General features: G+C 45.1%; 8 protein-coding genes across 23 annotated transcripts in view; 5 read left to right on the top strand and 3 right to left on the bottom strand.

Annotated features, from left to right (window-relative positions):
* cenps (centromere protein S) overlaps positions 1-986 on the top strand; it is a 2,575-nt gene extending 1,589 nt beyond the window's left edge. The window contains exon 5 of the mRNA XM_035387765.1: positions 456-986. Coding sequence (XP_035243656.1) covers positions 456-623 — 168 coding nt within the window. The 3' untranslated portion in view covers positions 624-986. The remainder of the gene's footprint in view (positions 1-455) is intronic.
* LOC118211036 (tensin-2-like) lies at positions 987-43,742 on the bottom strand. 8 transcript variants are annotated; one of them, XM_035387757.1, is made up of 28 exons: positions 43,529-43,740; positions 30,586-30,691; positions 28,652-28,689; positions 18,546-18,584; positions 18,311-18,352; positions 17,847-17,896; positions 17,120-17,303; positions 16,703-16,753; positions 16,411-16,533; positions 15,824-15,888; positions 15,239-15,322; positions 14,964-15,076; positions 14,219-14,279; positions 12,976-13,051; positions 12,698-12,827; positions 12,090-12,155; positions 11,618-11,734; positions 9,845-11,281; positions 9,579-9,726; positions 8,230-9,227; positions 7,655-7,774; positions 7,170-7,268; positions 5,998-6,075; positions 5,490-5,570; positions 4,703-4,871; positions 3,814-3,882; positions 3,534-3,563; positions 987-3,305 (listed from the first exon to the last, which is right to left on the bottom strand). In XM_035387757.1, exons 1-28 carry the CDS (start codon positions 43,643-43,645, stop codon positions 3,161-3,163), a joined length of 4,836 nt encoding a protein of 1,611 aa, XP_035243648.1. In that variant the 5' UTR covers positions 43,646-43,740; the 3' UTR covers positions 987-3,160. The 8 variants fall into 8 exon arrangements, with proteins under 8 accessions (XP_035243648.1, XP_035243649.1, XP_035243652.1 ...); XM_035387758.1 differs by having other exon boundaries at positions 987-3,302; XM_035387761.1 differs by lacking the exon at positions 43,529-43,740 and adding an exon at positions 37,452-37,578.
* Positions 43,743-48,397: 4,655 nt separating this feature from the next.
* Positions 48,398-58,418, bottom strand: LOC118211903 (rac GTPase-activating protein 1-like). Its single transcript, XM_035389479.1, has 17 exons — positions 58,149-58,418; positions 56,914-57,001; positions 56,625-56,827; positions 56,003-56,148; positions 55,344-55,413; positions 55,084-55,137; positions 54,866-54,943; positions 54,662-54,779; positions 54,049-54,191; positions 53,632-53,796; positions 53,113-53,208; positions 52,502-52,700; positions 51,592-51,694; positions 51,243-51,375; positions 50,083-50,203; positions 49,726-49,834; positions 48,398-49,234 (listed from the first exon to the last, which is right to left on the bottom strand). The coding sequence occupies exons 2-17, from the start codon at positions 56,996-56,998 to the stop codon at positions 49,156-49,158; spliced, it is 1,902 nt and encodes a 633-aa protein (XP_035245370.1). The 5' UTR covers positions 56,999-57,001; positions 58,149-58,418; the 3' UTR covers positions 48,398-49,155.
* Positions 58,419-59,866: 1,448 nt separating this feature from the next.
* On the top strand, positions 59,867-63,972 carry cnpy2 (canopy FGF signaling regulator 2). 2 transcript variants are annotated; one of them, XM_035389480.1, is made up of 7 exons: positions 59,867-59,889; positions 60,078-60,202; positions 60,503-60,608; positions 60,807-60,922; positions 61,599-61,796; positions 61,973-62,069; positions 63,035-63,972. In XM_035389480.1, the coding sequence occupies exons 2-7, from the start codon at positions 60,161-60,163 to the stop codon at positions 63,076-63,078; spliced, it is 603 nt and encodes a 200-aa protein (XP_035245371.1). In that variant the 5' UTR covers positions 59,867-59,889; positions 60,078-60,160; the 3' UTR covers positions 63,079-63,972. The 2 variants fall into 2 exon arrangements, with proteins under 2 accessions (XP_035245371.1, XP_035245372.1); XM_035389481.1 differs by lacking the exons at positions 59,867-59,889; positions 60,078-60,202 and having other exon boundaries at positions 60,787-60,922.
* Positions 63,973-64,317: 345 nt separating this feature from the next.
* On the top strand, positions 64,318-66,673 carry LOC118211831 (citrate synthase, mitochondrial-like). Of its 2 annotated transcripts, none has more exons than XR_004762092.1 (3): positions 64,318-64,571; positions 64,893-64,993; positions 65,355-66,673. XR_004762092.1 is itself a non-coding variant. In XM_035389340.1 (3 exons), exons 1-3 carry the CDS (start codon positions 64,392-64,394, stop codon positions 65,362-65,364), a joined length of 285 nt encoding a protein of 94 aa, XP_035245231.1. In that variant the 5' UTR covers positions 64,318-64,391; the 3' UTR covers positions 65,365-66,673. The 2 variants fall into 2 exon arrangements, 1 of the variants encoding a protein (XP_035245231.1); XM_035389340.1 differs by having other exon boundaries at positions 64,893-64,987.
* A 1,408-nt stretch (positions 66,674-68,081) lies between these two features.
* Positions 68,082-90,593, top strand: ankrd52b (ankyrin repeat domain 52b). Its single transcript, XM_035388395.1, has 28 exons — positions 68,082-68,244; positions 70,451-70,534; positions 71,244-71,322; positions 71,790-71,860; positions 72,398-72,598; positions 72,975-73,062; positions 73,502-73,644; positions 74,975-75,187; positions 76,107-76,185; positions 76,738-76,852; positions 77,698-77,780; positions 78,137-78,254; positions 78,995-79,063; positions 79,944-80,084; positions 80,264-80,323; positions 80,776-80,887; positions 81,180-81,251; positions 81,679-81,880; positions 82,246-82,333; positions 82,811-82,928; positions 83,471-83,690; positions 83,820-83,907; positions 84,267-84,350; positions 85,013-85,158; positions 85,981-86,063; positions 86,509-86,591; positions 87,150-87,241; positions 87,711-90,593. The coding sequence occupies exons 1-28, from the start codon at positions 68,218-68,220 to the stop codon at positions 87,950-87,952; spliced, it is 3,201 nt and encodes a 1,066-aa protein (XP_035244286.1). The 5' UTR covers positions 68,082-68,217; the 3' UTR covers positions 87,953-90,593.
* A 12,243-nt stretch (positions 90,594-102,836) lies between these two features.
* On the bottom strand, positions 102,837-108,493 carry si:ch73-190f16.2 (SOSS complex subunit B1). 4 transcript variants are annotated; one of them, XM_035388391.1, is made up of 7 exons: positions 108,284-108,493; positions 107,480-107,625; positions 105,829-105,967; positions 105,549-105,620; positions 104,894-105,017; positions 104,363-104,462; positions 102,837-103,981 (listed from the first exon to the last, which is right to left on the bottom strand). In XM_035388391.1, the coding sequence occupies exons 2-7, from the start codon at positions 107,556-107,558 to the stop codon at positions 103,806-103,808; spliced, it is 690 nt and encodes a 229-aa protein (XP_035244282.1). In that variant the 5' UTR covers positions 107,559-107,625; positions 108,284-108,493; the 3' UTR covers positions 102,837-103,805. The 4 variants fall into 4 exon arrangements, with proteins under 4 accessions (XP_035244282.1, XP_035244285.1, XP_035244283.1 ...); XM_035388394.1 differs by having other exon boundaries at positions 104,942-105,017; positions 108,284-108,492; XM_035388392.1 differs by lacking the exon at positions 108,284-108,493 and adding an exon at positions 108,175-108,274.
* Positions 108,494-109,604: 1,111 nt separating this feature from the next.
* On the top strand, positions 109,605-128,531 carry LOC118211293 (E3 ubiquitin-protein ligase NRDP1-like). 4 transcript variants are annotated; one of them, XM_035388387.1, is made up of 7 exons: positions 109,605-109,761; positions 111,810-111,942; positions 115,849-115,963; positions 121,268-121,539; positions 121,914-122,049; positions 122,439-122,542; positions 123,429-128,531. In XM_035388387.1, exons 3-7 carry the CDS (start codon positions 115,874-115,876, stop codon positions 123,781-123,783), a joined length of 957 nt encoding a protein of 318 aa, XP_035244278.1. In that variant the 5' UTR covers positions 109,605-109,761; positions 111,810-111,942; positions 115,849-115,873; the 3' UTR covers positions 123,784-128,531. The 4 variants fall into 4 exon arrangements, with proteins under 4 accessions (XP_035244278.1, XP_035244280.1, XP_035244279.1 ...); XM_035388388.1 differs by lacking the exon at positions 109,605-109,761 and adding an exon at positions 109,806-109,939; XM_035388389.1 differs by lacking the exon at positions 111,810-111,942.
* The last annotated feature ends 13,087 nt before the right edge of the window (positions 128,532-141,618 follow it).

Below are 141,618 nucleotides of genomic sequence, written 5' to 3'. Positions count from 1 at the left end.
GGTCAGTGGTTTAGTAGGCTTGATTTTCCACTTCCAACTGGAGCCATGGCTGTATGAGCACATAGTTCATCAGAAGTGTCTACATCTAAAACCTGCACAAGCATCAGGATTGGCTGAAAAGTATTTTTCTCCCCCGAAGGAGGCCACTGCTACATTGGTTGCTGAACTGGTGATTCCAGACTGACACTTGAAAACAGATGCAAAACAGATTCAAAAGAGTTGGCATGTGTTTTGATTCATCATAATGTAATGGGACACGTATCCTATCAGTGGCCAGTGTGCACATACTGAAGTGGGATCTTGGGGCCCCTGAAGATTCAGACTCATTGGGGGCCTTTGGGTTCGGGGCGGGACGCTGGGGGGCTTCGGCCTCGTGGTTTTGTTTGCGTTTGCCCTCCTGCTCGTCTGCATTCTCTCGGGACACGGCTGACGAGCGTCTCTCTTCGCTTCGCCAGGCCAACTACATTTCCGAGAAGAGCGAAGAGCTGACCTCCATTACCAAGGAGCAGAAGGGGAGGAGGAAGAAACAGACGGGGAAGAGGACGAGTGGGGGCAGCCTGCCGGAGGCGGCGGCGGCGGGGGCCGACTCCAGCATGGGCGACGATCAGGACGCGCTAGCATAAACGCACCACACGGTCCGAAAGGACGGGTACCGCCACCCAGCCTGGGGTGTAACTGTCAGACGCACAGTGTAGCGTTATTGTGTACAGTGTACACGTGATATAATTGACATTTCTTTTTTGAGATTCCCTATGCATATTTCTGTTGAGACTAAACGGCTTGTGAAAGGTGGTTACTGTGGGTGATTTTGCCCTCATTGACTATGAATAAGAGGTTGCTGTTTCTGCATACAGCACAGAGAGAGGGCCTGTAGTCCAGTTATTGTTATGTTAAACATTATTTTTTGAATGAACATGCCTGTTATGTACTTACTGTGTATTTCTAGGTGAAAAGAAAATGAAATAAAAAGTTTGATATTGATAGAATCTCAGTCGCACAACTTTACATTTTAATTTATATTTTCTCTTTCCATACATTCACATCGTTAAAAATAGGGTAATAATTCCTTTCTTTTAATATCCAAGTGAGAAAATATATTACTACATACAAAGACTCATAGAAAAAAAAAAAAAAAAAACCAACACAATATATTAAAACTCATTGACTTTGTCAACTTGGTGTCTTTGTTCATCTTATAAAAAGACAAAACAACACTAAATAGAAATACATGAAACTTTCAATAAAACGTGATTATTATAGATTTCATAATATAAAAAGTTGTGTACTACGCACTGTCTTTGGCCACATACTGTAGAAGCTTTGGCAGCTGTTGCTTTATGCAAGGTAGAATTGTACTTCATTTCACCTTAAAGGTAAGTCTGGGGCCCACATTCAAAAAGCGTCTCAGGGTTGAAGCCCTGATCTGAGATCAGCGTAGCGTTTTAGCTCAAATGGATTAAGGGTTGGATGTGGAAACGGGAAGGCTGATCCGAGATCAGTGCTCCAGCCCACAGGCGCTTTGTGAATACAGGCCTGAGTGTTTGCAGTTCTTTGCGGATAAAGGCTCTTCCCTCTGAAACAGCTGAAGGTCCTCTGTCGGGCATGGGATAAAATAGTAGAGTTGACTTGGCAAACTTTTCCTCTCCCAATTTGGAATGCCGAATGGAATAAGCACTCATTGCCAGGACCTCTTGTCAATTTGGGGGAGTGCAGAAAAGCATGTGCTCTGAAGTGAAAGGTGTCAGCCCCTGCTTATCACACTGCAGTTCTACGTAGTTTGCAAATACAGATGCAAGTTGTAGGAATACACTGCACCTGCAGCTTTGGGGCTTGCAGGACCTCAACCCACCAGCAGGGGTCTTCAGTACGTGAAGAGAGGCAATCATCCCTGGGAGATGCTAGAGCTCCGATCCGGTCTGAATTTTCAGCCAGGCCGTGCGGCCCACCCATGCCCTAGAACACTGCCTTAACAAGATGAGCCACACAGCAGCCCTCAACTGTTTTCTGATACAAACCAATTACCTGACTGCAGACTAAGGCTGGATACATCTTCAGTACTGGCAGTTTCACCTTTACTGTTACTGTATTTTCATTATTCTCTTTACAGTGTGAATATTGAGCAGATGAAGTGAAGTCGCTACAAGCTAATCTCTGCAGCTGGGTAATGTGTGTCCTGTCCCTGAAAATGAACTCATTTCCAGTTCCCTCTTCCCATTCCCCAGTTTACTTAAGATTTCCAAAATATTGGCACGCAGGGTCAGTAGTTAGGGACCGTAGATAAAATTCTGTAAAAGGCACCTGTTCCAAATCGTACCCACCTCCAGCTGTGCTGCCACTTGCCTTTGCCTTCCACTTGGCTGGCGCCAGTAAACTCTCTTCTGTCTGAAATGTATCTGCCTCCCTTAACCCCCTCCTCCATATACCACCTCTACAAAGTTTACGTGCTCACAACACTTATTCACATACACTCACCCTTTTGGAAAACTGCCATGTCACCACCCCAGCTGGAGAGCTGGCCAACCCAATGAGTTAGCAGTGCTGCAGTAGTGTTGGAGTGTATATCCAAAAACAGAAATTGTGCTGAGTGTGTCTGTTCGTAAAGGGAACAGATGCGTGCATCAGCCGCTTCCAGGGAGGGTTTGCAGAAAAGAAAGTTTGTGGAGTTCAAACAGCATTGGCGTAACGAAAAGGTGAAAAGGCTGATTTATGAATGAAAGCTGTTGTTTCCACTATGTCAGTCGTTCCACGGACGTCTGTGGTGATGAGGTGTAGCTGCGATTACTGTGCTGGGTGTCCACTCTGTTGGGTGTGTAACTATGGGTGTTTAAGCACACCGCCTACATTGTCCTTTCACCCTAACCCACCCATTTTGAACCCACAACACATCCACAGCTTTTACAAGTTGGCCTACCTTTGATTTCTGTTTTGCACCTCAACATAAACATAAAAGAAACCGAAAAAGCAGTGACTGCAGCCCAAGAGATTTGGTGCAGGTAAAAAAAAAAAAGACAAAGCAATAGTAAAATCTTCATGACAACCTTGCATTTCATGATTGCTATGATTGCTTCATCCTTATGTAAGGCACCGAAAGCTTATTTTTTTCAAACACACAGTACAGTCCACAGCATAACTTCCTGAAGCTCTGAGGGCCTGGGGCCCCTCATTTTCGGGACGGCCCCAGCATCACCTTGTTGATGAAGTTAACGATGGCGGTAGCGGGCTGCTCGGGGTCCAGCTCGGCGAACAGGTGGCACACGTTCTCCGACACGCTGCCTGGCTTCTTCGCCACGAAGCCGAACATCCTGCTGGCAAACAGAGCTGTGAGAGAACTTCAACGGCAAAACAAGAATAGAGGCGACGAGCAGGAAAGATTTCAGCATTTTCAATAATAAGACTAAACAGAAACACAGTTTGTGAGACATAAGCCATCCAGTAATGCATGACAGGTAAGTATTAAATGACTGCAACAATAGATAGCCAAGCAGGAAAATCCTAGCTGACCGGCACTTCTTTCAGCCACACGGGACACTTACTTGGAGGTCGTGCTGTCAGAGTTAGTCCACCTAAAGCACAGGAAGACAGAGACGAGACTCAGGACCACACAGACGCGGGGCCTCGCTAACAGCCTGGCGCCGCGGCGCACGCTAATCACATCACAGCCACGCGCGCGGCCCTGCAAGCAACCAGCGCTAACGCTAACGGCAAGCAGGTCAGCAGGCTTCACACCGGCACTCGCAGCGGGGTTAACTGAAGAGAACCCGTCAGCAGACGGCTAACGCGGTTAACTCTGCACTCCGCCACGCGGGGGCCCACCTCCTGTCCTGCGGGTCAACGCTGCAGTAGGTCACAGTGTTGACAGGGTAGTGTCTTCTGAAGAACACCCTGTTAAGTGACAGAGATAAAGGGGATGTCAGAATCTGACGTTGGGTCACAAACACACGCTCAAGTCACATGATCATGTTTCCACCAAAAACAAGCCTGTAAACATCTGTCTAGCCGGCTTTTTTGCTCACAAATTGAAGCAGCTGTTTCAAAAGCTTCAAGGTCAGTTTCTACCGGAAACATGATTGAAGTTGCAATATCTACACAGATTACTGCTGGTTATAAACTTCCAAAGAAACAAAGATAAGAGAGCATACTGTTGACGGGCGTACTGCATGTCTTCATAAGCATCAGATGAAGGTTTATTTTGCTCAGCACACAGACTGCTGTAATAGCATCATATTGAAGTTGTACACTGGAAATATATGCTTTAATGTCCTCTCTTTCTAGTAATAAGTTCACATTTTGTAACTGAGAAAACAACTGCAAACCATCAATGATCTTGAAGATCGCTTCAATTATATGAAAATGGCACTTGACGACACCTGCACTACCCTGAGTTTTGAGCATGCTAAAATCAGGTCTTTAATCGGAGCAGGGTGTGCTAAGCAAAGCTAAGCGGCTACGCCCAGACATGGGCGGGGCCTAACCTGTGCTGGCCTGAGATTTGAGCATGCTAAAGTCAGGTCTGTAATAGGAGCAGGGTGGGCTAAGCTAAGCTAAGCTAAGCTAAGCGGCAGCAGTCAGACATGGGCGGGGCCTAACCTGCGCTGGCCTGAGATTTGAGCACGGTAAAGTCAGGTCTGTAATAGGAGCAGGGTGGGCTAAGCTAAACTAAGCTAAGCTCAGCGGCAGCAGTCAGACATGGGCGGGGCCTAACCTGCGCTGGTTGTCCGTGAGCGTGACGCCCTGGGCGGACACCTTGAAGTGCACCACAGTGGCAGGGGGGCGGGGGCTTCTGGACAGCGTGGTGTTCGTGGCCTTGGAGACCGCCTGGGGTCCCGTAAGAGACTCCGTTTCCACAGAGTTCAGGTACAGGACGTTGCAGGCTGAATAGAGACAGCACACAAGGGGTCACAGGTCACAGGTCAACTCTTCAGCTGAGCACACAATTGAATCGATAGGACGTTCACACATAAACACTGCCCAATTTGATCACGTGATGTTCCACTCAAGTTGAGCAAGAGAATTTCCCAATGCAAAATCACTATTCCAACCAATAGCTGTGTTTCCTTCACAACAGATGCATGCAAGCCCAGCCTGAATGAGATTATATTAATTTCATGAATTAATTCTGTTGATCTTGCACATATATGCAGAATATCTTGAAAACAGTGCTTGCTTTTCAGTTGAATGAAGGTAATAAAAACACAGCTGGTACTGGCAAGATCCAGATTCAATACCAGAATCTTCAATACTAGAACCGTCCCTTAAAAGGATGAGCCACCCAGGAGCCCCCAAAATGTACCCAATTTTCAAGTATCACTACAACTAGAAAGCAGTACTGCTTACAAATGTAAAAACAAGTGTGAAATTCTGCCTATCCTCATTAACGATGCTGGAAATGTTTGTGTTGAAGAAACTGAATGATAACGCAATTGCTCTAGCTGTGGGTTCTATCCGCTGGGCTGCGATGAGAGTTCCTCTCTGCCTGACTGGAGGCTCACCTGCGCCCTGTCTGAGCAGATCTGCCGCCGTGCTGGTGCTGTTTCCAGCAGTCTGGCTTTCCTGGAGCTCTCCGACAGGGTCTGCGAAACAGAGAGACGCTCTGAAGCAGGGTCACACGGTGCGCGGGCACACACACAAACACACACACACACTCTGTGTCACCTACAACACACACACCGTCACACTAACACACGCTCAGCATGTATCACGCAAACACACACAAAGAGCCATACAATACTGCGGATCATAAGAGGGAGACATGCTACACAGAAATACAGTCTCATTATTAAAGAGTCAAAACAGCCTCTCTTCGGGTCTCTGTAAGGTGCGGTTTCCCTTTATGTGGTTTCTCTGTTTTCTGCCTGCTCTCTGTGTGGTTCAAGTCAGGTGCAGTCTCTCTTTGGGTTTCTCTCTGGTGGGGACTCTGTCACTGAGGGGCTCTCTCTCTGTCTCTTTGGGTTCCTGAAGGGCTCTCTCTCTGTCTCTTTGGGTTCCTGAGAAGCATACCTTTGTCCGGGATGAGCAGGACGCAGGGCAGGGAGATGTGGGTGATGGAGTGCTGGTACACGAGGGCCGACAGGCTCCCTAAAACACAGGAAAATTACACCAAACCTTAGACAATGCAGAGCTGAAACAAGTGTCTACGAGTAATTCTGGTATTTCATGCAGCCCGCCCCCTCTTTACATCTCTGTATAAGCCCTGCCCCCTCTTTACATCTCTGTATAAGCCCTGCCCCCTCTTTACATCTCTGTATAAGCCCTGCCCCCTCTTTACATCTCTGTATAAGCCCTGCCCCCTCTTTACATCTCTGTATAAGCCCTGCCCCCTCTTTACATCTCTGTATAAGCCCTGCCCCCTCTTTACATCTCTGTATAAGCCCTGCCCCCTCTTTACATCTCTGTATAAGCCCCGCCCCCTCTTTACATCTCTGTATAAGCCCCGCCCCCTCTTTACATCTCTGTATAAGCCCCGCCCCCTCTTTACATCTCTGTATAAGCCCTGCCCCCTCTTTACATCAATGTATAAGCCCCGCCCCCTCTTTACATCTCTGTATAAGCCCTGCCCCCTCTTTACATCTCTGTATAAGCCCCGCCCCCTCTTTACATCTCTGTATAAGCCCTGCCCCCTCTTTGCATCTCTGTATAAGCCCTGCCCCCTCTTTACATCTCTGTATAAGCCCCGCCCCCTCTTTACATCTCTGTATAAGCCCTGCCCCCTCTTTACATCTCTGTATAAGCCCTGCCCCCTCTTTACATCTCTGTGTATGCCCCACCCCCTCATTACATCTCTGTATAAGCCCTGCCCCCTCTTTACATCTCTGTGTATGCCCCACCCCCTCATTACATCTCTGTATAAGCCCTGCCCCCTCTTTACATCTCTGTATAAGCCTCCTCCCCCCCACCTCTGTAGAACTCTGTGTATGGCCCACTGCCTCCTTAGATCTGTATATGCCATGCCCTGTTTTTATATCTCTGTATAAGCCCCACCGCCTATTTACATCTCTGTATAAGCCTCCTCCCCCCCACCTCTTTAGAACTCTGTGTATGGCCCGCTGCCTCCTTAGATCTGTGTATGCCATGCCCCGTTTTTATATCTCTGTATAAGCCCCACCCCCTCTTTATGTCTCTGTGTATGCCACACCCCCTCTTTACATCTCTGCCCCCTACTGATGCCTTACCAAAATAGGGCTCATTCTGACAGCCCTTGATCTTCACGCCCCGGGGACCTCTCTCTATCAGGAAGTGGCGGACGAGCTGCTCCTGGGGGTCACCTGCAGCTGGTGGGGGGGGGGGGGGTGGGGGGGGGGAGTGAGAGAGTGAGAGAGAGTGAGAGAGTCTGTCTGCTGGCATTGGAGCACCATGAATCTTAAAACCAGGAGCAGCGCTATGTGAGGTCTCCATTACAGAGATACTCAACCAGCATTCTCATAAGTCATCTATCTGCAGCATGAACATAAGAGTGACACAGTTCTCTTATTAGAACATCTATTCATAAAATATATTTAATATACAAAAATATACTTTTACTTTGTACATCCTATGTAGGTTTCTGTAACAGCCAATGAATCGTACAGTATCTGAACGTATTCCAGTCTGAAGACTGTAACGACAGCTCCATGGTGACGGTTGCCATAGTGAAAGCACAAAGACAAGGGAGGTCTACCTCTGCTGCTGCTGGCAGGGGGCGTGGCCACCTTCAGTGCCAGGCCATACGCCCCGTGGAAGGAGTTACTGTCCCGGATCAGGAAAGCTCCCGGTTCCCTGTCCTTCAGCACAGCGATGGCTACGAAGCGTGTGTGTGTGTTTGAGATAGTTCAAGAGGTTAAGCAATGTCAGAGAGGGATATCCACAGAAGACCTCCAACAAGTCATAGACACTCTGTGATGCAAACAAAAACATTAAATGAAAAATAGATACAAAACATTGTTGAGTGGGACTTGCACTTGTATCGTTATCTTGATGTTGTAGCTTGTTGTCACACTTCCTAGTTTGAATTAACATTACTTTCTGACCTAGCCTATGCTTACTGACCTAGCCTGTGGTTTCTGTGTGAACTGGACTTACTGTGTTCATGGCTATGAATAACTGTTACATAATGAGTACTGTACCTCATCAGACCTGTGTTTTGTACTTGTTCCAATGACCTTTCAGTATGCAATTGTTGTATGTCGCTTTGCATAAAAGCACCTAAATGTAATGTAATGAGACATGTTTGAGGATGTGAGGGTGTGCGTTTACCTTGGTCTCTGGAGATGGTGGGCTTGTACCAGAACCGTGAACTGTCCTGGACAAACTTGGCGCTGACCCGGGGCTCCGCCTCCTCGACCGGTCCCTGGGGCCGCTCGACCGGCCCGATTTGGGGCGCCGCCTCCCCCACTGGGGCGCAGAAGCTGACGTGGTGGGTCGCGGAGTGGCCTGGGGGTTTGGCAGGCAGGTGTAGGAAGGAGGACCCCCTCAGGGCGGAGCCCCGCCCAACCGCGGGCCCGTGCGGGGCGGAGGAGCGGCGTTTTTCAGGGAGCGGGGGCTGGGCGGGGCACGTGGGGATGGTGACGGCTATGTACCCCGTGTAGGGGACGGGCGGGGCATTCAGCAGGTAGTAGTTTGAGGACAGGGGGAAGGTTGGGGTGGAGTGGCCCTCTGGGACGGGGGACGGGGGTTTGAGATTCCCGCCGTTGCCATGGACACTGGGGTAGGGCTGCAGGTGCTCCGCCCCCAGTCTCCGCCCGACCGTGGCAAAGCCAGGCGCAGGAGGCTCAGAGGAGGGGGGGCGCTCCGGGCTGGCAGGGGGAGGCTGGGGGGTGGAAGGGGTCGAGCTGGGGGCGGGGCTTGGACTAGGGGTGGAGCCTGCATTGAGGGACTCAAGACTTCTCTCCGTGGGAGGGGTAGAGGCGTTCAGCGTTGAACCGGGCCCCGGAGAGACGGGAAGGGGGTCGGGGTCGAGGGGCGGGGCGCTTTTTGGGTCTGTCTGGGAGAGGACGGACGCTTTAGGGCTCTCTGTGGGCTCGGGCGTGGCCGCAGCAGCTGGCGGCTGTCCGTGTTCACCCGCTGCACGGTCTGGGGAGGCTTGCGGTGTGGGTGGGGTGAGAGAGTCCGGGTGGGCAGGGTCTTTCCTATCAGACTGATCCCCCTGGGGCGCTGGGCACGGGCTGTCAGGGTCCTGGGGGCCCACAGGGGTGTCACTGCCAGGGACGGCACTAACACCTCTCACACACACCTCTGTGTCCCCTGAGCTGGAGCTGAAACACACAGGAGAGATAACCTGACAGGGCGCAGTACTGACAGGCTACTGCATATTTCACATGCAGCTGAAAGGAACAGCTGATGGCTGAAGTTCTAATTCAGGGATCCTCAGTCCTGGTCCTGGAGAGCCACAGAGTCTGCTGGTTTAAGATCAGCAATCAATTCAGACCCAAGAAACCAGGGGACCCAAGTTAGCCGTGTAATCAACTCTCTGAACTGATCAATTGCTGTGGTACTCAAGTACTGAGTAACAGCAAAAGCCAGCTGACTCTGTGACTCTCCAGGACCAGGACTGAAGACCTGAAACCTTATAGCAAGAAACCGTTGAAGCGAGAGAGGGACCGTACCTTTCCTGAGTGAGCAGGGGACTGCTGGTGTCAACAGGGGTGGGCGGCCCTGAGAGGTCGGAGGGCGTGACCCTCACATCTTGCCTCAGTGAACTCTGGGAAATGCTGTCTTGCCAAGCCATGCTGTCCGTCACGTCTTCAGAGCCTCCTGTCACCAGAGAAAGGAGAGGGGTGGAGAAGATAAGGAAGGATATGGAACAGGTATTGAATTCACAGTTCATGACGGACAAAGCTCAGGCAGGCTGGACCGTCGGCGTGAAGCTCACCGGTCTGGCAGTTGGACGGGCAGCCCTGGGATTTGGGGCCTCCAGAGGAACCGCGCGGGTCATCGGGTGGGGCGGAGTCCTGAAGGGAGGTGGTGGAGCTGTGCCCGTGGGGCGGCAGCGGGGAGGCGGACTCTGACTGGTACCCCGAGGCGTACCCCCGGCTTTCGGAGGGGGAGGGCTGGTAGGGGGCGCAGGGGTAGAGGGCAGCGGGGGTGTGGTACCCGCTGCTCCCGCTGCTGTATTTCAGGTCCATGTGCGAGTGGGGGTGGGTGTACAAGTGCGTGTGGGAGGGGTCGGGGTACGCAGGGTGACCGGAGGGCAGGGGGTCAAAGGCGAAATGCACCAGATCGTTGCCGTGGCGGCCGTACGGGGCCGCCGCGGACCTCCGGTGCCAAAGCTCCGCCTCCCTCTCCCGCTCCCAGTGCATCTCGGCCTCCCTGTCCCTCTCCCACTGCAGCGCCATCTCCCTGCCCCGCCTCAGCCCCGCCTCCCGGTGTAGCTCCGCCTCCCTGTCCCAGTGCAGGTCCGAATCCCTGCAGGGCCTCAGCTCTGCCTCCCTCCCCCAGTGTGACCCCTCCCCCTGGTCCAGACGCAGGGCGTGGAGGGCTTTGATGGCGACGGCCGACTCCTCCCGCCGGCAACTGCAGTCCCGGCACGGGCAGCCAGGGGGCGGCGGAGCGTCGAGCAGCAGCATTTCGCGGTAAGGGCTGGAGGGCTGGGAGCGACGCGGGTGGGGGTAGTGAGGGTGGAGGGGCGCAAAGTCGTCCCCCTTGTAGAGCAGCCTGGGGGGCGGGAGGGTGTGGATGTGGGGGGGAAGGGGCAGGTCCTGGGGGGGGTAAGGGCACAGGTGGCGGGACGGCCCCTCGGAGCAGGAGCGCTGCAGCCGGGTAGGCGGGGCTTGCTGCTGACGCTCCCACAGGACGTCCGGCGGGGGCGGGGCCAGGTGGTGGTGGGCGTGGTGGCGCTGGAACGGCTCCAGGAGGGGAGTGGGGGGGGCTGAGGAAGGCCCGGGGTGGGCGGGGCGCCCGTCGGCGCTGTTCGGGCAGTACCCGTTGGGCTGGAAGACGGGACTCTCCGCACCGTGCCGGCAGGAGCAGGACCGCCCGAGCGAGGGGGCGGCGTCGCCCTCATCCAAGATGGCCGTCTCCCTCTCCCTCTCCCCGCCTCTCGCCCTCCTGCCCTCAATCCCGCCCAGGAGGCGGTCCAGCTCCTCCCTCTCCTGCCAGGTGGGGGGCGGCAGGCACCGGACGTCCTCCGGGAGCTCGGCGGGGGCGCGGCCGGGGGTGTGGCCGGGGGCGTGGCTGGGGGACAGGGGCTCAATGGGGGAGTCTGCGGAGCGGCCGTTGTAGGTGGGGGTGCCGCCTGAGCCCGGTCCGCGTCTCTTCTTCACCTGGGCGTACAGGCTGCCGTCCAGGGGCCCGCGCGTGTGGGCGATATCTGCGCGATGCGGACATAACACTTAGTTCCAGAGGTGGAAAATCCAGGTTCAGAAAGTAAAAGTTCATCCCAGGATTTTTTTCCAGTCACCTGGATTTGCTAATGAGCACCATTCTTCAGCCAGGAGGTAAATCAGCTGGCTGAGTTCAGGGGTGGATAAAATACATGGAAGGACTTTTACTTTCTGACCCCTGGAATTTCCACCTGTGCTTAGTTCACTGTGCTTTCAATGGCAGATACCAACTTGCACGCTGATGTGCTGTACGAATAAATGATTTAAAACAGGAGCCTTTCTCCGCACATTAACCGCCCTTCAAGCAGCAGAGCCCCGCCCACCTTCCAGACTGTCCTGGTGCCGCAGGTTGAAGTTCTCGTAGGAGTCCCAGCGCACCACAGGGTCCGCGGTGTTGTAGTCCACTGTGACTGCGGGGTGGTTCCTCTGACACTCCCATCCTGTCACACACACCAGCAGGACTCATTGATGCCAGAAGATAAACAAGTAAACCAACGCAGCTTTAAATTAGCTTCTAAAGTGGCTGAATTAGGTTGATTTAGAACATTGTTTTGTGAAGGTTGGAGAAACACTGATATCCAATGACCTGGATGGATGACAGATGAGGAAGTATTTTCCTGTTCCCTGCCCCCAAATCCCTCCTAAACGATGCTTGTCAGTTGCTCCCGTCCCTGGGTCAGATGTGGATTTTAAATACCTTAACTTCAGATGCTGGTAGAATTTGGAAGTGTTTCTTGAAGATCCCTCAGAATTATCAAAGAAACGTGTTAGTACAAAAACAGCTTTACAAACCACCTTTCATTTTCTCTGGTCCGGAGGAGAACACAAATTCCACCGTGGCGTCAGAAGCGAATCGATCATCTGAAAGGGACATTTAGGACATCCTGTCAGAAACTGCACAATGCACGTTTCAGCAAAACCAGAGTCATTCAAAGGACTGAATCACATGCAACTCTATACATCTATTTCCCTTAAGTCCTGTACATCTTTACCTTCCAATAAATAGCTTATATGTCACACATCCACGAGTCTGACTTAATACAAAAATAACACCAATGGTGGACCCTCAGTATGATACAATATATCATACAGGGACTTAAATGTACATTTTGAACACTTACTGCCAACACTGGATGGTCAAGAAAGGATAAGCTGTTCATCCTCATACCCCTCCACTAGAATTGAAGCTGCTGGCCCTGCTGTTTTAATTTAATTCCGGCTAATCTAAATACCAATAAGTATTGGTATATTGGTATACCACTATGAAAATACAAGTGTTATCTTTCAAATTTCTTTGGACAGGACTCTACGGTGCTGTAAGGTGGAATCCCGCTGTCTCTCCCCCTATATTTTCCTATTTCTCTCATCTCCTTCCCTCTCCCGTCCTCTCCTCTCCCCTGTACCAGAGCACGCCACGTCCAGCTCCTCCTTCCCGAACCACAGCTGGGCTCCGTGGACAGTGCAGGTGTGGAACTGCAGCCGGAACACCGTCTCCCTCTCCGCCACGTGAGCTTGGCGATTATAGCACTTCACCTGCAGAGGGCGCCAGAGCACACGGGGAGACGGTGACTGGTGTCCGGTCCCAGTGAGAAGGTCTGCTGTCTGTACAATAAGGGAACCCCCTCACTGGCCGCAGAGGGGGAGACTGGCCCCCTGCATTTAAGCGCATGCTCTCACTCACCATGATATCACCCTTGAGCAGCAGCGCGGGTTCCACTGTAATGCAGATCCTCCTGCCTCCGGAACCCTGCAGGTCACTAAGCAACAGTGTAGGCCTTCCCGTCACACAGAGACACACCAACACAAATACACAACTCTGCAGGTATGAATAATTCACTCACTGTCATACACAAGCACACACACGACTCAACAGCTGATTACTAGTATACTAACTATCATACACAAACATACACGACTCTACAGCTAATTAGTAATATATTCACTGTCATACACAAGCGCACACATGACTCTGCTGATTACTAATATACTTACTGTCATACACAAGCGCACACAGGACTCTACAGAGAATTACTAATACACTCACTGTCACACACAATTGCAAACCAGCACAACTCTACATTTAACTAATAGTAAACTACAAATGTCAACACAACAAAGCCTCATGTCTCATGAATACACTCAACTTAATTCAATTTAAAAATTAATTGATTTAATTTAATTTGTATGAAAAACAAATTTAAAAAAAATTGAGGATTAATGAAATGATTTGTGGGAAAAAGTTTCTCAAATTAAGAAAATTGGGAATTAATTAAAATGATTTGCGCAACAAGGTTTCTCAAATTAAGAAAACTGGGAATTAATGAAATGATCTGGGGAGAAAGTTTTCCAAATCAAGAAAATTGGAGATTAATGAAATTGTTTTCGGGAAGCAGTCTTCTCTCATGAGTTTCTGCTGGTCGCATGTTGTGAGAAAGTGCAGCCCTGTCTGACCCTCCATTTGAGGGTATATTCGCATCCTATCCTTTCCGGGCAGCTATAATATGACTTTGTCAAAGGCCGGATTGTGCTCACTGATTCAGAACATTTGGCAGTTCTGCTTGTATGGTGCTTTTGAGTTCCTATCCCGATAGTTGATGCAGTTCTTGTTGTGTAACTATTTGGTTTATTCTAATCCACTGTATTTTATTTGAGCTAACCAGAGGCTTTATTTAGTCAGTGTGCTATGAGCCTCGGGGCCAGGAGGCGGCGCTGTTCCAACCTCAGCTTTTCACAATGCAGAACTTTACTAAGACAGATCTAGGAGTGAGACTCTCTGTCTTTGAGATGTTTCCATGTATTGCCTTTTTTTACAAAAAGGAATGACTAATAATGGATATTGACCTTATTCTGTCCTGCATGCACACCAACACATACAGAAAGAGAGAGAGAGAGAGAGAGAGAGAGAGAGAAAGAGAGAGACTCACTAAACTCCAGAGGTGTAGACCAGCTGCATAGACTGGTAGATCTTCAGGAAGGGGAAATATCCTGTGTGAAAAAATGAGAGAGAGCTGGTACAGTATGATGGCACAGTGCAGAGAGGACAGTTCATCTCTCAACTAAAAGTAGAGGAGATAAATTTGAGAAACCGTTATTGCTCTACAATTATAAACACACATGCTCACTTGCATACATACTGAAACTTTCACTCATGCGCGCACATACACGTACACACACATGCGCATACACACACACACACATACACGTGCGCACATACACATATGCACACATATACAGTGGGCTCCAGAATTATTGCCACCCATGATAAATATGCACAAAAAATACAAATAAAAATTTGCTAAACTAAAAAAATAATAGTTATTGACATAAGCTTTATTTTCCAACATGTGGAAACTAGTGTGCTTGATTAATGATTTATTGGAATCAACCAAAGTCTTAAATTTTTTTATTCAAAAAAATATTTCCCCAAAAAACAGGTTCCACAATTATTGGCACCACTGGTTTAATACTTTGTGAAAACACCCCTGGCAAAGATGACAGCCATGAGTCTTTTCCTATAATTTGTGATAAGGTTAGAGAACACATTTGGGGGGATTTCTGACCATTGCTCCATGTAGAGCTTGTCAGAATCATTGATATCTTTGGGTTTGCGCTTATGGACCCCCTCTCTTCAGTTCAGACCACAGGTTTTTGATGGAATTTAGCTCTTACCTCCCTCAGTGTGAAAGGAGGGCAGAGAGGGGATGAGCACTTGGTGCAGGAAGAGGGGGCTGCTGTTCATCTTTATCCCCCCGGAGAGGAGCCCGGCGAAGTAGTAGATGTACCTGCAGAAAAGACACTTTACCCACAGCCTGGCTCTCTGTTCCCGCTTTAAAAGGGCAAACACGAGGCCACCACACAGGAGGCAGAGGAAATAATTCAGCTGAAAGGGGAGAGAAGGATGGGCAGATAAGCGGAGAGGGGGATGAGGGCACTCTGTCCTTTACCTGTTCTGGGAGGGCTGGAGGGACGTGGACACCTTGTCCTCACAAAACTTCCTCATCGCCAGCGTACTGAGTGCCTGGTCAGCCCTGCACATACACAAATATGAAGTATTTACACATATTCACATACATGTTCCCCATCTACCATGTTCTCCCTGGGAAAACAAAGTAATTCTATTCTATACACAAAGACAAACATACACACACACACACACATACACACACACTCAGACATGCACATATGCATACACAAACATACACAAACATACACAGACATACACAAACAAACACAAACAGTGACCTGTGTTACACTCGTATACTCAACACATCAGGTCTTTGGCCTCATCTCATTGAAAAGGTTAGCCTCCCAGCCATTGCTGGCTACTATGTCACATGGTCTGCCCCCCCCCCACCCCACCCCCACACAACGTAATGCAGGCTACAGTGAGACAGGTTTGCACTGAGACAGAGGGGTTACCCTGCAGAGATTCAGGCTACAGTGAGACAGGTTTGCACTGAGACAGAGGGGTTACCCTGCAGAGATTCAGGCTACAGAGAGACAGGTTTGCACTGGGACGGAGGGGTTACCCTGCAGAGATCTTGCTGTAGTGCATGTAGGCAGCCACGATGACTCCCGTCTTGCCTTTATTCCCCTGAGAAACACAGAGTTGGACAGAAGGCAAGTCAGATGCCATGACGGAACGCACTCAAAACACACTGAGAACACACTGAGAACGCACTCAGAACACACTACAGGCACAGCAGACACAAATACACCAAACACCACAGGGTTCACAGTGAGTGAGTGTGACACATATATGTAAGAATAAGAACATATAAAATAAACTTAATTAATATATATGTATAATTAAAATAATGAACCCAGTTAAGCCTAGATATATTGCAGCAGGTCTGTGTGCCTGAAGTCATATGTCTATTATTTACTCAGGAAATACTCATATATACTTGACGGTATTTCATTATATCGTCTTAAATGTGCATTCATCAAGAAAAGTTATGGGACTACCAAGAGACATGAATATGCAGAGATAACCTTGGCCCAGCCAAACAACAATGGTCTCTGAGATGTTTACTCATCTGCTATTCCACTCAACCAAAATATGACCCCCCCCCCCCGCACCCGCCATAATAATGGTGCGACCCGGACTCCTGACCTTGCAGAGCAGGACGACCACATGCTGGAGGTCAGAGGTCAGCCACCCCTCCATGGCCTTGCACATGGCACAGATTTTGTCCAAGGGTGGGGCGTGAAGGTCGGGCCAGCCAAAATCCTGGACCTGAGGGGGGGGAGACATAACAGGGGGGAGGTGGGTGGGAGAAATAAAGGATGGGTGTGATAGGGAGGTAATTATATGAGTAACTAAGGAATGCAAATACAAACACAAACTCAGATGCTGGGAGTCAGAGAGAAGGAATGCAATGTGTTATCTGGCACAGTTCTGGTACCTTAGGACTGATCCGGGCGATGTCATGCCTCTTTTCAGACAGGTTGAACAGCTGTGAACGATAAAATGAGATGATGAAATTGATAAAAATGAATATTCCACAAACTCATCTACCTGTGTTCAGCAGTCCGCATTCTGAAATACTGTTCTGCTGGTAATGCTGTAATTGAGCAAAGAATAGTTACAGCAAAAAATCCAGCCTAATATTTACATAAAGCAACACATTTAGAAGGCAGACGCAGGTATTTAGTAAATTAATGAAAAATATTTTCCCAGTTCTTAATCATTTTAAAGTAGCATGATTTTTAGTCAAGGTATCTCACCTTCAGTATCTTTATGCGAGCCAAAGAGGCTGAAAGTCAGGCTTTGGTGAGAGAAGCGTGAACAGAAACAGAACTGTGTACGGGGAGGAGCTCACCAGGAAGTTGCCTTGGTGTTTGGACTTGAGCATGGAAGCCACTTCCTGCAGGTTGGCGCGGTAACGCTGCTCCTCGAGCAGCGGGGGGAAGAAGACGGAGATGATCCTCTCGGTGATGTAGGTCAGGTCAAAGTCGTAGCTCCTCTCCATCACCCTCTCCATCACCCGATCCAAGCTGAAACTCCTGCGCCCGCCACACGCCCGGGGAGGCGGAGGAGAGGAACCACGGGAGGACAAACGGGGGGGAAGACAAGATGTGTAAGAAAGTGGACGAAAAGAGAGGGTAAACAGAGAGAAAGAGGAGCGTGAAAATATGTTTCAAGCAGAGATGAGACAGGAGTTAAAGCAACAACGATAACGGCAAATAAGTAAATAAAGACCAAATGCATCCATGTTCCACGGCTATTTTAATGTCACTTCTTTATGGGTGTATTAGCTACAGTGTAGCGGCTCTTACCACCCTTCCCCTCAGAAACCCCTCACATGTGATGAGGGCAAAGCCAACAGTCAACAGAGAAATGCTAAGAACAAGTAGGTGTGAATCCACTGGGAAGTGAATACTATGGCACGCACCTGTCGTGCTAACGAAGCCGGGGAGAATTTGAACACAGAGAAACAGAGGAAAGAAAGAGAGAGAAACCACATTCCACAGAAAGAGATGGGAGATGCAGGGCGAGCGAGAGAGAGTTATCCTCAGGTGGATGGACGGAGACCTGAGCATCGCTACCTGGGCAAGGTGTTCCTTTGTTTGGCGTATGGCAGAGACCTGGTGGATCCCTGGGAGCACAGTCACAGCGATCAGCACGGTCAGTGGCAGGGAATCACAGGAGGGGATTGAGGACAGAGGAACAGCATATTCAATAACTTCAGACTGATCGTTCCAATGAAAACACTTCTCACTGCAGTCACTTAATAATAACGCTGTCAATGACGTTTAATTTAAAAAGCTAAATTTAAACATCAGGACTGCACCGATTAGCCAGGGAGTGGGTGAAGACCACAGCCCGTATTCATAAAGTGCCTCGGAGCAGAAGTTCTGATCTGGGATCAGGTTTCCGTTGTCCATGTCCTAACTGCGTCCATTAGGAGCTGAAAGGCAAAACTGATCCTAGATCAGCTCCCTGACCCCGAGACACGGTACGAATGTGCTCCCAGGTGTAAGGGTGGGAGAGGGGTTGGAGAGGGACTCACCGGATGCTGGATGTATCTGGAGGGATCTGTGCTTCTCCGCTGCTGTACGCACAAAGACAAAAAAAAAAACAGTTGCCTCACTGCGATAACCACAGCTGTTCCATTATTAAAGCCATTATAAAAGCTATTAAAGCAACTGTTAAACCGTCTGCAGATTCTACTGAATTATTGAATCGCATTATACTCTATTGACCCAATAAATTGAGCAGGCAGACCCAACAGGGCCTGAACTCACCAGGTCAGAGAGGGGAGCAGGGATGCATGCAGTCGTCACCTGAGAGAGAGGCAGCCAAACAGTAAGTCTCTCTTTAGCAAGGAAGTCTCCCTTTAACTTGGCTTAAGGTTTAAAAGGGTAGTTGACAAGCTGTCAATCTAGTCTGCACTTCTAGCACATGCTGTCTCTATTGGGACTATACTTTCCCTCTCTGGGGAATGACAGTACCTCGTTCCCTGATCTTTGCACTTGGCGTCTGCAGTGTGTAAGAGCATCCGCGAAATGCCAGCAAAGGCCCAAAGTCAGCAGCCGATCCAGGGACAGGCATGCAGGACGCAAACAGGAGAACAGGAGGCTGTTTACAGGCACAGCCGCTCAGCGTCGGCTGATCTGGGATCAGCGGACCGAATAAACGCGCGCCTGGGAGGACGCAGCCACAAAAAAAACAAATGCCTGCCCTGTGGGAAAAAAAAGCAGGTGGAGGAGAGGAAGGAGGGAAGGAGACGGGTGACGGGCTGGACCCCGCGGGACCCCGCAGCTGGGCCGGGGAGGAAATGCGCTCGGCCGGACGGTGGGATAAACTCCCCCTCCCAATTCCCCCCAAACTGCTCCCAGACCGAGTCAGCCAGCGCACTGTCAACAGCACTGTCAGGGGCCACGGCTCTACACACGGCTGACTCTTCTCCATTTGAATTCCCTACGATGACCCTGGCTTTCAAAACCAGCAATGCAGTCCAAGCCAGACCTGCCTAGGCTCACAGTCTCAGCCACAGAGACTGCATGTTTGCTACAGTAGGCTGAAGTTTTCACCTTTGACCTTTGACCCATCTGCTCTTACAGGAAGCGCAAGACCTTGGCCTGTTCTTTCCGTGCCAAACTGTGGTGTTATCTGTGGGTGGGGGTGGGGGTGGGGTGGGGAAGGGGGGGTTGCTGGTCATGTTACTGGAAAACCGCATTTCTAATCATCACTCCGTAAAAATGATTTGTGACTACACAAAGATCATTTCCTCATCTTAATTGGCGGTCTACAAAAATAGAACAGCAACAGAAAACTCTACTAAACTAGTGGGCTAAAACAACAACTGACCGCCACTGAAGATAAATAATTAACTCACTCCCCTGAGATTTAACATGACGCTGCCAAATCATCCGTCTATGTCATTTTTAAGTCATTTCCATAGCGTTACAGCAGGGTACAAGTCCAGAATAAACACCCCGAAATTCCACCCCCCCCAGGCCGACGATTACTCACACTTCCTGCAAACCCTGTCAGTCTCCACACTGCCCTCTCACCTCCTCTCCAAAAACAGACACCCAGCTGTGCTCTGACGTTCTTTATCGGTGCAGTTTATGAGCCAGGGAAAGTGAAGCCAAATTGATCACAGCTGTACAGATGGGGGGTGATGGGGGGGGTCTACAGGTAATCAGGAGTATCTCTTATCAAATACAATTAACTGCGACGAGGCCTGGCCTTTTATTTGCACAAATAATGTGGTGTAACATGGTGATCTGGAAACCATGGTGGTCACTATGGTGTGGAATATACTTATAATTATTTTACAAAAACAATCAATTTAGTGCTTTTTGGTGGGTGGGTGGGGGGGGACATTTGTCTCCAATTTTTCATTTTCATTCCAGTATTTTTTTCTCTCCATTATTACATCCTTTGCCATCGAAAGCATTAAGGTTCAAGATTAATAGAAAATGCATTTATTTATTCAGCAATGATACACCTGATCTCCAAGTGGACAGATACAGGTATGAATATGCTAAAATCAACAGCATGCACATCCCAACACATAGAAAAGTCACTGACCTCTTCTGGGTCTGAATTTGGCCCCTTAGTTCATTTATTTAGTTGCCCCACAAACGGTAAAGTTCACTAAAGTTACAGAATGAAAAGTGTCCTTATGGTCACATTCACTTTAAGATTTTAGCTGAAAAAACATTCAGATACAGGCTGTGTATGATACATTGACACTGGAAGGTCAAATTTATGCATAGACCACACTTGCCTCAGTTTAAATAAATAATGAGCAAAAATAAAAGTGGTGAACAGAATAACAATGGGGGCTGGTTAGCAGGAGAGCTCTACTGAGCCAGAAAAAAGGGAGGATGGCAGAGGTGGTGAGGGATGGATAGATACAGAAGAAAGGAAGGACATATTTGGTCTCCATCGTGTGCTCTCCAGCAGAAATTGTAAACACAGTCATTAGCAAGATAAAATACGGACAGATCCAGGAGGAACTTTGGTTCGGACCACTGAGGGGGAGAAGCAGGGTGGATGTAAACAAGGCCTCTCCCCTTCCCCTGTTTCTCCTCACTGTCTCTAATCTACACACACACTGCACCAACTAACGCTCAGCAGAGTGGACAGCACAGAGCAGCTCAGAGCCTCTTATCTAACACAGACAGAGGGGGAGAGACAGGGAGAGACAGACAGACAAAGAGCGAGAGAGAGAGAGAAAGAGAGATAGAGAGAGAGAGAGAGAGAGAGAGAGAGAGAGAGAGACAGAGAGAGAGAGATAGGTCTGTGACCACTGTAAACTGAACTGAAAGCAGAGCGGTTGTGACAGAGATTGACTTTCTGTTAAATAAATACTACTCCCAGGAAAGAGAAATCTTTCACAATCTATGAACCGTTCTCCCCCACTTTGCAAACATGACAGATGAACAAATGTTATCAGTGTGATTCTTGGAGAAGAGCCCAGAGTCCTACAAGTACAACAAATAAACTATTACAGTACAAATTCTCTATATGGTCACCAGTTTTACTCACTGATCCTTTATTATTATTATTATTATTATTATTATTTAGAAGAAGAATGTTTTTGATGTGTCTATTTTGAGCCATATAATAATACTTGTTATATACTGATATTAAATTTAATACATTTACATCTTCTGTGTTGATTGTCCAGCCAGTAAAACACCATGAATTGACTGTAATTTATGTGAATTGAGAGAGTTGAGGAGAGATAAACACACAATGAACACGACCTTCATAACCACATCTGACTGAATACTGCCTTCAGCTTCATGGAAACCTCTATTTATACGACTCTTAAACTCTCGTTTTGGACAGAGCATTAACATGACATTGTTGCCCTTGTCTTTAACCCCCTAGTCGAATGGCACTGGCGCCTGTTGCAGATTACACCTGCGTTAATCTCACGGGGCGTAGCCCTCCGGTACGCGCGCCGAGGCTGACCCGTGCGCCAAAGTCGTTTCCCGCGGTTCGCCGGCGGGACGGCGCATTTAGCCCGGACAGCTGAGCATTCGATGGCCTGGAATCACATTCGTGTCCGTCTGCCTGGACTTGCAGAGAGGGGCACAGCTGCCCGTCAAAACCCCACGTTCGCCTCCGCGCTCCGGCCCGTTCGCGTTTGGGGAGGATGTGAGGTCAGAGGGCGAGGCGGGGCCTTTTGGAGTCTCGCTGAATCCTGGAACCCGAGGCGGGTTTGCGCAACGCACGCTCGGCTACGAGCCGCGAGGGCCACGGGGGGCCTCAGCTTTTAAAGACGTCCTCGGGGCCTTCATTACTCCGCTCGGACAACGGAAACCATCTGTTTTTTGCCGAGGCTTTTAATCACGCCGTAATTAAAAGGAACTGCGGAAAATTGACAGGAAGTTCCAAATCCCCGAGGGTTGCACAACCTCGCTTATTTTCGACGCGCAAGTCAGACGGGAGAAGAAACAAACGCGCGAGTTCATCCTTCGGTTCAAAAGCACTGAGCACAGCTGAGATTAGATGAGAACGAGGAGAAAAAAACAAAGCTGTCTTCTGTTAAAGGCACGAGGTGTAAAAATGCAGTTTATTTCTTCAGTGTTGTTTGCAGTCTTTCCAGAAAAGTGAACTAACGCTTACAACCTGCAGGGAGTTAGTGTCCACTCAGAGCTCGAAGAATATAACATCAAACATGTTGGCTTTCAATTCCATAGATGATTCAAGCACGTTCTGGGAACTACTACCGTGTTTCCACTGCACAGCATTATAAATACACCTTCGAAGATACAGGGCAAGAGTTGGCAACTGAATTTTCTGGCACCAGCAGTGCAATGGGACTCATACAGCACCAATGAGCCAACAGCAGTGATGTAATCCCTGGAGGGGTGTGATCAGGGTTCAGGTTTTTATGTGACTATGATGCTATGTGACACATTCCTACACAAGTGTGACAGTGGCAGCTTAACTCGAGCCACAGTGAGTTTAACCCTCCACATCCAAAAGCTACATGCTGATGTCTGTAACACTGCATCTCAACACTGACACTCTGCCTGAACGCTGAGTATGAAAACTGTCTGAACACTTTCCTCAAACACTGTACCTGAACACTTCCTCTGAACTTTCTCCCATAATACAACATCTGGTACTAATGCAAATGCTCATCCTTATGCCTGAACACTGCACCTCAACACTGTGTGTTAAATGTCCAAATTCCTGGCGTCATCTCAGTGCTCCACATGAGCTACCACCCAATGGCAGGGGCTGGTAGGCCAGCTAGAAGCGGGTTTCAGTTAGCCAGGTGGGACAGCATCAGAGCTCAAACCAGAAGCTGGGTGGAGTAGATGGTGAAGACCAGGCGGATTGTCCTAATGTCATAGAAGAAGAATCTGCACCCCTGGCTCACCACTGCAACTCCCACAGTGTTGCGAAGTTTGTAATCTAACACCACTCCAAGGTTCTTGGCGCTAGAAGAAGTGAGCACAGTGGTGTCACCCAGGGTGAGAAAGACGTCACGTAGGGGGAAGACATGGCAGGGATGCCTCCGTCTTTGCCAAGCTGAGCTTCAGGCGATGATTTTACATTCTGCTCAAGGTGCCATTCATGCAGGCTGAGCTGTATGAGACCTGTAGACGGTGGGAAGGAAAGAGTGCGTCTCGATTGCAACATGACAAGCTTCGACCAGCAGTGACAGGACCAAGGGATTAGGTGTAGATGAAAAAGAGGAGGGTACCAAGGACTGAGCCCTGGGGGATGCCCATAGAGAGACTATGGGGTGTTTAAATAGGACCACCACAAGAAACCTGGAAGGAATTCCCAGGGAGGTGGGAGGGGCTATGCCACAGATCCCTACTGCACATACGGAAATTGAGAGAATGTGGTGATTCTGCACTTGCCAACCATGTCAAATGCAAGCTCTTCCTTTGACCACTCAGAGTAAAGGAAAGATTCATTGTTTCATCAGAATCAGACAAACTGGCCCTGGAAATGGGACTTTTTACTGGAAAAGAAACCAGACAGCCTAATTTAGCCTAACTTCTATCACATAAATACAAGAGTCATTTTCCCTGTTTTGCCTTTTCCTTTATCTCTCCCTTCAAAGGCAACCGTTGAAACAATAACAATTTATAGCCCAAGGATAGGTGCAGACTTATGCCCTTGTTTGGCCTTCTGTTCCTTGCGGGGACCAACAGTGAACTTTGCATGACCACTGGTTTCCTCCGGGGACATACTGTGACCAAGCAACTGCTGCCATGGGAAACAACTCTGCATCGTCACTGAACCCAAAAAATAAGGGACAAAAATATACACAAGCAAAATAAACAAAAAAATACAACAGCTTGGAGACTTCGAGAGCGTGACAGCTGAAAAGCGCTCATGTCCAAAGGAATCTCGTGGGGACTGGAGTTGCATTTCAACGATTATTTATACGATGCTTGTTCTTCTCCCTCCTGCTTCCGTTTGTTTGTCAGAATCCGTTATCAGCCACATAGGTCGGGTTCCCAAAGCCCCGGTCCGCATGTTTAAATCACGCGTCCACTGAAGACCAGCATCTACATCTGAACCGCTTCACGCAGCACGGCAGTCATGATGAAGCAATCGCAGTCCGCAGGAAGCTTATGGTTTTGTAGTTTACTGAGATTTGTAGTTCTGTCGTCTGACTTGAGTAAACGTTCAAGTGAGAATACGCAGCTTGTGTGCCCTCCGCAGTAGACGAGCACTTTACCACAGGCGGGTCCTTTGAGTCAGGCCCGGCTCTCATGCCGAAAACTCGCTGGCATCTCGACCTTCGCGTTGAAGGTCATTTCCCGACACTCCAGTCCCGCCCGCTGCCATCTGGAGCGGCTCATACGATTTCCACCTCTCCGCCGAGTCCAAGAGCGATTAATATGCATCACTCTCTCCCCCTCTCGCTCGCTTTCATTCAGATTTTCCACCCAGACGCGGACGCCTGCCCCCGGGAATGTGCGCCGTCTCGAACCGCCGTGTCTGCCCTCTCCTCCAGCTGACGGCCGCCGCCGTGTCGAATGTCCATTGGTCGCTTCTCTGTCCGTGCTGTCCCGTTTTTTATTAGCAGCCGGTACAAGTGCGCTGTTACTGCTGATTCCACACATATGGTCTCAGCCTGGCTCCCACAAGGCACTGCTTCACATTGTGAAGGGACTCCTGGCCCCTTATCGTTTTTTTGCCTGCACATGTGGATGGCTCGCAGCCTGTTTGTTATGGGGATTGTAATGCTGGCTCTGCCTCCGCAGTTCTGGCTGAACTGCCCAGATATACAAATGCATTCAAACTTTCATACTGATTAGATACACAGAAGCATTTACACCCTTATATTACGTTTTCCTATTCATTCATCCAACAGTGATTTTGTACGGCACTTCCCTGTGGATCATCTTAACTCACAATAACTCATAACTTCAACAATATCAGTACCCCTAATTTCAGTACATGCAGTACAGCACCATTGTAAATAAGAAACGAGAGGTTTGAAATTTGACAATGGCCTAATACAACCCCCCCCCCACCCTCCTCTTTAACTCTCAGCTTTACCTCTCAGTGACCGGGCACGGTTCCTGTCTCTTCTCTCCCGTCCCGACGCCGCATTAGCGGTCTCCGCAGTCCGGCACCCTCCCTCTGAGTCCCTCCCTCTCCGGGCCTCTGCCTCCCTGACAGGAACGCTGTTCGCTGCGGGCTGGCGTCCAGACCCAGGCTCTCCGATTTCTGACGCCCGTTTCCTGGCCAGCGGGGCTTTTTGAAGAGCTCCCCCGCTCGTTAAACCCTGCCCCGCGCGCCGCGAGGGCTCGCTCTGCGTATTTATACTCCGGCGCGCGCCGGCCGTCTGACGCGGCCGCTCTCTCGCGCCGACAAGCCAACCGCCGCCCGCGTTTCAGACGCGCATCGGCGAGCCGAAGCACTGGGCTGCTTCTGTCAACACGACATTTCTGTCGACATTTTACTCATTTTATAATCAATTAGAACAGGGAAAATGTTCGCGTGTTATTGTTCACATACAAGCATTGTTTTTGTTTTTCTCTTGCTCTTGTTCCTGCTGTTATTACGAGAGAAGTTTAATCTTCTCAGAGCTGCTGCTAACACACGGTCCACTACAGCACAGCAGCGGGCTGAAAAAGGCCAGTCATAACCAGGGCACCGCAGGAGTCATGCTGGCTGTAAATACTGTTTCCTGCAGATCTTTGAAGATTTTATCTTAATAGGAGCACCAAAGGGGGCCAGTAAAAAGTAGAGTAACATTTAAATCAAAGCTGAGAGAACGTTTCTGCCACAGAGCGCTTCACTGAAAAATCGATAGGAGAAGAGCTGAGAACGTGAACTGAGTTAAAAGGCCAAAGCAGCATTTTGCTACTTGTTGGCATCGTCGAAACACCCGAAAAGGACCCGTTAATGCACAGAGGGAGATGATGAATGGGAGAAGGACCTTCCCGTCTCTTTTAGCAGCCTGCCTCTGGCCTTCCCGTCTCTTTTAGCAGCCTGCCTCTGACCTTCCCGTCTCTTTTAGCAGCCTGCCTCTGGCCTTCCCGTCTCTTTTAGCAGCCTGCCTCTGGCCTTCCCGTCTCTTTTAGCAGCCTGCCTCTGGCCTTCCCGTCTTTTTTAGCAGCCTGCCTCTGGCCTTCCCGTCTCTTTTAGCAGCCTGCCTCTGGCCTTCCCGTCTCTTTTAGCAGCCTGCCTCTGGCCTTCCCGTCTCTTTTAGCAGCCTGCCTCTGGCTAAACTCCCCGATTCCTAATCCTCAGCTCCTTCATGATCCAACCCCCACCTCTAGACTCCACGGATAACACTGCAACTTCACCGCTTCACTCGGGCCCTTCTGATTTAAAACGGGGGTCTAAAGCCGCACACTCTGGAACACGTGCGTACGGAGGACCTAAAATAAACACAGTGAATCCACATTAGTGGAAACAGCCACCTGTCCGAGAGCAAGCCTCAAAACTTTGTTGACAGAAAAATGTATATGTAATAATACAATAACGTTTCTATTTTAGGATGAATTCTTTAAGCTTGCAAAATAATTGGTGCATCATTTTCTATATTTCTAAATATTTCTTTTTTATAAATTATAAATATATAGCAATATGTGAAACAAAAATCATTAGCATATTTGCCTACAATATATAATGTGAAATGCTGCAATATATTGACATATATTATTTCACTATATTGTAGTATATGCCTCCATGAGGATGAATTTACCATGTTTAAGCACTGGATAATTTTTCAATGGCATAATTAAAGTCAACTCATATTGTAAAGATTACTATCTGATCCTGGTGACCTTTAACCATTCCCTAGTTTCTCCCTGTGGAGTATGTCTGTAGCATGGTTACAATTACAGTGATGATTATAACCCAAAAGCAAACATAACCGCAAACTCATCCCTTCCATCACCACATCGGGTCAGACGCTGGCATTAAAACCTTTGAAGCTACAGTTATAGTACCTATAGTTAAGTTGTGCAAATCTGTTTGACCCTACAAAGTGACCAAAAGACAACATTTTTGTTTGTGCTGTAAAATTACCGCAAAAGCCCAGAGAAAACAATCACTGTGTTTTCAGCTTTCAGCTTTTGGTCATGCCGTGTTGCCCTAAATGAAAATCAGAAGTCTTGTGGGTTAACCTTTGCTGGGACATGTGTGTTGCAATCCAGTGTTTTTCATCTTTGCTGGGATATATGTGTAACAGTACTGCGTGTTCAGCCTGTACTGGGGACATGTGTAATAACAGTGCTATGTGATCAGCCTTTACAGGGACGGGTGTATAACAGTGCTATGTGTTCAGCGTTCATGAGGACATGTGTATAACTGTGCTATGTGTTCAGCCTTTATTGGGACGTGTGTATAACAGTGCTATGTGTTCAGCCTTTATTGGGACATGTGTATAACTGTGCTATGTGTTCAGCCTTTATTGGGACGTGTGTATAACAGTGCTATGTGTTCAGCCTTTATTGGGACGTGTGTATAACTGTGCTATGTGTTCAGCCTTTATTGGGACGTGTGTATAACTGTGCTATGTGTTCACCCTTTACTGGGACATAACAGTTCTTCAGGTTTTAAGTATTAACTAGCCCTTCATTTTGGAAACCATTACTATGTAGATCTTTCTGTTTGGTAATGGCTATTTTATGGATTAAATATATGGTTGTGTTGAGCTATGATTCCCATCCAAACTTCAGCAGTCAGACCTAGACGGCAAATCCATTACATTTCCAGCCAACAGTGTCACACATTCACATCCAACGCGTTACCAAACAATTACCTCAGTTGTGTATAAAAAAAGCTTCAGACAGGGATTGAGATAACAGTACGTCAGAGTCACGATGTTTTTCTAACCAGAGCTCTGCCAAGTCATCTTTGATCAGTGAGCTTAATTGGAACAATGCCTCCTCCCCAGTCGGGACAGATAAAACTCAAGAGACCACCCCCGCCCCACCAGCCCCCTGCCACCGCGGCCAACCTCTTCCTTCCTGAGCAGATCTGATGATAATTTCACAGGAGGGAAGGACAGGGAAGCAATGCTGTCATCCCCAGAACAGCGGCCCCTGCTGACTCACAGGCACTGTGCAGCAGAGGTACCAAACTGCTATGGTTTGTTACAAAGAAAATATCCCCCCAAAAGGTACTCATTTGGGGTCAAACTGATCAAAAATTCATCACAATGAAGCATATTCAAACAATAAATTCAGATCCCTATCAGGTAAGACCAATTATGTGTAAATATCCATCCTGTGCACACTGAACTGTGATACGTTTTTTTTTACTTCAGTTTACTTTCAGTTAATTTGCTGCCCACACAATTCCTATGAACTTCCAAGTTCTTCTTTAAATGGCTTAACAATCTGAAATGGGCACTGAGTAGTCCCCACTTATTGAGAAAAATAAAGCTTACCTTGATTTCACATTTCTTGTGGGTTGCCATCTTACACACTACAGAGAGGGAGAGGGGAACAGAAGGAGAAAGGAAGTAAGAGACGGGGATAGAATGATTCCCTGACCCCAGGAAAAAGTGGTAACAATATAACAGCAAACAAACAGCAAAGCAGAATAGTTGGTTAAAAAAAAAAATAAAAAAAATAAAAAAAACCATGGCTCAGCTCACTATGTAAACCAAGACACTTTCTGGTGGCTGGAGGGCTGACCCTTACTGTGGTATAACAGGCCATGGGGGAAAGTTTCCCACCAACACAGGGAGAGAAATCCACGTGAACTGTGATCCACTTCCTGCACATACACTAATGCAGGTGTGGGCAATTCCAGGCCTGGAGGGCTGGTGTGTATGCAGGTTTGTGTTTCCACCAATTACCCTGGGCTAAATCAGCTAATTGGCTGTGTACACCAACACTGGCCCACTCAAAGATTAGATCACAGTAAAATGTTTCATGTAGGGACACAAGAGCAGTCGTCTGTGCTTCGTGTGCTTATCAAGACGCAGCACTAAAATGTCAGATGGCGTAAACGTTAGGGCTAATTACATAATTAAGGCCAGAAGTTGGCATGGAAACCATAAACAGATACAGCCCTTGTTGCCCACCTCTGCACTAACGTGTGGGATGATTTTGCTATTATTCTTCAGCAAACACAGCACAGCTCACCAACATCTATCTGTCTCGTTTTCATAATTTATATTTCGGCTAAAATTAATGTTTTAAAATGAAATCAGTGTTTGAGTTTAATTTGGATAACAGCCAGCATACATATATACACAGTATTAAAATCAGTTCAGTTTCAATATATTAGTTTAATGGTATTTATTAAAATGATTTGTCCCTCAAATATATCTCTTTGGTGTCGACTGCTGTCTTTGGTAACACCATATTTTGAGTGTCCAATGTTGTCACTCAACTTGATATCAACTGAATATAATTAATTGTCAATTTAAAGTAACAATTCATTGAGACTCTTGATAGTAAACATATGCCTTGTTGACAAGCAATAGATGGCTCTTATGTTTGTCAGCAGACATCATTTTGAGGATCTCTCAGGAGGATGACGTTTTGATATCATATTTAGTTGACTGTTGTTGAGATTCACTTAACCTTACTTGAAATGTCCACAGGCGGGACATCTGCGTGCAGTTGACATTCAGCTGAATATTTAATGCTCCATTTATGTCTGCTCATTTAGTGGAGAGAGAAAGTTCATATACAGCAAGCCTCCAGGTAGGCTAATACTTTGTTGAGTGTCAATAGAGGGTTTCTTGACAAGAGTTTTGAGTGTCAATACAGCATTGTTTGACAGCAGTTTGTGTCTCAGCAGAATCACCCAACATGCAATTGACTTTAATCAACTGATATTCAGTTGATGTCAAGTTGAATGTCAGCATAGGACACTCAAAATAAAATGTTACCCTATCCACTCCACCCTATCCACTCTGGTCCCACCTACTAGCCCCTCCCACATTTCAGGTCTCTTTATTCCTCCTTGTACATGGTGGTCCAACTCTCTCTTTTGTACCTTTTTCACTCTTCTAAGGGTTTTAATACATCTTTCTCTATCTATAATCTGTTTTTACAGATTGCTAATGTTAGAGAATTTTCTCATTGGAACAGCACTTATACCAGTGGTCTCCAACCCTGGTCCTGGAGAGCTACAGGGTCTGCTGGTTTTTGTTTTCACCTTAAAATCAGCACCCAACTGAGACCTAAGACACCAGGTGAGTTGAGTTAACTGTGTAATCAACTGCTCTAATTGATTCATGATGTGCAGAGTCACTATGAAAACCAGCAGACCCTGTAGCTCTCCAGGACCAGGGTTGGAGACCACTGACTTATACTCCTGTGGTGTAGACCACGCCCAGGTCACCACGTGACCAGGCAGACTCACCTCGACAGAAGGAGCCCAAGCTGTCAATGTTCTGACCGCAGACTCCACACTGACGCTTCTTCCTGAAGATCTTCTCCCGGAAGGCATGGGCCTCCTCCTTCCCTACCTGCAAACACAGTCACAGAAAAACCTGCTCAGCGAGGAACACAAGCACTTGCAAACACAGTCACAGAAAAACCTGCTCAGCGAGGAACACAGGCACTTGCAAACACAGAGACACAGAGAGGAAAAGGAGAGGACACATAGCTTTACACTAAGAACACATGGCTTTTTACTGACCAGGGAAGTTGCTTTGACCAGTGACAAGCTGTCTAAATTCAGTGTTTTAGGATGTCTTGTCAGCCATTTTGTCAAGTATTCTCTTCAATCTTCAAATCAAGTTGAACTTTACCTTGGCTCTACTGTTGCACAGGCCTTGGCCACGGACAGTGGCATCAAATGAGTCTTGCTAAGTGGCTGAAAACAGCCAGGTAAAAGTAAAAAATAAAGAGGAATCAGAATTATATGATAAATGTAAACACCACTTAAGTGATTGTTACATCACTCTTCATGTGACAAGCAAATGTCACCACAATTGTGTACCGGCAGTCACTTTGGAAAACATAGTCAAGTCTAAAAAATCAGGTTTGAGCAAAAAAAGTGAGACTAGCATTAAAGTCTGCAGTCTGAAGGTAGCCTTCTGGAACTAACCTGTCTCAAATGTGAAAATGAACATCACATACAAGTCCTCCTTGGTTTACCAGGCTCTTTGTGATTTTTGAGCTCACCAGTGCTCTCAGTCTTCTTAATGATGTTCCAAACAGTTGATTTTAGTTAGCCTAAGGTTTGGCCTATGCCTCTGATTTCTCAGCCTCATAATGGCTTCCTTGACTTTCACTGGCACAACTCTGGTCCTTGTGTTGACAAACACCAATAACAGACTCCAAAGGCAATCAAAAGGGTAGAATCAAGACTAGATACTGAAAACTAAGGAAGCAATTGAACACAACTGACTAATGAGAAACACCTGTGATGCCCTGAAATGGGGGGATTATTCATAAAAAGGGCTGTAATTTCTACATGACTAAACCAAAATGTATATATATATATATATATATTCTTTATTTAACCAGGTAAAAGTCTCATTGAGATTAAAATCTCTTTTTCAAGAGTGACCTGGCCAAGAAAGCAGCATGAAACATTGTTACAACAATAAACACAAACCATACAAACAGACAAATACAACTGTCACACACTACAAATAAGTGAACACAACATATAAAAATACCCTGAAATAAAAGTTGAGAACGTGCACTTCAACCACATGTGAATGGTTTGATTACAAATCTAAAATTATGGAATACAGGGCCAAATCAAGAAAAAAGAAGTATCTGTCCCAAAAATTATGGAGCTTACTGTATATGAGTGGGAGAGCTGCCATATTTCCAGGATATCTGACTTGAGGATTTGGGTTCCAGTGTAAATGTGTGTGGCCTGTTTGAACAGACCTCCTCACTGTGGGATCACCTCTAACCCCAAACTCATCTCACTGAAGCACAAAATAAACACCTGTTTTATTTAGGCTATGGGGGCAGGGGTAAGTTTCCATTTTCAATTTGAGCGTGACAGAGGTGTTTACACAGCTATTCTGCAAAGCAGACTGACACACTATGACCCTGACTGGAAGCTCTGGGCTGGGTCCATTGTAGTAGAATCAGTATTAATAATAACCATAGAACATATAACAGCAAGCTATTCCAAGGCCTGAGCACATGAAACTATTTGGGCAGAAGTTGAGACAAAAAAACATTACGGTCACATTTTATGAATTGAAGTTCAATACAGTTAAACATATTTTTTTTAAATAACAACATATGTCTGCTGCCCGACGTACAGTAAGGGACTGGGCCACACCTCCGCACCATGCAGCAGGCCGCTCAAAGAGCATCCAGGACTTAAAGAACGTTCCGGAATTTATATCCCAGCCTTGCAATATTAAAAGTACTGCAGAAATGCAGAAATAAAGCTGCAAGGGCAACAAAAACACGGGGAACACACATAATTAAGACGCAGGCTGGAGCGAGCCTGCTGCTGAAAGCAAGGGAAACCCGCGGCTCGTGTGACGGCCCGCGCCGCCACCGCGCATTCGCACGCCGCGCGTATCCAGTCTCACCGCCTGAGTCTATTCCTGCACGCGGACACCGAACAATCGAGCCGGTTTATTTACAGCCTTTTGAACCCTTTTATTTTATTTAGCTCTCAGCTGTCTGGGAAAGGTATGATGGCCCCTCTGCAGGAATAGGACGTGTCCACAACACAGCGAGTTCTGTCAGAGCAGAAACGATGCTAATCTGTCAATCAAGAAGCAAGGAGGGGGTGGGGGCATGGAAAACAGCTGACACTCAGATGCCAAGCTCTTTAAAAAGAAAGAGGTACAGCAATCGGGTTTTAGGATGTACCCCATCTGCAGTATACTACAGGGATACTCAATTCTGACCTTCAAAGTCAACCGGAATATTAAAAATATTATGAGAATCTAAACGAGCTAGATGCACTTTAAAAGACTCCACCCTTCACCAAAAATAATCCCTTCATCCAACTTCTTCTGCCTACTGACACGCCTCTAGCGTACCCTGCCCGTAAGCATCTCTTCCTCCACGGCCCTGCCTGTTGACTTTGGCCAGTGGCACCAGCAAATACACACAAGAGTTCTCTTATTTTCGGGCACCTGATGAATTTCAGAGAGGCAAAGACCATTTTGAAAGCTCATTCCATCTCCCTCTCCGCAAAGCTGGGAACAGAAGAGGTATTGAGTTTTAGCTGTCAACCCGCAAGTACCCCTCGGACAAAAGCAACTTTATTTCGCCCCCTGCTCCCATTTCTCGACTCCCGGGTCCACACTCCCTAAACTACGCAGACAGGAAAACTGAATAAAATGCCTCACAGGTCTCTGGCTACGGGCTTAGTGTGAGTCAGTAAGCACGCATGTGTATATGTGCATCTATACAGCATGCTACTGTTATTTGACAGCCTGTCAGTGAAAAAGACCAACATATCGACCTCCTTTTGTCAGCCTCTCTGTTTCTGCACCACACGCCTCCCTGTGCATCCCTCCTGTCTAGCTCCTTTAAATGAGGAGTTAAGTCCTCTTCTCCTCTCCATTTCTCCCCGCAGGCCCTGAACAGTCAGTGAGCACAGATGGGCCCACCAGGAACAGTAAATGTCAACCGTCCATCGCCCGTTACAACAACATTAGTCCTGTGCCTGTGTACACGCTGGAGTGTGTACACCTTCTGAGCACCCTGGGCAGTAGAGTGCTCCCAGTCCCTGTGTGCTGTGCCTCCCCCTGTTTGAGGAACAGGCCTACTTAACGTCTGCGAACGCGTTTCCGCGCTTTGATTAACACTTTACTTCTGCAAACTGAGCAAATAACTTTGGCACCATAATTCTTTCAGGATAATATATTTTGTAACAGCATCTGAAGTACAGTTGTACTTTAATTTATTTTTATTGTTACTTTATAGTAACAAATCCTCTTTAAGTACCCCCATCCCTCCTCACTACCCCCCCCCCCCCCCATTCCTGCTGAATCTCTCTAAGTACCCGCCCTCACCCTCTCCTTGATTCAGTCTGTCCCAAAAGGGTGGGTCAGTCAGAATCGAACATAGACACACTGTTCCAGCAATGAGGTCAGCCCCAAAGAGGCACAATACTTCCAACTTCAAGACTCTCCTCACCAGTTAACCCCCTTGGCTTTGACATTTGCTCACAACAACGCTGCAATTTGTGATGTGCAAAGTCATTAAACTGCCTGCATGAAATTTGAAATTTTACTTTTCTGAGAGCCAACTACTGTGGCTGGTGTATGAAGTTCTGAGCTTTAACATTAAAAGGATAGTTTGGAATTTTTGACAACTAGCTGTTATTTTGAAGGAAAATTATTTTGAAGACAAATTACCGCTAAATCACTTATTTAACCTGCAGCTCACGAGCAAGAGGAGCTGCATGTCTGGTCTCTCCATCGGTCTCTCCGCATCAATCAACAACATTATGGGTGAGTGAAAAACAGGGCCAGATGCCAAAAATTCCCAATTATCCCTTTTAAATGGAAACTGTGATATTCTAAAACAAAAAGGTCTAACCTGAACTGAATGTTAAAGCTAACATCGGCCAGAATGGTGTCTAAGCCTCAAACAAACCTGCTGATTTTTACTGGCAATTTGCAAAGGTGTTCATTTCAAGCCTTAGCGCAGAAAGTGGTATGCCGGGGAATCAAACCGCCTGCATTTGTGAATGGAATGAGAGTCTGCCATCCTACAGACACATGGTCTCCCCCTGCACTGAAAAACTGGACGGAAGGCCCTGCTAATAGCTATGTCTGTCTCACAGGCTATCCAGTGCATGTGCGTGTCCAGTGCTGTGAGCTAGTCGCTGCTGCCATTTTAAAGTCAGCTCAATGGATGCAATACTCTTGCATTCCACAGTGGTGGCACACCTATTAAAATAGACTAGCCAGTTATTTTTATTCACCACTCATTTTTAACCCTTTAAGGTGTAAGATCACAAATATGTGATCTGAACGTTCTTAAATGAACATTTTAATGCTGGCGTAACAATCACTACCGGTAACTGAAAGCAGTTCTAGAACACAATTTTGAAAACATTCCAAAAAGAGTACTCTTCAAACGGTTATAGTGACAGACAAAAAACTTTGGCAGATAGATGCCTCAACTGATTCTTTGCTCACAAGGTTGTCAGCTCAGTACTCTAATATTAGGTCTGTCTCTGACCTGTTCAAGCCAAAACATTCCAATGCATTGCATCTTCTGAAACCTCATTACGGGGTGTGACCAAAGACAATAATAAGGAAAAGAATGCTTGGCACTATAAGACCGGAATATCAGACCAGAAGCCGGAACTTCCCGCAATTAAGATGTTTGAAGGATGGAAGGACAGCATGAACTGTATATCTGCTTAATCTACAGAATCAGTGATACTGATCAGGTTTATAAACATGAGTCACTGTCCCTAGTCCTTCCCACTTACTGGAGTGGAGTTAAGGGATATAGCTAATTATACAGTAAGAGAGTGACAACCCTTCCCACTAGACAAAATAGGGCATTAACATCTTTGTGTCTCAGAATTTGACATAAGTCCCTGTGCACTACAACATACATCAGGAACAGGGATCAAAGGTACAGCAACACTGAGGCAGTAGTCAGTCAGCTGGGATTTGAACCCGCAGCCTCAGAGTTACAAAACTGGCACATTAACCACAGGACTGCTGCCCCATGCTGGCCACACAGACAACTGCAATGAGTCTGATGCTGCGACACAGAGGTACTATTAATTACTGACAGTCAGCTGTTGCTAGTGCTGCTACGGCATTTGTCACCTGACTCTCTGGCTCTCATAAGACTCATGCATTTCTCTCACGCACAGCTTCACTCTCTGGAACAACATACAACCACGGTACCACAAATCCTGCAATGCGAAGTGCCTGAGTTATATTTGAGTCCTGCATCTTCCCTACACACTCCTGCATCTTCCCTACACACTCCTGCATCTTCCCTACACACACCTGAATCTTCCCTACACACTCCAGCATCTTCCCTACACACTCCTGTATCTTCCCTACATACTCCTGCATCTTCCCTACACACACCTGCATCTTCCCTACACACTCCTGCATCTTCCCTACATACTCCTGCATCTTCCCTACACACTCCTGCATCTTCCCTACACACTCCTGCATCTTCCCTACACACACCTGCATCTTCCCTACATACTCCTGCATCTTCCCTACACACACCTGCATCTTCCCTACACACATCTTCATCTTCCCTACACACTCCTGCATCTTCCATACACACTCCTGCATATTCTCAATCTCCACACACTCTTCTTAACTCTCCAATCGTCTTCAAAGCTTCCAACAGAAAATCAGATTAGAAAATACTGACTACTCGATACAAAACTGTTAAATGACAGTAGTATTTATAATTCACTCAAATCCAATTACTTCAAGGCACATTGAAATGGAGCCAGGTTTCAGAAAGCTGGCTCTAAGTAGTTAGAAAACAGATATATGACCATATAAACAACAAAAAAACATTTCATAAAGTTCAATAACTGTGTCATATCTTGTCTATGTTCTATACATTAACCAAGCTCCCCGTGGAAAGGATGGAACAAATAAGGTTATACCTTTCAGTATTTATTGGCATACGTAATCCAAACAAGTTTTATAGATCATCTTCTGGAAGCCATGTCGCATTTTGCCATTTAAATTCCTTCGTAAACTGGAGCCAGTAATCCTGCATTGCTTATAGTGCAAAATCCTTCATCCATTTGAGCAAAGTTCCGAACAATATCACTGCTCTATTGCGTCAAGCGATTCATAACTACAGGGGAAACACCATAACAGCCCTATCTGTGCAACGGCATCATCATACCTGGGCAATCTAATAAACTTCTTCAAAAGAAAAAAGTGCTTATATAAAGTCTTCCTTAACAGCGAGCTACAGCGTTCAACGTAGCTAAACAACAGACCAAGTTCTTAGTTTAAAAATAATAATTAGCTAGCCAATCAAAGCTACACAATAAGTTAATCATATCATCATGTGTGAGCATTAAATGCATGCTTCTAGGATTTCATTAGCTGTAGGAGCTACGCCTCAGCCAGAAAGAGAAGATGCTGTGTTCTCACAGAAAGCAGCGCTAACGATAGATTTCCTGCTAACCTGCAGCCTCTGCTGCATGGCATACATTTATTTTTTCCAAAGAGTCTAACTTTCAAAATGTGTCCAAGCATTAAAAAGTCTCGGTTTATTCATTTTATAATGAGTAAAAAATAATGAAACCCGTTCATCCGTTTATTCTCTTACCTTATTCATTTTCTCGGATGTATCCGCTATTGTTCACACTTCAAATTTTATTGCTTTCAAACCCCCATGACTTCATAGAAATCCAGCGCCTTGCTGTCCGAATTCAGAAACATACGAACTGACCAGTACCAATCCTGCAAAGTCGTGATTGACTCTAATCAATGGGAGGAGCCAAATCTAAAGTTGGGCGGTAACAAAGTTGTTTTGCTGGATATCATTTCTGTATTGGGCAGTTCCATAATAAAACGGTGTCGTTAAAATGTTGCATTCCGTAAATGGGCGTGTTCATTCAGTGCAATATCACTGATTGGTTAGAACTGAAAACAAAGCTGTGATATTTTCATGTTCGTGCTGGCGTGTGGTTTTGGTTGCAGGTGGGCGCATGGATCTCCGTACTTAGACATCTGAATGTTCGATACATTGATATGCATTGTTAATGGTAATGTGTTTATTAGAACAGGGAAATTTGTTTAGAGTTGGGCTCCGTTTCAGACAAGTCACAAGCCGCCCTGGGATTGACCCCCGCACCCATTCCTGTCATTTGACTCAGATATTTCACACTTCATTACACAGATTTAAGCCAAGTGCCTTCATTAATACAGTACATGACCCAGCGCTTAACTCTCATTTACAAAACCGACAGAACTGAGAGAGAGAGAGAGAGAGAGAGAGCTCTGTGTAGTGTCATAAAAACAAGACTTCAACAGGCTTGATTTTATTTAAGACGATGTCTTGAGTGAAAGTCAAATAGTATTTCTCCAAAGACATTGCACAATGGACCATATTTCCAAGTAACAATATACCAGAACAAAAATGTCAGTAAATGAAAACTTTGCTTTAGATTTCAAGAAGGCACTTGATTCCATTTGGCAATGTGGACTGTTTGATGTACTTCCAAAGAGTGATCTAACCTGGTCTAAGACCTATGATATCATCAAATCCCTAACCCTAACCCTAACCCACACACACACAAACAAACAAATGCAGAGTCGCAATTGGGAAGAAAAGAAGGGCTTTCTTCACTCAGTAGATGGAGAGTAAGGTAAACCTGTTCAATGTTTGCATCCACAGACCACAGCAGCAGGATATGCGCTTGATGATGAACAAATTCGATTAGCTTTCGTTTGCAGATGACCTGGTTCGGCTGCAACCCACAGAAGGAGGACTGTAGCAGAGCCTGGCTCTGTCAGGAAAGCCTGTTAGATCTGGGCCTCGACAATAAAGCTGGTTACAACCAAAAATACGATACGGAATTTAGAAGAAGATTCGGATCTCACGGCACCAAATATAGAGTCGTACAAAAACTTGAAACACAGAAACATCGTACACATTTTGATTTGCAAATATGCTCACACCTATACATACAAATGCATACATACAGTGCACACTGTACATCATAATATCATAATGACATAATAATTTAGAATTCATAAACTGCTCTAATGTAAAATTATGAAAGATATCGTTCAATTGCAGTGGAGAACACCAAACAATACATGAAGGGCAGATATCCACTATTGTCCAACATCCAAAAAGTACCGTGATGGGCAAAATAATGCCACTTTGGGATCATTTCGATTCACTTCTACTTGCTCAATAATGACATCTCCTGGTGAGAAGTAGGCAGAGCAGACCAGATAAACCAGATTTTTATTTTATTTGACCATAAACAACTCTCTCACTGAGTAGGGTGCCTTACAAAACTATTCACTTTTGAACAGAAAGGTGGACCGTTTCTCAGTTATGCCAACAAATAATTTCACATAATTTTCGCGGTGGCCTGTTGTGCTTCTTGTCTCCTTGAGTGAAATAACACGAATATGTGCAGCACTACCACTTCGCAATGCAATCTCTTGAAAAAAATTATTATTTAGCTTCGCTGTGAAATATCAGCAGAATCTAGGCAACTGAATTTCCACTCCCTGTGCGGTCGGCTGGTCGCTTCCCCAGTTATGTCTGTACTGGCCCCAAAGTCGTGGAACAAACTTCCCAGTTATGCCTGTACTGGACCCACAGTGGTGGAACAAACTTCCCAGCGTGGTCAGGACAGCAGAATTGCTGGCCATCTGCTCACACAGACTAAAGACCCATCTCTTCAGACTGCATCTGGGTTATATGTCATTTTGAAAGAAAATGGCAGTTGAGAATAAGTTTGTGCTTTGTGTAGATGGGACATGGTAAATAATAATCTAAAATAACTAATTAATAATAATAAAAATTAATAATTTTTATTAATGATTATTTGGCACATTTAATGAATCTAGAGTCGTACAAAATGCTAAATATTAGGATATCTGGTATTTGAAATGTAGATATATGGAACCCAAAATCTAACATTCTCTAGTGATACCATGCCTTAAAGATAGTTATGCAAGCTAAAATAGACTCATGTACAACTGTAGACACATCTACCATGGGAGAAATTTCTAGACAAGTGCTAAATATTGTAAAAGTATCAATACAAAACCATGACACACTGACATATTCAATGAAGGATATTGAAGCATTTTCATTTGAATGTTATCTTCTACAAAATAAGAATAAGAATGTCTTTAAAACATTTGGATGTGGATATGAAAAATATGGTAGGGGATGGCAAGAGACAGGCTGCAGGGGATATTTGAAGAGGTGATTAAAAAAAAGTAATGGAGAACCTGAAAGGAGAGGTGGCGTGTCGGAGAAAAAACTCCACAGCAAATAGTGAGAATGGCGGACAGGGCAGGACCGAGACCCAGGCAAGCCGGGGAGAAGAGGCTGGGGAGAAGCTGTGTAGGGGAAATGACACGGGTCGGGGGCGGAGCCACACTGTAGTGGCAGAAAACGATCATGAGAACCAAGCCAAAGACTGATAAGCCCCAGATGGAGGGCAGAGAGAGAGAGAGAGAGAGAGAGAGAGGAAGAATAGAAAAATGCAATGCTGGAGCTCTGTTTGTCATGTTGTCATCTTGGGGCAACGTACATGAGAGGTTCATAAAATGCTGAATCATAACCCCCGCAATAATTTCCAGCCAAACTCCAGCTCATTTCCAAAACATTTCCAACCCTTTAATAACACATTGTTTCCATTACTCACTTGTGAATGTAATAGAAGATAAAGTATTTATTTTTCACAACGCTGCTCTATGGGGACACAAATTACTTATTTTATTAATCATTTCCCCTACTTTTCACCCATTTTTCTTAATTGCCAATGCAGAATTTATACTCTCTCACTCCCTCCCTCTCTCTTGCTCTCTCTCAAGGGTTCAAGGATCCAAAAAGGACTTCTTCAGAAGCATTTTAGAACATAAGTATTGAAAACCTCTTTCTCTTTCCTTTACCTACTTTGCTTCCAGGACAAAATAATAATAAATATACAATATATCATAATAAAGTAAATGGAAGTGCAAAAAAGATTAAATAAAAGTATCACGTGTTAAACTAAAAGACGAAAAGAACAGTAACTCACAGAACAAGTTTTCTGGGAGCTCTACATACTTCCAAAACTTTGTGAAAGCCAATCTCTCCCACCCTCCACTGATATGAATGCACTCAATCACTCTCTCACCCTCTCTCTCTCACACACACACACACCTGCTCTAAGTGCTAGTGTCAGCAGTACTCGCGCATGCACACACACGCCCACGCACACACACACACACACAGCGCCCTGTGCTTTAAAGTCTGAGAGCGCCTGTAACGTGGACACCGTGGCTCGCGTTTGGCATTCCTGCAGGATGTGACGGGAGCAGGTGGGGGTGGACAGGCCTGTTACGAGGGTCTGGGCGGCTCGGCCTTTATTTATATCCGCCCCCCATCCCACCCCCCCCTCCCCCACCCCCCCCCGCACGCTTTCTCCGCTCTTAATGGAGGACGTTCCGTCTGCTAATCGGGCTGCTCACCTCTCCCGTCCTTACAGGGACGTCGTTGGAATACGCATGTGTTTGAAAGGGGTGGGGGTGGGGGGGTGCAACAACCCCCCCACTCTCACCCATTTCCTTACTATAAACTTGAGTGGGGACGGCTTTGGGTTTCCAACACCTCGAAGGAAAGACCTTCCCTGACGTCCTCCAGCAGGTGGAGAGGCTGCATTTCATCACGGCGGGGAGCAGGCCCTGGCCGCTTTTCGGTCTCTCGCAACTGTTCCGGACAAATCCGCCCCCAGGGCTCTGCCAGCGGGTGCCCACCTGAACAAACAGCGCGCGGGCGGTTCTGCCAAAAGCGCCACGAGCGAAACAAATGACTGCAGAGGGGGGGGGGGGGGGGGGCCTGCCACTGCCACAACAGTAACGCGCCGCAGTAACGTGCCGCAGTCACACGCGAGCGGTTTCTGTTTCAACAAGGGAGCTGCTCTGTCGAGAGGGGGGAGGGGCCGGGTCAGGGGGAGGGGCCGGGTCAGGGGGAGGGGCCGGGTCAGCGACACGGCAGCGCATTTTAAATCCCGTGCTAATAAAACGGGGTTTAAGCCACAGGCACTTAGGGAAAAACACTTACGAGAGTACGGGACTATTTTGTGTTTGGTGTTCGATTCTGCTTCTGCTTCCTGTGTTGTAAAGAAGTTAAATACTGTCCAGAATTGCAATGCAGACTTCGTAACTATTTTCTTAGTTTCAGAATAATTGATTTTTGTATGAAAATGCATTGCTTTCTCATTTCAGCCCTTTATTTCAGAGGTGTGTATTAATGACATTTGAGCATTTGCAGTCAAACGGTCAAGCGTGCGGAATTAAATCACATCAGGTGGAAAGAAACAAGAATGCATTAATTCGCAGCAAACTGAATACATTGCATCCCATACGACCGTGATACTATGCTGGGCCTAGATCAGTATGGACCTTGTGACAGCAGCAATTTCCTGTGAAACAGAAGCCAAAATAATCTGGATCTGAGTCTGGCTTTCATATTATTATCCATTCAGCACTCAATCAAAAACCCCCCAGTGTGGTACAACAGAGACCGTGCATTTCCGTGGGTTTATTTTTGTGTTTCTTCACGTTTCTCCCATATTTCCTCTCCCTGGAATGCCTAACCACAGCTGTAGGTCCTTCAGAACGCTGCAGTGTCCCTCCCTCCCAGTGTGACCTCACTTCCTGTAGAGCCAATCATGAATCACCCCACAGGGCATCCCCTGGCCACAGGCTGCACTGGCATTGGCTAGATTTCCTCCGTAGGGAGCATCACTGCACAAAACACAAATTCCTCAGCTGAGCGTGCAGTTCGGGAGCCCCCAGTGTTCCAAAACTATTAAATAATCTCAGTACACCCACAGGAATAAGGCCCTTCACTTTCCTAAATAAAGCTGTTTTACATTTTACAAGTTGTACTTAACTGTATAGTAGATCATTCTGTTAAGACTGTAAAATGTTGATATCGTTTCCTTATCATTGTCCCTGTTTTCTGTCATGAAAGATCCATCAGTGTTCACACTTTTTGACTGGAATAGATCACCCAGCAGAGAAGCTATTGGAGGGCTTTCAGGGAGCCAATAGGAAGAAAGTGACATCACCTAGTGTAAACTACCCAGAAATGCTCACTCCTTGTTGGGTAGCATGGTCATTTTCGCACATCATCAATAGATCAAGGAAGAGAACGGACGCAGAAGTATTTTAACTACCAAGCCGTCTGCTGGATGTGAATTTAAACAACCAATCACCACACTTTCTGCAGATTGCTCCGAAACAGCTACATCAAACAGGAAAATCGTGATTTTTAACATCCTCTCGTCAGTTCTGATTATATATTTAGCGACTTTACAAATCTGGTGACCAGCCATTCTCACTAAATCTCATCTAAAGCTGGCCTGGGGGTCAGCTGGGGCGTAGCCGTTTGCGAGACCGCCTGGGGTTAAGAAGTCACCTGCCACGGTGGGTGGCATGCAGGCGGTCAGTGGAAGCCAGGCTAAAGTAACAAACAGCCGCACCGAGCAGAAGCCCACGCCGTCAGCGTACGAGCGGGCACAGCCGCGCCACACCAGAACCCCACGCGAAACACGGGCAGCGCCAACGCGGAAACCCCCTCCGTCCAATCGGAGCGAGCGCGGGCAGCGGCGTCCTCGCCCTCGCCGCGCTTCCCTCCGTCGCCGCGTCCCCCGGGCTTACCTTGCTCGTCCGGAGCTTCTCCTGCTTCCTCTCGGCGCAGACCATTTTCGGCGACTTCTCTGCGGGCGCGGGACCCCGCTCGGCCCCGCTGCGCCCCGCGCTGAGGGCACACCCCATGGGTCACCCCTCTCTGACTCTTCTCCCTCTCTCCGTCCCTCTCTCCGTCTCGCTCTCTCTCCCTCACACTCTGACTCTGAGGGTCTGTTTTGCACTCCACACGAAGGCAGCTGTTTTTGTCGACTGACGTAAAGCCCTTCCCCTTTCCCAGGGCTGGCTCCCATACAGCCCTATACTCAGCCAGAGAGCCAGCAGAGCCTCTCTCTCTCACACACACACACACACACACACTCAGCCAGAGAGCCAGCAGAGGCTCTCTCTCTCTCTCACACACACACACACACTCAGCCAGAGAGCCAGCACAGCCTCTCTCTCTCTCACACACACACGCACTCAGCCAGAGAGCCAGCAGAGCCTCTCTCTCTCACACACACACACTCAGCCAGAGAGCCTCTCTCTCTCACACACACACACACTCAGCCAGAGAGCCACCACCAGACTCTCTCTCCCTCTCTCTCACACACACCTCTGTCTCTCTCTCTCTCATACACACACACACACACACAGAACCAGCAGACACTCTTTCTCTCACTCTCTCTCATACAATGTCATAGTACTTTCAGACACTCTGTAAGATAACACAGTTAAGTTTTGTCCTGTTTTCATTCTTTGGACCAGAGCAGATCTACATTCCCTCTTCTGAGCAATCCACTCCACTCCTGGCCTCTACTAGGATTATGATCGGGGACTGAGTCAGCAACCTCATAAGAGCAATATTGCATCACCCCGCACGTTTCCCTGATACTGTTGTGGTAGACAAAAGAAGCTTTTAATCACAAATAAAGATGAAGATCTCTCAGATAAAGACGTCCTTTGCAATGTTTCTATATTTAACCCAATCCCCGAAAGGAACTTTATTCCTCTCAATCATTAATAAATAAATCAATGGGAAACAATTTACATTATTATTGTTATTGATCCAAAATAAATCAAAAAGAAATCTAATTTAGAAGGGTACAGATCCTTCCCCCACCCCCTCTCCCCAGAATGGAACAGGCCACCTGCAGTAGATCATTCCCCTTCTCCAGATCCCAACACACATTCCAAACCGGCTGTGAATTCCCAAAGCCAACAGAGCTGGGACTGACTGTCCCGAGCTCCTCACATGCTGCTACAGCACACCAGGAAACACGCACACACACACGGACCCATGTACACACACACACACACACACACACATTTACACACACACATGCATGTACACAGGATGCATGTACACTGGATGTCATAGGATGCCACCTTTCAAACAAGTCAGTTCGTCAAATCTCTGCCCTGCTAGAGCTGCCCCAGTCAGCTGCAAGTGCTGTTATTGTGAAGTGGAAATGTACAGGAGCAGCAACAGCTCAGCCACGAAGCGGTAGGCCACACAAGCTCACAGAACGGGACCGCCATGTGCTGAAGAGCAGTGGAAATGCGTTCTCTGGAACGATGGATCACGCTTCACTATCTGGCAGCCTGGCGGAAAAATCTGGGTTTGGCGGAATGCATAGTGCCAACTGCACTGGACTGAATAGTGCCAACTGTAAAGTTTGGTGAAGCAGGAATAATGGCCTGGGATTTTTCTTCATGGTTTGGGCTAGTCCTCTTAGTTCCAACGAAGGGAAATCTTAATGCTACAGTATACAATGACATTCTTGTGAATTGTTTGCTTCCAACTTTGTGGCAACAGTTTGGGGAAGACTCATTCCTGTTTAAGCATGATAATGCCCCTGTGCACAAAGCAAGGTCCATAAAGAAATGGCTTTCTGAGTTTGATGAGGAAGAACTTGACTGGCTTGCACAGAGCCCTGACCTCTACCCCAGCAAACACCTTTGGGAGGAATTGGAATGCTGACTGCAAACCAGACCTTACACCCAACAGTGCCCGACCTCACTAATGCTCTCGTGGCTGAATGGAAGGGAATCCCCACAGGTGCTCCAAAATCTACCGGAAAGCCTTCCCAGAAGAGTGGAGGCTGGGGGCGGGGGGAATCAAACTCTGTATTAATGCCCATGATTTTGGAATGAGGTGTCCAACGAGTACATATGGGTGTGATGTTCAGGTGCCCACATACTTTTAGAAATGTAGTGCAAACGTGCATATATACGCAAAAGCAGATCAGTGCTCCAAATACAACTGAGTTTTCTTCTATGACTGTTGAGAAAAAGCACCCCTTTAAGAAAAGCTCAGTGCTTCCCTGGTCCAGTTCATTTGCCTCATGGACCATGTTGGGCTAGGAGCTTGTTTTGAGGGACCCATCCCAACGAACACCTTTGTGGTGAAAAGTCGGTGAAACACCGTCTAGGCATTCAGGTGAAAACCCAGCTACATTTGGTTGAAAGGCAAAGGTATTCTAGCCAACTATGACATAGCCAGGCTATATCCGGATAAGACCTGAGCTATGTTGAGGTTAACCTAGTCTGCTTACTTTGAAACAGCGCTCAGGCTAGTTTTCCAGCCCTCTAGACGTCTTGATTCCGGCTTTTGATTACTGGGACGTCACGGTGCTATTAGAAACCACAATGACATCATGACCGATGTCTTGAAATTAATTAAAATACAAAAATACACTTTGGCCAAAATACACTTTAGGCAAATGCACAATTAGGGCAGCAGTGCAGCATAAGGGTTAGAGAACCAAGTTTGTAACTCAAAGATAGTAAATTCGTAACAAGAATTATTTCAGAATATATCCAGTTCTATAAATGGGTACCATGGAATACCTTTGGATAACAGCATAACACTGCTCCAGCTTACTTTTCCAATTAAACCTGTACTGTAATAGCCCTGGTAAGGATCCATTCTGTGTTCCTGTAGTTTACTTTATTTTGTACCATTTCATTGGATAATTATTCTATCGTACATTTTTACCAGATGCCTCTGGAATGAAGACGTGGGAACCGCTGTGATGGTCTCAGAGCAGCTGTGCTTGCCTGGAGTTCTCGGTGTCCGTGGGAAATGTTTTGGACCAGTAAAATAGCCTCACGTGATTGATGATGTTCAGATCAGCTGCAGGAATGTGAGCGCAACATAGCAAGCGTACTGGCCACAAAAACATGACAAACAGCGCCTCATTAGCCATCCAGACCAATATGCATATATACGGCAAAGCATACACAAATCCATCACCGATTAGGCTTTCTATTTTCATCAGTCTTGTAAGGAATCAGTTGGGTCAATATATTATGCAACACGTCTATAAAATGTGTGGCACGCAGTCAGTTCCTCCACAGCGAAGGCCTCTAGTCTGGTAAATGTTTTTTATTTGTAGTTAAATGGCATATGGACACGCCATTTTGTACGCAGCATGTATTTGCTCTACCATAGCTTTGTGCTTTCTTGCAGACACCAAGCCAAGCCTGTTCTCAATCTCCACTGTATTTTAACATATTTAGTATCTTGTTGGTGTATTTGCATGTGCCAAATTGTTTATTTCACAACTGAATGGCAAAGGTCTAATGTCTGACATCAAATATAACGACAACGGCTTCTTCTAAATTGCACCAACAACTTCATGGGATATGGAAGAAAGGGATTTGTAACACTGCACTTTGAAGGGGGGGATTAAACCGGATGAATCTGTAGATTTTCTTTGTTCCTCGTTTGACTTTCGTATTGGAATGTATGGGAAAGAACCGGTTTAATGTTGCAAAATGCATAAACGCTGCCTCTGAAATGCTTCTGCGAGCTGTGAAATCGGTTATTACAGCGAGATACATTCCTGGACACTTTCTTCTCAGCTGCAGAATCCATGAAGTCATAAAGGCACCCTATCTAGCGCAGATGTTCTATCGCAGCTTCGCATTAAGCATCTCCTCAGCTGCGGATAAAAAAAACATGTTGAAAATGCCCGGACTGGACAAGCCCAGAGGGTGGAGGCGATACATTTGAGAGCAGACAGTGTGGGAGACTGAGGAGAGGACGCAGGGAACGCGTCAGACTGAGTTTAACGGCGACATGTAGCATGTGCATCTGTTGAGGGGAGGCTCTGACGCGAGGCTCCAGCCAGAGTCCCGTAGCGGCGTCTGTTTCCTGTCAGCATTCCTGGGCTCGTAACCCACGCTCTGACTCCAACGGGTCTGAGGACCGACTCAGAGCGGGTCTGAGGACCGCATCAGAGCGGGTCAGGGACCAACGGCCGCACGGCCGGGGGGCGAGACTGGACAGGAACTGCGCTGAGGGGGGGAAAGGGTACGGTCGTACATACATCTCTACTAGCCCAATGTGCGCTGACTGAAGAGGGTAGAAAAAGCAGAGAACAAGAGCCCCCTGGTGGCCAGTGACGGGAAGGACAGCTGAAGCAGACAGGTGCCTCTCAAGCTTTCGTGAACTTGTGTTGTTGGGGAAACCAGCAAAGTCCTCATATCCACAATGAGCACATTTCGGAGTACAAAAAGCAGAGGATCAGCCCTGCGATAGCAAAGATGAACTCGATGGGATTTTGTTTCATTCAAGGCACTTGTTATTAGGCTATTTTACTGTGTTCACGTGTGAATGACATTGCTTTCGATGGGCAAGGGCAGTGTTCAGCCGTAAAAGACAAGTTTATGTTCTCTAAAGGGGTCATTTCACTCAGATGTCTATTATTATCTACCCCCAATCGACCCATAATATGCATGTGTGAAATCATTCAATAAACTATACATTTTGAAGCATCTGGTTTAAGCACAAAGTGCCAACACTACCATTCTAACAGATTTTAGGCTAATCTGATACAAGCTATAACCCCAACTCCCCTCCAACACCCCCAAAAAAACAGTTAAAGTTTGGTTGATAAGAAATGGAGAAAAGGGTCTTTACTGGCCAATAAGTCATAACAGTCTGAATAAGTAACAGTTAAAAATACATGAAACATTCTCCATGTTCCTTAGTTTCTCTGATTACATACAGACATTCCTCAGAGGCATTCACAAATATTTACAAATAATGGAAAGCCAGTTGTTTGGTTTCCTGACTTACTGGCATCCAATGACACCCTTTCGAAACCCATTAAAACTAAACTACAATTCTGTCATCTATGAGATGGAATCTCATTAACAAAAAATATACGCTTTTAAGTAACATTAAGAAATGTACCTGAATGAAGATATTGTCAGCTATATCAAAAGTCTATTATAATTTTTTTAGATAGCTGCCATTTCCCCCGACCGACCTGACAATTAATGCCACATAGTGAAATACAGATATAAAACAACTAAGCTAACATTTTCACAAAGTAGGACGTATTTACTATCAATACAAGATACGTGAACTATCAATTCCCTATTGGTTAAAACTGAAATTACTTCGCTACTTAAACCATAAAGTCGCACCTGCAATGTATCAACACTGGTTGGGTACGCTTCCCTTGGCTTTTAAATATATTGACATGAACATAAATTTAAATGCCATTAAAACGTCTAGATATTCAATGCTAAAAAAATAAATACAAAAATACAACCACAAAATAATTGCTGACATGTAAATGTATAGTAAGTGCTAGCTACGTTTTCCCTCGTAGGTGACAGGAACTCCCGTGCTCCTGCATGCTCTACCTCAGCAGAGGAGAGGCAAAGAAGTTGCCATGGCGACTGAGGGTGGCTGTGGAGGAACTGCACTTGCTCCCAAACCTGCAAATTGACACAAAAGTCAGATGCTGTCACTTATAATGGGGGATATTTTTTGATAGACAATTCCGCTCTGAAGTCATCAAGTTCTGAATTACAACTTGAAAACGGCCAAACAATAATTTAATCGGTGTACACAGAAACCATTACATGACAGGGGGAGAGTTTTATGATGCCCAGCACTGAGGCTATCATGCCTTTAAAGCAACTGGATGCTTCGTCGTTCAAGAGCAATGAAACTGTCATTGCTTGGAGACACTGCTCCACTCGGTTACAGCCTAAACCATGATCAGTCAAAACCATTTTGATAATCACATTCTACAGAGACAAATTACACCAATATCATTACATTAGTAAACACTACTATGTGAACAGACTGCAGTGCAATGGAGCAAATGAATAGTTTCAGAGGTTCACTCAGTGACCCATCCTGCTGCATTGACACGGCGTGCTGTGTCACACGCTCGTCCTCCCCTGATTGGCTGTGCGCTTACTTGGGCGTGGTCCTGCTCAGGGCCGACTTCATGCGCTGAGAGAGGGAGCTGGAGGAGGGGGTTTTGCTCATTTTGTGCTCCGGAGTGGTCAGGGGCCCCAGCATGCTCACTGGCAGAGAAAAAAATCAATCATCACCGCGACGTCAAATCACAGCGCAGGAACTCACAGACCCCCCCCACCTCCCACGCATTTTACGTGCTCCTTAAACCACGTTACGCATTAAAACCCCAGAGACAGCAGAGCGAGCGTCGCCGCTGACGACCATGGGGCTCTGCAAACCGGGGAGAAAAAGTGGTGAAAAAAAAATGTACCGAAAACCTTTTTCTCAGTTCCTGCAGGGAAAGCCTCGCTCTCACCTTTCTCCTCGGGGGTGCTGCAGCAGTCATTGGTCTCCGCGTGACCCCGGAGGGCGTGGCCTCGCTCAATCATGAACTGGCTCCAGTACTCCACGGGCAAGCTCAAGAGGCGCTCCACGACCTGTCCGACCGCATCGGATGAAGATCACTCAGTCTCACAGTCCACCGCTAAGAATGCGCACGCTGCGAAATGTCAGGCTTGGCCGAGAAAACGCGGTAGCCTCAAACGGCTAAACACACGGGACAGGACAGGGCAGAGCGTGTGAGCGCTGTGGAGCGGGGGATGGAAGTAATGTTACAGGAGCGTGGAGCGGGGATTTCAAAAGCAAAAGTCCGTTTTTACAGTCGGTTTTATTTTTTTATTTTTTTAGGTCAAGGCTACCTATCATTTCTCACACATACACTGTTAGATATTGTGCACACTAAAAACTAAAGTAATAAATGCACTTGTTTGTTTTCCATCACTTTACGGGTGTTTCCCTGTAATGGAACATCTTCCGTAAAATTAAAGATGGCACCCGTTAAATATCAGATGCGCTAGATTGGCTCTTTTCTGTAAAAACGCACCATGGCTGTATACTGTGTATAGTCTAGGCTGTTTGCCTTTCCTTTTTTTGTTTGATACCCATGAATTTAACCAACAAGCAACGCATAAACAAAAAGCTATTTGTGCTCACTAACTTTAAAGGCATTGCGTTACTCTAAAGGACTACCGTTATTTCGCTACCACTATTTCTTTTCCTTATTACACCAATTGGATTTTTAGCTTAGATTAAATGAACAAATCTTGGTCTTCAATCAAGACACTGATAAGTAGAATCAGGTGTTTTAGTGCTGGGCCAGAACAAAAACCTGCACCCACACCAACCCTTACAGATAAGATCAGAATCCCGGCTATAAAAACAAAAGAGAAGAAAAAGAAGCTGAGCTAATTTTGAGCGAGGGCTTTTTATCTGCACCCGATAAGCGATTTTGGAGCGGAGAAAAACACGGGTCCCGTGAGTGAGGAGCGACAGACACTTCCTACCACTCCGCCCCGCTCACACGCTCTGGGGCAGGACAACAGTAAAGGAACTCAGTGTTCTAACGCGTGCAGAGGGCTAAATAAAGGCCTTATTAAAGAGCATGCGGCGAACGTGAAACCTGGGTGTGTGACATACTTTGGGCTGTCGCTTGGTGTCCTGCAGAATGGTCATGGGCCCGGGGTCGGCCACCGCGTGGCCCACGATGGTGGGGCCGAACACCCTGGCCAGGTTAGCGGCGTCCATCCTGGTGTCCGTGGACTGCGAGACCCTGGAAACACACACCGGGGGTCACACACACACACACACACACACACACACACAGACACACACACACACACACACAGACACAGACACACACATATACACACACACAGACACACACACAGACACAGACACAGGCACACGCACACGCACACGCACACACAGACACAGACACAGACACAGACACACACACACACGGTCTGCGGCGGCGAGAAGCCACTACCTCTTAAGGTGCAGGATGAGGAAGGCCAGCGTGTCTCTGTGGGCCGCGGGCAGATCGCTGATGGTCTGGTACATCATGGCAATGCTGTTGTCATCATCCAGTTCTGGGGGGGGCAAGCAAAGTACAACTCAAACAAGACATCACTTCCAGGCAAATTAAAGAACACTTTTTGCCAAACAATTAAGACTAAACTTTTTGCACGACTTCAATGCTCAGTATTAGTAACAAATAATAATTTTGCATGAACAACATTGAATAGTTTTTAATTGGCTGAGGACCTTCAACTGTGGTCCTGGAGAGCCACAGAGGCTGCTGGTTTTGTTGATTTTTTCTTAATTGATCACTTATAGCAATTTATTAGAAACACAAGACAGTAATAGACTAAACGTAAAAAGGATAAAGCATCTTAAAAAAAAAATCAACTAAAGCACAACTAAGAATTTGATATTACGCTGATTGCTGAACATGCTGGAATCGATGGTCAGCAATTACAACGAATGAAGAATACAGTTAATTATGTTTAATATTCATGTTAGTACAGATGTAAACTGCAGCTACACAGTGGTATAAAACATACATTTTATGCATGTGCCTAAATCAGTCATGTATCACAGTCTAGGAACTGACAAACGAGCTAGACCAATTTGACTGCTGGGGCACATTTTAAATCGACAGCTATCGGATTACACTTATTCCCTAGACATTTCACAGGGTGTGTGGTCATAAGGAACAAGGCGGGGGAAAAAAGCACTGCCCAAGCGAAATGGCCATAAAAACAAAATGAACTTGCAGCTGTCTGAACTGCCAAATCTTCACACGCAAGAAACGGGGCGTGGAGTGAAGCCTCGCATGGGCGTTCTGACGTGCTGTCTGACACACTGAACAGACCCCGCCTTCCTCCAGGGCTCACCTGCCACGTCCATGAAGGCCTGGTTGAGCCGGAAGGTGAGCAGCGGCTCTCTGAGGTTCCGGAGGAAGTCCTTGAGGAGGCTGCAGACGACGTGCACGTCCTCCACCTTGCCGAGCGAGGGGGCGGCCCGCGCGTGCAGGAACTTCTCCTTCAGCTCCTTCACCGCGCGGTCCAGGCCGCACACGCGGTACAGCCCCGGCTGCCGGGGGGAGAGCGCGGGGGGAAACGCCGTAGGGTCACGCGGACGGAGAACAGCCGCACGGGCGTCCTCCGTCAATCAGCTCAAATACGTTTTACGGGGGAGACGTGTGGCGAGGTCCGTAGGGGGAACCCCCCCGCCATGTACCACGCCCCCCACCCCCATCCCCACCCCCCTTGGCACTTTTGGTGCCGTGATCCCTTCTGACATACCCTCTCTGTTCCCTCTTACCCCAAAAATAAAAGACTGACATTTTCAACAGAAAGGACAGGCCAACATATTTCCTTGTTAACAAGGAAAGTCAAAAGGTATCAAATACAGACGTTAAAGTTTGAACAGAGCACGAGTAACACTGTTTAAAAATCAGTATAAAATACGCACATGTATAAAAGTAGAAGATAAAAGCACAAACCTCACGCAAGCCCCTTTGCTCAATTTCATTGATGCAGTGGATCACTAAGGAGGGGATCATGGGATGGCTCGCAGGCACGTAGTCTTCCAGGGTGCCCTGGAAGCGCAGTAAAGAATAATAATAATAAAAAATATATTTGTCTTGCATTTGAAATCCTATGACATATTCATAATTTTCACCTGCTACCACAGTGGAAACCTGTGCAACCATAGCAACATTCATCTTTGCATTAGCTTTGGGCTTCCAAAAACATTTGCCAACATAATCGACATCGGGGCATAACGTCACACAAAATTACAAATACAGTGAGCAGACACAGTTTTGAACTTAGAGGGCCAAATCGGAACCTCGACCAAGACCCGTGGGCCAATGCAATTTCCAATACAGAGGTAGGGCCTAATTGCAATTACGCTTATTTTTTAATATCACCGCCTATGGCAGCCATAACAAATTTAGCCCTTGAGCCACAATCTGGGCATTCCTGGTATAAAGTAACCACTGAAGTCATGGGTGTAGTACCTCTCCAAACCTGACGGGGGTGCCGTTCAGGCAGGGGGTGCAGGGCAGAGCGCATCGGCTGCGGCATTCGGGGTGCGCCACCACGCGGCAATCGCGGCACTTGAGAGACAGCTTGCCGAACTTGATCCTCTTCCCGCAGGGCTGGCAGGACTCGGGTTTGATGACCTGCGCAGGGGGAGATGCGAGCGTAGGCCTTATTATAACAGACACTCCTCACGTGCCTAAACAGTGTGAACACAGGCATTTGGATGGTGTTTAATGCGCAGCATTGACCACTAGCTACCACAAAGGAAACACAGTTTAGAGCACATTTAGAGCCTCTGGGTTCAGATAAAGGCTCACTCGTGAACAGATTGTCTCCTTGCGCTAATAATGGAAGTATTGGCTTGTAAATCGTTCTGGAAAAAGCTCCCTCACGGTTTTAGAGATAAAGTCGTGCTGCCGGGCCCCCTCATTCTTCCGGGAGCTGGAGGGCTCGGCCATCGGCTTCTTCTCCGGCCTGCTGGGCGGGTCATTCTCTGCTCCGTACTCGAAGGCGTCCGTGCCTCTGCTTTCCCGGACTGTACGGAGGGAAGAGACGGTCTTAAAAAAGGTCTAACCGTTACTGCTGTAGAAATGCATTACAATGTGATTTCAACTGATTAATACCAAAAATACCACAACCACGCCCCACAACATCTGCATAACATATTAAATAGAGGACATATTTTTTAGTGGTAACCAGAGTAATGTTTATGGGTTGCATTGATGGCTCAGTGGTAGAGCTCGTGCCTGCCCCAAAACCCAGCCACTGGGGATGCACAAGACAGTGCATTCCTAGTGCCGGTCCCAAAACCCGGATAAATGGGGAGGGTTGCATCAGGAAGGGCATCCGGCGTAAAAACATGCCAAATCAAATATGCGGATCTGATTCGCTGTGGCGACCCCTAACGGGAACAGCCGAAAGAAGAAGAAGAAGAAGAACCAGAGTAATGTTCAGGGATTCCCACAAGCCTACTGCTACATAAACGCTGTGTTGAGAGAGACTCACCGGTTCTTGTCCTGCTGCGAGTCCAGTAGGGCACGGCCTCTATGGTGGACACGGCCTCGACGGGGTCTCCGTTTGCGGGCACCAGGACCGTGGTTCTGGCCACAATGGACTCATCCCCCTGGACCGGGTTCATAAAAACAGGAGTCAAAGAAACACTCGGGTGACATTAACGCCGTCGAGCTGGCCGGGGCCGCCGGTCCGTACCTTCTCCGAGGTTCGCAGCGACGAGCGAGACTTCTTCACGGCGCCGGCGGGGCCATCGGTGTGGTTTCGGGAAGAGCGCTGAAATTGAAAAGCGGAGGAGGTTAAGAGTAAATGGGGAGGCACACAAAGAGAGACGCTTCACAGTGAACACGTCCGTGGCTGTAGCGCTGTGTGGACCGTTTGAAGCAACGCTGCCGTAATGTTGTGGAAGACCATACTCTTTTCTGACGCTTTTTCAGCTTCACGGTCCGCAGGATGGAGGAGTCCCAATCCTACCACACCAAAAAAAGAAAAAAGAAAGTACATGTTCAGCAAAGAATTTCAATATAGGGACTCGCATAAACAACGAACATGTATTCTTTATTATTAAGAACAACGCAATTCAGACTTTTCTGCCTTTGTATTAGTCTCTGCATGCTTTCTATTATGCATTAGAGCACATGGCTGAAATGATATAAGACAATGTATGCAAGCTTACCAAGGAGTCATCAGTCTTGTCATAGCTGATGTCTGACAAAATGGATGCAGACTCATCAATGGTGGACAACCTGCAGGGCAAAGGAAACAAAGTTACCTCCCAAAATGGTATGTATGAAGTGCCCATATAAGGCCTGGTTTTTCAAATATCCAGACAGTTTTCCAGGTCCCTTCCATTTCCAATCCCAGCGAAATTGTGTTTCCTTCAACAGGCCCCTCTAGAAGCACATACTGCTTCAACTGTATGATGCTATCTAACAGTGCTGATGCTTAAAGTCTACTCCAGTGCACAAACCATTTTTACACTGCAACTCTTCAGCTCTAGATTTTTAAACTTCACCAATGCCAAACCCTTCCTTTAAGAATTACTGTAACGGGGAACAAGGTTAATTTGTGCCACAATGAAAAAAAAAAAATGCAGAATTAAAACAGTTTATTGCACCGGTGCGATTTGACAGCGATATCGACGAGTAATCAAAACGAATCACGATGGAAAAAACAACAAAGAAAGATCCGCAGACGGCAGCACCAGAACACAACGTCCACCAGCGCTGTTCCTGAGTCCACTTTGCTTTTTCATTCAGGCATTCGGTCACAATACAAAGTAATAACGATGAGAGTAATTCAACACAACTGCCAGCCGTGTGTGTTCCTGCTTACCGCCTGCTGGTGTTGGGGTTGGGGTTGGGGGCCTGCGACTGGCTGTGGAGGAAGGCCAGGGCCGAGCGCTGCTCTTCGGTCAGCTGAACGCTGTTGCTGGCGCACTCCGACACCAGGAGATCCCTGATCAACTGCATCTGATGGTCCTGCGAACACAGGAACAAGGGGAAGGGAATTCAAATCGGCTCCTCGTTTTACACACAGCGCCATCTGCAGGCAAAGTCACCGCACGGCGCTTTCCTGACGGGAAAGGGGGCGATCAAGTAACAGTGGGTTAGACTAAAAACAGCCTGGATCCCAACCCATTGCTTATTTCATTATTGGTCACTAAACTAAACTCACAAGCATCACTTCAACAAAAGACTGTGCTTGAGAGTATTTGCAAGCCAATCATATACAACAGGTTTTTAAAAAATTTTTTAACTACATAGTAACTTCATTTTGCTTCATTCACCAGCCTCTACTGTCTGGAATCAAAAAATTTTTACAGCCCCGCCAACAAAAAACAGACACACGAATCAACACCACGGATGACAAAAGCCCTATGGGATGACCACGATTTACAGGTTTGCTAAACGAGAATGGAACCAAAACACATATAAAACTCTGCAGCCATACCCACCAGTTTTTCATAATCGGCCTCCGCCCTCTGTCGCCGGCGTATCTCCACGTCCACTTGGTTACGAGCGTGCTTGAGCTTTACCTCCAGGGCGCCCCTCTCCGACTCCGACTTGGCCAGAACCTCCTTACAAGCGCCCAGCTCCTGCTCCACCCGCAGCCACTTCTGCCGACAGACCTCGAAATTCACCGCCGTCTGGATGAACTCTAGGGGATGGACATTCGGTCAGAGGGAAGTCATGGTGGCTTAAACAGATATGCTTTTGTTTAAGGGGGGGGGGGGGGGGACTTACGAGGCTCTATGCCTTCATTCAAGACCTCAATGTGAGCCCGCAGACGCTCAAACAGCTTGTGCAAGTTGCCCACGGTGGCCTCCATGTCCTAAGAAACAGAAAAGCATGGTTGCATGATCTTGTGCCATGTCTTCAGTTTCAGACCACAGAAAACATTCTCAACGTATTTCTTGCTTAATAAACTAGATTGCTGTGCATCCTGTAACTTGCTTAGAAGTTAAGAGATGGCCAGCTACCTCATTGTGGAAGATGGATAGATCAATGTAGCCTTCTAATTAACTAATACGAGATTTATTCACTTAAAATTAAAGGTAAAGCAAAAAAAGTGGACAACTTTCTCTTCTGAGTTTAGCAAAGTGGGAAAATAATTTGCCCAGTTTGCTTAATAGCATCTAACGGCAAACATAACACCTGGCTTAGCTTAGTTTATTTCTAAAAGCATAAGCAATATAAACGGAAAGGTTGCTTCAAACGTTCTACTTTGACTTGCATTAATTACTAACTCAGCTTATAAGCTAAATTAATTTAAGTTACACGCTTGTCCAGTACACCAGATCGTATCAAATCAATTCAAGTTTATTTTAAAGTGCAAGTCTCGATACACTCCACAGTGACAACAATTATAAGAACATGTATAAATAAAAACAGCAGTATATATAACTTAGCTTGCTAGCTAAGTGATGTAACTAAATCGCAAACACACAAGCGCGGGCACACACACACACTAGATCGTATGAGTATTTCACTGTTCTATTAGCTACCTTCCAATATTATGCACAAATATATAAAAATAAAAGTTACATGTACAAGTTAGCTAAACAGATCATTAGCAACCCTGGTTTCCCTGCATGACCAGACGGTCAACAGTTAATGTTAGCTAACTTAGCTAGCTAGTCTAATTTTGATAGAATCACTTTCTAGCTAGCTAATACCAGTTCAGTGTAAGTTATTAGTCTATATCTATCAACAATACCAATATCTGCCTAGCTCTGGCTCATTTTAAGCGCACTAGCCATAGCTAAGCAGCCAACAGCTCTAAGTTAGCTAGCTGAACAATTATGACAAGTAGCCTAGGTTGCTCACTGGCAAGCTGTAGTGGGACGGCTGCAGAAATCTGCCTATACGGGCTATATTCAAACTGTCTAGCTTGTTAGCGGACTTAACATAGTTAACTAGCTAATGCTACTTTCATAAACGCACGAATCACAAGCAGCGACGAGCAACTGTAAACTTACTGCTTTATAATGATCAACAAAACCCTCGGCTCCCCTCGAAAAACGTCGTTATCTCATCTATATTTTTCCGCTCTCTGTGTATACGCTTTCTGGTTCCGTTACATTTCAAATGTACCCGCCACTCTCCAAAAACCATGACGCGGCGCAGTGGACACTGGACAGCACAGTTAACAGAAGTTCAACCAGGGCCGTTGTGCGAGTAATGACCGACACTGCCCCAAAGTACCATCCCGGGAACATTTTACGATTTCATACAGATGATCTGCATAGGTTTTGTGTTAACTCGGCTGATTCTGGAATGCTGCTTGGGGCACACGATTTAATTCAAATGGGACAGGGCGGGATAAAAATAGAATCGTGCCAGCGCGTTGGAGTAAAAGTTTCCACAAAAACCTCGGCACCATAGCTGAAAAACGAGAATAAACACACTTTAAACGTTATCAAGTTTACCACGAGAAACTGGCACACGTGCAAACGACGTAATAATTTGCTGGTATTACTGTTGTTGGTAAGATCATTCCTGAGTGGACTTTCATATTTTAACTGTATTCTTGATTTGTGAATTAGACTAGTATTAATTTACACCAAAGGAATGGTTATACAGTAGTATTTTTACTCCACTACTTCTATATTATTTCTTGAACATCAACAATTGTCTAGGCTAGTGTTCTTGGATCAATTTCATACATACTCAAGGTAGGGTTTGGTGTGAACACACAAATTGCCTTCTTCTGAATGATTAATAACATACTGTCCGTAGAGTTCTTTCTCTCTGAAAATTGTACTTGACAAGTTGGCATACAAACATAAAGTGAGCTGCTGGGCCCAGATCCAGAATTTTTTTTATTATTTTTTTTACACTTTATTTATCAAACAATACAGCCAAGTTTGATTTTAAAAATTAGCATCGCATAACTGGAATGGAACCTGACTTTGAGGTGCACGGCACAGTGTTCTTTTGTATATACTGGGGAAATCCCAAGCTTTTTTCTATCAAGCAGTAAATGTGTTAAGTATGGGTAGCTCAAGATAGTGATTCGTTTTGAGTTGATGTACAGATGCTAAGTTAACGTTCTATGTCAAACAACCACAAGACTGACAAGTTGGTAATGTTAGCTAATTAGTTCAGTAGCTGGCAAGTGTAACAGGTTAAGTTATCTCTTCTGATAGATTTACTTTGTTCAATTTTCTACTGGCAGTCAGAGCAATGAATCACGAACCTCCCGTGATGCAATAACTGTCAGTTTATTTCACCTAATGTGATGCTTCAAGCCTATATTCATTATTGAACAAATTTAATATTATCAATATTCTCCACAGATTTTATTAAGGGCAGAATATAATGTGGCATTTACCACAAGCCAGACAACTCAACTGTGGGCACACATGCATTCATTTCTGAAAGTATGTTAATATTTGTTCAGTATTAATTATTAGATTTGAATGGCAGATCTTTCCCGACTTTTTAATTCATGTTAACGAATGAAAGGGGGGGGGGGGGGGGGGGGTAAATGAATTATACATTTATGGCTATTTATTTATAATTTATATTTTTATTTTGTATATTCTATATTGTATTACACTTCAGTTTTATCCACTATATATTTATATACACGTTGTACTGCAAGTTATATGAAGGCTACGCTACTTTATGTGTTAGTGAGTCTTGTGGGTGACGACGAGAGTCTTCTGCAATCATTGGGCAATCACGAGCATACGTGTGGAAGCGCCACGCAGTAGGGTAAGTAACCAATCAGAAATTTCTGACTTAAAGTTTTTTAATATTCCTTTCTGCAGTGGCTTCATTGTATACACTGTCTGCACTAGAATTTTCAGTGCATGTGGGGGAAATTACCATGAATTGTTCATTTAAATACTTTTAAAACATTCATATTTTTCAACTTATTTTACGGTGGTCCTACAATGAAGCTGGCACATATTTAGACGCCTTTCTGGGCGTCCGGCTGTCTACGTCACCGACTTTCAGAACGCTATGGAACAGCGTGGAATGAATGTGGCATTGTAGCGGTGGCTGTGAGGTGGACATTGAAAAGGTAAATATTTCACTAACGGCGAACATAGTAACATTACAATTGTAACGACTGTGTATGTGCTCTTAGGTCTCCGTCCATGTAACAATATTATTATCTTGATATTTTTGTGTCAAGATAATAGTTAATTATCGAGGTAGATAGCTGCAGGAGCTCTTTTTTTTGCAAACGGTAGCGAAGAAGTTTCACATTTTATATTATACCACTGTAAAGCCCCTGTTGAATAATCGTTATTGATTGCATCACGACTCAATTCATGTATCCTTAGTTAGATTAAATGTCTTTACTTTTTCTATGTGCCAGGCGACGATGAGGAGCCCGTTGCGTGTGCTGTATCTCTGTTTGTTCACCTTTCTGCTCCTCCGCTCTGGGGAAGGCGCCAGACAAGGACAGGACATAAAATGTGGAGGTATGGGATTGCTCAGAAAACACGTAGCCTTGCATTTGGGCAAGGTGTGTGTACTTTGTTGCATTTTAATAATGTGCTGTTTTTTCCCCCCTGACTTTTCCCCACGTACATCAACTAGCCTACCTCTGTATCCAACAAAATTTCTTCTTTGTTGCTTCCTCCCTGCTGCCTGTTTCAGTTTCTGAATCTTTCCTCCAGCTTGCAGGGCCCTGGTGGATGAAATGGAGTGGGAAATCTCTCAGGTGGATCCCAAGAAAATGATCCAGACGGGATCCTTCAGGATCAATCCGGATGGCAGCCAGTCTGTCAGAGAGGTCAGGCGGCAAAGGTGTCAATAGTGTAGGAGGAAAATTAGTGTGCTCACATTGATACAATTTGTCTACATCGTCCCTGCTGAATTTTTTCAACTTGACCTGAGAGGAAACCGGTAATCGGCACAGCAGGTCCTTTAACAGTCGCAGTTTCATTTAGTGACCAGATAATTAGAAACTTTATTTGTCTCGTTAAATCGTATTACCATGGTTTCATGTCAGCCAAATACAGTAAATGAAAAACTTAATTTGAAATTAACATGTGTTAATGGTTAAAGTAACACGTGTATGGATAAATTAACACATTAATTTCACCTTTCAAGTTATCAATCAACGTTTGAATTTGGAGAAAGCATGTGTTTTTGCATGTGGCTCATTTGTACAATCCAACAATATGGTAATACAGCCCAGCTACCAAATTCAAATTATAATTGTTTATGGCAAATAACCTCTTTGTCATCAGTACCTGGCACTTTGATGGGTGTTTGCGATTATGAGTTTCTGTAGGGGTTTTTTGTGTGTTTTGCTGAGCTTTCAGTTCTTTGTGTAAGCTTGCATGAAAAACAAAGTGGTCTGACTCATTGTCATGATTTCTGTTTTCGGAAGACAAAAAATGTTCCTTCTGGTTAAAATGTCGCCTTGGCCGTCTTTTATGCTCATTATCCGCCTGTCACCTCAGGTGCCCATGGCGCGATCTGAAGGCCATCTGCTGGAGGTCTTGGAGGAGGTGTGTGAAAAGATGAAAGACTATGGGGAACATGCTGACCCCTCAACTAACCGCAAGACCTATGTGAGAGTGACCTCTCGGGACGGCAAAGCCATGGATCTCTCTGAAACCACACTGGATTCACGAGTCTCCTCTAGCCTCAAATATGCTGTGAGTCTCCTCAAACCATGCTCATGATTTTTAGCTTATTTGGGTTGGTATGCTTGGGCCAAAATGTGCTTGCAAAGTTGGCAGTATGTGTAGCAAAAAGGGCAACCATAATTTGGCAGTAGTTATGCTTCTTGCGGTGCTTAGTTGTTAAACCTTTTGCTCCATCTCTTTTCTAGTGCGAGACCATCGTCGAGCAACATGAGGATGAGCTCATCGAGTTCTTCGCCCATGAGACGGACAATGTCAAAGACAAACTCTGTAGCAAACGTACAGGTAAACCATAGCACGGTCACCTCTGTGACACATGGGTTGACATAATCCATTCACCACAAAATGGGTCTACTACACAACTGAAGATGTACCACACCTTGTCAGAACTCTCAGAACCATTGGGAGTTTTAATTTTAATATTTTGGAACTTCAAATGTCCATCCTTGTATTCTGAGGCACTGAATTCTGCATACTTCTTGATCACAAGCAAATGTTTTTTCAATTGGATCAATATTTGTTCAGAAATGTACTAATACAGCAGACCAAGTGATGTAACTGTCTAGGCTATGTGCGGTAGTGCAAACTGTGCTTAATTTGGCATTTTATCAAGCACATTTTGTAAGCTAGGGTACATCTCATGTTTAGATTTTTTAGACCAGGGGCTGTATCACAAAGCATGATTACTGAGTTTGTTGGATAATTGTAAAACCTGGAACAGCTCTTTTTTTTTTTTAACTTCGGACCATGTTCCAGATTTGGTAGGGTTCCAGGTTTTACTCAGTGCAGTTATCCAGCTAACTCAGTAACCCTGCTTTGTGATTCAGCCCCTGGAGATTTACCATCCTGTAGGCTTTCATTTCAACCCTAATTTGGCACACCTGGTTCTACTAATTAGTGGCTGAACAAGCAGAGATGTGCATTGTTAGGGTTGGAGTGAAGACCTACAGGGCGGTAGATCTCCAGAAACTGGGTTAGGCAGCCCTGCTTTAGACAATGTATATACGTGTGTTTTGTATATATCCCTGTTACTCAAATCACGGCCCTCAAAGGTCCAAGAACTGCTGGTTTTTCACCCTCCGTTTACCTGGGAGTCAGGTGTGAATACAGTCTGGGCAATCAGTCGCACTAATTGTTCAGTTAATCACCCGGGGGAAAAGAAAACCAGGGCTGGATTCGAGGTTCATATTTGAGCAGCCATGGTATATATCATTTTAGTGGATTCAGGGTTTTCCTCTCTCTGCCCACAGATCTGTGTGACCATGCTCTACAAATACCCCACGATGAGCTGTGACCCCCCCCCCCCACTCCACTCCACATGTACTCTCTTTTGCCATGGGGAGGTAGGACTCCAGGAGGAATCCAGATGCCCCACACTTCCATCTCTGGCCGGCTCCCCCCTCATGTTTTTTTTGTTTGTTTGTTTTTTCTGGGGGGACTGTGGATTGAAGTCCATGCTGGCTTGATCCTATCAAGAATCTTGGATTTGAGATTACTCAGCAGACATCTTCAGTACTGCTGACTCATCACATCACTGAACCTCTCTCCTGTTGTATTCACAAGTGCTTCTACATCCTTGTCTTAACCCCTGATTTGAGAAAATGGTAACACGTAAGACACGTAACACAGCATTCACAAACAGTACCTGTAATATGGGGTTGTTTTATTTCTGTAATCCCGAAGGTGTAATTAAATCTTTGAACAAATTAATTGATTGGTTTTACAGTTATGATGAGTTAATTTTTTTTTACTTAAGTGACCGTTTATCACAGTACTGTACACCATCAGAATTTGTAGAGACATCATTTGTAGAGGTTTCCCTTGGTGATTTTGCAAATAGGATGTTTCGCACTTCATATTGGATTCATTTCATTCTTTTGTTGATTTTCATTTTTACACATTACTGATTTTCTAGAACATTTGCAAACTTTCCTACTTATTATTGTTCAATTTTGTGAATGCGACGTGATATTGTGTCCTTTGTATTTAAATGATTTTTTTCTCCATTCCAACAGTTATTTGTTTTTTAACGTATTCAGGACCTTTAGGTAACTTGTCTCTAATGTCGTTTTCTAAGATGATCTTTTGATGGAAGTATATTTCTATATTCATGTCTGGAGTCTCTGCTTTTACTGGCAAGGTTGCTTCTTGTCAATTGGTTGGTAAATAAAAGCTATGTTTAATGATATTTAATTTTTTTTGGGGGGGGGGGGGGGCTAGTGGTTGCGATTATGGTACTTGATGTTCTCACGACATGCAAACATTTCCATTGCCTTTGATTTAGTGGCGGAACACACGCACTGTGAAACTAAATTAAATAATACAGAGATTGGAATGCAGGGGAGACAAAAATCCCTGTTTTTTGTGGCTGCTTCAACATTTCTGTTCAAATCATATTATTACCATGTTGTATTTAAAATAATGTATTTTGCCATCGAGAAGAATGATTTAAACAAGACCAGGCCAAAACCTAGTATATGGCTGGACCGAACCAGCCAACCAATGGTGTAACCTCATCACTCAGTGACTCAGTCACAGACATTAGCGTTTATAGGGCTGGCCCCGCTGTTGCAGTCCAGCCAAAAAGTAGAAGATTCAGGCTATCCTATGGCGCATTTGGATAAGGACCTCATCACAAGGGTAGTTGAACCCTGTTGTCACAGCCTCAAGCTCCAACTGTCTTTGCTGTCTTTTGCACATGAGCCATCTTTTGGACAGCGCCTGCGGGACCCTCCCTCAGCGCCAATGAACGGGCTCGCTGGAGCTCTGCAAGGCCTGGCCAACCAGGTCAGTGCACCTGCCAGCACCACCTGTGTCTGAGTCTGTCTACGTCTGCGTGACTGTCTGTGTCTGCGTCTGGGCCTGTAGCCGTCTGCCTAACAAAATGTGCGTTTGAGCAAAGAGCATGCTGCTGAATAATTGTGCAACTTTGGTCTTTGTTACAGGAAATATGAGGCTGCCGACTGATTACAGTTTGGTTATTCCTCTCTTCTGCCGCAGGATTATGCGCCATGTGTAATTTTCCTCTGCTCCCCCACACAGCCGGCGCTGCTGTGACACTGTAATTGAGTTCCTGAGCGACGTGTCATTTCCCCGTGCTTCCTGCAGGTGGTGCTGGTGTGGCCGAGCGCTCTTCAGAAGGAGCTGGGTGGGGAGGAGTCTGACGATAAGCTGAGGGACTACATCTGGAACACACTCGGGGGGTGAGGGTGAGAGCTCCAGCAGTAATGACACGCTTACTGGAGTACTGTTTTAGACTCATCTGTTTGCTGTTCTGCTGTTCAGTGCTGTAGTGTACAATCAACCATATCAGTGGTCTTATGCTGAAATTTACCTTGAAAAGCAGGGTTCATGACTGTTTAACTCGTTCAAAGAAAAATTACTTTCCCAAAAACTACTGTCTAGTGCTGGCATTAGGCTGAAGTATTCAAGAGACAAAGAATAAACAAGGAAGTTCTCCACCTATTGTTGAGCTTGAGCTTGGAAAAACACACAAACGTACACCCTATCAGGGGACAGTGCATGTTGTGGTAGGGCGCGTCTCTACGGTAACCCCCTGTGTGTCTGCAGGTGGTGTTGACCTGAGGAAGACGGACCCACAGGACAGCTGCCAGCGGGATTTCACCCTGAAACACCTCCCCATGAGCCCACGGTCGAGCTGGTGACTCAGCTCTACAGGATTGTGCCCAAAGTGCTGGTGCAGGGGACAGACAAACGCCCCTGGCCCAACGAGGACACCCACAGCAGGGTCCTGCTGGCCCAGCTGGCCCAACTGGTGTAGAGCCGAGCCCTGGGGCATCCCCTGGATGGCCTGATGGTGCTAATCGGGACCAAGTCTGGTTAAAAAGGGAGTGATGGAAAGAGTAGTAGGGAGAAGGATGGGATAGAAAGCCTGTGCCAGTAAGGGGTGAATAGAAGAGGCGGTACACCTTTAAAGGGAACCTCCCCTGGAGAAAAACAGGAGCTCAAAATGATTAAATTCAATTACATTTGATACAAAGATGCTTTACAGAGGAAACAGAAAACGAAATAGGGTGAAAACCTGATTGGATGAGCACCATATCCTGACCGATAGATACTGTATTGTGAGGGAGCGTATCATATCCTGAGTCATTATTATGCAAGTACCATGTCCTCACAGGATATGTACTGTATCCTGATTGGGCCAGGATCATATCCTGACAGGATAGGCACTGCATCCTGATTGGGCGGCTACCATACCCTGACAGGATAGGTCCTGTATCCTAATTGGGTGGTTGCTCTCAGCTTTGAGAGGACAGGACAGCCTACATGCAGTTACACTCTCTACACTGCAGCGGTACTCATGTAGTCCTTCATGTAGTCCTGTAGTTGGAAAACAACAAAAAGAATGTTTTTATTAATTAATGCTTTACTTCAGTTTGTATTTTTTCCCAAATTCAGGCATTTTGTTATCGGTATCCAAACGATTTTCAGTTGAAAGTAAGCATTGGTTTTCTGAAATATGATTTAATAGGCTGATCATGGTATAGTATCACAGGCTTGGGTTCATTTATACAGTTTTTTCTGGGATTGCAGTGCACATACATGTTTCCACTTCTGAAAGAAAATCTGATGTTTCAGTGATGCTGCAATACTTTACATTGTGATCAATCCTGTCTGTTGGATAGGACTCAGTGTATCTGTGTGCTATGCTATGTCTTCCCATTTTTATATAATGTTTGCATGTAATTTCTCTGTATGAATGTTGGTTTCGCAATCTACTGCATTGCACACGTCCAGCTGTGTTCCAGCTTTTGGGTAGGAGGTGCATTAGGACATTTAAGGTCAGTCTGGCAATCTACAGGCAGGAAATTCAGTGAAGAACAGCTGTACATGTACTGAGTCGGGTCATTCAACTGTAATGTTTCAGTGAGGCGTATGTATGAATTAAAGTGGTGAAATGTCCAGACCTTGTGGATTTACAACCCTTCCCTCCCTCTTGAAACGGTTATAAATATCTACCCCACATTCCAACCCCCGCACTCCAATATCTATCTACCCCCTGCACTGGTTCTGCTTCAAGGCATTCACTGTACGCGGTAATATAGGTATTCCTAAGGGTTTCCATGTGCTTGTGTGTTCACTGTGCAAGGGAACATTGTAAATGTCCTTTGTGTATATGTGTACCGCCCTACCGGGCCACCGTGCGTGGACTGCGCAGGTGAGGTCACGGCTAGAGACCAGCCCACGAGTTACAGGCTTGCACCAGAACCCAATGTTTCAGCTGGAAAAGCTGCCCATCAGCCCTGGAGCCTTCATGGGTCTGGACACGTAACCTCCTTCACGGATAAAAATTATGGTTTAAGAGGCGTTCTACGTAAAAATTCTGTTCAATGCATTACAAATTTAAGACTTTGAAAGGGTTGTGCATGCTTTTTGTAAAGCGTAGCTAAACAACGGTTTTGAATGTGTATCAAAGGGAAAAGAAAACTATTGTATTTTACATGGTGGCCCACTAGGGAAGAACAGGAATGTTGGAGGAGGTTTACACGGAACTGTCTGACATCTGGATTACTGCCATTTGGGCTCTCAGTGTTGGAATGTGCAGTAATTCTGAGGCAGAAATGTCACGATTTAACTCTGGTGGTTTTGCACCCAGAGAGCCCCTTACCCCATACAGCAGTCTGAATACACACGGCTAAGATATATATCAAGCGCCGAGATCACAGGCAGCTCGATGCACTCAAGGTCATTATTTAAGGTGTTTTGATTTTTAAATTTGCGGCAGTTTAAAGAATACAGTTATGATGCAGCATTTGGGGTACACAGTGAATGCTCTGAAGAGTCTGAAAGGCTTGCAGTTTACCCCCAGGATCTAGGGGACTACAACAACAAATGTAGTCACTGAAACTGCAAACAGAGATTATCTGGAATATATTAAAGACCAAGGTTTAAACACACACACACAGATATATATATATATATATATATATATATATATATATATATATACTTAAATTATATATTTGTTGGCCACAAGGACATGTACTGTACACCACCACTATATGCCCTCAGTTGGAACCCCACACTCACAGGCCATCTCACTGATCCCCCAATCTGCTTTGCTTCTGACCACAGCAAGTCCCAACACTAAGCTGGATTTAGATGGTAAATAATAAGAAGAGCATTTTAGAAATGTATTTTTGTTGGCTGCATGAATTATGCGCATGTAAACACCTGAAATAAATGACGTCTTTGCGTAAGCTACCACGGCATGGCGCTACTGCTGCTCCGTCACCGTAGGCGTACCCCGCTCTCCTCACACAAGTCTACCACAGCAATAAACAACTGCGAGTATTTAAGGACACTGGACAATCCTTCCTTAGTAATAATCATAATAAAACAAAGATACCACCAGTTACCTCTCCATCCCATCCTAATGAAGGAGCTTCACCCTGACTGACTTCGGGAGATGGGATTACTCAACATAACAGACCAGGTACATAACCAGATTTATTAATTTTATTGCAGCAGAGGTAGCTGCTAGCTAGCTTGATGGAACACCGTCTCTCTTTATTCTCTTTCCAAGTGATGAGGGCGGATTTCACAGTGTTGGGCCGAGGCTGGATAGTAGCTAAGACTAACGTTATCGTTCAGTAGGCCTGCGCTATATGAAGGTTTTCAGTGCCACATCAGTCTGGATCTTCACGTTTTGCAAATAACATGGATCAGGCACCAAAGTCTTTAATGTTTTGTCATTTTGCTGGCGACTTAGTTTCCGCGTTAGCGTAGTTTTAGCTGCGGTTGGTATGCAGCCAGTAAGCTAACAATATTCTTTGCAATGCCATTGCACTTGACAGTTGTCCCCTCTTAACCACGGTAGTCAGTTAGCAGTACAGATGGTTGCATGTCCACATAAGTGACTTGAAAATTAACTTGGCTCTGTCCGTTTTACATTTAGCTAGCCATACGCAGCTGGCTAGCCACTGCTAACGTTGATAATGAGCTACACAGTGATGTAATGTGTTCGGTTATATTATTGTCTGACAGTGATGCCAGTTAGTCTAGTTAATGTTAGCTGTTGTTAGTTGCAGTTTTTTGCTTAACGTTGGCTAGCTAAAGTCACAAGCTATTTCCAACCAGGTTGCCTATTGGGTACGCATTGCTGTAAAAGTAAATACAAGTCAGTTAGTGTAGTCTAGTCTAGTCTAGTCTACATTATAAAATATAGCTATGAAAGGGCTGTATTCGTGAAACGGGGTGACTATAAGTAACGTCCACTAGCCTAGATTAATAATAGGGCACTTGAGTTTTCCTAATACATTTGATCTACACTAGATGTCTTGGCGAGAAACCAGTTTACTTGGCTAGCAGCTCTCCTAGCATCACTGGCCTTGGTCAACTAGCTAGCTGTTGCTGCTAGCTAGGGAGTTGTAGTATCAGAACCATTAGCTTCCTATCATGTAGTGTACCATGTCTAGTAATGTAATGCAACGGTAGCGAATATAACAAAGATACGTGCAAGTAGTTGTGCAGGTTAGCTATAGCCTAGTTGCAAGAGATATATAAAAGTATACGTTATTTATCGATAAATTCATGGAGTTGCATGTCATAAACTGACATTCTGTAAATTAAGCCTATTCACATGTAATGGTCATCACCTTTAGCATCGTATATCTCCCATTCCCTGCTATAAGAAAAAATGGTGTAACGTTATACTGGGAAGTAAGTTAAACTAAATTTCAGTGTGTTGATTTATTATTTTGTGAAATCTCAGTTCTATCTTTTACATTAACGTTACTGTCCTCACGGTACATTTTTGGATGGACCGCAACAGCGGGGCCAGCCCTACAAACGCGAATGTCTGTGACTGACTGAGTGAGTGATGAAGTTACACCATTGGTCGGCTGAGTTATGACGTTACACCATTGGTCAGCCGGTCCAGCCATATACTAGGTTTTGACCTGGTCTTGTTAGTATGAGTCACTGGAATAAGCCTAAAACACACAGCGCATGTCTTCTTGGATTAGCAATGCAGATTACAATTAAAGTAGAAGGCTAGCCATTTGTGAGTTTTTCCCCTTGACTGGATCAGTGGTAAACAACCCTGTTCCTGGAGATATACTGTTGGTTTTCACCCTAACCTTAACATAGCATACCTCATTAAACAGCTAGAGATTTTGATGAGGTGCCTTTAAAGAGCTATAAAAAAATTAATTTTACTTGATAGAGACCACTATCCCACCATGGTTGATTGGTCGGTGTTAAAAATAGGTTCAACCTATCTTTAATGACTGGTAACTGATATTTGTAGTTACGCATACAGTGCTCCAGACCACAGATTTTGCTAATGGGGAGTTTACATATATACAGTACAACCTACCTTTGAAGTGATGTCACCTGGAGATTAATATTCAAATCTCAATTACAGCTCATTATTTTATTATCTGAACTCCAGCTGAAATGGGCATACACTGTGTTCCGCCAGAATCAGGAATTATAAACCTCTTGTAAAGAGATGGATACTGTACCCTCTTACCTTATGATGAATTCCTTAGAAATTGACCTGGCTGTTGTTGTCTGGCAGGTCATGAAATGTTATTGTCGAGCAAATCATTTTATGAAATTTCATGAGGGTTGACTCGTTGTTTTATGTCTTAACTGCAGAGTTTATACGCTGTGTGAAAAGACGTCTTCTTTTGTAGACCCCACTGGTCCAGGCCATATTTAACCGTAATCCAGGAGAAGTTCAGGTACTGTTGCACAAGAAGGAAGATGTCAATGCACTGGTAAGAGGCCATGATGGAACTGATTGTGTCTTTCTTCTTTGTACAGAAAACACCAGTATAAATTACATTATTCGTTTAATTACACTGCATACACCAGGATTACAAGGATGCTACAAAGTGTTCAACAGGCAGATGGTGTAGCTCTCGCAGTTTGAAAGGGACATTTAAGTCCTCATAATGCTCATTTATAACATGTACAGAGCTCTCATTTTATTTCCAGCCATATTGTATTTGTTTTTGCCCTCATGGTTTCATTTATGGAGTTTATTTGCTTATTGTACGTCGCTTTGGATAAAAGCGTCTGCCAAATAAATGTAATGTAATGTAATTAATGGAGTTTGGAGACTGTAAGAAAAGCCAAAGAGCACTAATGAGAGTAGCAGAGCAGCCCAGGGGTGTAGTAAGAGAGGGCAGCAGCCACTTAATCAGACTTGGGTGGGGAAAACGTAACACAAAACCCTAATGGTAGATTTAATGAGATAATGTGCCAGACATCAGTGCAGTAGCAATTAACCTACAGTAGGCCAAATATTTCACCGGAAGCCTTTCCAGTAGTGTGCTCTGAGCATATTGTCCAGAGCATAAGAAGACTCATAGGTGTAGTAACCGAAACAGTTGGCGGGTGTAGTAACGCGAGTAGCCCAGTGATGCAGTTACAGGAAGCAGCAGTAAGCTAACGAGGCCCTGGCCTTTGCTCCTGTTCCACCAGGACCCAGAGCGGCGTACCCCTCTGCACGCCGCCGCTTACCTGGGCCACGTTCACATCATGGACCTCCTCATTCATTCAGGTGACGTTACTCTCCTGTAATCTCCTCCTTGTCGCATTGCTTCATCCCTTCATGTCCAGGCAGCATTTCCTCTGAACTGCGATGGGCACTTTGACCTTTACCTGTTGGTTTTTTTTCTTCCAGCTTTGGAAGAAAAAGGTACTGTCTTGCCAGATATTAACAGGCGTAAGCATAAACGAGCGTAAAACCAAAATATTTCTTACATCTTACATCCTTTGTTCACAGCTAAGGACAGTGCGCAGATTGAATTGAGGCCGTTTCTTCTCTATCTCCCGTGTACCCGAGAGTCTCAAGAATACATTATGGATATGATAGTGTACAGTCATCACTGAGATCAGCTGAATTATTTCTCTTTTCTTCTCTCCATCCATCTCTCTCTTGCACACTGATTAACACATGCACTCTCTCTCTCTCTCTCTCTCTCTCTCTCTCTCTCTCTCTCCCCTTCTTCCCTCCCTCTCTCTCAGGTGCCACTGTTAATGCTAAGGACCATTTATGGCTGACTCCTCTGCATCGGGCAGTCGCCTCCCGGAATGAAGTAAGCACCTGCCATTTTTGCTTTCTGAACCACTGGTTTCCGTTTCATTTTAATCTTAGCAGGTGACAAACATGGCAGTGCTTTTGTTACCACTACTTGTTCACTTCTTCAGAGATGTGCATCAAGCTTGAATTTGTTCAAATGCCGAGTTGGATCTAATTTATCTGAGCTATTCTACTCTTCCTTCTGTTTTCATTTCCATTTTGAGAGCTTTGTCACTTCGACTTCGACTTAACCACTCACCTGGTCAATAGGTGTTCTCTTTACTGTGTTTGGGGAATTTCAGGGCTTTTTAAAATTTGGTTTATTGAATAAATTGCATATTTAACCGTAATCCAGGAGCTTTATAGAGTTTTATAAAGCATTTTATACTGAAGAAAATGCCCATTGAAAACTTTTTTTGTTTTACCTTGTTTGTTTTATCTCCCCTAACACCTAAATCTGTACTTCCTCATTTGTGGATTAATTGTGTACTGACTGAAAGTACCCACTATGGAAACAAGCTGGGTCAATGGTTTGTCTTTTCTTCATTCCCAGAAGGCAGTGGGGCTGCTGCTGAAGCAAGGGGCGGAAGTGAACGCGCGGGACAAGCTGTGGCAGACCCCGCTCCACGTGGCGGCGGCCAATAGGGCCACGCGGTGCGCCGAGGCCCTGTTCCCCTACCTGGGCAGCCTCAACGTGGCCGACTGCAACGGCAGGACCGCCCTGCACCACGCCGCTCTCAGCGGCCATTTGGAGGTGAGGAAGCGGGCTGAGGGGTGCACAAGCAGTGTGAGGGGTACAGGTGGAGCATGAGGGGTGTAGGTGGGGCGTGCGGGATAGAGGTGGGGCATGAGGGGTACAGGCGGGGCGTGAGGGGTACTGGTTAGCCGTGAGTGGTGCACGCAGTTCTAAGTCCAGTCGAAATCAGACTTGAATATCAATGCTCTTTTCTATGTTGTAGGTGTAGGTGGGGCGTGCGGGATAGAGGTGGGGCATGAGGGGTACAGGCGGGGCGTGAGGGGTACTGGTTAGCCGTGAGTGGTGCACGCAGTTCTAAGTCCAGTCGAAATCAGACTTGAATATCAATGCTCTTTTCTATGTTTACCCTTTATTTCCTTGGTCCTCTCTCCAGATGGTGACGTTGCTGCTAAACAAAGGGGCCAGCTTGAATGCTAGTGATAAGAAAGAGAGACAACCTGTGCACTTGGCGGCCTGTCATGGTGAGTTCAGCTCACAGTATATGAGCGAATTTTGGCCTACCTGGGCGAATGTGGTCCTTTGAGAGACATACGTGGTAAAGTTTGACCCAGTGAGGCACCGATGTGGCAATGGTTTGATGCAAGTTATGCCAAAAAGTTATTTGCTTTATGCAAACTCCTGCACACACTTTTCTTATCAGTGATCTGGCCTTAGCATTGCTCAAGAAGGCAAGGTTTCAGTGGTCTGTTCCTCACATCATACATCAGCTGCTTTTGTCGTTCAATTGTCCATGATCTTGTTGCAGATGCACTGGTTCTGGTGCATTAATTACACTTGTGACGGCAAGCATGTCAGAGACTGTACGGTTGTTGGAGTTGAAGCATTTTATAGAAATGCTTGCCCTTCATAGCAGGCTGAGCAAACTGTTCATTCGGTTGCTTTTTTTGCGTTCACCTTCAGGCAACCTGGAGGTGGTGAAGCTGCTGGTCTCCCGGGGCGCGGACGCGGTGTGCAAGGACGAGCGTGGCTACACCCCCCTGCACGCCGCGGCTGCCAGCGGCCACGTCGACGTGGTGAAGTACCTGCTGCAGCTGGGGGCCGAGGTCAGTGCACAACGCGCAACGCCGACCTCTGACCTTCGACCTCAGTCCCTTTCAGAGAGGCCTCAGTGGAGGGATGCCAGTTTTGTGAGATTTTCGTTCTGCGGGAGGTCGATTTTTTTTTTTTGGTCAGGCTGTTTATTTCTGCACTGAAGTTGTGCACTAATGTGAGGCAAACCAAGCTGGCTTAGTAATGTCAGTTAAATTTGTGGGCACCTAGGCATCATAACAAGTTGGTCAGGTCAATATTTATTATCCCGGAGGAAAATTAGAATTTTATTGCTGACGGGGTCAATAAAACAAACAAGCAAACAGTCATAACACAAAACAACTGGACGCAAGATCTTAACAGATTTGGCAGTGTATACAATGATGATCAGGACAAATGTGTAATCTACAGCTACATGAAAATACTTACGCACAATGCCTTTTTTATTTATTCGAACCTGCCACCGTTTGCTATGTGAACAATGGCTATCGTAGGTCCTTTTGTTCTTGTTCCTTTGATTAGACCTTATCAGCTGCGCTGAGACTGATTCTCCAACGTCAGACGCCATGTTTTCAGGCTTCCAGGCCTGAGGCACTCTGGCTGTTTGCTTTGGCCTCTTCTTTCTGCACAGTTCATACGAATGCAGCTCCGTGTGCTGTTCTGTAGCGCTGCTTAGCGACCGCCTAGTGACATCACCCCTGCTCACCACATGATTTCTTAAAAGCATGCGCCCAGAGCATGTAAACGATTTTCATAATTTATGTTCAGCTACTACTGTTTTTCAACTTTTAAGGGTGCGCTGTTCCCACCCAGCAACATGGCATATATTGTTAATGGAGATCTGGGTCATATACGTATTTGTTTTGGATTCAAATACTTTTCTATGCTTTACCGATCTTATCTGGTGTATTCAAACCAATATTCTCAGAAAGTGCGAATCCTGCCTTCTGGTCATATAGGCAGGCTGAATTACACCAGGCAAGATCAAGAGCGCACAGAACAGTACTTGAATCCAAAACAAATACGTATTTGGCCCTGGTCTGTGTTAGTGCAAATTTTGAAATTGAAATTTTTAATTGGATACATCTTTTCAAACAAAAAAACAACCTGTAGCGTTTTCTGAGGAATTATGGCAGCTTGCGGTCATATTATGCACAGTATCGGAAATACTGCAGAGTACTGGAGTTTCATAAGGAATTTAATAGCTATATTATAGAGGTTGTTATCATTTTAAACGTTCAGTAATGTGAGTATCGTTCAGTGATGATGGGGCTCCTTGGTCACAGTCGTATGATGGATCATTTTCTTGTCCTCCCATGATGGCTGTTTTTGTTGGCCCTTCAGATGGACGAGCCCAACGCCTTCGGGAACACCGCGCTGCACATGGCCTGCTACCTGGGCCAGGAGTCCGTGGCCAACGAGCTGGTCAACCGGGGCGCCAACGTCAACCACCCCAACCGCCGCGGCTGCACCCCCCTCCACCTGGCCGCCGTCTCCACCAACGGCGCCCTCTGCCTGGAGCTGCTCGTCAACAACGGCGCCGACGTCAACATGCAGGTGAGATCCCGCGATGATGATTTCCCCGCCCGGAAAGTCCCGGAAAGTGCGCGATGCCCTTGAGAATTTACACTGAGCAAAAATGCATCCATCCTCCTCACTAATTCGGTAGTATGATGTCACTTAGGGCTGCATTACCCCCTAAGCCCCTGTTACTCAATCACGGTCCTCAAGGGCTGAAAACTGCTGGCTCCCTCCCTTTACGTGGTAGTCAGGTGTGAAGAAAATCTGGCCAGTCCGTAGCACTAATTGTTCAGTTAACTACGTGGGAGAAAAGAAAACCAGGGCTGGATTTCAAATTGAGGGCCAGATTTGAGTATCCTTGCCCTAAGCCCTAGGTTTGGAAGTCACCCTAGGGACTATGGGTCATTCCACATCATTGGATAATGCATCCACCAATCAGCCTTCCTGCTGGCTTAAACATTACCATTGGTGTAATGGCCTTGAAAAATCTACACCTGCTGATCTCTAATTGTTATCATGAAGCACCTGGGTGTTGGTGTAGCAAGGCACCACCTTTCTGCATTTCTTTTTTTAAAAACTCCGCCAATTTCCACAGCCACCTTCTCACACTTTAATTAGCTGTTGTCAGGGTGTAGCATTAAAATGTGTTCGTGTGAATCCCTCCCAGAAAACTGTAGAAGACTGTTCTGTGGCTTGAAAATTAATTCATGTGAGCTGCATGATTTAAACTATTTAGCGTTCATTAAATGCTCTTAATTCAGTGGAGTTCTGCGGCATTGAAGAGCACCTGTATTCAACATAAAATAAACATATAATGTTTGTCGTGGAGTGAAGCTGCTCTGCCGTAGCAACGCTGGTCGCATTTGCAACAGCAGCGGTGGCATTAGAACCCTGTTGTGGAGGAATGGCGGCTGTATCTTTCTAACGGTGCGTTCTCTCGTTCTCTCCTTTCCAGAGCAAAGAGGGGAAGAGCCCCCTGCACATGGCGGCTATTCACGGCCGCTTCACCCGCTCCCAGATACTCATCCAGAACGGTAGCGTCCGAAACGCCGGGGCAGCTGCTCATTTATTTATTTAACCAGTCGTTAGTTACTCAGCTCACCTGTGGACACGACCTCATTTACAATGGAAGACTGACCACGAAGCCAAAACACAGTAATGCTGTAGAAACATGGACCGAGACCTAGACGATACAAAAAGTTTAAAAGTACCAGGACACAAACGGGGGCTGTGTCTGAAATGGTCAACTAGTTCCCTATGTAGAGGCCTTCCTAGAGTGTCAGCCATCCATCCATCCGCTTATCCTGAGCAGAGGGTGCTGGAGCCTGTCCCAGCGTGCATTGGGCGAGAGGCAGGAATACGCCCTGGACAGGCCGCCAATCTATCGCAGGGCACACACACCATTCACTCATCATTCACTCACACACTCATGCCTATGGGCAATTTAGAGTGGAATGTCAACCAGTTTCTAGGAAATGGTTGACACTCTAGTTGGTTCGCTATATAGGGGCCTAGTGGAGCATTTGAGACACAGCCAGGTGAGGGTGGAAGAGCAGCCCCTGACTGTGTCTCTACCCCCTCCTCAGGCGGAGACATTGACTGTGTGGATAAATATGGCAATACTCCTCTTCACATTGCTGCTAAGTACGGCCATGAACTGCTGATCAGCACCCTGATGACCAACGGTGCTGACACAGCCAGGTGAGAGCTGGACGGGGCCTACAGGTACAGAGAGAACACTACTGACACACACCTGGTGAGAGCTGGGCGGGGCCTGCAAGTACAGAGAGAACACTACTGACACACAGCCAGGTGAGAGCTGGGTGGGGCCTACAGATGCAGAGAGAACACTACTGACACAGAGCCAGGTGAGCGCTGGGCGGGGCCTACAGGTACAGAGAGAACACTACTGACACAGCCAGGTGAGAGCTGGGCGGGGCCTACAGGTACAGAGAGAACACTACTGACACAGCCAGGTGAGAGCTGGGCAGGGCCTACAGGTACAGAGAGAACACTACTGACACACAGCCAGGTGAGAGCTGGGCGGGGCCTAAAGGTGCAGAGAGAACACTATTGACACAGAGCCAGGTGAGAGCTGGGCGGGGCCTAAAGGTGCAGAGAGAACACTACTGACACAGCCAGGTGAGAGCTGGGCGGGGCCTACAGGTACAGAGAGAACACTACTGACACAGAGCCAGGTGAGAGCTGGGCGGGGCCTAAAGGTGCAGAGAGAACACTATTGACACACAGCCAGGTGAGAGCAGGGTGGGGGACTACAGGTTTACAGAGATCACTACTGTGACTCCAGATCTACAGATGGCTGGGTGCAGCTCCTGTAATCTTAAGAACAGCTTTCTTTCCTTAATCCTGTACACGCCTATGGAAGGAAAACTGGCAGTTTGCAAAGCACAGACACATTCACTGTTCTTCTCCGTTATCCTTGTTTTCTGCTGACCCTTATTGATTGTTTTAGATCTCCATTGACATTTGGTTCCTGTGTGTGTTTGTGTGTGTGTGTGCATGTGTGTGTCTGTGTGTTGCTCCAGGCAGGGGATCCACGGGATGTTCCCGCTGCACTTGGCCGTGCTCTATGGGTTTTCAGACTGTTGTCGCAAGTTACTCTCCTCAGGTGAGGATCTTTTTTACAATCTCGGTGTGCGATTTCTGTCCACAGAACGCCACGTTTCATCAGCTGAATCGCACCAGAGAGCCGAGTTTAAATCACTTCTTCTGACACGGTGCCAACGGCTGTAAATATATATAGCCTGCCATTAAAAGATTAAATTAAAAAAAAGCTAATATTGGCAGTATTACGGTCTCCTCCAGCAGCGTGAGAATCATCTTTAACGTTTTTACGCGCGGATAACTGCCGTGAAGTCCTCCGTTTGGGCGGGCGTTTCTTTTGTGCGATGCACAGCGCTTCCTCATTCGCCCTGACCCGGAACGCCCTCTTCTCCCCCCCCCCCCCCCCCCCCCCCCCCCCAGGTCAGCTGTACAGCATCGTGTCCTCCCTGAGCCACGAGCAGGTCCTGTCGGCCGGGTTCGACATCGACACCCCGGACGGCCTGGGGAGGACCTGTCTGCACGCCGCTGCGTCCGGCGGGTGAGCCGCCGCGTTCCGCTCCTGTTTCCCGCCGCCGTTTATCGCCATGGTTTCTGCCCTTTCCTCCTCAGTCTGAGAGCTTCGGGGCGCACAGGGGTTCGATGGCGCTGAACCGACGAATCGAGTCACTCGGTTGATTACCCGGTGTCCCCTGGTTTAGTTATCTGAGCTGGTTGATGATGTTATGGTGGCTCTCCAAGAGTAAGAGTGAATGTTACTTATTTAGAGGGTGAAGTAAAGAGTCTTATTTAAAAAAAAAAAAAAAAAAAAAACGGTTAGGAATGAATGTATGCCATTTGCTTACGTTCATTGTAACTTTACAGTTACAGCCAGGAACGTGAGAAGGTAAAAAAAAAATGGTGTGCTAGTTGTCACTGAATTGTACAAATGTGAAATTCTGTGCAAATGCTGTGGTAGAACTTCCTTTATGTTACTATATTTACTATATCAGGATTAGAATTGTATTGTATTGTATGAATTAATGTCTTTTGGAATTTCAGTAACGCGCTTCAGCTCGAGGGACTGTGGTGATATTTTAAATTTAAAGTGAATTGCCACTGACAGAAATGTACAGGGTGGAATTTCAAGATTCAAACAACTTATGTTGCAGACCAGAGCCATCTGTCTGCATGAATATATTTATCATCAATCTCTTTTGTCTTTTTTTTTGCAATTCTGTTCATCCAGAAAATATCCTCACTGACTGACTGTGAAACCTATGTCTCGTTATTTTCTGGCAGAAATGTTGAATGTCTTAACTTGCTGCTGAGCAGTGGTGCCGACTTGACCAAGAAGGACAAATTAGGAAGGTGAGTGAGACTTGCTTTTGGATGCGCCCAGGGCTGGAGTTACTAGGGTAATGATCCAACCATGCTAAAAAAAGCAGGTTGAATGCAGTCGTTAACTGCAAAGCTAGTAATTATATGGTCTGAAAACGCTGTAGTGTCTTCATTAACATGACACACTTTACAGAATATATACAGAACGCTAATTAGCCAAAAAACAACGCTTTTCCAAACACAGAGATGCTTTGCTACACAGAACGAAGTGTGGCAGGAGAACATGACAATCAGTCATGCTTAAAATGTCCTAGGCAGCAAAAAGCACCGCTGAAGAAATGTCCCGTAGACAACGGCACAGTAATGAGGATCCCTTTTAATGTGCAGACACAGTGGTATATCAAGTTCTTAACCAATCCAGCAAAGCTTGCCCACAGCACTGCATTAAATTTCACATTACAGATACAAAAAATTTCTGCTCTCTTTATGTAGGAGTTTCTTTATTCTCACTTGTTTTAAGATTGATTTATGTCGGTTTGGTTGATTCGGGTTTGCCTCCCGTCCGTGTTATTAGTTTCGTTTTGTCGGTCTGGATTCCCATCTGTGTCTTTCAGCGAATCTCTGTCGTGTTTCTGCGAGAATGACCGACTGGCTTCTGAGTATCAGCCTCAGCTGTGCCAGAGTGAATCAGTGTGCCTCAGCTGTGCCTGAGTGAATCAGTGTGCCTCAGCTGTGCCTGAGTGAATCAGTGTGCCTCAGCTGTGCCTGAGTGAATCAGTGTGCCTCAGCTGTGCCTGAGTGAATCAGTGTGCCTCAGCTGTGCCTGAGTGAATCAGTGTGCCTCAGCTGTGCCTCTGGATCAGCGAACGCTAATGGCGTCCGATCATTATGTTTCGTTCCATCCGTTCAGGACTCCGTTGCACTACGCCGCAGCCAATGGGAACCACCCGGTCGCGGTCGTCCTGGTGAGCGCGGGCGCTGAGGTCAACGAGCCCGACGGGACCGGCTGCACCCCTCTGCACTACTCCGCAGCCTCTCAGACCTTCTGCCGGTGAGTGTCCCCGCCCCCTCTGGGCCATCCGCGAATAGGAACGCTCCGCGGCGCGCACCCACTGCCTGTTTGACCCTAGTCAGTCTGCAGCACACAGTACGTTAAGGTTGGTGTGAATCTGTAGCTTGTGCCTGTCTGTGTGATATACTGTGTTTTAAAATGGCTGGTGCTCTTTTCAGAGTGGACAGGCATTACTCGGGAGACCGACAATGTGAGGAGCGAGACAAGGAGAAGTTTTTGTGAGTGTGACCCTCTGTTTACCTGCAGCTGTGCGCTCGGAGTCCCGCGCACCTTATAATTCGCCAGCCCTCCAGCGGCAACCTTTTCTGATGAGGTCTGCTGTATTAAAAGCAGTTTTAAAAATTGTTAGAAATGCAGTGTTATAAAAGACTGACTTCCCTTTTAATTTAAATTGATTTTAATTTTTTATTGATTTTGTAAATACTGAAGTATGGGTATCGGAGACGGCCTTGTGACAAACCTTCATTTCACACTTACTGGCACTAATATTCTTGGGATATTACGTGTGAAGGTTCCCCATTTCATCGCTCATTCTCATTATTTGAAACTCACCATACTTGCCTGGGGCCAACATATATGTATTTAATCTTGGACCAGAAGCGAGCCACTGAGTTTCCTGCTCTAAAATAACTGTTACCTCGTTTTAACCTGGTTCTGTGTGTGTCTACAGTAGCCTGGAGTTTTTGCTGGATAATGGCGCAGATCCGGCCATGCGGAACCTGCAGGGTTACACCCCCGTTCACTATGCAGCTGCCCACGGCAACAAGCTGAGCCTTGAGCTGGTGAGTCATTCGTTTAGTCATTTATTTCTTTACATATTTTTCCATTTCATTTTGTTAGAGAAGACGACGCACAGTAATCTGCATAAGGCCGTTGTGTCCGTGCACCATGTTAGATTTTGGTGCATGGCAAAATTGTGAAAATCTGTTGTCTCTTGTTATAGGTGAACATATATAGACATGGTCATGAATGACAAAATGTATTAATATGGAATACAGTCAGTTTTTGTATGTCTGTGTTGTGGTACATGTGATTTGAGCACTGATTCCACTTCTCTCTGTCTCCATTCTTCAGCTCTTGGAAATGTCTTTCAACTGTTTGGGAGATATAGAGAGCACCATTCCAGTTAGCCCTTTGCACTTAGCTGTAAGTACTCACCCTTACAGCCCCAGCTTCATATTAATCTGCTTTATACTGTGGCCTGTTAAAATATTTGAGTAGGTCAGAATTCTGCTTGCTTGCACATGTGTAGGGTCTGAAGCGTATATATGATTATTGGGGGAAAAAAACAGGTACCTGAAAATGTGGGATGGTAAATTAAAATCTCTTATTTCACTGCTGTCTATTTATTTTGTCAAAAGCCTACCACCAGGGGGCAGTGTAGAATTTAGTTCACTGATCGGTGTGTCGGTGTAGCATTTATTGGGTATAGTGTGTGGTGGGGTGGGGTATCTCGCTTTAAAGTCTCCATTGTTGAAGGGGCGCGGGGGGGGGTTTGACCGTCCTGGAGCCAGGTATCAGCGGTAGTAGATTTTAATGTGAATGAGCTTCCCGCTCGCCCGTTTTCGAGCAGGCCTATAACGGACACTGTGACGCGCTGCGAGTTCTGTCGGAGATGCTGGTGAGCCTGGACGGGCGCGACTCGGGGGGGCGCACCGCGCTGCACCTGGCGGCCCAGCGGGGCCACGCCCCCTGCGTGGAGGTCCTGCTGGCCCACGGGGCGTCCTGTCTGCTCCAGGACCACCACCGCAGATGGACCCCCCTGCATGTGGCGGGTACGATGACATCATCAAAATGCGCCGCCTGTGTATTTACAGCAATGCAAATACGACACCTGACCGGGGCAGTAATGCACCGGATACATCAAATAAAATAAGGTTTTGAGGCAACTGGGACTTTCATCAAAGCAGATTTCTTCCACTTTTCACAAAAATTTTCACAAAATAAATAAATTTAACTTAATTTGCTTTCTTTAATCCTGGTTTGTGAAATAGCCCTGAAGTCTGTGTCGTCTAAGTCGCACTAATGTTTCATTGCAGGTCACTCTGGATGAGAGTGTATGCTAAATCAGTGTGTTGTAATGAAATGTATTGTAATGTGTTGTAATATAATGGTGTTTTTTGTGGCTGTTCCATGTCAGCTGCCATTGGCCACACAGACTGCCTGCGCTTGCTGGTGGAAAGCGGGGAGAAGGCGGACCTCGCTGACATCACGGACGCTCAGGGAGAGTGAGTGCCCCGTCTGAGGCCCTGCTGCAGCTCTTTGTCTCTGGATCCATTCACTGGGGTGTGGGGGGGGGGGTCTGTCTGTTCGTAATGGAGTAAACACCTTTCCCTGTTGATGAAGACAGATACCCAGTGTTCACAATTGCGGATTGGAAGGTTTCATTATATGGCTGGCCCCAGAAACACAAGTATACGTTCAGCAAGCAGATGCTCTTTTGGTTTGAATTAAAGTTAAACTTTAAACACAAGTTCTTTTATATACTTTCAAGTCCTTCATTTGCATTGAATTGTCCGGGGGTCAGATGTTAACCCCTGCCGGATTGGTTCCAAGACACTCTTGTTACCTCTAGAACCAGCCGGACATGATCTCCAGTACACAAACCCGCAACATCATCTGTGTGTTCTCGAGCGGAATGTTGTGCTTGTGCGTATGTAAGGAGAATGGCGTTCCCTCAGTGCTGATGGTGTCCCTCTCCGCAGGACCCCCCTGATGCTGGCGGTGCTGGGCCGCCACGCTGACTGTGTGCGCCTCCTGCTGGACGAGGGAGCCCTGCCTGACGCGCAGGACCGAAGGGGCAGGACCGCTCTGCACCGGGGGGTGAGTCACCACCGCGCACCAACCGAAATACGGCTGAGTAAGGTCGTACCAGCAGACCTGGTCATGAGTATCTGTAAATATACGGCTGGAGAGTAGGGTGTAGTGTGGGAAAGGGGGTGAGGGGGCGTAGTGTGTGGTTGTAGTATATATTGGGTGTAGTATGTGGTGGGAAAGGGTGCAGTATTTGTGTGTAGTGTGCAGTGGGGAGGGTGCAGCATGTGGGTGTAGTATATCTTGGGTGTAGTATGTGGTGGGGAGGGGTGTAGTGTGTGTGGGTGTAGTGTGCAGTAGGGAGGGGTGTAGTGTGTGTATGTAGTATGTGTTGGGTGTAGTGTGCAGTGGGGAGGGGTGCAGCGTGTGGGTGTAGTATGTGGTGGGGAGGGGTATAGTGTGTGGGTGTAGTATGTGGTGAGGAGGGGTGTAGTGTGTGGGTGTAGTATATATTGGGTGTAGTATGTGGTGGGGAGGGGTGTAGTGTACGGTGAGGAGTGGTATGGTCCAGACCACCCCCACGCTTGCGCCTGACTGTGCGGTGGCTGCAGGTGGTGATGGGGTGTGAGGTCAGCGTTTCGGCCCTGCTGGAGAGCCACGCCTCCGCGCTCACCCAGGACTTCCAGGGTCGCACCCCCCTCCACCTGGCGGCGTCCTGCGGACGCGTGGACATCCTGGGGAAGCTGCTCCCGGCCGCCAGCGGCTCGGACCAGCCGGCCTCCGTACAGGACTACAGCGGGTACACCCCCGCGCACTGGGCCGCCTACCACGGTGAGCACCGCTCAGGGATCCAGTGCAGGATTGGGAGTCTCTTGTCGAATTGTTCCGGATGTTTCGGTTCTACATCGCCCATTCCCCTCTGAGTGAATGGATTTGTTTGCATTTCTTCTTTCACCTCAGGGCATGAAGACTGTTTGGAAGCTTTACTTGAACATAAACCATGTAGTATCCAGGAAGGAAATCCTTTCACCCCGTTGCACTGTGCGCTGTGAGTAACTCTGTTCTGTGACTGTGTTCTGTGAGTAACTGTGCTCTGTGACTGTGTTCTATGAGTAACTGTGCTCTATGAGTAACTCTGTGCTGTGACTGTGTTCTGTGAGTAACTGTGCTCTGTGAGTAACTCTGTGCTGTGACTGTGTTCTGTGAGCAACTGTGCTCTGTGAGTAACTCTGTGCCATAACTCTGTGTTCTCTGTGTAACTCTGTCCTGTGCTGTGTGCCATTCAGCTGTTTCTGCTGAAATTGACTTGACGGTTTGCTCCGTGAACCATGGTCCTCTTAGAGATGCACCGTATAGCAGAGATGTTTTAGTTGTGTGAGGTACACTCTCTCTGTCTCTGTGTAACAGGATTAATGGCCATAGTGGGGCAGCAGAGCTGCTGCTGGAGTTGGGGGGCTCTCCACTGCTGAACATCAGAGACGCTAAGGGGAGGTGAGCTTGTCACTGCCGACAGTATTTACTGCATACAGTCCTCTGCGTTCACTGCACAATCACCTCTGTGTTTACTGCCCAAACACCACTGCCTTTACTGCAATATCACCACTGCTTGTATTGTACATGGTCGCCACCACATTTACTGCACGCAGTATCTGAACAAATCCTTATTCTGTGCGCGAACCTTGCCCTATGCTATAATTCGTCTGGATTAACTAAGACTTGCGGTTCGATTGAGGGGAAAGCAACACCTTGGCTCAACCAAAAAAATAAAAATCTTCTTTATATGGAACAAATCTGCATGGACATCAAATCCAAGCATTGTTGAATACATTCATGAACCCTTCATGGATTCTTGTGTATCTTTCATGACTAACATGCATTCATGACTTGGCGACCATTACTGTGCATGTACATATGTACTGCTATACTGCTTGGGAATTGTTGATTAATTGGCTACTTGGTGCTGCTCTTTCTTGTAGATGAATATTTAATAAAACTCTTCTTCTAGATAGGTGTCTGTATTTATACGCCATGTATGTACATAGTGAAATGCACGTACCTGTATTGAACGTACCTGCTAACCACACTTTACCGTTCGCGGTTCCCCCTGACCGTGTCCTGCCGCGCGGGCGCCCGTCTGCTCGTCCGCCTCTCAGGACGCCGCTGCACGCCGCCGCCTTCGCCGGGAACGCCACCGGGCTGCAGCTGGTGCTCAGGCAGGGGTCAGAGGTCAACGCCGTGGACCTCGCCGGACGCTCCGCCCTCATGGTCGCGGCGGACCGCGGGCAGACCGCTGGCGTGGGTGAGTGAGTGGGGGGGGCCGAGAGGCGCGCGATGGCGAGGTTCGGAAATCAGACGCGCCCTGTGATTGACTATCGAACAGATTGAGACATTGTGTACATCCTGCTTGATCGCATTTTATTGGCTGTGAGGGTAACTGATGTCATACTACTGGATGTTGCAGCAGTGCGACAGGTCTGTTACTACCACTGGGCAATTGCAATTGGCCGGAAAGGGTTAATTGTTTTAAAAAATGTTTTAAAAAGGTGTGTATAAAAACAGGTGCTGCTGTTTTCTGCAGTGACACAGTGTGTCAGTAATGCTGCTGTTTTCTGCAGTGTCAGAGTGTGTCATTAACAGTGTGTCAGTAATGCTGCTGTTTTCTGCAGTGACACAGTGTGTCAGTAATGCTGCTGTTTTCTGCAGTGTCAGAGTGTGTCATTAACAGTGTGTCAGTAATGCTGCTGTTTTCTGCAGTGACACAGTGTGTCATTAGCAGTGTGTCAGTAATGCTGCTGTTTTCTGCAGTGACACAGTGTGTCATTAACAGTGTGTCAGTAATGCTGCTGTTTTCTGCAGTGTCACAGTGTGTCATTAACAGTGTGTCAGTAATGCTGCTGTTTTCTGCACAGTGACACAGTGTGTCATTAACAGTGTATCAGTAATGCTGCTGTTTTCTGCAGTGACACAGTGTGTCATTAACAGTGTGTCAGTAATGCTGCTGTTTTCTGCAGTGACGCAGTGTGTCATTAACACTGTGTCAGTAATGCTGCTGTTTTCTGCAGTGTCACAGTGTGTCATTAACAGTGTGTCAGTAATGCTGCTGTTTTCTTGGTGGGGTCAGATATGCTGCTGCACAGAGGAAAGGCCGACCTGACGCTGCTGGATGTGAACAACAACACAGCCCTGCACCTGGCCTGCAACAAGGTGTGTGTGTGTGTGTGTGTGCCTGTGCGTGCGCATGCGTGTGTGTGTGTGCGTGTGCGTGTGTGTGTGCATGTGTATGTGTGTGTGCGTGTGCGTGCGTGTGTGTGTGTGTGTGCGTGCGTGCGTGCGTGTGTGTGTGTGTGTGCGCGTCTCTTTTGTTAAGGTAATGACTGAGTGTGACAGAAATAATTGTGGTTTTTAAGCCTTCGCCCCGGTGTTCACCTGACTATGAGGAAGCGAGTGAAAGTCTTTTGAAGGGAAATTGTAAATGTAGAAAATTGCCCAAACCTTGTCTGCTGATTCATGTTCATTATCTATTTAACATAGAGAACAGTTGTCTGTTGCTTTAATCAATACTCCTGCGTAAATGGCGGTGTCATTTTGTGTCATTTGCGTGTGTTTCTGTGTGTGTCCTTTTGTGTAATTTGTGTGCGTTTCTGTGCAGGGTCATGAGATGTGTGCCCTGCTTATTCTGGATGAGATTGAAGACCTGTCACTCATCAATGCCACAAACAGTGCTCTGCAAATGTGAGTCCTGGGGTGCTCTTAACTGGGGGATGGTTTACAAATTTATGGTTCCATAAGTCTGTGATGATCATACAGTGTAGAATAGTAAAGTTTATGTGTACGTGCGTGCGTGTTTTGAGTCTGTTTTTGTGGACTAGCAGGGTCGTGTGCCGGCTGTGTGTAGGCCATGTGTGTGCAGGCCGTGTGTGTGTGTGTCTGTGTCCAGGCCATATGTGTGTGTGTGTGTGTGTGCATGTGTGTGTGTGTGTGTGTGCGTGTGTCTGTGTCCAGGCGATATGTGTGTGTGCAGGCCGCGTGTATGTGTGTGTGCGTGTGTCTGTGTCCAGGCGGTATGTGTGTGTGCAAGCTGTGTGTGTGTGTGTGCGCGTGTGTGTGTGTGTGCAGGCTGTGTGTGTGTGTGTGTGTGTGTGTGCGTGCGTGTATGTCTGTGTCCAGGCGGTTCTGTGTGTGCAGGCTGTGTGTGTGTGTGTGTGTGTGTGTGCGTGTTTGTGTGTGTGTGCAGGCCGCGTGTGTGTAGGCCATGTCTTACGAGGCCTCCCTCCCTCCGTTCCCCTGCAGGCCCCTGCACATGGCGGCCAGGAAGGGTCTGGCCACGGTGGTGCAGGTGCTGCTGAGCCGCGGTGCCACAGTGCTGGCTGTGGATGAGAAGGGTGAGGCACATTAACACGTATAAACCCTCTATTAGCCATTTACAGACAGGGTTATAAAGCACAGCCACTGCCTATATACCAAAGTACCCGCTTATAAACATTAAACACTGACAGCTATAGATGTATAAGCTATACACTAGGGATGCAGTGTTTCACAAAACTCGCGCTTAGGTTCGGTTCACGGTTTGGGTGTCACAGTTTTGGTTCGGTATGTATGTTGTTGGTAAAGCAGAGGAAAAAAGTGCCAGTGCCAATCAAATTTTCATTAAAGACTGTTATTAAAATGGTTATCCAAATGTAATCAGTTCGTTATCAATAGCCTCTGTATATTGACATGTGTTATGGAGTCTGAAGCGCTGCTTAGAGGATTAGGTCCGATCATTCAGAATTTTTATATTAAGCACAGCATGCAACATGTAAAATTTTGACTGTAACAAAGTGTGTTTTTGCATATCTCTTGATTCCCCAGGCCACACCCCTGCCCTGGCCTGTGCGCCCAATCAGGACGTGGCAGACTGCCTGGCCCTCATCCTCTCCACCATGAGGCCTTTTCCTCCCAAAGAGCCCGCTGGCGCCCCCTTCAGCCTGGGCCTGCTGAAGCCCTGCGGCATCGCGGCCGGCTGCGGGCCCCTGCCCAACGGCGCCCTGGGCCACGCCTACGCCAAGGACCGGCCCGGCGCCGTCGGCCTGGACGGCTGCTTCTCCGAGTGACCCCGCCCCTCGTTCGCACGCGGCCGTGAGCGGGAAGTCGTACGTGTTCGCGTGCGTCCGAGTATCTCTCAAAGGTGCAGTCAAACCCATATGCAGTTATGAGCCTCTCCTCCTCATACACGTGAGCTCTCTCTTCCACCTCCGCGTGCTCCGCCCACCGAGCGCAGCCCTGGGAGAAGCTCCGCCCATCGCAGCCATGCGCAGCCCTGGGAGAAGCTCCGCCCATCGAGCGCAGCCATGCGCAGCCCTGGGAGAAGCTGCTCCTCAGGCCTTCAACACTATTCACCAAAATTAATTCCGTCCCTCAGCACTTTGGCTTGTAGCTTTTCATTTGGTTATAGGGCCTTAGCTATTTATTTTTAACTTGTAGAATTAAAAAATAAATAGAATAGAATGTCAGAGGAAAACTATATCTGTAAATGCACCTTGTGTATTTTGAACCTGGAAAAGCAATGAGCACTAAATGGAAAAGTAAACATGAGGGGCAGAGGTAGCAAGCCCAGGTGCAGTAGCACTGTAAGCACACCGGGGGCATCGCTGATACGGATCCAAGCAGGCCGTGTGGTTGAAAGGAAGGCCAGTGCCTCGGAGGGCAGGGATGGAGAGAGCTGTGGCTGAAATGGGTTTGACTGTACCGCAGAGGGAAGGGGTGCAGAGAAACCCTCATTTTAAGTACAGGTAACACCCTCAGAAACACGCCTAACAGCTTGAGCGACGTGAACTAAAGAAACCATTTCTTATCGGTAATAAGCAATCTGATTGTATTGAGCAGTTATGAGATTAGGAGATAACGGTTGATTTATATGCTAAATGTACAGTTTTTTTGTGTTTATGTGGGGCTCCAATTTTGCACAATGTCAGGGAAAAACAATCAGAAACAAAAAGGAAAAAAAAAAACTACAATTCTGCCAATGAGCTGTTGTTTATCAAGCATTTATGGAAGGGAGGGGTAAGCCTGAAAGATGCAATGGCGGCTTCCCCCTCCCTCCCTGTTAACCCTGCAGAGAAGCAGGGGATTGTGGGTAGGGAGGACTGCGCTCCAATACCTCTCAGATTACACGGCAGGTGAAATCGCCTTGATTTTCCTGCTCACTCCTGGAGCTCAGCCAAGGTTATGGATGAAGGAGGGTTTTCTTTTTTTCTTTTTTTATTTATTTTGCAGCGTATGTGTTTTTATGACACTTTCAGTCTTTTTTTTTTTTACAGCTTTGTGCCTATGAAATACCGCTAATTTTGGGGAGGAACACCCGATCGCCCCTTGCACACACAGACACCACCTTGATTCCTTTTGAAAGGGTGATTCTTCTTTTTTTTTCTTTTTTTTTTTTTTAAAAGAGAGCAATACTAGATTTTTTTTTAAGGAAGCGCTATTAACTTGAACAGTTTAAGAAAGACAGGAAGCTCACATGCTGCCACCAAACCTGGGGTTAGGGGAAGAGTCCACAAGTGTACCAACACGTACCTCTGGAACTTTAATATGGCTGTGAACTTTTCCACAAAATTTGTGTACACCATTTCAGAGTTTCATGAACGATGGTTGTACGATCCTGAATTTGTGGAGCTCAGCATTTTTTTTTGCACTTTTCTTCTATATGAGGAAAAAACTATTAGCTGCTGAAATCTGCTGCCTTTTTTGCACGTTTGTCCTTACAGTTTGCATCAGTGCAGTCCATTTTTTTGTTGTTCTGAAAATTTCACTCTGAATTTTTTGTTGAAACTTTCAGACCAAGTGTTGTTTTGTGTGTTCATGGGACTTCTTTATTTGTGTATCTTTACTTTTTCTCAGCAAGGGAGTATTTAAAATTGAGTTAAGATCTTAAACTGCAATACACTCACTGTTAAATTTACCAAAGGTAACATATTAATACTATGCTTTTTAAATGCCTTTCTTTAAGACAGCCAGCCATACTAGATGTTGAAACGCAACCCCCCCCCCTCCCCCCCCCATTACGTGCTTGTCGATGTATAACAACTGTCATTTAATGTGGAATCCCGTTTGAGACGTGGAGCTCTGAATATCTTTGATCAGCGATCTCTAAGAATGTAACAATCCGCTGTCGTAAGCAGCATCCAAAGAAACGGCCGTGCTCGTGTTCTTCTATCTTTTAGTTTCTAAGTGAAAATTTAGCGTTCGCCCTTTCCTTTCCTGGGGACGAATTAACTGCACATTAACTTGGGTATCGCAATATCATTTCATAATCGCGGGAGTAGGCAGCCAGATGCGCTCACGCAGCTACGCCGTCCGCCTGGCCGCGTTTCCTACGGCATCCAGCAAAAAAACAAATCTGCCAAAGTCTTCACAGCCGAGCACACGAGTGACAGTTACAGATACCTCGCAGTCGCGCAGAATTTTCTGCTAATGCATGTGTATGCTACGGTGTACTCAAAATAGCCTCTTTCACTGTGTCTTGCGTGTTGAAGGGATAACGTTTTAAGATAAAAAGAATCTGAGGACATTTCATACCCTTAGCCAACTTTAATGGCTTGTCCTATAACACTTTCTGCGAATGGTCCTTTATATAAGAGCTGTACAGGTCATTCATAAGCACTACCTACCTTCATAAGCGCTAAACAATGACTGCAAATGGTTGTATGGTGCGTATCGCACGGTATGTCATGTAACATGCTGAATCTGTAAACATAACCTTGGATCCTTTTTCAAACATGGACCCTTTTTCAGTTGTTGACATAAGCGCATATGAATGCTTATAGCGTGCTTAAGGTGGTATGAACTGCTTGTGACATGGTTGTATAGCTCTTATGAATGACCATCAGTAGGAAGTATTATCGCATTTCCTGTCTGAAATGACTTGCCTTAACTGTGACAAGCTTCGGTGGCTGGCCTGCCAAATTATCAGAGTGAATTCCAGTTGGTAAACAGTGGTGTGAATATCGCAGAGGTCTTACAAGGCACAGTCTAGCTTCAAATCCCGGAACCGATCTGCGTTTCAGATGGCGCACAGAAGTGCTTTGCTCTGCACTATGCATCAGTTCAGAGCATAGAGGTTTTTTGTTTTCACATTTTGTTCGACACTGATGAGCTTTACATTTAAAAACAACGTAATGACCTCACACAAGGCAATTCCGGAAGCCTGTCGAGCTCGAAGCTTGCTCTGTGTATCGTTATCACCGCACACATAAAATGCCTAGACATCATGCGATCCTTGTGAAGCTTCTTTTCAGTTGATCCTTGTCCGGCTCCTTACCTTATTGCCCCTCTTTGAGTCTTCCTACATGCTAATGCTAACGCTGTGCTTATACCATGAGAAACCTCAGTCCTGTCAACCACATCCAAAGCCACCCCTGAGATCTGAGTTGCTCAATGGACGCGCACATTTTTCAGGTTCGTGTTCAGGCTTTTTTTTGTCTACTGAACAAAGCAAATTAGCAAACCATTAGTCTTTTGCACATGCTCAGTAATTGTTTATTGGCAGTGTGTCAGCATTGTGTTGCATGACAGCAGAGCACATTGTTCCTCTTGGATATCTGTTGAGTTGTGAACGAAAGAAGGGCCCAGCAACAGTTGAGTTCAAGTGTTGGCTTTCGTATATAACTTGACGGCGTATTAAATCTTGAGGATTGTTTAAGTGCGCTTGCGATCCTTCGGCTCAACTGTAAATGCGTAGAGCAGCAGTCGTTTCTCATCTTTCGCGAACTCAAGTTGTTGAGGCTGTCTCCATGCTGCTGTTCAGCTCTGTCATTCAAAAGCTATTTCTCAGAATGAACTGCCAATGAAAGCTGCTGGAAATGTATCTTAAAGGCTTCTATTGTGCGCCTGTCTTGGAGCACTTACACTGGGTGACTGTAGTATACTTTATTACTCCCATAGAAGAAGTTTTTTTTTTGTTTGTTTAGTCATCTTTGTCCAACAATGCAGTCAATGTTTCTCATCTAGTATGGCTCACATAGTTGGTTTTAAGTACTCATAATGTCTTTGAACACCAAGGAAATTATTTCCAACTCCCATATTGTTTTAAAACCTTTTTGTTTTTGTTAATTTTGCATTTTCTTTTGAAATGACAATCAGAATTGTAAGGGCTTTTTATTTTGTTAGTAAACCTTTCGAATTTTGTAAAATGATTCTCCAGTATTCAACAACTGACCAAATTCACTGGATTTTGAGGAATCGGTGGCAAGCATATGTGCTTCTTACTTTCATTTCAAGAAAAAAACGTATGCATCTCCAGGCAACTACACTCTGTGTTTACACAGTTATGGTTCATTTGTACAAGCAGTGCATTTGATCTGTAAGCTGTTCCTCAGTGGCAACTGCTTCATTTATTAGAAGCAGAACTTGTTGCAGTCTGCGTGCCTAGAATTGTTCTCTTTTAAGAATTTCATATGCAACAGCACATCTCCTTGTGTGTTAATAGCAAGCATAGAAGGATGGGAATGCAGACAGAGATTGCCGGTTGGTTTCCTGGTCCATTCAGCTTATAGGGCTTGGAAGGAACCATTTGGGGGGGGGGGGGGGTAGCGAAGCTTAAATTTCACACTTGTGTGGCCAGAACTACTATTTTGGCAATGTCCCTAACATGGAATTGTAAAGCCTTAATGAGAAAATATTAATAGCTATAAGTTATGAAGGAACGACAGTTGCCAAAAACCACTCTCGTTGCTATTCCCCTGTGTTGGTACTAAATAGGCTGAATGTGATTTGTATGAACTTACCTGCTCTATGATGTCATAGGGGGAGGGGGGTAGGCAAGCAAGATGACATCACAGTAATAATGAAGCCATTCCACTGGAGTTCTTGTCGAGGGAGGAGTTAAATCTGCTTTGATAAAGTTAAACCATCCCATCCATGTCCCCCTCCCCCGTTTTGCTTCTGTGTATTTCGATCTTATGACTATGTTTGTAGTGGGTGGCTGTTGTAAAATTGCAGTTATAAAATGCTCCTATTATTGGACCACAGTTCAGTTTTGGCTGGGAGGAGCTGGAGGTGTTCCCTTGAAGCCAAACAAAGGCGATTAGGGTGAAGAGAGAGAGAGAGAGAGAGAGAGAGCCCGAAATGGGGCGAGGGTGAGGGAGGGGTGGGTTTGTCCCATTCCTCCTCTTTGTTTACATAGCTCATATCGGTTTGCATTGATTCAGGACCCACAGAAAGGCTGCTGCTTTTTTACATGCAAATGGAAACGCTACGAGAAGAGTTCCTCTCGACCCTGATCCAAAGCACTTAAAGTAAGCACTTTTATGCATTTAATATTTACATATGTGTCCACACGTATGTAGGTATTAAACTTTCGATGACAGTTTCAGTTTCTCGAGCGGAAGGGTGACGCGTAAACATATCTGAGAGGACGGGGGGTGTGGAGTTGGAGACTGGACGAAAGGAAGCCCTGGAACCGTAGATGTGCGTTTCCGCGCACACGCGTGTGCACGCTTCCGTGCGCCCGCACGTGTAGCACAAACACGCTTCGCGTCCGAGTGAATTTGCACTGCCATTCATTTTATTAGTTGCCAAAAAAAAAAAAAAGAATAAATAACATTTGATAAGGTTAACATTAATGAGACTGAAAAGTTAACATCCGAGCCATGTGAGTGAATTGCTCACGAGTGAATGTACGATCTGGTCCATGCGGGGGGTTCGGGTTTAAAGATCAGGGCCTGTATTCAAAAAGTGTCTATGTAAAAGCGCTGATCCAGGATCAGTCTTACCTTTCAGTCCATAAATATTAATACAGGCCCAATTGTCATTTTGACTGGAAATGAAAGTATTTTTGTTTTTGTGTTTTATTTTTTTTGGGGGGGGGGGGGGGCTGTTGGGTCAGAGCCATCTTCTCATTGGTACTTCAAACAGTGAAGCCAATGAGGATATTCCTAATGTACACTGCCTCCATCCTGTCAGTGCAATTGATACACTATGCAGTCTTAGTGACACGTCCGATCTTTCAATACATGATGAAACAAAACAAGAGCACCGAAAAGGACAGTTCACTTTCTATGGTTTTTCATTTTATTTTACAGCATGTTGTGTTTGGCTCAGAAAGTTTTTACAGTATGTGTAATGAAGGATATATTAGAATGATATTTGGAGGGGTTTCTAATGACCTGCTGGCTTTACAATGGCAGGTATAGGGGCATTCGGAGGTCAAAAGCAAGAAAACACACTTCTGATCCAAAGCAGCTTGTACTACCCCATTATATTGCATCCATTATCAAGCTGTACACATGAACGCGTTAATATTATGTCGATTATAAACCTTAATATCAGTTTTTATATCTTGCTGGCGCCTCTTTCCGTGAACGCAGTAGTCTCAGGTTGCTTGTGCCATAGGAAATTGTTCCAACTGATAATTATATTAAATGCAATTTTTTTAAACTATAGGATTAAACACATTCACAACCTTGGGAGGCATAACGTTGCTGTACAAGGTGCTTTGGAGTAGTCTGAATTGTAATTTCTTGGCTTTACCAGTGTTTATGCTCTAAATGTGAAGTTGTTGGTAACTGTGGTATGATTTCCATTACCAGAGTTTGGCCCCTGCTTCTTCATAACGTATCATCACATGCGCATGCAACAAAGGAATTATTCGGTTATTTGGCAGAACAGGCAGGTGCAGCATGATCTACCATTGAATGCTGTGAAATCTCAAATATAGAAATTAAAAAATGTAAATCTGAAAGAAATGGACAGGTGTGCGCCAGCTATACAATTCTCTAATTTTCCCCCAACGAAGTGCAGTTGGGGGCAACCAAGATCTTTCATTGGAGATTTTGGCTTTAGCAAATTTAGGCTGTTGCCACAGTATAGCGACCGTGCAGAAGATAATGGAAGACTTTATTGCCCGATGTTTGGAAATGCTTGGTAACGAAAAGCAATACAGTGTGTAGCGTGGCCGGTACGCAGTGAAGTTTATATACTGGACTAATGTGAAAAGTGTTACGTAAAGAGCCAGGAAAAGGACGGTTAAGACCGATGGAAGACAGGGTTCAGCGGAACAGGTGGCGGTTACGGCACGATTTTCAGCACGTCGTCTCTGCGCGTAGCGGGATGTCTACGAGCCCCGCGCGAGCTTCGCGAACAGCTGGTTCGACTTCTTCACAGCCGAAGGAAGAAAGCTAATGAGAGCGGATGTTATGCAAAGTGAAATTCATGTGCGATGTAGTGTCATGTTGAATTAACGGTGCTTGCTTTCTGGGAGAAATCAATTGTGATTCTTCATACGAACATTTAACACAAACTGTAAAGCGATTCTGAACTGCAGCAGATTCCGCGGGAGTGCTTGCCATAGGCTCTCACTGCAGGTTAGGAAAATGTGGGTAGGGGGGGTGGTGGGGAGGGGTGGGGGTATTTCGTACGCGCTAGGTATTTGCTGATGTTGTTGTCATGGCTATTATAATATATATGTAACAAAGGTAGAGTGGCTATGCTGGGCTGCTGGGAGAATTTTACATTTACCTCTATGGACACCTGTGTCCCCGTTACTTGAAAAAACACACGTTTAAGGCAATAGAAGAATAAATTACATTATATTTTTATTTCCCTGTGGAGCATTTGCCTTAATCTAGGGTACAACTGTCACACTTACTCAAGACAAGCAAAAACTGACTTTTCTATCTTTAATTTGTGTTGGGTGCACTGCGTCTTCAGTATACAGTACAATGTTACATGCTGGTTGCGGCTGAGTTTATCAGATTTTTTGGCACACAATTTATGGTTGCAATGTAATACATTGTGACACAAAATACACCCTATGTACTCTAAACTTTATCTTGTAGCAGTTTACCTGATTGCATAGATGCCATATACTTCACCAAAATTTTCTTTATCAAACTTGAACTATTTTGGGTGAAGCACATCATGCTTTACCTTCCTTCCTTTATTAACCTTTTCCTGCCATTTTCACAGAATACCCTTTTGTTTTCGTATTCCACACTTACGTGCTAGTGCATATTTTAGCTCTGCCCTGCTTATATTGGCTCCGCCCTGTTTACTTTGGTTAATGGCTTTGTTTAGAAGTTCAGTTGAATGCAGGTTTTGACTCGCCTACAGTGGCTGTTGGAAAGGGTACGTGGAGCCGTACGCGCCTGCAGTGCATTGGTGCTTGGTTATTCGCTCGTATCACGAGGCCTTTTTTAAAAAACTAGGCATGGGGCTATTAGTTTACACTGAAGTGGGACTAAATCTTTTGGTTTTTCAATCAGTATGACTTGATGGTAAAATAACTTTGGTTTTCTACTGGGGGGAGTCTACAAGAGAATATATTTTCTGTTTCTTTCTTCTAAGAACCAATGCTAGACACACTCCTTAGGTTACTTTTTTCATTTTATAGTTTTTATTTAGTGCATTTGGAGTAAATTAACATTTTTTATCATTGGTGGCATGTTAACGAGCTTAACTAGATTTTCGGGGCCAACCCCATCTGCTGTGCCAGGAGTTGCATTTGAAAGCCCCTGTGTGAGAGGGAGTTTGGTGGAGAATCGCAGGGGAAAGAGAGAAGAGGTCGTGGTAGGAGGAGAAGCTGCATAATAGAGACCGAGTGGACTGTCCACCATTACAGGCCACGCCCCAGCAGTGCGAGCCTGTCACCCTGAGCGCGTCACACCGTAGACTTTTAACCAGCTGAAGGTTTCATTAGGACAACCCTACATATCCTCCTACCGTTCTCTGTAGAAAAATGTAGAAAAACTGGAAACGCTGGCGTCTGTGTTTACCGTACGGGCTGTCGGCAGACCTTAGACACCTTACCTCATTCCCAGCAGAGGCTCTTCCCATCTCCGATGGAGTCTGCACTGCGCCTTAGCCCATATCGGTTGTGTCGTGTGACTTGTTATATGCTGCACAGATGGGCGTGTTTTCTTTATTTTTCACTTGCCTCTGATTCCAGCTGTGGCTCCATATCAAATGCACAGATGCACAGCACTGAAAAATCCAAACGTGATTGGATAAATCTACATGTCCAAAAAAAAAAAAAAAAAAAAAACCATGTATTTGCGATGCTTTCCGTCAGTTCTTCGTATTCCCTGCTGCGGTTCAGCTTGAAAGTGTCAAAGAAAGGCGTAACGTAAGCAATTTAATTAACTCACCTATACAATGTACAATATCTTACTTAAAAATAGCTATGCAGAAATTCTTTATCCAAATTAGTGTAGCACGTGAATCATACCATTGGTTCGTTGTATTTTTATGGTGAGCCTTGAGCCAGCTGATTGACAGCCTTGCAGGATTTTAACAGAAGGGATTACCCATTCATTTCACCCCCCAGTCTCCTTGTATATACACTTCAGTTTCAATCAAACGTAAGGGAAAGGACGTCAGTTCTCCTAACAGCCTTCAGTCCGCTGACAATGTGTTTTTTAAAAACCTCGAGCGATGATGAGTGCATGATTGTGCCTTTCTAATTCGTCGTGTTTTGAGCATGCAGGTCAGTACGTTGTCATTTTCCTCTGAGCACGTTTCTCCCGAGACGTGGCAGAAAAAAGCAGTCAAAGCATTTTCATTTTTTGGACGTAACGCGAGTGTTTTGGATGGCAAACGCATGTTGCAGTGAGAATATTTTCAAAAATATATTTTCTTTTATTTTTAATGAATGTCCCTTATAGTGTAGCCTTCAGCATAGTAGAATATATGGCTTTTGAGATTAAGACCAGAGACTCATGTCCGCTACAGGGGACTAACACGACTTGCTGGGTCTTAAGATGATAATCAAGCTTCTGTCTAGTGTTTGTTTTTAATGCTTTTTTGTTGGCATAAAATTAAAAAAAATTGTATGAAAGATAAGAGACTTTGCTGTCTCTGAAACAAGATTTGCAATGTATATTTAGGATATATAGTGTGTTGTTCTTGAAGGGAGATGAGTAGGAGTAAATAGTCCACACATTGAGAAGTGACTTAACTATCATAGTTTTCATTTCAGGAATGTCAATACTGATCACTTTTGAGTCCATGAGAATTAATGTCAAAAATCAGAAATGCCTAAATACAGCTGTAATCCTAATGCTGTGGTCAGCTATTGCCACAAATTGTTTGCATATTAAAGTTAACTATTTTAAACGTCCCTACATCTATTTTTGAAGACCTAAACCACCCAGCAGATTTGGATGGATTGTATTAGAATGTAGATGAGCTTTAACATTAAGTGATATTGGCATTATCAGTCATTTAGATGTTAAACAAGTGTTTGAAGAATGAAAGATATCTATACCAGAAGGCAACTGGATGCTTATGGGTGTAATACTATTGTACGTAGAAATACTGTGTTGTTCATTGGCGGTGCTTTGTATTGTTGTTTTTGTGGTGTTGTGTTTTCAAAGTATGTAGTTACTATACTGTAATTGTTTTGGTTGTCTTGATGTTTTTAGGAACATGACGTGATTTTCTTCCCTTGCTCATGTTGCAAGGGTTCTTTAAACGTTAAACCATGCACTAATTTCCCTTTCTTCCCTCAAAAACTCATCGGTTAAAAGAATATTTGTTTTTATGCACATCTAAATCTAAAGTAGAATCTTACCATCTGTGTTTATTGAAAATGGGAGTGCAGCAGTCCTCCTCCCTGCCTTACGTCTTTAAATCCCAAGTGCAGAGAATGTCAGAGTCTTGTAGTACATTCTCGTCTGATTACGAATAAAACGTTTGACTGATCACGTTTATAAGTCTGAGATAAGCTTCCAGATAGCCAATGCTCTTCATTTGTTGGAAATACTTGACAAATACTATGACTTTCCTTTCCCCTCTCAACAATTCAAGAATTTTAATAGGCCAAAACTGTAATTTTTTAATCAGCTATTACGTGAGTTTTGTAAATTGCATTTAGTGATTACTGAGCTGCTGAGTAAAATTTATTTTGTGGGGGGAAAAAAAAAACCTAAATATTAGCATGTATTAGTGAAATCAAAAAAGGACAAACTTTGATTGAATATAGGCCTTAGTCAAACTGTAAGCACACATTAAAAAAAAAAAAAAAAGAAGTTTTTCCTGAAAAACGTTGTAGACAATGTATCAAAGTCCAAAAATAACCACACATTTCTAGTTATGCCAAGAAAATTCTCTTCCAAATCACAGCAATTAGTGAGCTGTTTGCTGCTGTGGCAGTTTCTTCCAGCAAATGTGTTGTGATGACACTATATCACTATTTAAAAGGCACAATTATTGAATGAGTGCTAATTAGCTTTCCCCCATCAGATTAGTCTCTTGGGCTGAACTGTGCAGCTTTCACTCCTATAATAAAGTAGGCTAGTTGAGCATTGCCATCCCATGGGCACCATTTTTCATTTGAGTGAGTATGAGTGGACCTCGTTTAGCATTACTTACATGGCTGATTGGGTTCAAGGGCCTACTGCTCGGTTGATCGCTTATGTATGCAGTGTTGGTGAACTTTGGCTAGCATCCTGAAATGTCAGGACTTGGCGATTTGCAGCTGATCACAGGTCGAGTCGCTTTACTCTTCTACTTGGGATCATTGCCCCCTTTTGTTCTGAGAATTATTTTACAAAAGCTAAGCATGAGCTTTTAAGCTATCACAGTGGCTGTGTCTTAGGCAACTTGCCAGCTATTAGCAGGACATACTTGAGTATGTATAGTGTGTGTCTATTTAGACTTGCAGTGTATCTAAGAACGTGTGTGACTTCTCTAGGGGTGAGTATGCATGCAGTTATCTTTCTTGGGACTGTAGCAGGTCATTTAGCTCTTAATGGATACATGACATTTGTGGTATTTACTGGTATAAATGTTTGTAGAAATTTGATGTGAGTAATTGTAACCATCTCTTTGATAATGAAAAAACTGTTTTGGTGCCTCCTGTATGGATTCATTTTAATACGATTAGTTGGGACCATTAAATCTACAGGCTTTGGAAAACATTTGGCCTTAATTGGCTTAAGAAAGCCTTTAATTTTTTAAATATAGGAACACGTTGAATTAAGTTTGATACGACCTGTGGTGGCATACTGGTTCCAAACCCACCACAAACCGGTTGCTGTAGTATAGTCAAAGATATTGCATTGTATAAGCAGGGACAATAGACAAACTGTATGGCTGGTCTAAAAATAAGAAAATGTGAATTGCTTATAGTATAGATGGCACTCCTATGCTATGCTATAAATAGTGTTCCTATCGCACCTTATTTATAAATAACTTGGGTTTGATTCGGAATTTGCGTGAACAGTGAACATGCGTACAGTGATATTTGTGGGCGTTTCTTTTTTGGTGGAAAGTTTTCAGATCGCACTTGTAGCAAAACGGCTGATGTTCAGTTAACTAATCTGAGATCAGTGCTGGAGTGTGTCTGCATTCATGGGAGATGGGAGAGGTGCTTCATGAAACCCAACATGGAGGGAGCTACCATGTGCCATCAGCAGCTCTCCAATCAATGTGCTCCTCTACAGAAAGAAGACTTCTGATTGGATGACACAGGTTGGTCGTTGACAGCGTGTAATGGCTCCGGCCATGGTGAGGCCTCACAGCCTGTGGTGCTGAGAGCTGTGTGCCAGCCGGAAAGGGCTTCTCTTCCGCCCCCTACAGGCAGAACATCATTGTGAAGATGTTAGTGTTAGGATTTGAAGGATAGAAGAGCAGGAGAACAGTGAATAGTTGAGACACTTTCCCCGTTGTTCATAATGGGGCCGTCTCACTGAGAGGAAAACTGCGGTTTATCAGTGGTGAGTTTTGTACCTCTGTCTAGTGCGTGCATTTGTGTCTGGATTTACTTCATAGACATCAGCAAATAATCCTTCTCTGTCACTTCTAGGATAGAGCATTACCTCTCTGTTCCCTGTCATTTCGTTCTGAAATCTGACCATTTGAATGACCAGTCAGAACACCAACACCTCATTTTCTTCTGTAAACCCACTATCATAAATGGAATTATGAATATCATTATTGTTCTATGTTGTACTTCCTACCTCTGTAATTTACAGGTCTCTGATATCAACATTTCAGGTGCAAAATTATAAAAATGAATATATAATTTGCCATCATAGTGGGAGGAAATGTGCTAGGTTTGTGGGTATTTACTTGGAACATACAAACAAGTAGCCTATGTGTGCATGTGCGTGTGTGTGTGAGAGGGAGAGAGAGCTAAACTTATGTTAACCAGTAAGCTCCTTTTAAAGTTTGACGTTTGCCTGTACGTTACATTTAACTGTGGTGCACTTTGCTTCGTAACTCTCCAATGGAAAAGCACTGATGAGGTGGCAGACACACACTGAGTGTTTAAAAAAAAACAAAAAAAACCCTGGCGCCCTTTAATTCATCTCTGCGTTTTGCTTCGAAACATGCGCACACACTCAAGCCATATGTCTAAAATCAAGTTTACAAGCTCTCGTAGTCTACGATTCTCTGTGAGCATGTTTTTAGTGTGTCTGGTATTGGTACAAAAGCAACAAATGAGGGTAAAAAAAAAATTAAAACAGGTGTTGTTGGGTTGGGGGTGAACTTGCTTTGTATGAAGGGAAGTCTGACTGTGTTCAGCCTTATGTAATGGACACATTCATAAGTCCAGTTTGTATCTGCCTCCCCCGGTCTTAAGTTACCATTAGAAACAATGGGGCCAAGGTCGGAAGGTCTTCCTGGAAGACGAACCACCCCCACCCCCCCATTCATGACTTTATGTGACAATGCAATCCTGAAAGCACTTTGCCTTGTTTAAACTTTGTGTGAGCCAGTGAATGGATATTTGTTACAAAAGGATGTTATGTACATTTATTAAAAACAATAAATCATTTGACCAAAAAAAAAAAAAGAAAACCAACATTAAAGGAAATCTAAACTTACAAACCTTGGCATTCAAAACTTGATTTTATATATAATGTATGCTGCTGTCAGCTAGTCTTGTTATTCAGTATAGTGGCTTAGAATCGGTTATGTTGAAATAAAGTGCTATTGCCTAAAACCTTTTTTACTTGTAGTGTCATTTTTTTTTTTTGAACCTTTTCCCCCCATTTTCCAGTCATTTGGAATGTGCAGTCGTATTCTCCACCTCCACATTGCTGCATATGTTCTCTTCTAAAATGAGTGATGTCACCATGTGGGCCTGCCCGTCAGAGTTACCAATGGCAACAGGCTGGACTCTGTGCTGGACCGTGCGGCCCTTCCACACACCGAACAGCCCCTTAGCAGGTGAGCCACACGGAAAGCCCTGCACTCTGGGCTTCTGCGCCTGCATTTCTGACCAATGCAGCTGCTGACCTTAAAAATCGGGGAGGCTACATTTTTATCTTTAAACTGATGAAGTGCCTCAGTCCAGAAGGGTTTGAGAATTCCCACCAGCTTACAGTAAGTCTGTGTCTCTTACTTGAACATCATGATAACATTCTGGGGGCTCTGCTCTAGAGTTTCCTGTCAAGATTCTCACCCGCGCTTTATCCGGGTGTCCAGCTGTGAGATTGCTCCCATCCTCCCACACTTGCTTCTGTTCCATTACATTCAGGGCACACCACTGACCAACGGACCACAGAATGCACTGATCTCAGAGACAAAATGACTTAAAACATGACTCTAGGTGCACCACTCTGCCTGTCCACGTGCCATAAAATGTACTGAGGGGGAATTAATTGGAATGATCTTTGTTTTCTCCATTCGTTTAAGGTAGGGAAATTCAAGCAGATTTATTTAAATGGCGACTGTGCGGGATTGGACATTGTAACTGCAATACATATATGCTGTAAAAAGACCCCGTGCACCCACTTTCTTTTTACATTTAGTGTTCATTAAGCCAGAAGATAAAATACATTAAAATTTTTAAGAATTTATAAACAGGAAAATAATAAAATTTCCTTTTGACAGCAGTTATGTTCTGTATGGCTCTCACTGCAAGTTTACCTCTCATTGGCAGCCTCCTGCCGACTGGTCAAAATGTCAAATGCGAGATCAGCTACACAATCACAAACACCAAATCCTCCATTTGTGTGTATTCAGATATACAGCATATAGAGGCCCCCCAAGACACAGAGAAAGAATGGTTTTAATGAAAGTTGTTCCAACTGAAATTGATGACACAACAAGTTACTTGTAGATTATTTCACAGAAAACCCCATATGAATGGAGCACTGTTAAGACATTAACCTTTAGTATTAACATTAGACATTAACATTTCTTTTAAAAAAGGAACAAATGGTGCAATAGCAAAAAAAAAATTCAAACATGACATCAAACAACAAATATAGTTTATAGACATGATCCTTGGGTATGTTGTTAAACTCAGTAGAACTTCATCACCTGACAGGAAAGCCTCTGGGGTTGAAGCAGGGAAATTATCCATTTGCTTAGAGGAAGAATTTCACATTTTTATATGTTTAATAAATGAGAAAGATGGCCTCTGTCCCCCTGGTTAGACTTGTGAAGTGATTTCCAAAGAGTCAAAATTTAAGGTTAAAATTTGACAGTAGTTGTCCTGAACATTTTCCAGTACGTGTAGCACACAAATTTAGCAATTAATAACAGGGCACCCATTAAAACCTGTACAAAAATGCTCATAAAAGTCTTGGGACTCCATATAATCAGCCTGCCATGCTATGGCCTGGCTCCCCATTAAAATAAATGACAATTCATTTAGGCTCTGTCTGAACTCTCATAAAGAAGCCATTGGTAACAAACTATTTCTTATACAGTGCAATCACGCGAGCTTCAGTTCTTGCAATGTGGGTATCAATTTACTTGCTTGAAAGATGGATTCTCTCAGTGCAAGGTACAGAGGATCTAAATATAGCTCTATTGCACTTGCCCCAACCCGGGCCAGCATAGGCTCTGACCAGAGCTCGACCCAGAGGGCTTGTGTGATGCGGTGACGTGGCAGGGGCTATGTTGACGGAAGGATGCAGGAGTCTGTATGTGAGACAGTCTTTAGTGGCACAGATCAGTCCCCGCGTTGTGTGTTCCAGTGAGGGAGGGACCTTCCTGTTCTCCGGTTGCCAATCATCTCTTAGCAGAACGCCGGGTCTCCTTCCCGTTGCTAACGGCTGCCCCTCCTGCCCCCTGATTGGCTGCTCCCCTGCTGCCGCTGTTGCTGCCACCTCTCCCTGACTGCGGTGGATTGGTGGAGCTGCTAGGAGCTGGGGCACTTACCCCATTGCCATTGGTGGTCTCATTCACTGAGAAGAAACACAATGGGTACACTTTTACAATATATAAAGTCCTCCTGTATGACTTATGAAGCATTCAAGGGATCAGACACAGTCAACAAATTTGTAAAAAAAATGAGACGTTAAATATTATTTTGTGTCAATACATAACGGGTATGTCCATACACTTTTGGTCTTTGCCTATATAATGCAAGTGAAACCATTTTTGGGGAGTTCAGTCTGGTTATTTTTAACCTTGATATCCATGCTACAGGAATTTTAGGGTTTTTTTCCCCCGAAGCACTCAAGTTTTCATCGACCCCTTTGCCAAGCAGTCTCATAGACTGCAGGCTGATTCAGGAGCCCAACTTCCGCGGTCGACGAGAGACGACTGTAGCAGAGTGAACTCACCAGTCACACTGGCAGGGGCACTACTGCTGCTGCTGTTGCTGCTGCTGCTGCTGCTGTTGTTGCTGTTGTTGTTAATTGCGTTTCCCTGGTCATTGAGTGCCTGAGTGACAGAACAGAAGAACTGCTAATGTCCCGCAGGAGATTAACGGTCCTTTATGACAGTCTTCTCTTTCATTGAAACTCATATAATCGATAGGGCAGGAGTGTCCAATCTTACCAAAAAGGGTCCAGTGTGAGCGTGAGTTTTATTTCAGCCTAGCGCAATGACATTTGGACTATACTAACACACTAATCATGGAGGTCTTCAAACACCTTCTTTAGTTAAATCAGGTGTTTAAGTACTGAGCTGACACACAAATCTGCATCCACACTGGACCTTTTCAGACAAGACTGGACAGCCCTGCATTGGCTCATTACAATACCAGTTCCATTCATTAAAACAACAGTACAAATTAAAATGACATTAAAGATATACCATCAGCACATAAATAAAAATAAAGCAAATTTTAAAAAATTAAATAAAATGTTCACCTGATCGTGGGAATCATTGTCTTTGCAGGGGATGGGTGGGACTCTTACCGTTTTGTTCACCTGAGCCAAGTACTCTGGATTTGGCTCACTGAAGTTCGGAACTTCAGAGTAGACCATACAGAACCTGAGAAGAGTCAAAACAACTATACTACCAAAGACTGCATCCTGAGCTGATACTGATAAACACAGGTCCAATGGGAACAGGGGTAGGTCACCTTTAACATGCTCCAAAACTGAGGTTCCCAAACTCGGTCCTGGGAACCCCCTGTGTATGCTGGTTCTTGTTCCAACCACAGTTGTTATCCCAGAATTTTAACAAGCTGTTAGATTTTCTTAATGAGGTGCTTTTTGTGTTTAGAAGTATTATTTACCCTCTTAAACCAGATTATGTCAGAAATAGCTATGCATGCCATGAAGAATAAAATTACCATGTTGATATTGTGCTTATTGTGCTATACTGCAATAAACAATTACACCCCAAACAAGAGCCTCACCAGGGGGTGGCACTCAGTAGTGCAGACACAACCAACAAACACACAGGACAACAGTTTAACCACCTGCAGGCCTAAGACACAAATGAAGGTGCAATTCAATGCAAAATGACATGTTCCGTCACGTAACAGTCTTTGATATCATAATGTCAGACAGAACTTACTCTCCAATCTTCTGCAGTTCACCCCCTCTCCCAGTATAAAGAGTGAGGCAACCTTTGAATACTGAGGCGTACCTGAGGAGAATCGGCAGGAGTTGAAAATGTTAACACATTTATCCTTAACGCTTTAACCTTGACACCTTTATCCTAGACAGGTGTAAAATGCAATCGAAAGCACTCTCATAGTTTGAGCACATTTCAAGGAAGACAATCACAAGCCACAGATCACTTCCGCAAAGGGATGTCCGGGGCCTCAGTGCATTCTGGGAAAAGAGTGACTCACCCCTTAGTGAGTCGGATGATGTCCCCCGTCTGGATAAGGCCTCCAACCTCGTCCCATACCGAGATGCTGATGCTGCCTGTCTTGTCTGCTACTTTGCAGGTCCGCACCTCATGCCCATCTTTCGTCTTAGTCACGCGTCCTTCACAGAGAACAGAACACAACATGTTAACCTCAGAGTCAAGCATTCAAAGTACACGTGCCAGATTATGTCTATTCTGTGACTGTGTTCTACACTCACGTGGTTGGGTCGCAAATCTAGGAGCCAATACTTTGACCACAACATAACCATTGATTAACGGCGATTTATTTAAATTTCAGTTAAGGTGCAGTTCAGTCCGGCTTCTAACTGAATCTCAAAAACATGGTCTGTTTCAGTTTGATGGTTAAATTACTTGTTTAGTCTGCCCAATCATCAATACCTTGTGCAAGGGGTAAGAAATGTACATTTTAGTTCAAACTGGGATGGATACATCTTAGTTTGCCCAAAGAGGTAAAGAGATTGGCCTGTAGACATCTACAACCTCTTTGGTTTAGCGGTTAAAATTTAGCAGGTTGGGAAGGTTCAATAGAAAGGCATAAATTACTTAAAGTAATAATCTCGAAGATTTTCATTAAAATAAATGTCTGTTAAGTCACTATCTATCTCCGAATTAGGTAACACAATGGTGATTGAGCCTATTATTATATTAATTTATATTATTATTAATATAATAATTTATGATTAAAGAACTGGGTGTCTGTGGCGACATTCCCTGGAAAAAACCACAAGCGGCGCATAGTTAGTGACGCGTTTTCCATCACCCATCAGTGGTTGGTCCGCCAGAGAGGGTAGACGGAGCTAACGCAACAGGCTCGCTCTTCAACTCACTTGTGTGTGAGCAGTGTATTGCGGTAACATTTTGCAAGGCAGTTGTTTCAAAAATATCACACAACAATCATTCACGAGAAAGACTGCAGTGTAAAGATGTTCATACCGGGCAAAAGGTGGATAAAGAACGTCTGTGGAAATTGATCATCACTAATTCTACCCCAGGTCTGCTACAGCATTTTAACCCAGCTCGGCAGTGTAAAGGCAGCTTAAGTTAGCCTAACGTTAGAAAATGAATGAGTGTGTACATAACGTTACTTTTATAACAACCATTTTTTATTCAGTAAATAGTAAGTGTTATAGTTGGCGTGGCCCAGGTGCCAACTGACGTCACACAGGCGACACTTGTTGGATCCGGTTGGATCTCCGGGAAGTGAGGTCCAAAAACACACCTACAATTACTGCTTTTCGCCATTGGTACCGCCAAAGAGAACGAAACAGAAATCTTCGAGGTTGTAACTTTAAATTATACAATTACATTAATTTAGCACACCTTATCTATTCACCTGATTAATACCATAAGTAGTGCCAGACTTGGCAACAACATAGTACCAGGGTGGCGAGTGAAGATGCAACGTAAAGCACTACAGCAGGTTAACTGGTTGTTATAATAACCAAAAAGAGGTAAAAATCCTAAATACATATACACTGCATTCACAAGAAGCCCCAAGAAGAAAAACATAAAACCTTAAAAATATAGCCTAACCAAATATCGTAAAAATACCATAACCTAAATATGTATAGAAGGTGGGAGGGGAAACAAATAGGGAGAAACCAGTGCACCTGTCTCCAGCACAATAAAGATGACGTTGAGATTTTTCAGTCCTGGCTTTATGTCTTTTACGTGGGTCTCGGTCGTCATCTTTCAGGACTTGTCTCTCTCTGCACCGATGTGCTTCTTACAACAGCAGACACCACCGCCACCAGTCCTGTAACGTACATTGCAATATTCAAATGATTTATCTACGAGTAATTAAATGTTAAATACGACAGCCCCAGGTAATCAGCCCATGATAATTACCTCCTTTTTACACGCTACCTACTATATGACACAAACGTTCATCAGATTGAGCTGTTAGCTGGTTATTGACAGCAAGTAACTTTGCATCATTCATGCAGGAGGACTCGCTTGCTAGCTATATGACATTTTATCACAACAGCTAACTTCCTATATCTCTCTGAAGACATTCAGAAAGAGTTTGCTTTAATCGGTAAATTAAGTAACTAAGGACCAGTCCCAACTACCAAACGCCCCAGCTAGCTGGTTAAGGCAGGAGCGAGAAGTTGTCTGAGCGCCAATCGACAATGTGCTTGCAGACCTAGCTAGCTAACCTGGGCAGTTCTGTGCAAATACACTGATAACGGCTACCTAACAAGTTATCGAGCTAACGTCTCATGCAACTGATATAGCTAAGAGCTACGAGCAGTTAATTAGCTAGTTAAATAGTTGCAGTCTTAGATCGTGGAAAACCACTTACATATTCGAAACAGGCAAGACTGCTGCCTACACAAGTCATCGCAACAAATAGGCTAGCTAACTAGCTTTCCCGCTAACTAACGTTAGTTAGACTTGCTCATATTACTCACAAATCCGAGGACATGTATGACGCGTAGTAAGCTACTCCAGAATTTTGTTGTCCAGTATGGACTTTAATCTTCTGATTAGTCAGAATACCTTCTGCCAAATATATATTTTCTGGTAATATTATTGTTTTTCATTAATTGTTTATTTTTCATGCAGGGTATTCTGCAGGTCGCGTCAATGCAGCACGTCACTGTACAGCTCAATCTTAACCAACCAGAAGAGAGACGGGGCCGCGCACGTTATAGTACGTACGAGTGTAAAACTAGTAGCCAACTCGCCATAGCCAGGTTGGTGAGTGCGTAAAAAAAGAAAATAATATATAGATTATTTTAGTCATAAAAATCTTTATTATGTCAATTGTTTTTTAAACTGAGATTTTAATATAAAACTGTACTGTTAACAGGAAAAATACATCTAAAAAGCCACTGTAAAAATAATTTATTAGCCAAGACATCCGTACCTACAGGCACAGGCGTTCTGCATCATTGTAAAATTCCTCAAGATGAGTGTTTATTAAGCATTGAATATATTGTTTATTTACCTCCGTAATGTACGTAATATTTTAATACCTCTGAGTTCAAATAAATACATATTACAGGAAGTATTGCATATGGAGCCTGTTATTTTCAAGCACACTTAAGACTTGAGGATTTGCGTCTTCAGATGACACAACATTTGAAGAAATCAAACGAGAGATTGGATGGTAAAGTGAAGAAACACAGGACCAACTTGTTGGAAAAATAGAAAAACGTGGGCAACATTTTAATATTGTTCCTGTGAATCATGGTAAATATTTAGTTATGACTGGGCATCAAATTATTGATAACAAATAATTTAGTATCAGTATCAAGACAGGCTTTTTGGGACTATATAGATTCCGCGAGTGTTTGTTTTGCTTATGTGAGTAATACTGAAATGTTTGTTGAGATCCTCATTTACTAATAGAATAAGAGAAAATTTAGAGCAACTGAAAATTTCAAAATGTGAAAATTAATTTTCTGTTGAGTACTGGGCTGTGTTCAACAACTATGAAGCTGCATCTGTCTTTCCTTTTTTCACCTGATCTATAAAACAGGCAAGTCTAAATAACAGACCATTAACAAGTCTGATTTTCTGGTTCATTTGTTTTGGGTACCTTGAAAAATGTATTATTATTATTACTCTACATACCGTCTATGATTCGGACAGGACCCAATGCGAATATTTTTCCTCATAGAACATTCATGGTTTAATTATGAACAGTGATTGGTCGCCTAAATTCTTCATATCTCAAAGTTGTCCAACAGTAGCCTGTTTTGAGCAATCATGTGTCACATGATCGCCTTGACCCACCTGCAATCTGGGCGGCTTTTTTCTCCCCTGTACAGGGTTTCCGACGCTATGATGGCTGCATCTAGCCAGCTGGCCAGAACTAAGGATTTGGCTAACATTGACTGAAATATCTGGATAGCTACGAGTGTACCAGAACCAGCTTTGAAAGGTTCAATTTTAACATTTTTTAAAAAAACTTACTGTTGTAATAACTGTCATACATTCCGTATCTTTGATTAGCGATACAGACAGTTTTCTTTTGCGTTAACTTGGATGCTCTTTCTCTGGGTCCACTGACCACAAGAATCTGGCCAACGTTAGCTAGCATGCGAAGTTTTCTAGCTACGGTAATTACCGGTAACCATTTGTTGGAGATTGCAAACGCCAGACCTCCCTGTATATTTTTATTCGTTTAGCTAACGGTGGTAACTATCATTGTATTAAAGATTCAGGTAGCTAACAGCGAATGAGCTTGCCTGGTGCTAGCTGGGTTTGGCTAGCAAGCCTGCTAACAGGTAGTTAGCTAGCTAATGCGTTTAGCAATTCGTACCTTGTAAAACATCTGCTAATGTTCGCTAGCTAGCTAAATAAATGCTTGGTGAGGGGCTTCATACATTCGAAAGAAGGCTTGCCAACCTGGCTGCCTGTAGAACGCAGTTGCCATGATTTGATGGCTAGCACGCTAAGTGTCGCTGATGCGATGCTACTGCTTAGAATCTAGCTAACTGACATTAATATTCTGTGTAATTTTAAAAATCATTTTAGCCTGTGTTGTTGGTACGTTTTGTATTTGACACAGACGACTCTGTCCCAAATCTCTTGAGAGCTATTTTGACACTAATGACAAGCTAGCTAGGTCGCTGATTGTTGCATAATGTTTATTTGCTGAGCGGGCAACGATATGACAAAAATAGGTTCCATGGCATTCGTTATTTGAATATAGTGTGAGAATACGGGTGCTAATGAATGCTATTTTCAGCTTTGTCGGATTTGTTTGCCCGCCACACTCCCAGTAATTACGAATAACACATCTGAAATTGAGGGTGCAGATGGTGGGCACCAACGGGTGGCTGCTGATTCGTACTCATAGCATCTGATATGGACCTTTCATGCTAGAAGCAAAGAAAATATATGGATGAGTCAACCGCTAGCTAACGTTACTGCTTCTTTTGCGATTCTTGAGGTATTAATGCTTTCTGAAATTGTATTTTGTGCTTTTGAGCAACGCAGACATTCTTACTTTAACGACGATCTCCATTGTGGGTAATGGTGCTTTAATAATGCATTTGTAAAATGGCTTCGGTTTCTTCTCACCTTGAGATGAGAGGTTTGAGCCAAAGCGTCTTAAGTTAGGGAAGGTGGATTTAACATGGCTAAAACCACCGCTGGAGACGAAGTGAGCTAGAGTCTAATCAGTGCTACCCTCCCATTCTCAGGGACGCGTGCCATGGAACTGACTTTAGCCACCTGTAAGACGGTTGTTTGGTGCAAAAAACAGAATTGCAGAATACAATGGTGATTATTCGGCACATTGTGCAGGTATATTGTTATTTGGCTAGATTGACAGTCAAATAGGGATTTTTTTGAGGGTACTTTGGGGAACCCCCTACTTTTTGGTAGAATTATGCAGGCTTTTCTGTTTATATTACATGTGTTTCACCAATTTAGGACCTGGAAGGTTCTTCTCTGCAAGGAAATATAGGAAATTCACTTCTGAAAAGTCTGCTAAGATGCTACTAAAAGTCAAGCCCTGGCCTGCTAAAATAAGAAATGGGTCAACACAAATCCCCAGGAGTTTGTGTACCTACATGCCCTATTTAAAACATACAAGCAAACATTGAGACAGGGTCATTCTTTTATCAGTGTATCAGTGAGTCCGGTTGAATGTAGACTACACAGTGAATGGTATGTTAAATGGTAAAAATTTTGATACTCTGTGCTGCTGGTTGCCTAGAACTCCCTCAAGGGTCCCCATTCAGCATGCCTCGAATTTAAGAAACGCTTGCACTTCAGAGTTTTGGCTGCCCATCATATTTTAACATAATTGTTAGAATTATTTATTTTATACTGTTGTTCCTCACTTGTGAAAAAACCCTGAACCACCGTTGCATGAACTTTGATTCCAGTCCTTGTACATTCTTGTACACTGATAGAACTGGTGTAAAATTTCATCCCTAAGTTTGGGTTGCTGACCATTGTCGTGCTAATTGGTTCCAGGCTTTTCTGCCGTGTGAGGACAATACCCAAACTCACCCCACATCACATTCTACTGTGCGACAACTGGTCCATGGGTCCCACAGGGGAGGCGGGGGATTCCGGCACTAAGAGATGAGAATCACATGTGAATGAGGTAAATTTGCTTCCCAGCCAACACTGTCTGTTGCTGACTGTGCCTTTTCCATCAATGGTTTCTCCTACCCTCTCTCTTTTGTGTTAGTCACGTGGGTGACATTTTCACCTCTGTACTGCATTTTGAACCACATTACCACCAAGGTTGCCTTTGGTGCTGAAGTTTTCATCTGTACTTTGTAACATTGTAGGTGGGCCATTGCAGTGGTTCCCAAACTTTTTTGGACTGGCCCCCTTAGGTAATTGAATCACCCCCCCCCCCCATTTTTTTTCCTTGCCCCTTTTTTCCTCTCCAGTTTGGGTCATCTAATCGCTCTCCCGCTATAACCTTCATTGATTGGGAGAGTGCAGACAAGAACACACTCTCCTCTGAAGCACGCACTGTCAACCCATTGCTTCTTATCACACTACAGTTCACAAGTCAGGCACACAGAGCTGGAGGAGCACACTTAACAGAGCATACTTAACAGATGGACATCAGGGATCACTGGTGCACGATGAGATGGCGTCATCCTGGCTGGCTGAAACTGCTTTCATTGGATGATGCTAGCACTAACTGTGTCTTGCCCTGTGGGAATGCTGGCAGCAGTCATCACTGGCACGGTCCGGGTTCGATACCAGACCATGGGATCTACAGTATCCGTGCACTAGTACAGAGCATCATCTGGATGAGCCATCCAGCAACTAAGCTAAGCTTCTGTCCAGGACAGTGCTGCAAGACTGCTCAATGACTCAAAAATCTCAGACCACATCTTACCCATCCTGAAGTTAAAGGCATATGTTGTTACATTTGTTGTGGAACTAATATGTTCCAAATGTACATAGTTTCTTGTGTACACTCTTGTCTGCCTACAAAGTACAGATGGCTTCTACTTGTCTTGTGAATATGCATTGTACATGTCTTCTCCACCTTGGCACCCAGTGGTGGAATGAGCCCCACATTGGTCAGGACAGCAGTCACTGCTCATATTCTGCCATGGTCTGAAAACAGCCCTATTTAAACTGACCCTCGGCCCCCCTAATGCTGAACTCTGAGCATTTCACATGGGTTTATCCCTGCCCAGGCTAAGTTTGATTGTAAAAAGTGCTGTTGCATAAAAAGGGGTTGAGAAATACTGACCTGGATCCTTGACTGTGCTCATGATGTCATCCGTGACATCTTTGGCTGGTGTGCCGCCGGCAGGTGTTTTATGAATGCGGTTACTGAGTGGGTTTATGCCGCCCTTTCGGATCTGCGGCCGTGAGTTGAGCCCTTGGCGGGTGCCGACCTGGCGGTGAAGTCTCTGAGCGTGCCTTCAGCCCGGGTGCCTGGTGCCGTTTCCCCAGATCTGGCCAAAATCCCGGCAGTCACCTGCTCCAATGCTGCCAGCCTCTGCAGTATATCTGTAAAGAGTGTAGAATACCCTGGCTTTTTTTAAAAACTGCCTCACATGTGTACCCCCAGGGTGTCACCCCCAACCTCCCACCTTTGCAGAGGCAGATAGCACCGTCTGACAGACTGTGGGGTGTGTGTAGGGGAGTATGGGGGTAGTGGTTTGTAGAGACTGCGTCATCTGGTGAACAGTGTGTTAGCGCTGACTTCTTATCTCTGTTGATGGGTATGATCAATTATGCAGTCGTTTCACAGTGAATGGTAATCACACAGTTTTACCAGAATAATTTGTGAACTATCGATCTATCCAGCTAAAAATAATTGGTGTGAGTAGCACTACTGGTCTTTAGGCTAATATCATCTGTTAGCCTGACTGTTAAGTATGTGTCATCAGTTGTTCTTATACCCTGGGCTGTAATTTGCCCAATTGCTATGGTTACTTGCTCTGATAAATTTCCTTTCACCTCCCAGTTACCATTCAGCCTAATTTGAAGAACTGACACTGGGCTCCACCTCCATAGCTGGGTTTCTCCTGAGATTTCCTCCCACCAGCAGTTTTTTTCTTACTGCTTTTTGAGCGTTTTGTTCTTCCTACTGTTGGGTTTTACCTCATTTGCTTTTTTTATAGGGGTACAGGGCTTTCCCAATTTTCCCATTTCCTGTTGCGCTGTAAGGCCATCTTTGTGACACTTTCTGTAAAAAGCACTATGCAAATAGAACTGAAGTTAAATTTCCTCACCAAGAGGTGCCAGCACACAGCAAAAAATATAAAGTACAATACACTTGTAATGTCCCCTGCCGCACACACACAAGCGCACACACACGCGCGCGCGCACACACACTCGCACACACACACACACACACACACTCGCACTCACACATGCACATGCACTCATGCATATGAAATTACGTAGGCCACTAGTACCCTTCCCCTTGTGGCAGGATCTCCATAAAGCCAGACTGAAAAACCTGTGTTGGTTCCATAATCCCCCTTTTCCGACACATAATCCCTGATCATACATCTGGTAATCAGCAGGGTGGATTAATTTCCAACAATACTCTCACTGCTGTGAGCAGGAGTTTTCAGCAAATAAGCCGGTTATGTTAATTTGTTGGGAGGGCTTCTGATTCAGTCAGCGGCTCTGTGTTGCTTGGAGACCATTTGTATAGAATGTGCCTTGTGAATCGTATGTTAGCATATGGTCACACAGCTGTTACTGTATATGACTGTATATGCTGGGGAAATGTACTGAACAAAATGATTGGATCTCTGTTAACATGGAGTCTATTTCTGGTACATGTATTAAACACTCATTAGAACACAGAACCGTCTAATTTGAATTTTAAAATAAATTTTAATAATGTGAGAAAATTTCACATAAGGTAATGCACAAGCTTGTGAACGTCTTTTGTGCCATAAGTGGCTACCGTTTTGCAAAACTGCTGTTGTAGATGCTTTAGGAATTTTTGCGTTAATTTGGCAGCCCATCAACTCAACTTCACTATAGGAAATTTCTCAGCATTTGAGTCATCTCGATAGCATCTTGGCTAATTGCATGTCCTTGGCATTCCCTCACTCCAGAAAATTGGCACGACCTAAATCGATACCCATGCCTGAATTAGTGTGCGAGAGGACTTCAGCTGGAAGGTTCTGGAGAGTCTTCTGCATTTCCTCTGTAGGAGTATCACATTTCTATTGCCTTTTTACTTTCCATTGTCTCTGCCAGTTGAGAACCAGAATAGCCTTTGTACTCACAGTCTGCATTTCCGAATCAATAAGCAGTTTTATTTAGAAATGGCTGCACAGCAGTTTTGCAAACAGGAAGTGAGAGGACGACCTTCAAGCCACTCATAAAAGGAAGACTAATGCTGCTGTGTGTGGCTGTTAGGCAATGGAACACTGGTTCCTCAGAGCCAGCATAGAAAGTTACTCACAGAAGCAAAGAAAGACGGTCATTCATAGGTCATTCATTGTCCTCAGCTGAGAGAAGAATGTTTCCTTTGCATATCCTCATCTTATAAAATGTGTGATTGGGTTTTGTATCTTGTCTGGCGCATGTTACTTGATTGCTGGAAATGTGTTTGGGCCTCAGAAGTGCGTTAATAATTAATTATTAATGCTTGTTAATTAATGTGTACAGTTAGCGGTTTTGGTGCCTGTTTTCTTCCTTGGTTTGAAATCGGAATATGCTGTTGGTTTCTTTTTTTCCCTGCATACCCCTGGCCCTGGCTCTGACTCAGGACCTGGGCTCTTTCTCTGTGTGAATGATCTGCGGTCACAGACCATTCATCTGAAGCTGGGCTCAGTGTGAAAGCCAACATATACACCAGTGTGTGATTTCTTACTTCTACATGACCCATATATTCCTAGAACCTTCCTGCCTTCTGAAACCCTTGCCTGGTTTCCCTCTTCAGTGCGGTCTCGCTGAAGGCTTTTTCTCTGTCGGTGTAATGGTAGGGTGGAAAGGCTTTCCTCAGTAAGGGGAACGCGCTGTGCGTCGTGCCTTGCGACCGACCGTGTCTTGCTCCCTGCAGGTGTGGGCGGTTCCCGTAATGTGCCATGGGCTACGACGTCACCAGGTTCCAGGGGGACGTGGACGAGGACCTGCTGTGCCCCATATGCAGCGGGGTCCTGGAAGAGCCCGTTCAGGTAGGCCCGTCCCCGCTCTTCGCCCGCTCCCCGCCTGCTCCTCACCCGCATCCCACCCCGCTCCCCGCCTGCTCCTCACCCGCATCCCACCCCGCTCCCCGCCTGGTCCCCATCCGCTACCCGCCCTGCTCCTTACCCGCATCCCACCCCGCTCCCCGCCGGATCCCCAACCGCTACCCGCCCCGCTCCTCACGCGCTCCCTGCCAGCTCCCCGCCGCGCTCAGTCTGCCTCACATTCTGCCGCACGCACAGGCGCGGTGTTGAACCGGGCGAATGCACCACACACACAGGTGCCAGATGGGCTGGGGTAGTCTTTAACGCAGAGCTCGTGTGAAGTCTATGGAATTCCATTAGCGTGAATGTCATAGCAGAACAATGTTTGTCACACAGTAATAACGAGATAGGATACAATGGAAACAATATAATATTCTGGGTTCACCGCTGTGATGCACTGCCTAACAATAAATGTGTGCTCCTAGAATTTCACATTTTAATTTCCTGTGATGGTTTAAATGGCAAACTCTCTTTGTGTCTAGGGCACTCTTAGGTTTTCAACTGGAAATTAAATTGGCAGGTGTTTTTTTCCCCCTGTTATTTTGGAAAGATATAATCAAGAAAATTGATTAATTTGGTCTTTTTTTTTTTTTTTTTTTTTTTTTTTTTGCTCTGTTCCTGCTTCAGTTGTACTTATAATTAGTAGAGAGAAATTGGAAGCGTAAATGTAAAATCAGGAGTGCGATTCTGCGGGTGACACGTCATGGTCAAATGTGACGGCTGGTTCTCCGGTCTGTCCCGTATCTTCACTGTGAGCGTGCCTTCTGCAGTGTCTGCATCACGCAGTCATTCTCCCAAATGTCTCCAGGACACTGGGCAAATGTGGCAGGATCATTGAAGGGTTGTAAGTAAAGGGCGGTGGGTGTTTTTTGATTGTGAAGTAATTTGAGACCTGAAACCTTTTATTTGCTTCAACTATAAATGATCAGTGCGCACATGCAAATGTCATGGAATTATAACCAAACGATATTCCTCATGTATTTTGTCAAAAAGGCTTTCAAGGCCACCAGAAATACTTAATAACTTTTGCCCTTCAACAGTTTTACAGATGGTTTTTAAAAACAATCACAAATGTGTGTTTCTTTCGTTTGGTTTGTTGTCCGCTGTGGGTGCGTTTCGCTTTAAACGAAACCTCCCGGCGCTGTGTGCAGCAGTGTCCCAAAGTCCCGCTGTCTCCGGAGGGGACTAGGGACGTAACCCTACGCCAGGGCCCAGGTCAGCTCTCAATGTCAGGCGGATTTGTCATGGTCCGAGTGCGGGGCACAGAGGACCGTTTCACTGGCTGACTGGGCTGAAAACCCACTGCCTTCTTCCAAAAAAATGATTTTCTCTGTGGTCTCATTGTCAGTGTCGCCAGAAACCCTTGCATGTCCTAAAAGGCAACGTTCAGGAAATGCAGAGGTGTTTTTTTATTGCGTTATGGACGGATATGGTTTATCTACCTGCTGTTTCGAATAAACTGTTATCACAGGGCTGTGAAACATTGATGGTACCCACATACTGATGCAGGCTTACTATTTATGCATCAAACTAAAAAATGGCACACAGAGAAATGTTTTATTTTTGGTGTCGACAGTTGGAAAAATATATTTAGAACTGTGGCTTTTCTCCAAGAGACCGAATTCATTTGAATCTCTGCTTTGGTGATAAGGTTTTTAAATATCCAGGGTGGGTCATGGATGGCCTAGTCTATTTCTCCTTAATATTAATATTAAGGAGAAAAATGTAATATTATTAATATTAAATAATATGACGCTAAATGGTCAAAGGTTGCCGGTGTTGACCACAGAATGATCAAAGTGAGAGAACCCCTGCTGAAACGCTAAAGAAATGAATACAAATAAGAATGTGTTTGAGGGAAAACAGTAAAAATGGGGCAGTGTTTAGCTTTAATGTCTACTGATCTACATTAAATGGCACCTTCATCTGTTCAGTTGACAGGATCCAAGTCGCTTTTGTTAAGAGACTGGCAGGTTATAGTCTTGTGAGACAGGGTGACGCAGCATTCCGACAAAACACGGAGTTCTTTTTAAGACCAGCGAGAGCGAGAGGGAGGGAGAAGGAGAGTGAGAGAAAAGGAGAGAGAGTGAGGGAGAGGGTAAGAGAGAGATGCACATAGCGAGTGTAGCATTTCAGGGGTTTGGTGTGTGTGTCTGTAGTACTGGATACCGGCTTGCATGCAGTGTTCGTGAATGCCAGATTAGGGGACGAGTTGTATGAAGCATGAAGGCTTCCCTGTGGCAAGGGGAATCTGCACTATGGCTGACCTTAAGTTAACCTCCTAGACAGTCAGGTGAGTGTTGTTTCTAGTCCTTATGAAAGAGTGCTGACATTCCTACATGGAAGGCTGGAACCCTTGCAGATGTAGTCTGATTCAGTGGTTTGTCGAGAGAAACTTGTGTTTCTTTACTGACTGAAAGTGTGTAAATGAGTAAGTTCTAGTTTGTCAGTATAGCGTGTGTCTGTGTTACGTGTGTGTGTGTGTGTGTGTGTGTGTGTGTGCGTGCGAGCGCGTGCGTGCACACATTTGTGTGTGTGTCAGAGAGAGTTTGGCGACACGTACGTGTGTGACTGAGTCCCACACGGTTCGGTGGAATGAGTACGTGATCGGCACGTCTGCTTGCGTGTGCGCGCATGTGCGGGTGTGAACATGCGGTCGCGTGAGCGGACGTGTGTGTGTGTGTGTGCGCGCGCGTGTGTGTGTATGTATGTGCGTGCACGTGTGCGTGTGTGTGTGTGTGTGTGTATGTGTGCGCGCGTGTGTGTGTGTATGTATGTGCGTGCACGTGTGCGTGTGTGTGTGTTCATGCAGAAGGTTGCTTACGGTCAGGAGCCCCTGGCGTGTGTTTACCTGCTGGGGCTGATAAAGGGCTTTGCGCAGCGAGCTGGCACAGGGACAGGATCCAAACCCTCCGGCTCTCTTTTAGGGGACGGAGGGGGAGAGCGAACGCCACCCGATACCTTTCAGGCCCGTCGGCACGTGCGCTCGGTCACGATAAATCTCAGTTATCACGTCGTCGCGATAACCTGAGCGATAAGCACATCCTGCCGCTGCTCGCTTTTCATTAGCATGAGCAAATGCGAAACCGTTTTTATTACACTGTGTACATATAATGGCTGGTTAGACTATTACCACTGGGCCAGGAAACATTGATTGTGCCTAAAGTAATGACGCAAGCTTTTCATTTATGTATCAGACGTGTTTAAGAATGTTTTAAAATGGCAGACAGTACATGGTGCATGAAAAGACCTGAAGGGAAGAAAGGAAGCGCATTCGTTTGTTCAGTCACCCCAGTGTTCTGGCAGCATCGGTTCGTTCTGGAGTCTCGTTCCGGAGAGAGCGTGATGGAGGGGAGCGAGGTTCACTTGCACCCCTTTGGGTCCCTCCGTGGAGTCTGACTGCAGCACAGCGCACAGAGCGAGGTTTGCAGTTCACTCTCCTCCCGACATTATTAAAAACCGCCGCTGGACATCGCTTGCCGTAATTACTCGAGCTCGCCCCGCACCTGAGGCTGCTCTCTTACTGTAAATCAGTGTGCCTGTTTTGTTTCACGGGCACCTGCATTTTTCTCTCACACAGTGCCTGGATTTGCTACAGTGGTTTCCTCTGTCTTTTAAAAACACAGCATCGCGAAGAAAGTCCCGTAGCAAATTGAGACACGCTCCTTGCTTTATACAAACTGGAATACCAACTAGTTTTTACAAATCTTGTGGCCATTAACGCTGCCTCCAAAAACAAACAACAGACAAATATCCCGTCAGGAAGCAAGACTTTTTAACCGAAGAGACGGACGTCTGTTAATATGGCCTCAGCTTTGAAAAAATGTGAATAATAAAAAGTGTGCAATTTTGAACCGGGGAACAGCTGAGGGAGGTTTTTAACTTTTACCATTCTCTTCATTTTCAGTTGATGCTCCATCCCCCACTGGAGTTTCTTATAATTGCTACTTTTTGGTATTTATCAAACACTCTTATCCAGAGTGACTTACAGATGGCATTACAACATACAGTCTGTTTATGCAGCTGGATAATTTACTGAAATGATTCGGGGGAAGATGGTTGGTTGAGTGACCCGGCTGGGAATCGGATCCATCGCTTTTGAGCTGCCCACAGACTTTTTAAAAGAGCTTCTTTGAAGTCTGCCCAGTAAAACTGGACTGATTGTGAACAGTGCAGCCAGTGAGTACTGGAGTGCTCCTTAGCTAGTGAATCCCCATCATGGTGCCCATTGGAAAAAGCTCGCTGTTTGAACTTCATTTGATCAGTTCTTTGAAGTTCTTTGATCAGATCTACAGGGCAATCTCATCCTCAGATATTATCAGCCAAATGGCTAAACTGATCCTAAATCTGAAACGAGTGCACTTTCAACCCCTTTATGGCTACAGTCATATATGACTTTGCTTCATGTTTTTTCTTTACCAACAGATGTCACTGTTGATTCTTGTTTGAGTCTTAAATGAACATTTGAACATTTGGATGGATTATGTGTATTAATTATTAATAGATTGTTAATGGATTGTCTGTTTTTTGTACAGCTTTTATACTGTCTGTTATCTCAGTGGGGCTGATTTTTATGTTTTGTTTTATTTCTTTTGGCGGACCACCAAGACTAAATATAGAGGATTGAACGAAATGCTGAAGTCCATCTTCTTGTTAAACCTGGGTTTATATTTGCTTTACTTGTGTGGTTCCATACGGTTTCTTGTTGATGCATCCCCACCACTGCTGAATTGGTGGATCATTTTCTGAGAATCTGGACAATCTGGCCAATTTATAGCATATCAGCTATGTGATTATTGGCAGTTTCTTAGTGTCAGCGGAATTTGTCTTGTGGGGGCGGATGGCCTCTCTGGGGTCCCTGGATGTCTTCCCGGTCTCTCCTCTCAGTTCACCGGTGTGTCCCTGTTCCCCCAGGCCCCGCACTGTGAACATGCCTCTCCCGGTTCACCGGCGTGTCCCTGTTCCCCCAGGCCCCTCCCTGTGAACATGCCTCTCCCGGTTCACCGGCGTGTCCCTGTTCCCCCAGGCCCCTCCCTGTGAACATGCCTCTCCCTGTTCACCGGTGTGTCCCTGTTCCCCCAGGCCCCTCACTGTGAACATGCCTCTCCCTGTTCACCGGCGTGTCCCTGTTCCCCCAGGCCCCTCACTGTGAACATGCCTCTCCCTGTTCACCGGCGTGTCCCTGTTCCCCCAGGCCCCTCCCTGTGAACATGCCTCTCCCGGCTCACCGGTGTGTCCCTGTTCCCCCAGGCCCCGCACTGTGAACATGCCTTCTGCAACGCCTGCATCACGCAGTGGTTCTCGCAGCAGCAGATCTGCCCGGTGGACCGCACCGTGGTCACGCTGGCCCACCTGCGGCCCGTGCCCCGCATCATGCGCAACATGCTGTCCAAGCTGCAGATAACCTGCGACAACGCCGGCTTCGGCTGCAAGGCCGTGCTGCGCCTCGACCAGCTGCCGTCCCACCTCAAGGACTGCGAGCACAACCCGAAGAGACCCGTCATGTGTGAGGAGGGCTGCGGGTGAGTGCGGGGAGACGGTGAGCGTTTGGGCGAGGTGGGGGGGGGGGGGGTGTGTGGTCTGATGTCTCCAGCTTCACAGTGTGCTAGTGCCTGGGCATATACTTTCAAAATTAACCTGATATCTCCATGTTCAGTGATTCCTACTCATTGTCCTCTGAGATTGCAGTGGATGTCATAGATGAGTGTGTGTGGTCCAACCAGGACTGGGAATAGGTGAAAAATATGGGAGGGCCATTAGTCATTATTGTTGACAGAAAGTATTTAAATCCCTTGTTGATATTCCACATTCGTGGTCTTGTCTGTGGATGTGACATAAAGAACAGCGAGGCATTGTAGTTTGTGTCTTCTGTCCCTGAACTCTGACCCCAACCCAGGCTGGAGATGCCCAAAGATGAGGTGGCCAATCACAACTGCATCAAACACCTGCGCACCGTAGTGCAGCAGCAGCAGACCAAGATCGGCGAGCTGGAGAAGACCGCAGCCGAGCACAAGCACCAGCTGGCTGAGCAGGTCAGTCATACACTATACACCCGAGTTAAACATGGCACTGCGGCCTCCTGGGGACTCACGCTGTAAAGACACCCAGAGACTCCTTACAGTTACACATGGGCACTGACACCTCTCTCCTTACAGTTACACATGGGCACTGACACCTCTCTCCTTACAGTTACACATGGGCACTGACACCTCTCTCCTTACAGTTACACATGGGCACTGACACCTCTCTCCTTACAGTTACACATGGGCACTGCACTGACACCTCTCTCCTTACAGTTACACATGGGCACTGACACCTCTCTCCTTACAGTTACACATGGGCACTGACAAAGCCCACGTCTTATTCGGCTGTCGTTGTTTAAATGAGCTGACGTTGTTTAAATGTGTCCCTTGTGTGGCAGAAGCGGGACATTCAGCTGCTGAAGGCCTACATGAGGGCCATACGCAGCGCCAACCCCAACCTGCAGAACCTGGAGGAGACCATAGAATACAATGAGATTCTAGAGTGAGTGGAGCGCACATCCTGCCATCCGGCCATGTCACTTCCTGTCTCTACCCTTTCGCCAGATAGCTCACTAGTGCAGAGAGCCACTAGCCGTCCTTCATCTCTCATCTCCTCTTCAAAACCGCGAGGGCAATATTGGCCCATTTTCATCAGTCATCTCACAGTTGGAGTGATGCTCTTGGATCAGGTTTCCCCATTCGTACATTGACCTTGGCCATTATGGGCTGAAAGGCAAGGCTGTCCTGGATATTCACTGCCACTCTGAGACTTTTTATGGGCTGGGCCCAGAGCTGCACTGTTCATCTGAGAACAGTATTTTTCTGAGAACAGTCCAAACCGCTCTGTCTTTGTAAAAACGGCCCAAACCAAATTGTTCTTATGAGAACAGTCAAACTATACTCACTTCCTTAGAACTGCCCAAACCACACCGTATTTCTGAGAACAGTACAAACCACACTCTCTCAGAGAACAGTCAAGACCACACTGTCTTTAAGTGAATCGTCAAATGGTTCTCTCTCTCTGAGAACAGTCAAAATGTACAAAAAATTAAAACAGTCAAAAATTGCTTAATGTACAAACATCCACTTTACTGCGTCTGGAGAGATTTCACATTTGCAGTTTAAAAAGCTGAAACACATCGGGCTAAGATGTTTTACGTGCACCAATTTCAAACTTCAAACAAAATTTAGGTGTCCTAATGAAGTTTTATTTACTCTGATTTTGACCCTAGACCGATTAAGATAGTCAGATAAAGGCGTTTACATGACAGCCTCCATAGTCGCAGTATTGCTTTAATCGGGTTAGTGTGTGCGTGTAAAAACGCGGCGCACTGAGACCGGAGCGTGACGTGTGTGTGTCTCTCTCGCCCCCCCCCCCCCCCCCCCAGGTGGGTGAACTCCCTGCAGCCGGCGCGGGTGACGCGCTGGGGCGGGATGATCTCCACGCCGGACGCCGTGCTCCAGGCCGTGATCAAGCGCTCGCTGATCGACAGCGGCTGCCCGCTCTCCATCGTCAACGACCTGATCGAGAACGCGCACGAGCGCAACTGGCCGCAGGGCCTGGCCACGCTGGAGACGCGGCAGATGAACCGCCGCTACTACGAGAACTACGTGGCCAAGCGCATCCCCGGCAAGCAGGCGGTGGTGGTGATGGCCTGCGAGAACCAGCACATGGGCGAGGACATGATCCTGGAGCCCGGCCTGGTCATGATCTTCGCCCACGGCGTGGAGGAGATCCTGTAGCGCCGGGACGAGAGAGGGAGGGGTGGAGAGAGAGAGAGAGAGAGAGAGAGAGAGGGAGGGAGAGGATGCTCTCGACAAGGGGCGCAGTCTAATGGTTTACTTCCCTCGCCTTAAATGCAATTTGGTGTTCCCACTCCTCGAGCTGGACCAAAATTCCACCCTGCTTTTGCTCCCCTCCGAAACGTCTGCCGTGAGTGACTGGATTGAGTGGAAGAGGGGGCGGAGCTTACCTGGTAAATATTTCTTGTTCGACTGACAGAGGCGAGGAGCTTACTTGACAGATATGAAATATGTACTGGTATTCAAATATGGAACCATCACAAGGTTCTCTGGGCCCAGAAAAGGGAGGAATTATGGCGTATCGAAAATGAAAACCTCAGAGAATTCTGGATTGTTCTGAATGAAGTGCTTCTTGGATGAAGAATGATGGCACTGGTGGGAAATTCGATGTTGTCATTATTTTGCCCTCTGTCCCCTCTACAGCTTCCACAGAACATACAAACTGCAAACTTGAAAAAAGAGGGAGAAAACATATTTTGAACTTCTATATATTCTTCCAGTTCTTAAAAAAAAATAAACATACATTTATAGATAACTATGAATATACATATATATCTATATATTCGAAGGACATCACTATCATCTAAAGTTAGCATATGATAAAGTAAGTGTTAGCAGTTTTAGTTTTTGAAAATGCCGTTCCCTTGTGAGCAGATCAATGTTACGCACAAGAATTATTTGAATTATTTTGCTGTGTAGTACGAGTGCCTGTTTTGGTCGGCGTCGTCGTTACCTCTGAATGCCCTACACTGAAGAGAGCTCAGGACCTTTTCACGAAGAACACCGCTTGGAGCTGAGCTTCGTCGTAAACCCGGTGCTGCGAAGGCAGTCGTGTCACATTTGGGGAACAGGCAGAGGCTGTTAGCAGAAAACGTAACTGTGAGAGAAGCGCGACGCCAGCAGATCCCTCGTCTGTAAAGGCCCGAATTTTAAAATGGTTTTAGACACTGCCACCGTGCTTTAAGTTCAGTGAGCCTTTTGCCGTTTGCTTGCAGTATTTCCGCCTGGCCCAACCTTGGAGGCAAGGTGTAAAGTCACTTAATCTGCTTCATAAACGCCTTTCATCTGACTTCAGGACTACGCGTATAGAAATCGGCCTCGAAGCGGCTGCATGTTTGAGTTTCTGGTACAGGGGGAATTCCGGAAGCTGGTGCTCTTATTTTGAGTCGCCAAAGCGCGGAGAGGGGTTCTCTCAGGTCTGTCCACCGTTAATGGCGAGTCTTTTAAGATCCGCGCTTGCGTTCGCCGCCGAAGCTGATGAATGTTCTGGCTGAGCAACGGTCGACCCCGCCCTGTCTGCAGTCGCGACGTGACTCTGCCGCGCCCATCTAGTTCGCCTATCTCAGCGTTCCGCTTCTGACAGGTGGGGACCGATTGCTTCATCGCACGCCACTCCGATGCACCAAGACTCCGGAATTCACCGTAAGAAGACCGTGAAACTCAGTAAACCGCACTTAACCTTTTTTCTGTGAAGATAGACGAACTCAGTTAAAACGCACTTCACCGTTCTGCAAAAAGACGACCCCAGTTTCCACTGTCCATCAACAGTCAGAGGTGGAGCTGTGGGGTTGGTGGTCCTGTTATTAAGACATTTCTTGCAGCTGGAGCAAGGCTCATGGATTCAAAATCCAACTGAGCGGAGAAGACCATGAATGGGGAAAATTGAAGAACCATAGTGACTTACTCCTCAAATTTGATTAAGTGTACTGTACCGTTTTGACAGGAACGGGTTTTTTCTTTTGCCAGTTAATATTTATGGACTTGTGTTTTATGCCATATGCATTCTTTTTTTGAAAAAAAAATCACCAAGCTTGAGGATGTTAATATTTTGTGTATGAAATTGTGTACCGTGAAATCATTAGAAATTGTTTTTTTTTCTGTATTGTTCTGTTGTATATAATCAAATAAGTGGGTCCAATTGTATTCTATTTCAGATTATTTTACCTCGGAAACTACCAAAGTGTGTATTGGCGGCTTTTGTGAAGAACGCATATCATGTTTTCTGTTTTAAATTTAAATTGAATTATTTGCTGTGAGCAATTCATTGTGGATTATCAGAAGTACCATAAATGCGCAACGGTTGGTGACTGATGTTCTGCATAGGGACCGTTCCATGCCATTTCAACTGGAAATGGGACATTTTTCTGCCCAACTGTCAACAGACTTGGCAAATGCATTTCTTTTGGGAGAGATTTTGGGTGCACTGAAATTAAAGATGTTTTACAATGGCACATTGTATTTGTCTGCTTTAGTAACTGCAAATTGATAATGAGATTGTTACATTATACATTGGCTAGTACTCTTAGCTCTAATGCTTGTTAGTTATCATGAGTATGCATGCATATGCAGGCAGCTAGTAGGTTAGGCATCGTGACAAGGATGAGAAGGGCTGCACATTGCGTGTTGTAACGCAAACGGTGGGTTCATTGCTTTACCCTACAAAGGGTGGTGATGGAGGGATGACACAGTGGATTGATTCTTTTAAAAAATAAAGGAAATTCAAAGTTATTGTAATTATGAAATTGAATATGACTCCAAATTTTTTTTTAGTTTCCTCCCAGAAGTCAGAGAACAGTAGGTTTGCAAAATGCAAGTGATCTTTTTTTTATTTATAAAGACGTATTTGATGAAGCTAAAGCGTTCTACCTTAGCTGATCCTGTTCAGAACTCTCAGAGGAATATCATCTCAGCGTTTGCCTTTTGAAAAACGTCCTTGTTACTCACGGTGCTTTTGCTTTGCAGTTTAAATTCAATTCATCTTAATGCTTTTTGCGGCTAGCCAGGCACTGTGCTGTTTTGCAGTTTAGATTAGATTCATATTAAGGCAGTCTGGGGCTAGCCAGGCCTTGTACTGCTTTGCAGTTTAGATTAGATTCATCTTAATGCAGTTTCTGGCTAGCCAGGCCCTGTGCTGCTTAGCAGACAAGTTGTCCTTTATATTCTGAGCTATTACAATTAATTTTAGTTGAGGGAGCAGATTGGATGCAAAATGGCTTCAAACTCCTGAAAGCTGGTAGGTTATTTGTTTAGCAATATTGTATAAATTACACCTTTTTCCAGCTATTGTAGCCCCAATATACACTAGCCGCAGCGCTATCAGCTTTGGTAAACTTTAAATTTGAAATATTCTTTTAAAAATAAAGATTCCTTTTTCTGGGTAGGTAGCCTATGCGGCCTGCCTGTACAGTACAGTCAGTGTTTCGTCCGCCATCTTGAGTGTGTGCCCTCTGCGTGCTGCTGTTTGATGTTACCGGAATCAGAATGCACCGGCCGACAGAGGAGAGGGTGAGGGAATCCGCTGCTCTGCTGGGACGGATTTTCACGTGCAACTGCCTCAGGATTGCTCCTGAAAAAAAGGACAAACGTGAATCAGGGGTCATTGTGTTTTTTGATTTTATTTTTTAAATGTTTTTTTTAATTTTTTTATTTTTTTAAACATTTGAGTCATAACAGACCAATGTTTTCTAAACTTGAATGAATGTGTCCATGGGGCAAGTGAGGGCTGTCTTTTGCTGGTAGGTTTACATTACAGTACCTCTAAAGCTCCCTTAAAAAAACGTGCTTTTCACTCATTGCAAAGAAATGCTGACTGAAACTTGTCTGTTTTTATTTTGTAGTTTCTGTAATAGAGGTGGCGCAGAGCGCATGCTAACAATCTGAATGTTCAGACATTAGCTCAACAGCTACAAATAGCACTGACATTGTGTTGTACATAGCATTCGTAATGTTCTTATTTCAATCTGTGCAGAGAGCTGGGTCAGTAGGCTGCAGTCTTTCATGTGCACCATGTGCAATCCAGCACCTCTACAGTGATGGGGACACTGTGCTGTAGAGCGTGCCGTCCTTCAGGGGAGACACTAAACCGAGGTCCTGACCCTGTGGTCCTTACGGATTCCATGGAACTTTTCAAAAAAAAATGTTTGGGTTTTAACTCCCAGGGTCCTGGTCACATTCCTAAAAACAAAAAGACTGACTTCACATCTGGCAACCTTGTGCCCCCTGCCCAATCTGTTTGGCTTCACAGTCCAATGCATTCCATACCCACTTTCATTCCCCAGGTGCTCGGTGTAAACTATAATTGATTTCTCAGCTGATCCAACTGGTTAAATAAAGGAGATAAAAATAGTGAACAAATTACAGTGAGCTAAGTATTTAGCTAAACGTCTGCTGGTGAATACCTTCTGTGAGGGAATGCATTTTCAAGTCTGATCAGAGAGCAGCATAATACGGTGCTGCCAGATGTTTGTGTGACAAACAAAAGTTTGAGAGATTGTAAAGGTTGACAATTTTTTTTTTATATTTTACATTTCTAATATGTTTTTAATGTTCACTGTACATTTTGAGTTCCCTGCACATTTTGCTTTGTGCACCTCCAAGCAACATCCCATAGGAAACCTCTGTGGAAAAAGTTTGAGTTTTTGTCCCATAGTGTATACTGTACTACCACAGCATTTAATGTGACTGATTTAATGTATGTGTACAGCTTACATCAGTCTGGGAGTAGTTATACTTTTGAATTATGTTTATTTTTCCAAATTTTTCCTGTGGCGATTTTGTTGTAAACTTAAGAGCTGGTATGTGTCTTCAGAAGCACTTACATCTAGCATTTCATTGTGTAGACTTTGTCTTGTTCAATTGTTTTGCTTCGGTGTTGTGTTTTGTTCTTGTTTTATTAAAATTGGATTATATTTGCTGGATCATTTGTCTTCTTTGGAGTGCAGGCTTTGTTTCGCTCGACCTCATTGCCATTGTTGATTCATCTCTGATTAATGAAGTGAAGATATATAGACAGGTAACAAATTAAAGGAAAAACCAACATAAAGTGTCTTAGTGAGGTGTTGGGCCAGCATGAGCCACCAAAACAGCTTCAGTGCGCCTTGGCATGGATTCTACAAGTCTCTGGAACTGTACTGGAGGGATGGAACACAATTCTTCCAAAAAATATTCCCTCATTCTTCCATGTCTAACACGTCAGTCCAAATCTCCAATAGGTGTTCAGTTTGGTTGCACAAAGACAGGGCATCACAGATACGGACTGAACATTGTCATTTTATAGTATTTTCTAGGCAAAAATCCTGTATTGTATACGAACACGATTCATTAATTGTGCTGAGTGCCTTGAAATGAAGAAAATATCAACTAAAAACAGCCGCAGACACCAGGGGTGTAATGGTGACTTTTTTCTTTCATCAAAGCAATGATGGCCTAATTTAAGAACCAATTAAAGCATTGTGGCATCCATTTGACTTTGTTGCCAGCAATTATACTAGAGCAGTGGTCTCCAACCCTGGTCCTGGAGAGCTACAGGGTCTGCTGGTATTCATAGTGACTCTGTACTTCATGAATCAATTAGAGCAGTTGATTACACAGTTAACTCAACTCACCTGGTGTCTTGGGTCTCAATTAGGTGCTGATTTTAAGGTGAAAACAAAAACCAGTAGACCCTGTAGCTCTCCAGGACCAGGGTTAGAGACCACTGCACTAGAGACTTTCACTCTGCTTGGAGTGAAAAATCACTCAAAACTCAGCCATCCCCACTTAACTCCTCATTTTTCTGACAATGCTTGTGGGTTAAATGGACAGTGATTACAGCAGCAGTATTCACTGAACAGCATTTAATTTCGCAGATCCCAATCTTGCATGAAGAGCCATTTATCAATGAATATGCCTTAGTTCTGTGTATGCTTCCGCCCTCTAGTGGTTAATAAACAAATAGCAATTTCTGTATTAACCTGGGATGTAATGTAAGAGAACCAGAGCTGTCAAGACAAAATGAAACCATTTAATTTGACAGGTGGGCACAATCCAACAGATTATCATACATCAAAATAGCCCACGCACCCCTATGCACAAATAATAATTGCTAAAAAAGGACCACAATGGAAATAAGCCTTTGGGCTTTATTGTGTTTTTATCCTTTTGATGATTTCTGTATCTGGGGCATCTTTGCCTAGAGGGGCCACTTGTATTTTAATGATCAATAAAGAATTTCAATCAATCAATCAATCAATCAATCAATCAATCAATCAACAGGTATCTACCCACTGAGTGTCACTCGTGCTTCTTGATTGGCTGTGTCAAATTCAAATTCCTACAGCCAATTACAGCCCAGCAGCCTGTTTAAAAACCCACCTGTCAGCCCATCTGTCAGCCATCTTTGCCATTGACTTGTGTTGTGTGAGTTTGTGCCTGGTCTAGCATTTATTATTTGTGCATAGGGGTGCATGGGCTATTTTGAATTATGTCACATTTTCACCTGCTGTATTTTTTTCTTTTGTGGTAGATTAGTTAAGTTTGATTTAATTTTAAGATGGTCCTGGTTTTGTTTGTTGTTTTGGCCTTTAAAGTTAAAAGTGACATCGTAGGCCAGTTTTGCAAAGTACAGGAGAGTCATTTTATTTACAAAATGGTGCAACAAGGAGATAAAAAAAGACCAGGATGAGCCCAGGCCAAAACAGCAAACAAAACCAAGATTCCCCATATATATTAATATGCTTGTAGTTACACTAACATTTCTGTATTCGGCCTTCCTCAGTGTGAAAACAAATGCAAAGATAAAACTTCGGCTTAAATAATTGTGCCTTCACCAGCTTTTTAAAAAAATTATTACAAATTCTACATTTACCACAGTAGGTTTTTTTCATTTACCATCAGTTTGTTTTACATTTACAGGAAGCCTCACATTTACCAGGGGTTTTACATTTACTTTATGCGTTTGTAGGAAAGGCTATGCTGTTCTTTGCATGTAGATGTTCATGAGTTTTAACAAATTCTTTCTATACCCAGCTCTGCAATCAACCTAGACAACTAGATGCATCAATCAATCGACACCAAGTAAGACCATAGTTATGTACTTTTCACTGATTGGATGCCGCTGTGCTCAAGACTTCTGCTTTTTTTTTTTTTTTGGCTATGTGGAGATTGTTGCTTATGCTTGGTGAAAGTTGTTGACAAGAATTGAAGATTATATTTTTTAAGTTTGGATCTCTGGTTTTTGATTCCTGTGAGGAATTTGTGGTGATTTTGATATCTTTTTCTTCTGCTTTATGGCTGCGTTGCTGCTGTGCAGTTCAGAAGCGATTGCTGCTGACTGGACATTGCTGCTGTCTTTGTATTTTCTGGACTGATTATGTAGTGATCTGAAGATATTGTGGTGATGTGAATTACTCGTAGGTGTATAGATCTTATCTGTGTTATTGCCGAAGCCCTGGTACTGACTTGAGAGTTAGTAGCATTTGAGAGAGAGAGAGTAGTTTAAGTGAGGAGCTAGAAGCAATGCTGCTGTTGCTGCTGCACGGTTGGTGGTGTTGGTGGTGGGTTGTAGGTGGGTCTGCCAGAAGACATCAAAGGTGAGGAGCTGGTTATGTACCTTCATGGTGGAATGCCGCTGTACTGAAGTTCTGTGTTTCTTTTGGCTTTTTGGAGATTGTTGCTTATGCTACACTAGGTGAGAATTGTTGTTGAGGAGTGAGGATTATATTTTAAATTAGGGCAAAATGTGTAGGTTATTTTGATTTCCATTTTGGTCATTGTTTTTCTGGACTGATTATGCTGTGATATAATATGATGATGTTGTGAATTAATTATAGGTGTAGAGATCTTTACTGTGTGTTGCTGAAAGTTCTGGTGCTGATTTGAGTTTGTGGCATTTGAGAGTAGTTTAGATGAGAAGCTAGAAGCGCCGCTGCTGCACTGTTGGTGGTGGGTTGTAGGTTGCCAGAAGACATCAAAGGTATGGGCATGCTTATAATTATTTCAAAGCTGGTTTTTGCTGCTGGTTTTTTTCAAATGTATTGATGCTGTTTTTTTTTTGTTTTTTTTCTCTTCAATGATGCTGCTGCAGTGATGGAAAACGGTGATGGTACAGTGATGTCTGATTGTTTCATGGTCTCAAAGGAATATAGGAACTTGGAATTTATTAGAATGGTTTCAGGTTTGGAGTGAAGGGCTTTGGTTGCTTTTTTGTTGTGCTGGTATGTGGTTTTTAGAGAGAAGGTGTGGGGAAAAATGTTACTGGCAGAGCAGTTTGTAGACGCTTGCAGATTTTAGCTTTGAGCTTAGGAGGGCTCGGCGGTTATCTGTGTTGCAAATGGTTGGATTGTCTGTCTGTAGTAAATGTGTAAAATAGGATTTTTGAGTGGTCTGACTGGCTTACTGCCTGAGGTTCAGAGTTTGCTTGTGTCCATAGTGTTGTCCATAGTGTTGTCCGTAGTGTATGTGCCCTGAGATGGATAGGTGTACCTCTAGCCCAATTCAAGCTGGGATAGGCTCCAGTCAACTCCCTCCCCTCCTCCCATTGCCCTCCCCCCATCACCCCCCTCTCTGGTGAGAGAAGGTGAGTATGAATAAAATGAGACAGAAATGGACAAGTTGAGTGTGAGAAATCCTCACACTGGAGCTGACCATATCATGGAAATAGATCTGATGAAGATGATGAAAATAAGCTGCTGATGTGCTATTCACTTGTGGAAGAGATGCTTGAGAGGATGCAGATGGAGGAGAAGAGCTTTATCCTGCTGTAGAAGTGTCATGTTTTTCGGGTGAACATAAGACGGATCATCGCGCTGTAGAACTAGACATGACCTGGCTTGATGCAGAGGTTGGCTTGCACTACATTTGAAGGTTTGGACCAGGATCTCATCAAGGTAGACACTGCAGGCTGTTGCTGGAATGTCCTGAAGTATCTTTTCCATCAGCCATTTGAACATTGCTGGGCTGTCTTGGGATGAGCCGGTGCCAGAAGAGGGACCTGCCAATAACCGCTGTGGGGGTTGAGTGAGCTGAACCAGTTAGCACCTGCTATGCTGTCCAGGATGTAGTCAAAGCTGGGAAGAGGCTACGAAGCTTTGCAAGTCACTGTTCAACTGCCTGTTGTCCACACAGAATTGGAGGGTGATATTTTTCTTCCACACCAGCACTGTCAGGGACTCTCAGTGACTCTTGGATGGACAGATCATGGCTGCTGCTAACCTCTCCCAGGCCATAGCCTCCGCCTCCTCCCGGCCCTGGGCCTTGCATTGAGATCGGAAGGACTGTTCACCAGAAGGGGCTAAACAAGCTTGGAGAAGACTGTGCTGACAGCACCAGGCCTTGGGTCTCTGGAACACCACCTTTCCCCACTTTCTGCATCTAGTCATCTGAGTGATGTCTTGTCCTTTTCAGTCATTGTGTCACAGGGTGAGCAGTTGAACCACCTCCCAAGTTTTCTGACTGGCTTCTCTGTTTGTGCTGGAATCTGCTCTCCATCCACTTTGAACCAAATGATTGTCATCCGCCTTGTCCTTTCCTCTCTTCAGTACCAGCATCCTTGAATCACTGGGTCTGAAGCTCACTCTTGCTTAGGCAGTGGATCTGTCCAGGTCTTCAAACACCGATCTCTCCCCTTTCACTGACTATGTAGTGATGGTCATGCTCTCTGTGAACGTTCATGTCAGGGGTTGCTGCACCTTGGATTTTGTCTTGGGCCCTCTGCTTGGTCTTTCAGCAGAGTCCACAAGGATCTAAACAGCAGCTATGATTAACACTGTGCACCCTGTTACTGCCCAGCCTCTACTGTTTGGTAGTATAGTCACATACTGTTACCCTCACCCTGAAATCATTAAAAAAAATTAAAAACTAATAAATAAATAAATAAAATAAAATCTAATAAGTGATTAGTAGAAATAATATAACCTTCATAAAATCAAACCATAATAGAAATGTATTTTAGAAAACTATATTTAAAAAATAATTAATAACTCAAAATAAATAGCAATAAAAATAAACATAAATAGTAATTTAGAATAGTTCAGGATGAGGGTTATAGTGTAGGACTGTACAACCAGAGGCTGGGAGTGGCATGGTTATGGGGTACACAGTGTTCATCATTGCTGTCATTTACATCCTTATGGACTCTGCTGAAAGACCAAGCAGAGGGCCCAAGACAAGATCTAACATGTGGTAACCACTGACATTAACTTTCACAGAGAGCATGACCATCACTACATCGTCAGTGAAAGAGGAGAGATTGGTGTTTGAAGACCTGGACAGATCCACTGCCTAAGCCAGAATGACCTTCAGACTGAGCGACTCAAGGAGGCTGATACTGAAGAGACACAAGGACAAGGCGGATGACAATCACTTGGTTCAAAGTGGATGGAGAGCTGATTCCGGCACAAACGGAGAAGCCAGTCAGAAGCCTGGGGAAGTGGTCTGGCTGCTCAATCTGTGACATGAGTGTGAAGAGGACAACACACCGCACACATGGCTGGGTGCAAAGGGTGGTGTCCCTGTGTAACCCAAGGTCTAGTGCTGTCAGCATGCACTCCTCACCAAACTCCTAAACTCATTCTGGTGTAAAAACTCAGTATCAGCAGTGGAACCAGTGGACAGAAACATTAGCAGCTAACCTCCAAAAATTCCAAATGCTTCAGCAGAATTGGCCTAAACAGTAAGGGAACAAAATGGCAGATGCCTTTCAGAGAAGAAATTGAGGACTGCGACTGCAAGACCTAAGTGAGGTGAGTATCGATCAAGGTTCACATTGTGGCTCACAGTGATTTTCAGCTGATGAACAGAAGACTTAACACTAGGCCTTATTCCCCTGGAAGATCTTTTGCAAAGCCCTTAGATGAGGACTGTGGAGTTGGTGAAGGAGCACAAGCAATACAACTGAGATGGAGGTAATGGTGCCATAGGAAGAGAGGTTGGAGGAAGCCAATGAAATAAATCAACTGAAGTGTCTATCACTTAAGGATGAGTGCATGGGGAAGAGCTGGGCATCTAGGTGCTTACCAGTGGACATGGGATAAGAGGCTTCTAAGGACAATGGATGCAGGGGAAACTGAGGATTCCTGGAACAAAGACCGCAACATACATGACAATGTGAAAAACCGCTAAACAGGAAGAAGCAAGAGCATCGAACCATATTTGACTGAAGAGTGCAGAGGAGTGGATCAGCTACCTGGATCAGGCCAGGCCATTGATAACAAAGTTGTCCTCCAAAGAGGGGGGTGGTGGTGGGCAAGAAAAACCTTAGCCAGTGGAAGTAGACCCAGGTTGTTTCCCAGGTTAGTTACTCTGAAGGTACCTTAGTTTTTTTTTTTTTTTCACCTTGGGTGGTAAGTGAATCCCAATTCAAACAGAAGCCAGTCAGAAGCCTGGGCTAGACCAGCAAAACCAAAATGACCTCCAAAGAGTGTGAATGGTGGTGTGAATTGTAGCATGGCTGCACACAAGACATTAGCCCCCCGGTGGCTAGCTAGCCACTTTAGCTAGCCTCTGCTACACTAATCTCCACCCCCCCCCCCCCCCCCCCCAGATTGGAGGAGGACAAGCTGAGTACTGACGTGGTATCAGAGGGTGGCTGGCTACGGCAGGTGATGAAGACCAGGTGCTGGCAGAAGACCCGTTGAAGGGGTTGAGGTGGTCACAGTGCGTAATGAAGAACCATTGCCAGAATCATGTTCAAGAGGTGCCACAGGATTGTACAGGAGCCCTCCCAGTCAGTGTTGAGCATGTCACAGAAAACAGGTTTGATGACCAAGAATGGAAGCTTTTGGTGTACCAGTGACCATGGATGAGAAGCTTAATTGGATGCAGAAGACTGAGACGAGCTTGCAGTACAGGTTAGTTCCTCAGAGGTCAGTGTTGGTCTTTCTGTCCATTAGTTTAAGGATGTAAACAGCAGCTATGATGGACACTGTGCACCCTGTAACTGTGCCACCCCCAGCCTCTTGTTTTGTAGTACAGTCACACGCTTGTAACCCTCATCCTGAACCTATTAAAGTAGTTCTGCAGGTTAAATACAAGAATAATAATAATAATAATAATAATAAAAATTTACAAAAAAAAGAATAAAACAAATAATTAATTAAATAAAAATATTAAACTCTAAGCCTAGCCCTAATAAAATTAATTTAAAAAGATTAAAAATAAATAAATAAATAAAAAATAAATAGAATCAATAGAAACATAAAAAAATAATAATTAAAAAGAATAAATAATATAATAAAAAAACAATTAAAATAATTTTTAAAAAAGGTTCAGGATGAGGGTTACAGTGTGTGACTGTTTTACCAGAGGCTGGGGGTGGACACGATTACAAGGTGCATGGTGTCCATCACAGCTGCTTTCTGCATCCTTGTGGGCTCTGCAGAAAGACCAAGCAGAGGAACTAGTATGAAATCCAAAGTGCCGCAACCACCATGAGCCTCAGGAATGGCGGGGAGGGGATATAGGTGCTTGAAGACCTGGACCTATCCATTACCTGAGTAAGAGTGATCTTCAAGCCCAGAATTTTGAGGATGCTGGTACTGATGAAAGGGAATGGCAAGGAACATGACGACATTTGGCTCAAAGTGGGTGGAGTGTAGATTCCAGTTCTCACAGAGAAGCCAGTCAGATGCCTGGGGAAGTGGTATGGCTCCTCACTCTGACACAGGAGTAGGAAGAGTACAACAGACCGTGCACCTGACCGAGTGCAGAGGGTGGAGAAAGGTGGTGTGCCTGTGTAACCTACAGCATGGTGCTGCCAACACGCGTTCCTCCTCAAGCTCCTCCAACCCCTTCCAGTGTACACATTGAGGTGAGGTGCTGACCATTCCTGCTTCAACAATGGATCGGAGCTTCCCAAAGCTTCAGGACAAGCTACCCTTCAGAGATGACATTGAGGACTGGGACTGCATGGACCAACACTCCAGGTCAGCAGTGATCAAGGTTCCCACTGTGCCTTGCTGTGATTGGTAGTGGATGACGAGGAGACTCTCCTTTTTCCACTGGAACATCACAGCTCTCAGGGTAGGATTGGTAGGAGTGAAGGAGCACAAAGGAACACTTATGTTGAAGCTGATTGTGCCATGGGAAGAGAGGTTTGAGCAAGCCAATGAAAACTGAAGTACTGCTGAAGAACTGCCAATCACTTAAGGATGGGTGTATGGAGTTTGACAGCTCAGTGCTTAACAATGAAAGTGGGATAAGAACTTTCTAAAAACAGTCGATACAGGGGAGAAAAAAAAAAAAAACTAGAGTAAAGAGGGCAATATACAAGACTATCTGCAAAACCGCCAAACAGGAGGAAGTAAGAGGATCATACTGAAGAGTGTGGAGTCTGGATTAGCTACTTTGCTCAGACCACAGCAATAATAAGAAAGATGTCCCCTGATGAGGGGGGGTGGTGGTGGGCAAGAAAAATAAAAGTACGAGATCATGTGTAACACAGCTGAACAGGAGGAAGAGGGCAGCACACTGGCTTTAGCTGAAGAGTGCGTAACAGTGGATTAACTACTTGGCTCAGGCCAGACTAAATATAATACAATAACAAAGATGTCCCCCAAAGAGGGGGGGTGGTGGTGGGCAAGAATAAAACCAAAACATGCCAACAAGTATTGTTGAATGGATGACTTCAGATTCAACATGGGTTGAGAATAGATTCAAATTCTTCAAAAAGCCAGTCGGAAACAGTGGCAGGGCATTGGATCAGCCATGCAGTTCATTCTGGGCCTGATCAACCCAGTCTGTGCATCCTTCAGAAAGTATGTGTGATAGCACCAGAACAACTACTGATGAAAAGACCTCACCTGAGGATAAAACCAGAGGCAGAGTCATTCTGATGTGCACATTTGAAGGGTAAATATGTAAATGTAATTTTATTAGGAGGTGAGGGCAGTTTTTCCACATTTTTGTTTATGCCCCCTGTACTAGTTTTACACAAAAATGAAGCTTTCATTTTCCAGTTGATTTTACTGCAGGAATGAAAAACTCCTGCATCACCAGGATCACAGCATTATCAAGTAAGACCCTCACACTTATTTCAGTTTTTATTGTAAGCAATTACTTGTATTACAGTGGCTGAAATGTTTTATATGTTTGTGGTATAATCTCATGACATTGCAAATTGTATATGTTTTAGCAACTCTGCTTCTACTTTGACAGCTGTTAAGTTCTTCCATGTTAATTATAAAGGACTCACTAATCTTCTGTGAAAATTCATAATTATTGTGTCACCTGTCAGATTTTATGCTTTTCTATAACGCAGTACCAATCTTGATCTTTCCACCAGAAATTATCTGTAAATGTATGTCTATTAAACATCAAATGGAGCAAATACACCAAATCTCTTAGTTTAGTTATTAATTCACACTATCTCCTATCATTGTTATGCAGACAACACTCAACTCTTCTCTTTCCCCCCTCTGCCTCACAGGTTGATGATAAAACATCTTCCTGCCTGGCTGACATCTCTACCTGGATGGCCACCCACCACCTGAAGCTCAACCTCAACAAAACTGAGCTGCTGTTCTTCCCATACATTACCTCCCTACTACGTGAACTGTCAATCACGGTTGATGGCACCAAAGTGACTGCCTCTCACTCTGCAAAGAGCCTGGGGGTGGTCCTGGATGACCAGCTGAATCTCAAGGAGCACATCAAGGCAACATCACAGTCCTGCAGATTCCTTCTGTACAACATCAGAAGGATTTGACCATACCTGACTACACACTCCACCCAGCTGCTTGTCCAAGCTATGGTGACCTCCCGCCTTGATTACTGCAACTCTCTCCTGGCAAGCCTTCCAGCTTGTGCCATACAGTCACTACAGATGATTCAAAATGCCGCTGCCCGACTCATCTTCAACCATCCCAAATTCTCCAACGTCACTCCTCTGCTGCCGTCACTCCACTGGCTACCGGATGCTGCCAGGTTCAAAGTCCTGACCCTCGCCTACACTGCAGCAAACGGGACGGCCCCTATCTACTTGCAGGACATGATTCGATTCTATACGCCTGCTCGACCACTCCGCTCTGCAGCAGCAGGGCGCCTTGCACCCTCTCCCACCCGAGTAAAGGAATCATGGAGCTTCTCCACCCTAGTTCCCCAGTGGTGGAACGAACTCCCTGTCCCTCTTCGAACCTCTCCCTCACTACCCATCTTCCGCCGTGGTCTTCAGACTATACCTGGACTAACTGCCACCACTCTGTAAATTTACACTTTAAATACCCCCTTTCATGACACGTTACATGTACCCCCATTCCAGCACTTTTTGTAATTTGTCCTAATTTTGTAGCTTGTTCTTCTCCCTAGTTTGCCTTGGCATAAGTTAGATCAGAATAGTGTTCACTGTTGAACTGAACTGAGTTCCTGGCTAGAAATAGCTGTACGAAATGAGTATCGTACCTTATTGAACCTGTGTTTTGTAGTTGTCCAATGACCATGATATGCACTTTTGTACGTTGCTTTGGATAAGTGTCTGCTGAATAAATGTAATGTAATTGAAAGCAATTGAGTTCTTAAACACTGACTTAAAATTAAAAAAAAAAAAAAAACATTCTAAAAACCTACTATTAAAAGGGTTAATATGGTCACCTCAAAAGCCACTGAATGAGAAACCCCATTAAACCATTTAGCAAATATAAACACACATGCTTTCGCACAAACGTGGAAACAATATTATATTCAAATTAGATATGTGGCTGTGGCAGGATTGTCCCTGTCTTGCCATGCTCCAGTGACCTCTTCTGCTCATTTGGGCACCTGTGGACTACCTGTGCCAACTGTATGAGGTGAGCCTTGACCGCTTGAGTTTGACTGCACATACACACAGTGTCATGAGCTGTTGAAGCTTTATCTGATTTTCAACCAGGACACTGCTTTTATGACCTTGTACCTTTGATTAAGAATTATAATCCACATTTCTTCCATGAATATCTCCTGATGTATAAAAATGACAAAGTTACTGCGAAAAAAACAAAGAATGAAATGTTGCAGCACATTTACCACTAGAAGTTTGTGCAGCAAAAACTGTAAGACCTATGAATACGATACTTCACAAGTTTGCATTTTGGCTCATATCTCAAGAACAGTGTGGCCTAAAATTCTTTCTTCATGTCAATCTCTCAAGTCATGTGCATTTTTGCTCCACTAGTCTTCTGCTCTGAAAATGTCCATTTTTTTTTACTTTTTCTCAATTTTCTCAACCTATTTTCAACAACTCGTCAGAAACCATTGGCCCAATCGTCCCAAAACATAGTCAGGATCATTATAGACTTCACTGATCTTAAGTTGTTAAAGAAATTTTGATACGTCAATCCGTTTCCAATATACGAGCCAATCAATTTTTATCAAAATGCTACTAGTACTGTAGACGTCTTGTATCTCTTCAACGCATTGTCTAATTTTCACGAAACTTCACATGTACGATCTTTAACACATTCTGTGGAAGATCCCCAAATTTCATACAAAGGTTTCATCTAGGTTTGGCTATAACTAAAAATTGGGGGGTTTTTTCAGTGACAAATTTTCAGAAAAAGTTGGTACAGTAGCTCATGGTAACATTTTCTAACTTCTGTCAAAATATTGCTTTGATAACTTAATGTGGCTGCCAGCAGCCAATCAAAAAGTACGACATCGCAATTGTTAGATGTTTGTTAATAGTTATCATTCATTACCTTTATTATTCATATTTTTCTTAAGAAATGTTTACGTTGCTTGGAGCCTTCCATTATTGTTAATACAGTAAGCTAAATGTAAACGCAACTTTATGAAATTATCTGTGGGAGTCCTGCTCTTAATATAGCCTACATTAAAGTTTTGATTCATTTGTATATTCATGTGAAAATGAGACCGTAAAAAGTGCAAAAACTCGCTTGTTGAAGGAATGACAGCATTCATAATTGGATCATTAATAATTTACTGCAGACACAGAAACAACCCTCACCAGTTGACAGCGTTATTTATTTCAGTGCGTCTTAAATTATGAATGAGCAAAGGCAGAGCAACCACAGTATTTCGACGATTAAATTACTCGTGAATCCAGTTGAAATACACTGCAACCGGGTATTCTCTGGGTATTTCGGATGCAATCCTGGTGATGTAGTTGGTTTTGCCGTGAAGTTATTTATCTGCTCCTCAAGATAAATTAGGCATACATCTGACAAAATCTTTCACTGAAGAATATATAACATATCATATTGAATGCAACACGTCGAGCAATCTTTCAGGTATTGCCATATTTGAGCATCCTCACCACAAATTCAGCCCTGTGAAGATCTTTCATTTACAGTAGAAGCAATTCAGTAGGCTACGTTTTATTGCGAAGTCAAAAATTCTTCCATCAATACTTTTCACGCCAGAATTTGCTCACGCTCTAACCTTACTGCACACCAAAGGAATATGACTGAAGGCTGGATATCTTCTTAATCTCATCTAAATAGGATGCAACTGGGGAGGTGTCGTGGCCCCTCTATTGCAGACAACTCTCAGCCTATAAATGATTCCACGTCCGCTACGGGTGGTTCAATTCCTGGCCTTTGACTTTGGTGCCAAATATAGGCTACGGTATAAATTCATGATTTTTGAATTACATCTTTTTACATCTGTTTTGCCAAGTGCAGGTGAGTGGGCATGCGGGTATAGTGTAATATTTCGCAAGCATGTGTATTATTTCACAAACTGTAGCCTGGCAGCCAGGCTCCCGTAAAGGAACTCCACGCTTTGAATCGCGTGGGACGGTATGCGCATTTCCTCGAGAACATTCCCCGTCTCTCGGTCCGTTCTTGTTTATTCGTCACCCGCATGGACGAGGTGATGAAAACGGGAAGCACAAGAATGGAAAATTATGAAGATTAAGAAGAGACTCCTCTACAGGAAAAGTGTAATTTGAAATGATTTTGCTAGAACACTTGTGTTTTCGCTACTGCTTTTTCGATGGGTAGATTTCGCCCGTTGTCACCCCGAAGAAGGCAGTTGCAAACATTTTGGTAATGTCTCCAGTTCCATTAAACACAAACATTTAGTTGG

This window comes from Anguilla anguilla, chromosome 13, assembly GCF_013347855.1.
Source record: "Anguilla anguilla isolate fAngAng1 chromosome 13, fAngAng1.pri, whole genome shotgun sequence".
NCBI classification, from domain to species: domain Eukaryota; kingdom Metazoa; phylum Chordata; class Actinopteri; order Anguilliformes; family Anguillidae; genus Anguilla; species Anguilla anguilla.
The sequence above is the reverse complement of the archived record's forward strand: the minus strand, read 5'-3'. Positions and strand labels throughout refer to the sequence as shown.

Bases quoted from the DNA above. Each gene is read 5' to 3' on its own strand.
- LOC118211036 (XM_035387757.1), bottom strand. From the start codon at position 43,645: ATGGGGTGTGCCCTCAGCGCGGGGCGCAGCGGGGCCGAGCGGGGTCCC. The intron at 18,585-28,651 runs GTAAGCTTTATT...CCTCTCTCTCAG, and splicing joins ACAAGAAATGTGAAATCAAG to GTGACGACTGCATGCATCCC. The intron at 4,872-5,489 runs GTGAGCCTCCAG...GTCTCTATTCAG, and splicing joins TCTGCTCAGACAGGGCGCAG to CCTGCAACGTCCTGTACCTG.
- LOC118211903 (XM_035389479.1), bottom strand. From the start codon at position 56,998: ATGGAGGCCACCGTGGGCAACTTGCACAAGCTGTTTGAGCGTCTGCGG. The intron at 53,797-54,048 runs GTGAGGGAGCTT...CCCCCTGCGCAG, and splicing joins ACGACTTTATCTCTAAAACC to GTCATCAAACCCGAGTCCTG. The intron at 49,235-49,725 runs GTAAGCGCACAG...GTCAATTTGCAG, and splicing joins CTGAGCAGGACCACGCCCAA to GTTTGGGAGCAAGTGCAGTT.
- cnpy2 (XM_035389480.1), top strand. From the start codon at position 60,161: ATGTGGCATTGTAGCGGTGGCTGTGAGGTGGACATTGAAAAG. The intron at 60,609-60,806 runs GTATGGGATTGC...TCTTTCCTCCAG, and splicing joins ACAGGACATAAAATGTGGAG to CTTGCAGGGCCCTGGTGGAT. The intron at 61,797-61,972 runs GTGAGTCTCCTC...TCTCTTTTCTAG, and splicing joins CCTCTAGCCTCAAATATGCT to TGCGAGACCATCGTCGAGCA.
- LOC118211831 (XM_035389340.1), top strand. From the start codon at position 64,392: ATGGCGCATTTGGATAAGGACCTCATCACAAGGGTAGTTGAACCCTGT. The intron at 64,572-64,892 runs GTCAGTGCACCT...TGCTTCCTGCAG, and splicing joins TGCAAGGCCTGGCCAACCAG to GTGGTGCTGGTGTGGCCGAG.
- ankrd52b (XM_035388395.1), top strand. From the start codon at position 68,218: ATGGGATTACTCAACATAACAGACCAG. The intron at 73,063-73,501 runs GTGAGTTCAGCT...GTTCACCTTCAG, and splicing joins GCACTTGGCGGCCTGTCATG to GCAACCTGGAGGTGGTGAAG. The intron at 76,853-77,697 runs GTGAGAGCTGGA...GTGTTGCTCCAG, and splicing joins AACGGTGCTGACACAGCCAG to GCAGGGGATCCACGGGATGT.
- si:ch73-190f16.2 (XM_035388391.1), bottom strand. From the start codon at position 107,558: ATGACGACCGAGACCCACGTAAAAGACATAAAGCCAGGACTGAAAAAT. The intron at 105,018-105,548 runs GTAAGTTCTGTC...GACTCTTCTCAG, and splicing joins GAACTGCAGAAGATTGGAGA to GTTCTGTATGGTCTACTCTG. The intron at 103,982-104,362 runs GTGAGTTCACTC...GTTTCTTCTCAG, and splicing joins TGCCCCTGCCAGTGTGACTG to TGAATGAGACCACCAATGGC.
- LOC118211293 (XM_035388389.1), top strand. From the start codon at position 115,874: ATGGGCTACGACGTCACCAGGTTCCAGGGGGACGTGGACGAGGACCTG. The intron at 121,540-121,913 runs GTGAGTGCGGGG...ACCCCAACCCAG, and splicing joins ATGTGTGAGGAGGGCTGCGG to GCTGGAGATGCCCAAAGATG. The intron at 122,543-123,428 runs GTGAGTGGAGCG...CCCCCCCCCCAG, and splicing joins GAATACAATGAGATTCTAGA to GTGGGTGAACTCCCTGCAGC.